Genomic DNA, 144,179 nt, shown 5'->3' with positions numbered 1-144,179 from the left:
TGACTGAGTGTCATTTGGAACTAACATGGCCAATAATAAAAACTCCAACTTCAAGTATTCCTACATGCAATATCATGAACTGCAATTTCAAAAAGCAATAAAACCCAGTTGTCAATATGTATAAGGCGATTAGTGATGATACTCTAAATCTAGGACCAAATTCCAAGGACAATATGAAGGCTTGTTCTAAGACATGTTCTTATAGGCTAATTGTTTCCAAAATAAAAGGAAGTACCAATAAAACATAAACGCCCAATATGTCTGATAAATATGACTTTCATCACCAAAGTTCAGATTTCTGGTACGAGATGATTTGATAAGACATTATCTAGGTTTCTCAAACTCATACACCTTTCATTAGATAGCTCACATGTGTGTCTAAACAATTTTAGAACTTACAGCAATAAGTCTCAAATGTTTAGATCTTTTGTCATTGCTCACAATTCGAACTATGAAGAGGGATGCCATAATCATAATCGAATTTGAGAATGCAAATAACACAATTGCTATCTCCTTAAGATCTACTTAGTGAAAGCGTTTCCTCACAATCATTTTAATGAATTGGAGAGAAACCTTATGACATTTAGATTTTATGGTATATGTGTTCCTATCCATGTGAATTTGTCACAACCATAATCACAAGACAAGGTTAGTGACAAATCCAAACTCATATGGACTAAACTTGTTCAATCTTAATTTCTTGCCACTTGGCAGCACAAGGGCCTTCCATTGATTCCACTTGGGTTTTAGTATACTACAACATCCTATGGTGCACATACAACCCTAAATGCTTTGGATCTATGTTTTATCTAATTATACATGCAATATTGTTTCCAAAGCATTAAGCCTACAACTAGCATACAATTGACATATAAATCATAAAAGTAAGTTAGAAGATTACCTCTTTGTTGTAGCTTGTAGACATTGGCCTTTTAAGAGCTTAGTGCCTCAAGTGTTGCACCTCAAACAAGTCACAAACATCATGAACAATTGGAGAATATTGTGAGAGAAGTTATGAAGCACAAAAATCGGCTCAATGAACTCTTAGAACTCTTAGTAGTCGATTTTGGATGCCAAGGGGCTTCTTATATAGTGTGGCAAGATTAGGGTTACATCCATGTAAACCCTAATGCCCATGACCTATCATATTACTTAGGATCCACGGGTTAAACCTATATGGACTTTCCATGGACTACCATATTAGTTTAGCCTATCCTAAATAACAATTGGCCCACACTATAAGAATCATTGATTTACCAAATCAATCCCCATATATTTAATTAGTCTCTTTTGATCACTAAATTAATTCCAAATTAATTATTGATCAATACTAATTAAATAATATGATTCCTCAATTAATATATTATACTTATAACATATTAATAAATCATAAATAACTTCTTACTCAAATATCCATCCTATCAAATTGTCCTGGTGAAGGCAACCCAAAATGGACTATGCTACTCTCGGGTCAAGTACATACCAATTATAGTTATGGGCTTGGACACCTAATCCAACACACACTACCAATTTCCTATAAACGTGAGTCTGGAACCTTTTAGGTGTCCAGAGCTCTTGTAAATCGAAATTAAGAGTCAACTGGGCAAGAGGATAAGATACTCGAGATCTTATATAGAGTTTGAACATCTTATTCTAAACCACATCAGTCATCTAATAAATTATGAAAATGGTTTCATAAGTTGTCTCCACCTAGAACAGTGTTGCAAAGAGTGTAGTTGGAAAGAGAAACAAATCATTGGTTGATTTATTACTCGATGAGTCATAATATTCTTACCAACAATTAATGGATTATACCATCAAAAAGTGTTACAAGTGTCCTTAGTCTTAAACCAACTAATAGGTTTATGAGACACTAAAAAAATGTGGAGTAAGGCTTCATCCCTCTCTAGCACATTTGGAAGTCTACAATTATGAGGTTTATGAACATCATAAAGCTCTCAACAATCTAGGACTTAGAATACGAGATGTGTATCCCGTTGGACATCCCAACAAGAATTTTTGGGTAATTATTTTACAAACCCTTTGAGAAAAAATCTTTGTTGCTGGAAATACATTCCTTATTGCGAGGAAGCTAATATCAAAAAAATTTAGTGGAAGTCATAACGATATTGATAAGGTTCAAGAGTCAACCAAAGAAGAACCTAAGGTTGGTCCTAGCTTTCAATTCGAGTTTGAAAGAGGCTATTATGGAAAATAACATACCTCCAACTCTTCCTAATAAGACTTGGTAGAGGACGTCATAGACCTAGTTATTTTGAATTTATACTACTGAGGAATACGAGTCACTGGTTGATAACAAGCAGAGTATGCCAACTATCGGAAGTCATGGAAGGCCCTAAAAAGCTACAAAAAAGAAGAATTATATGGAGAACGAGAATTCGTCCATGTAAGTTTGAATCTTGGTTAATCAAGCACTTGGCATTAATTAATGAGCTTAAGTGGATCTTCAAGAAACTAACAAATATGGATGTGAACAAACACATATTAAACCGAGAGTAGTTATGAAGAATGTGTAAGCTGATGAAGTTTATTTATAAACTGAGACAAGGACTTGTATTATGGACTCTTCATTTTAATGACAATATTTAAGAAGTTTTGAATTTCGAGAAACAAAGGTGGACCATAAGTATGTCAAATATAGTGGTAGTAATTAAAATCCTTGTTTCAATAAGAAAATTTAAGGAGTTTTGAATTTCGAGAAACAAATATGAGTCATATATGTGAGTTCTAGTGGGAGTGTAGTTGTGACCCTTGTAATGGATTTGGATAACACACAATGTTCTAACTTAACAGGTGTAACAACTTATCTTATCATTGGAATTGATTCATGGGAGAAACAATACATGAAGATATATCTGAGTAATTCATTGGGTTAAGAGATAAGCGTGGAATCTCGAGGAAACTTAAGACTTAAAACTTCTAGAAAGTTCATGCTTATAAAGTGCGGTGTGAAATTGAGCAATGTTTATGTCCTAGTTCTATGATTAAGCTAGAACAGATGAGTCGTATCTCATGAACTTTTGCTTATGGGATTTATCATAAATTCTACCAGATTTGATGACTTTTATACCTTGAGCATGACAGATCCTATCAGATCAACTTGGCAAGAATCAATTAATCAAAATCAAGCACATTCCATTATGTCCTAGAAAGACAAATGAAATAGTCTTAGTGCGGAAGTCATAAAAGTAAAGGTTACATTGATGACAAGTTCCACACTAATAATACACCATAGTAGATGTAACATCTAGATCATTATGGTATGAATTATATAAGCATATTACGGATTCTTGATTAGCCATGACGTGGTGGAGGCATCACCACGATGTAGAGGCTTTTTTGGGGCGCACATCGTTAATAAGTGTCGTGACGTGCCAATATTTTTGACCACGGCGTGGAATCTATTTTGTGCAAAACCCTAACTCTAGGTTTTATGCCCATATTTAAGGGATGTGATGAATAGGGTTTTTACACTCTGAGCTTCCATCACCTCCCTCTCACTCTCCTTGTAGCCCTCGCCTCCATTGTTGAAGATCTTGAGCTTTTGTTGGTATTTTGTTGTTTTGAAGAAGAAGGAACCACACTTGGAGAGTGGATCTAGCTTGCAAGCCTCATCATCATCTCCAACCTTATATTATGGACCTTTGAAGTGATCAGGCTTCAACCTTTATTTCCTTATGTCCCTAGATCTAGGTTTTTGTCACATTTTCTTCATGATGATATAGTTATAGTAGAAGGATACCATAAACTTACAACTTTATGGATCCTTGAGGTCCTTGGAGTATTATATAGTCCATATCATAAGTGTGTTGATGTTTTGGAGCACCTTCCATGATATATTGGTGTTTTCTTCACTTTTGATTTAGTTTGAGTGGTAGCCATGTGTTGGTCATGCGTTGCCGAAAAGCATAAACCTTTGGGAATTAGTGGTCATTAGGAAGCTTTCTTGAAAGGATGAAGGGTTGGATTAATGATTTGGGGACTGAACCCATTAAGTTGTGAAAGTTCATCTCCTACGGTGTGACAACCTGTTTGCTATGACGTGAGGACTGAAGTATCCGCGACTATCTGGTGCTTTTTTTGCTACGGCATGGCGGTGGCTTTCCTTGTGTAACACCCTGTTCCGAATTATTTCTTAATACGAGGCCGTGACCTGAAAACTGGTTATCATACGACTTAGGGCCTTTGAGAAAGATAGATTTAGACCAATTTGCATATGGATACGATAGGATAGATGATCTGGGAATTCGGTTTGTGATTTGGAGCCCAAGGGTATAAACGTAAAGTGGTAGTTGGTTTTTTTATGAATTTTGGAATTTTGTTCGGAATGTTTTAAGGAAATTATGAGTTGATAAAAGTGTAGAGCTTCTCCTTAACTCTTCGTGGATATAAGGATCATTGGAAACGGACTTATAACAAAGAAGTTGTGGCATTCGGAAGTTTGGGTGATTTTAGGGTTTATCCAGGTATGCGGGGCGTACACAAGTGTACGTATGGCGAACTAGTGAGAAGGCCAGTACGCGGAGCGTACATTGGCGTATGTTGGGCGTACTAAGGTAAATGATTGAGGAGCCTTAAGGGAGTACGATGGGCGTACCAGAAGTATGTTAGCATACTCCAGTCAGTCCCAAACCCTAATCTAGGGTCTTGGACCCTATTTAAGCACCTTAACTCAGCACCAAACCGTATTATCTTCAGCCTCCATCCCCTTAAACCCTAGAAATGAAACCCTAGCCTCCATTGGTATGGTATTTGAGTTCTTGGTGGCATTTCACGCATTTTGGTGCTCATGGAAGAAGAAGGAGCTTCTTGGAGAAGTGTGGGATTGCTTGGAGCTTGTGGATCCAAGCTTAGGGCATCATGATCTATCTTCTTAAGGTATAAAGCTTCAAAATTGATGAAAATATTCTTAGATCTTTTCATGGCATAGTTTCATAAGATTTTGTCCCAAAGTTTAGATCTTTGTGAGTATAGAGTACTCCAAAGCATTTTAGCTGTCCTTTCTGAGGTCTTGAAGTGTAATGAGTCATAAAAATACTTGCTTGATTGTTTCCCCAGCACCATGTAGGCGTTAAGTGGTTTTGAGTGTTGTGAAAGAAAGGATATTGGAGATTTATCCCTCTTTAACCATGCAAAGGCTTAAAGGTTTCGACTTTATGGTTTAAGACATCATTTTGGGTTAAGAGAAATGGATCGATGCTTTTGACTTAACCCAATAAGAGATTAATGTGAATTTTTGGCCGCTGATGAGTACGTTAGGTGTACTCAGAAGTATGCTTAGCGTAAATGGTATTCCATGCTTAAAGGACTTGTACAATGCGCACAGAGGGGTGAGTACACAGGGCGTACACTTCTGGTACCCAGGGCGTACTCCCCAAGAGGTGAAATTTTGGGCCTTATGGTTTGGGCTTTTTTGGACCATTGGACTTCTAACCTTGGGCCTTGGATTGAGTATGGACTTTCTTCGACTTTGATTCATGCTGGTTTTTTGGCCCAATTAGTAAATTGGGCCATATTGGGCCTTGGTTATGGGCCAAGTAAGAAAAAGGGGTAAAATGGTGTTTTACCCTGGTCATTAGGCAAGCAATTCATATTCTTGAGTATGGGTTGAGATTCAATTATTAATTGGATGATATTTGATGTTGCTAGCGCACGGGGATTTCTGGATCAGCGGTCTAAGCATTTGTCTAAGTTATTCAGTCGCTTCAGGTGAGTTTTCCTCACTGTACTTGCGGGTCAAAGGCACCAAGGCCGGCCCATTGGTTTGATAGTCTGATATTCACTGATATGTCGAGTATGGAATAGAACTGCATGATTATATGCTAGTTTCCGATATGCTAGACTGGTAGATCTGTAGGACTACCTATGATTCTCTCTGCATGATTATATGCATATGGTTGTTATCTGTTGACATATTGTACTGGGTTAAGGTTGTACTGCTTCGTGCTGTAGCCAACAAACCCTGGAGCATTCCAGATATGAGCTGAGGACCGTGTGGTGTGCCAGACTCATACCGAGGACTCTGGTGCATTCCAGATACGAGCTGAGGACCCGATGGTATGCCAGACTCCTACTGAATACTTGAGGGTATTAGATCATTCTAGATATGAACTGAGGGATAGTTAGGGCATGCCAGACTCATACTGAGGGCTCAGTAGCATTCCAGATACGAGTTACGAACCGGTTGTTAGGACAGATTTGTATTGAGGGTTGAACATTTGTATGTCAGTCTGATGACTGATTGGACTAGGGAGCAAGCCAGACATAAGATGTGGTCCCCGAGGGCAAGCCAGACTTATCTTGTGGGCTCGGGAGCAAGCAATATATAAGTTGTGGGCTCAACAAGCAAGCTAGACTAATACTGTGGGCTCAGGGGTAATCCAGTATTTTAGTTGTGGACCCAATACATGTTGTTATTTGTACATGTTATTTGTTTGTGTGTTGGTACTTTCGGGGAACTCACTAAGCTTCGTGCTTACAGTTTTAGTTTATTGTTTCAGGTGCTTCGGAGCACCGTGGCAAGGCGAAGGCTTGACCGTACACATCCTTGGTTTTACAGCTGATTGGATCGTGGGAGACTTTGATTTCAAATCATGTTTTAGAAACAATGGTTTTGTAAACACTTTTATTAGTAAATGGGTTGTTTTGAAAAGTTTAAATTTGTTGAAATTTTTTGGATGTTACAAGATGGTATCAGAGCCTTGGTTTGAGTGAATTGGAGGAACACTCGTGTGAATCCAATATCAAACTAAGGAAAATGCTTTTAAAAATGATTTTCAAAGTAAGGGTTTTAAAAAAAATTCAAATTTCCTTTCAAAATAACCAAAAGAGGATGTGATGTGTACGATTAGTCAGAGCCAGTATGTAGGCCCCAAATTACCACACGGTTACTTGATATTGTGATATATTAGAACAACATGCTAGTGATAGACTTGGGATCTTCATGAATTGCATGATAGAGTTGCCTGATTATATGATGCATGATAGCCTAGGGTCTTCCTTATATGAAATTGAAATCATTACTGTAGTTGCTAGTGTTGGATTAGGTGTCTAAGACCATAACTATACTTGGTATATACTTGAATTGATAGTAGCACAATCCTTTTGGGTTGCCCTCAGGACTAGCAACTGAGAATGATGATTTTGGAGAAAGAGGTTGATTTATTAATTTGATTAGTTAATTGAAATAAGTAATTTATTAATATATTATGAGAATAATATATTAATTATAAATAGTAATATTTAATTAATATTTAATCACAAATTAATTAGAATTAATTTTAGGATTAAAAGAATTAATTAAAAGTGTAGGGACTGAATTGTAATAGTTCAATAGTTGAGCAAGAGGCAATCTAGAACCCTCCATAGGTTATGGATGGTTTTCTAGTGCCTTAGGGTTTCTAGAATAGTCTCTAATGGATAATTAGGAAAGTGGATAATTACCCGGTTTAAGATAATCTTGGATTTGTGCTTATCTAGTGTTTCCTTACTGCACTATAAATAGGGCTGCTACCCTATGATTTTTGGCTACTTGTTCTTGAAGAGTAACAGCCGAAAATTGCAACTTACCTCCTCCTTCTAAATCATTCTTCTATTGCTAGTGTTTGGTGTGAGCGATTAGAGGCGTGACAATTGTGATGCTTGTTCTCAAAGTCTTAACAACACTAAGGATTTGGATTATTATTGCTATATGAAAATCAAAGGTATGTTTTGTAACCCTATTTATGTAATTTTGATTATATAATAGTGTTCTAGGGTTTCTACATTGTTGTTCACATTGTATGTTCAATTAGAGAAAACGTAGATCAATTTTAGGGTTGCATGCACACATAGGATTGTTTGTTAAATGCTCAAAACCCATCAGTGGTATCAAAGCGTAGGTTTAATTTTCTATTCAATTTATATTAATGTGAACTTGAACAAGGAGGAGAAAATAAAATCGTCATTCTTTTCATCAAACATGTCGTGTTGTTCTTCCAACACGGCGTGTTGACCTGCGAAATCGACCCAACACGGCACGGTGATTGCTCACCATGGCGTGTTGAGCTGTCAGATCCTAAAAATTCGATTGTTTCAATTATATCATGGATTGATTAGGACAATTACCTTAATATTGTTTTAATTGGATAAAACTGAATATTTTTAAAATGTAATTTGATATCCTTATCTTGAATTCATGAGTTTTATTTTTTAATTTAATTAATTGAATATTAATTTTGAAATTTTAAAATGTAACCTAGTATTTTGGAAAAGTTTTAAAAATACACCCTTATATTATATGTAACATTAAAAGTCTAATATTACTATATATATATATATATATATATATATATATATATATATATATATATATATATATATATATATATATATATATATATATATATAAGACAAGTCAGTCAAACCGCTAGTAAGCCTCATTCATGAAACCGGTCTATAAGGGGGGTATAAGGAAATTGCCTATAAAATGGTGATTGAATGGATGTCCATTCTCATCCACCGCTTCCTTGATTTGTGGAGGGTCGTTGGCCGAACGGGTTTAATAGGACACTTAATCCTCATTAATAAGTATAATGATCTATAAAGTAACTAAATACAATTTTTTTTTATAAAATTTTCAATCTTAGTTACTTTAGGAAAAATGTGAAATTGTATGCTAATCCATGAAATTACACATTGTACTTTATTGGTCGTTAGTGGAGATTGTGTGGTTAACCGGCACACTAATATGGACTAATAAAGAGTGACAATGGGTATATCGTAAATTATCATTGATTAATGTAGTGTGTGTGGTTAACCGACACATTAAAATGAGATGATAAATGACATCGAGAGTACCAAGCAAATTTGCATGGTTATTCAAATCTTGTCTGTGATCCTCGGTATCCCAGTCACAAGTGGAAGAGCATAATGGAGATTAAATATGCCATTGAAAATTTCAATGATTCTCAAAAGATCTAGGAATTTCATTCAAACCCTAATTCGTTCAAATTTTGTTTTTGATGGTGAAATTGGTAAATCGTCATTTACCTACCATTAATTTGCAATTGGATTACGACATCACTTTTCTAAGTTGTAAATTGTATAGTTGGATCCTAGCCTTGATATTTCATTTGGATGTTATATTGAGGATTGTTCTTTTCTAACTAAAAGTTTCTTTTCTACTCTTTCAGATGACTACTCATACCGATGCTTATGGTTCCTCCTCCAATAACAACAACATCTTCTCTCTATTGAACATTTGAGTAAAGGTTCAATTGGATGGCACAAACTACAATGAATGGATGTGTAATATCAAAATAACGCTTCGTTTTGAGGATAAAGAGTATGTCCTCGAAAAACCACTTGATGAGATCGATGAAACGAAGGTCATTCCTGAAGAGATAGCTACCTACGAGAAACACTACAAGGATGCAACAAAAGTTGCTTGCATCATGGTGGCTACAATAACCCCACAATTGCAGAGACATTATGAGGATTCTTAGCCGTATGAGATTAATAAGGACCTTATGGAAAAGTCGTCACAACTCCAAATTTTAGACTTAGCATGGTCTAAACCATAACCAAGTACAAGTTTAAACCACATTGCAATCTTGATTGCATGGTGTCCATCTATAACATTAGAGTTTGCATATAGAGCTAACAAAGAAGTAGGGATTGAAACCTAAGTTAAGTTAGGAAGGTATAACACAACTTTGGACAAAATATCAAGGTTTAAAACATAAAATAACAAACCTTAAGTGTGTTTACGCCAAAGGAATCTTCCCAAATGTAGTTTACGGATTTGGAGAGGTGTTCACGGCCATAAAGCCACTCCAAATGAGTGTTCACGGTCCAAGAACATCTAGAAGCCTTGGTTCACGGTTTGGAAAATAAGATCAAGGAGGTGTTCACGGTTTTGGGGATAAGATCCAAGATGTTCACAGATTGAATTAATGATTTAAATGGTTTTCACGGCCAAGAGGTGACCGTGAATACAAACCAAAGCACATATATTCGGCATAAACACACTCTTTAGAACATATTTCATCCGTAAACACCCTTAAATATCTTCAATTCTTATCCAATTTAACTTCCCAATGTGATAACATTCGTAAACCTTACAACCGCCTCATGAATTCCTTTGCACTTAAGATACTTCCATATTTAAAGTGCAAATGAATTCATTTGCACATTCAACAAACGTAAACACCTCCATACTCTCTCAAATTGCAAACCTTATTCCTTTGATATTCTCTCAAGTATCAAGCATATATCCAGTTAAACTTCAAACTTCAACACCCCTTCAAGATCACATTCATATTTGCAACCAAATACTTCCAATAAATTAGTAAGTTACTATGAATTAGCTTAGTCCTTTAAAGAGATTTAACATATATATATATATATATATATATATATATATATATATATATATATATATATATATATATATACAACTAATCCATACATAATATTATGTATATAATATTATTAGGATCACGACAACTTTCCTGTATTATATCCCGAAGGCCACCGCTTTCTTCTCGATATTTAGTCAAAACCGCACACAATGTGAGTTCATACCCCTGCATTTTTACTATTTGTCACCGTTTTAGGGGGTGAATACAAGTCTAACACAAGAATTTTGTGTTTACAATCAAATAATTTCTAAATATATTTCTAAAACGATTTAAATTACTGAAACTCTTTTAAATATTGTCAAACTCTTTTAAACTTATATTTTGCTAAAATCATATTCATATATATATATATATATATATATATATATATATATATATATATATATATATATAAGATTTAAAGGACTTAGGAATAATAATTTGGTTTATTTCCCTTTTCCTTGTTTGGATGTGGGTTTAGAGTAGAATTATTTGTCTGAATGTCGTTTTAATTTTAATTATATTATGTTATATATATATATATATATATATATATATATATATATATATATATATATATATATATATATATATATATATAGTGTGTGTGTGTATATATATATATATATATATATATATATATATATATATATGTGACACCAGTCAAATTTAGGTCAAAAATAAATTGATAAATAATCGTGATTGGGATGAACCAAGTGGTATAGATTGTAACAAGGTTTCCAAAAATATAATGAACACTGAAATCCGAGTTATAACGAAGAAGTTATGACCAATCGAAGATCCGCGACAAAACCGGCAAAACACTGTTTAGTGTAAAATGTAAATTTTCGATAAAAGGCTTTTTAGCCTTAACAATCTAAATGAAAGTTGTAGAATATGTTAAACCGAGAACTTTCATAAAAAGAACGTAAAAAATTTGACTTCGCATGAGGTAGTTATGATTTTTCTAAGTTTCGGTTTAGTAGTAGACATATAAAATTCGAAATACAAATCGATCGATATTTAGCCGACACAACTTAAATTAGAATCGAATGTCTCATCAAAAGTAGTACAACGGTAAAAAGACAGACGAAAACGGACGTCGGATGAAGAAGTTATGAATTTTTAACGGATTTCCTGTCCCGGTCGGTTAAAAATAATAATATTAAAAATAAAGTCAAAATTAGCCGACGAAGTCTAAACAAAAGTCGTAGAGTATAATTTTACCTACGCGTGCATATAAAGAACGTCAAAAACGGAGTTCGTATCCGAAAGTTATGAATTTTAGAATTTTTTGGCTCAAAAACCGAGAATTAGTGGATAACCGGGAAAAATCGCATGGCATCAATCCGGACACGTCACCTTGCATGCGAGGCTTCCCCGTGTCCATTGCTGATTGGTCCGAATCCGAGGTCCAGTGGGCATCCGATGCACCTCGCGTCCTAGGCACCGTCTAAGACGGATCGTAAGACGCCTCTGCATACGCGTCCAGTGGGCATCCGATACACCATTTTTGGTCCTTTTTCACCCCTTTCACTTCCATAAACTCCCAAACAACCCCCAAGGCCCCGGTATCGTATCAAAAACCCAAAGCAAGCCCCGAAGCCCTAGAATTCTCGAGAAGCTAACCTCTTTCCAGTCGAAGTGCTGCCCGCATAAAGCCCGGTTTTTAATCAAAAACTCGCGGTTTCTTCGAGAAAGATCATCTATAGAAACGAAACGCTGCCCAAATCACGACTTATCAAGTGAGTTTATACCCCTATAATCTATCTTTTTAATGGTTTTTAAAAGCTTTTTTTTTGGGGGGGGGGGGGGAATGCAAGTTTAACACAATATAAATTGTGTTAAATTGTATGTGATAATAATCACACAAAGGGTTTCCTTATGTTTTTAAGGATTACCAAATACTTCCAACATGACTTAAAGTCGTGTTAAATCTTTAAAGTCGTGTAAACTCCGTTAAATTCTTTGAAAAAGGTTTTATAAACTATTTCAAATTATAATTGCCAAAATCATGTTTATATATGTATAAATATATAAATAAGATTTGAAGGGCTTAGGACTAATGAATTATCTTATTTCCTTTTCCTTGTTTAGATGTGGAATTAAGGTGGTGTTATTTGTCCGAAGGTCGTTTCCTTCTTAAGTATATATATATATATATATATATATATATATATATATATATATATATATATATATATATATATATATAACTTATACATATATGAATATAAAAGGTTGATTCATTCGGTATCATTACCTTTGTATCATGCTGAGCAAAGGTATTCATCCATGAGAAATCATGCTAATCAGATACAACATATAAATTATAATAGGTATAATTTATGATTCAAAACTAAATATACAAGTATGATTCACATTCCAAGGAAAGTACCAACAATTCATTTACCTATACCAGGATATGTATAATACTTTTAGTATATGGATAATATATTAAAGAAGTAATAATACATCATACCGAGTTTGCATTAACAAGGGTACAATACAAAGTACCAGGGTTAGCAATCACGGGGTAATAATACATCATACCGAGTTTGCATTAACAAGGGTACAATACAAAGTACCAGGGTTAGCAATCACGGGGTAATAATACATCATACCGAGTTGGCATTAACATGGGTACAATACAACGTACCAGGGTTAGCAATCACGGGGTAATAATACATCATACCGGGTTTGCATTAACAAGGGTACAATACAACGTACCAGGGTTAGCAATCACGGGGTAATAATACATCGTAAATCTCGTTGAAACAATAAATTTGTGAGACTCTTCATGGTGTACTTATCTGAGTACGACCTTAAGTCCTGACTTATTAACCAGAATCTTCTGTAGGGAGCGCGTGAATTTGTGTATAGATCTATATGGGACTGACAATCTCGCACCTTAACTGTTCGCTACAGTTTGGCCGGCAGGCCTAGGGTGTCAAATGTCATATCGTTTCCGACGCCTGAAGAACGTCGCATCAGGCACATCAGTCATATTAGTATGGTTAATAGAACTCACATGGATAAAACAACGAGTAAATTACTTAGTAATATACTTCTCTTAAAACAGTAAGAAAAGATAATTACATCCTGACCAAATATACCTTCTGTTAGTTTTTACTTATAGTAAAAACTACGTATCCTGAAATCAAGTATGGCAAATATATTTGTACTTCTGGTTTTGGAACATTTAAAACCACAAAGCAGTATTATGGATAATATAATATTTTCCAGGATTAATACTAATGTTTTATTGTAGAACGGATATAATTAAAAACACTTTTACAAATGAAACGGTTTATGGGATTAAACTACCTTTACAAATAAAACGGTTTATGGGATTAAACTGCTTTTACAAATGAAACAGTTTATGGGATTAAACTACTTTTACAAATGAAACGGTTTATGGAATTAAACTACTTTTACAATTGGAACTTAGTCATTCACTCTCTGTAAACTAGTATAACATAAAGGACTTTAGTGGTTAATTCTATAATTCCTTAGTTTTTACATCAGAGTTATACATAAGTAATATCCGATTGACAGTGAAATGTGTGACTTCCGCCTTACTTCCTGTTCCTTGTTTGGTTGTGGGCTTAGGGCAGATACACCCATTTAACTATCCATTCGATATTAGGTTATATATAATTAGTATAAACTAAGTAATTGCAGAGGGAACTATTGAGGTTATCAGTTTATCACCTCAGGAAATATAGGATTTTCTGGAGGAACCAGTGAACTTTTCCAAGAACTTAGAGTATACTTTATAGAACTAAAATACTTATGAACTCACCAGCTTAAATGCTGATCTACTCTTTGAAAATAACTTGTATTCACAGGAATCTAGTAGACATGTACACTCCTGAAGTTTTTGAGAAGACTACCTAGTACCGTACCGCAAGTCTTGTCTTCTACTGTACCTACTTTGGTGTTTGAATATGTAATGTTTAAACACTTATGTAAAACTTATATTTATTAATGCCATGGTTGTTTGTACTTTGATTAATATATTGCATGTGTTGTGATACTTACATGAAGTCCTCCGCCCCCGAACGTTTCCGCCGTTCTGGTTTGGGGGTGTGACAGATTGGTATCAGAGCAGTGTTTATAGTGAACTCAGTATATCAGTCATAAAAGATATACAACTATAAACCCATTGGGATAAAAACACTCTGACCAAGAGTTATACTTTAAAAATATAACAATATTTTATAAAAGTATAAGTACATGCAGAATATATATACTAGAATGAGTATCATAAGAAGAACAAAACAAAAGTATTTGGATGTTGGACATTACAGTTAAACCTAGACAGTGACGTAATCATATCTGGGATCAATATAGCCTGATCAACTATATTCATTTGAGATATGACCAACATGTGTTTGAGAGTGATTGTAGTGTTGCAACAAGTCTAAAACTTACCTAGGTACCAGAAGAATTCTAGAACCAAACATAAAGGTTAAAATACTATAGGAGTATTTTAGGATGCTATAACAAGAAAAATGAAAACTTATCAACTTCTTATATCTAGAAGTCTAAGAATCAAACTTATAATTAAATTACCAAGGAAGTATTTTAAATACCATAAACTTTTGGGAAATTTTAAAAGATCTTTTTTGGTAAGTCTATAATTATTAAGTGGATACATTAAAGTTATATATACTTGAGATTTTATTGACTTAGAATATGTGATTTTCACTCTACATCCTTTTCCTTGTTTGGATGTGGTTTTAGAGTAGGATTACTTATTCAAATGCCTATTTGATCTGGATTATATATAATCGGTACACACCATGTGATTATAGAAGGACCAGAAAGGATCACCTTCGTAAAAATTGAAATTTTCTCATAGATTCTTTAGACATCTCGTATAAACCCCTTAGATGGATGTAGTCACTCCAGCAATCAATAGAAGATTCAAGGAGGATCCAACAGAATTTCATTAGGAGAATTCCGAGAAAGAAACAGATGATAAGTAAATAAACTATAGAAATCATTTAGTGCCCTTACCCTATTAAGGACACCAATGAGAGATTCGCATGAACTTCCGAGATTCAAAATCTTCATTACGAAGTAATGGGGATCAGTGTCAGAATCGGAAGTAAGACAGCTCAAGAATTCAATATACCTACGGAGGAGAAGGACACCCTATAGATACCAGGAGAGAACAAATCATTACCACCCAGAATAGAACATAGAACAAAGGAAAACCATGTGTGATTCATGTGAAGTGTTTGAGCACCTTTTCATCTAAGTAATAACTAGTAAATCGATTCAACCTAGTGAGTTAGTGATTACATTACTCACATTAGGTTTTGAGCTTATCCTCTTTTCCTGTCACGGCTAATAACAAAAAAAAGCAGATCACGAAATCTCAATTGATAGTGATTACTTCTCAAATTCATAAGTCTATTTTATGTAGACTTTATTATGAATTGTTTTCAAATCATTTCGAAAGTTGGAAAACGATATCTACCAATCGAAGGTAACTTATTTCGGATAATACTCTGTTCATAACCATTCTAGAAACTTATTTCTGCTCCTTACCAGGACTGCATCATAGGGATGCAGGTCGAATCATTGAGAACAATATAACAAAATGAAAGATTTATACGTAGATACAACTGGTTAGAATACATCTAGAGCCAACGATAGTCGCTCACGAGCTCATTTTCTTATCATGAAATAGAATCATGCCTCCGAAGGAACGTAACCAACCCACCAGCAAAACACCAATCCTTCAAATAGATGCGGCTACATTTCAAGCTGCAGTCACAGCAGCTGTAGCAGCTGTCATGGCATACCTTAATGCTAACAATGCAAATGTTAGTGGTAATGCTATCGGTAACCCCGATCGTGGTGATGGCCAAGTACAGCAATGAGTACCTATTTGTAAGGACACTTCGAACCTTAATCCTAATATCCTGAAACGAAAGTTCGAAAACAAAAAAAGGGAGTTGTTCAACTCAAGAACCTAACAGAGGGCAACGAACTGGGGCAGTCAATACCCCCATCAGCCCTGTTATTCCAGCACCGACCACGCCGTACTTAGGAAACCTCCCCCACTTCAGCAAGTGCAACTACCATCATCATGGAGGTTGCCGAGAGCTGCATTGCAATAGATGCAACATGAAGGGGCATACCACCCGCATCTGTAGAACTCCGGTTGAGTTCATCACTTTAACTACCAATGTTGGAACCATTCCCATATGTCACCTTTGTGGTGAAATAGGACATTACAAGAGGGACTGTCCAACAGAGAAGAACGGCGGGGGAGCAAGAGGGGTTTGACCCCAATGCATGGGAAGGCATCAAAGAACCCTGCTATATTTTGGTACGCCTCCAAACCCCAATAATTATCTATAATTATGATTACTCTCCCGTTCAAATTAAATCACAACATTCATATAAAATTTAAAACCTTAACAGGTAAGCTATGATGACTTAGTGTATACGTAAGTGTCATTTATAATTAAGATTTGTAGACATAGAGTGAGTACTCCCGCCTCATTTCCTGTTCCTTGTTTGGTTGTGGATTTAGGGCAGGGTTGCTCAGTCAAAGGTCTTACCAATCTTAATTATACATGACTTGTATACACCAAGCGATTATAGAGAGACCGAGTAAGGATCATTTCATGGAAGTTCGTAATTTCAAATTATCAGAACCCTCGTATTGGTAGTACCCACCAATTTCGAATCAAAAAGGGGATTCGTAACCAGAAGCGCTGAAAACTTAGGTACATAGGATAGTTCATTATCCTAGTAATCATTTCCCCTAAAACGACTTAATATCTATTTCGTTGAGAAAATTCTGACATCCTCATTCGACATGGTTTGGCCTGGTCCTTACCATGTGAAAATTCTTATGTTGTGTAAGAGAACTTTTACCTTAATCAGCTGTAAGATGAAATTCTTCCAATCCATAACGCAAACTCTTAGGTTGTCTCTCATTTCAAAACTTCGGAAGTACCCATGCAAAGGGTACCACGCCCTTTTAGCCGACTCAGTAGACAGGAAATTTCAAACGAAAAGCACCGAAGTAGTCTTAGAAGTCAGTAACCACCGAAGTACCCCAATAGATCTCATAGGAAAATCATTGTACCGCAGGTCAAGTTCAAGAATAGAGACTAAGAACTCATTAGGTTAATCTGTCGCTGATAAGCGTATACACGGGAGTGGTATATAATTTAGACTTAACAAGATTTAGGATGTGTAATTCCGCCCTATCTCTTGTTCCTTGTTTGGTTGTGGACCTGGGGCAGAGTCACCCATCCGAACGTTTTGTGAAATATAAATTATATACAACTCGTATACACCAGGTGATGATAGATGAGCCAAGTATGAGTCTTATAAAAGCAAAAGTCGCAGTCTTACTACAACAACCGGAGATACCTGAGTGGAAATGGTAGCGGAGTACCATGGGCTTTATAATCAATTTACCAAGGCAACAGGTGGACTTGATGCCATTTTTGGTGATCGTCGACAGATTAGCCAAGTCCGCGCACTTCCTACAATTTTGAAGAAACAGGCAAGTAGAGAAGATAACTAGAACGTGTGTTGGAGAGATTAGTCATAGGGCACTGTGTTCTAATATTTGTTATCTCCGTTGAGATAATAGAATCATCTCCCAACTCAGGCAGTCACTTCAGAAATCCCTTGGAACTAGAGTAGTCTTGAGCATATGCGATCGACTATGGTAAAGTATGGAATACCCATTTACCAATTAGTTGAGTCCTTTACCATGCTAGCATTTAAAGTTGCTCCATTCGAAACCTTTTGTGGTCGCAAGTGCATATCCTATCTGCACTGGACTAAATTAGGTATTACCCAACTAGCCAGAGGTCAAATTTCCACATAGCACCTTCGTTGGTCCAAAATTCATCCGAGAAACTACCGAAAAGAAAATACGAATCAGGAAGCAACATAAAGCTTCCAGAGTTAATCAGAGAAGCTACGGCTTCGATAAAAGACAACCCTTGGAATTCCAGGTTGATGACCTTGTTATATGAAGGTCTCACCCCGGAAGGGCAAGATACTCTTGAGAAAGCGTGGAATACTAAATCCAAGGTACATAGGACCATTCGAGATTCTTACCAGAATCGGTCTTGTAGCTTATAAACTTAAACTACCACAAAAACTTAATAACATTCATCCCACCTTTCACATATCTAATCTAAAGAGGTGTCTATCCGATGAAACACTTGTTATTTCACTCGATGAAATCAAGTTAAATAAAAGTCTACACTTTGTAAAAGAACCAATAGAAACCATGGATAGGGAAATCAAAAGAACCAAGCAAAGTCTTACCCCGTTAGTGAAGGTTCGCTGGATTACAAACCGGGGACCTGAATTCACTTGGGAAAGGGAAGATTAGATGAAACGAAAATATCCACATATTTCCCCTAGTCCATGAGTATCACTTCTAGACTTAATTTCGGGACGAAATTCCCTCTAACGGGGGGATAATGTGACACCAGTTAAATTTAGGTCAAAAATAAATTGATAAATAATCCTAATTGGGATGAACCAAGTGGTAGAGATTGTAACAAGGTTTCCAAAAATATAATGAACACTGAAATCTGAGTTATAACGAAGAAGTTATGACCAATCGAAGATCCGCGGCAAAACCGGCAAAACACTGTTCAGTGTAAAATGTAAATTTTCGATAAAAGGCTTTTAGCCTTAACAATCTAAATGAAAGTTGTAGAATATGTTAAACCGAGAACTTTCATAAAAAGAACGTAAAAATCTGACTCAGTATGAGGAAGTTATGATTTTTCTAAGTTTCGGTTTAGTAGTAGACAGCTAAAAATTCAAAATATAAATCGATCGATATTTAGCCAACACAACTTAAACGAGAATCGAATGTCTCGTCAAAAGTAGTACAACGGTAAAAAGACAGACGAAAACGGACGTCGGATGAAGAAGTTATGAATTTTTAACGGATTTCCTGTCCCGGTTGGTTAAAAATAATAATATTAAAAATAAATTCAAAATTAGCTGACGAAGTCTAAACGAAAGTCATAGAGTATAATTTTACCTACGCGTGCATATAAAGAACGTAAAAAACGGAGTTCGTATGCGAAAGTTATGAATTTTAGAAGTTTTTGGCTCAAAAACCGATAATTAGTGGAAAACCGGGAAAAATCGCATAGCCTCAATCCGGACACGTCACCTCGCATGCGAGGCTTCCCCGTGTCCACTCGTGTCCATCTCTGATTGGTCCAAATCCGAGGTCCAGTGGGCATCCGACGCGCCTCGCGTCCTAGGCACCGTCTAAGACGAATCGTAAGACGCATCCGCACGCGCGTCTAGCCTCCGTGTCCCCTTCGCATGTCCGACGCGTGGCTGCTGACTCCTCCTCGCCCTCGCCACCTGTCCGAACCGAAGCCACCTGTCCGATGACTCATTCCCTCGGTCGAACCCTCTCACCTATATAAAGGGTGCGAGACTCTCCGGTTCTTAACCCCTTTTACACCATTTTTGGTCCTTTTTCACCCCTTTCACTTCCATAAACTCCCAAACAACCCCCAAGGCCCCGATATCATATCAAAAACCTGAAGCAAGCCCCGAAGCCCCGGAATTCTCGAGAAGCTAACCTCTTTCCAGTCGAAGTGTTGCCTGCATAAATCCCGGTTTTTAATCAAAAACTCGCGGTTTCTTCGAGAAAGATCATCTATAGAAATGAAACGCTGCCCAAATCATCACTTATCAAGTGATTTCATACCCCTATAATCTATCTTTTTAATGGTTTTTAAATGCTTTTTAGGGGGGGGGGGGGAATACAAGTTTAACACAATATAAATTGTGTTAATAATTGTATGTGATAATAATCACACAAAGGGTTTCCTTATGTTTTTAAGGATTACCAAATACTTCCAAAATGACTTAAAGCCATGTTAAATCTTTAAAGTCATGTAAACTCCGTTAAATTCTTTGAAAAAGGTTTTATAAACTATTTCAAATTATAATTGCCAAAATCATGTTTATATATGTATAAATATATAAATAAGATTTGAAGGGCTTAGGACTAATGAATTATCTTATTTCCTTTTCCTTGTTTGGATGTGGAGTTAAGGTGGTGTTATTTGTCCGAAGGTCGTTTCCTTCGTAATTATATATATATATATATATATATATATATATATATATATATATATATATATATATATATATATATTATACATATATGAATATAAAAGGTTAGTTCATTCGGTATCATTACCTTTGTATCATGTTGAGCAAAGGTGTTCATCCATGAGAAATCATGCTAATCAGATAGAACATATAAATTATAATAGGTATAATTTATGATTCAAAACTAAATATACAAGTATGATTCACATTCCAAGGAAAGTACCAACAATTCATTTACCTATACCAGGATATGTATAATACTTTTAGTATATGGATAATATATTAAAGAAGTAATAATACATCATACCGGGTTTGCATTAACAAGGGTACAATACAAAGTACCAGGGTTAGCAATCACGGGGTAATAATACATCATACCGAGTTTGCATTAACAAGGGTACAATACAAAGTACCAGGGTTAGCAATCACGGGGTAATAATACATCATACCGAGTTTGCATTAACAGGGGTACAATACAAAGTACCAGGGTTAGCAATCAGAGGGTAATAATACATCATACCGAGTTTGCATTAACAAGGGTACAATACAACGTACCAGGGTTAGCAATCACGGGGTAATAATACATCATACCGGGTTTGCATTAACAAGGGTACAATACAACGTACCAGGGTTAACAATCACGGGGTAATAATACATCGTAAATCTTGTTGAAACAATAAATTTGTGAGACTCTTCATGGTGTACTTATCTGAGTACGACCTTACGTCCTGACTTATTAACTAGAATCTCCTGTAGAGAGGGCGTGAATTTGTGTATAGATCTATATGGGACTGACAATCCCGCACCTTCACTGTTCGCTACAGTTTGGCCGGCAGGCCTAGGGTATCAAATGTCATATCGTTTCCGACGCCTGAAGAACGTCGCATCAGGCACATCAGTCATATTAGTATGGTTAATAGAACTCACATGGATAAAACAACGAGTAAATTACTTAGTAATATACTTCTCTTAAAACAGTAAGAAAAGATAATAATTACATCCTGACCAAATATACCTTCTGTTAGTTTTTACTTACAGTAAAAACTACGTATCCTGAAATCAAGTATGACAAATATACTTGTACTTCTGGTTTTGGAACATTTAAAACGACAAAGCAGTATTATGGATAATATAATATTTTCCAGGATTAATACTAATGTTTTACTGTAGAACGGATATAATTAAGAATAATTTTACAAATGAAACGGTTTATGGGATTAATCTACTTTTAAAAATGGAACGGTTTATGGGATTAAACTACTTTTACAAATGAAACGGTTTATGGGATTAAACTACTTTTACAAATGAAACGGTTTATGGGGTTAAACTAATTTTACAAATGAAACGGTTTATGGAATTAAACTACTTTTACAATTGGAACTTATTCATTCACTCTCTGTAAACTAGTATAACATAAAGGACCTTTAGTGGTTAATTCTATAATTCCTTAGTTTTTATATCAGAGTTATACATAAGTAATATCCGATTGACAGTGAAATGTGTGACTTCTGCCTTACTTCCTGTTCCTTGTTTAGTTGTGGGCTTAGGGCAGATACACCCATTTAACTGTCCATTCGATATTAGGTTATATATAATTAGTATAACCTAAGTAATTGCAGAGGGAACTATTGAGGTTATCAGTTTATCACCTCAGGAAATATAGGATTTCTGGAGGAACCAGCAAACTTTTCCAAGAACTTAGAGTATACTTTATAGAACTAAAATACTTATGAACTCACAAGCTTAAATGCTGATCTACTCTTTCAAAATAACTTGTATTCTCAGGAATCCAGTAGACAGGTACACTCCTGAAGTTTTTGAGAAGACTACCTAGTACCGTACCGCAACTCTTGTCTTCTACTATACCTACTTTGGTGTTTGAATATGTAATGTTTAAACACTTATGTAAAACTTATACTTATTAATGCAATGGCTGTTTGTACTTTGATTACTATATTGCATGTATTGTGATACTTACATGAAGTCCTCCGCCCCCGAACGTTTCCGCCGTTCTGGTTTGGGGGTGTGACAATATATGAATAAAAACGTTAATTCAATCAGATTCATATTCCATTTGTAACATGTCGAGCAAAGGGGATACTTTCATGAATATTACATATCAAGAAGAAAACACATATAAATTATAATAGGTATAATTTATGGACCTCAAAAACTTTTATCAGTTTATCATTTGTTTAAAAAATGACTTTTAATCATTTGTTATATACGTAATCGTCAATATGCTTTTTGTGAGTCAATGTTTAGTTGCTTATTCATTTAGGCAATACAGTTAAACTCCTGATATTATAACCAGAATCTCCGGATAGAGAGCGAGACAAATGTGTATAGATCTATACGGGATTGACAATCCCGCACTCAGACTGTTAGCTACAGCCGGGCAGGCATGGCTATGAGTGACAAATGTCGTTAATAGTTCTGACGCCTTCAAAGCGTCGTAGCAGGTCAGCTAGTCATAGTATGGTTATAATAACTCACCAAAAAGATATGAACAAATACGATTAGTGTATAATTAATTAAACCAAACAGTACGAATACAAAGTATTGGTTTTACATTAATACGATTAGTGTATAATTAATTAAATGAAAGAGTACAATTACAAAACTTGGAAAAACATAAACAATAGAGAAAACATTATTTTATAGTTTTATTGAATTTAAAGTTATGTTAAACTAATTTATAGTTTTATTAAGCTAAAACAAAATTATACTATTTTATAGTATAACAATACTCACATAGAACGATTAAAACTACAAATCAGTTTTATAGAAAATATAGGATTTTCTATGATAAACATCGTTATTTTAAAGGTAAACCGTTTTTTATTTAACTTTCTGAACACAATAACAATTATTACTGAAAACAATGCTTTATAATAAAGTAAGTGGAACTAGGAACATATTTACAAAAGGTTCAACACTTATTTATAAACTAGTATAACATAAAGGACCTTTAATGGTTAATTCTATAATTCCTTATTTTATACATCAGAGTTATGTATAAATAATATCCGATAGGCAGTGGAATGTGTGACTTCCACCACATTTCATGTTCCTTGTTTAGTTGTGGACTTAGGGCAGATTCACACATTCAACTGTCCGTTTGATATTAGGTTATATATAACTAGTATAAACTAAGTGATAATAGAAGGGACTATTGTGGTTACCATTTTACCAAGAAAATATAGGATTTTTTGAAGGAAACACATTCATTATATCTAAAAGAATCATTAATGTTAATTCTGTGATTACTTGGTGAATAAACTAGAGTTATATGTAATGAAGATCCGACAGACAGTGCAATGTGTGACTTCCGCCTCATTTCCTGTTCCTTGTTTGGTTATGGGTTTAGGGAAGATCCACACATTCGACTATCTATTCGATCTGTATTATATATAATTTGTATTCACTAAATGATCATAGAAGGAACGAGTGTGGTCATATTACTCATTAAGAAAATATAGGATTTTTTGGAGGAACAGGCGAAGTTTTACAAAGAACAAATTGTATACTTTTATAACAAAAATACTTATGAACTCACCAACTTTAATGTTGACACTTTTTCAAACCACTTGCATTCTCAAGAACGTTAGTAGACATGTACCCTCTCAGGCGTTGCGAAGAGGGAGTTTTACATCTTAACTTTTGCTACAGTTTTAAATGTAAATCATGAAATGTTTTGAACATAATGTAAACTTTATATTATTAATACGATGGTTGTTGTTACTTTGATTACTATGATGCATGTGTTGTGATACTTAACATGACGTCCTCCGCCCCCGAATGTTTCCGCCGTTCTTGTTTGGGGGTGTGACAGATTGGTATCAGAGCATTGTTTATAGTGAACTAAGTATATTAACCTATAAAAGATATACAACTATAAATACAATGGGACTAAAACACTCTGACCAAGAATTATACTTTAAAATATAACAATATTTTATAAAAGTATATATAAATACTAGAATAAGTATCACAAGAAGAACAAAACAAAGGTATTTGGATGTTGGACACTACAGTCAAACCTAGACAGTTATGTAATCATATCTGGGATAAATATAGGCTGATCAACTATATTTATTTGAGATACGACTAATATGTGTTTGGGAGTGATAGTGGTGTTGCAGCAAGTGGAAAACTTACCAACCCTATATATAAAGGAATACTATAACCAAACATAAAGTTTAAAATACTATAGAAGTATTTTATGACACTACACAATAACAACAAGTCTAGAAATTTATCAACTTCATCAAACATATAATTAAAATACTATAGGAGTATTTTAAGTACAATAACTAACTCATGTAAAAACTAAAAGATCATTACTAGTAAGTCTATAATTACTGAGTGTATACGTTAAGGTTATATATAATTGAGATTTTATAGACTTAGAATTTGTGATCTTCACTCTACTTCCTGTTCCTTGTTTGGTTGTGGACTTAGAGTAGGATCATATATTCGAAGGTCTATTTGATCTTGGTTATATATAATCTGTATACACTACGTGATTATAGAAAGACCCGGTAAGGATCATCCTTGTAAAAAAAATATTTTTAATAAAAATGTTTTATGAATCTCGTACTTTCTTTAGACACTCCCATTCTCGAACGAATAACATAGGTAGATGTAACCACTCCATTACAACAGTCAACAGAGGAGTTGAGGCAGAACCAAAAGAGGGTTCACGAGGAGGATTCCGAGAAAAGGTCGGACGAAGAGAAAGGCACTAGAGAGATCATTAACAAACCTTATACTATCAGGAACAAACTAGAGACTACCGTATGCGTCACACTAAAAACTAAGAAACTAATATAACTTAGTGAGTTAGTGACTACACTACTCACATTATGTGTTAAGTTACCGTACCTTTCGTCACAACTAGTAACAGTAAAATCAAGAGAGATACTTCCTTCCAAAACCCATGAAACCCTATCAACTTAAGATTTCAATATCTATATCCTACTTTGTTAAACTTAACATCTGAACAAAACCTATTACTACTCTCTACCATGAATACATCATAGGAATGTAGGTCGAAACATTGAGAACCGCACAACAAAACGAGAAATCTATATGTATATATAAATAGGTAAAGTATAACTAGAAACAACCATAATTACTTATCGACTCATTTCACATTATGTAACAGAACTATGTCTTCACATGGAAATAACCAGCCAACCGACGAAACTCCATTTCTGCAGATAGACCCTGCTACTTTTCAAGCTACGGTTACGGCCGCCGTGACAGCCGTCATGGCATATTTCAATGCAAATAACGCTAGTGAAAATGTAAATGGTGTAAACAATTCAAACCGTAATAACAACCTAGGAAACCAATGAGTATCCACCTACAAGAATATCCCAACCCACAAACCTGAAAACATGAAACGAAAGTTCCGGAACGAAAAAGGGGACAGTTCGACTCAAGGGCCTATCAAAAGGCAACAAGCTGTAGCAGTCCCTACCCCCACTGACGCTACTATCTCGACACCGACAACACCATACTTAGGAAACCTCCCATACTGCAACAAGTGCAACTACCATCATTATGGAATCTGCCGAGATTGCAATGGAATAGGTGCAACAAGAAGGGACACACCGCCCTCTTTTGTAGGACTCCGAGCCAACATATCACTTCAACCTTCAATGCGGGAGTAATTCTAGTATGTTATTTATGTGGTGAAATGGGACATTTCAAAAGAGATTGTCTAACAGAGAAGAATGACGGAGGAGCGGGAGGAGTTTAACGATAGGACATAAAGGAGCGACGAGGAACCTTCTAGGATTTTGGTACGTTTTCTAAAAAACAAAAATTAAACATCGAATTTTCACGGAAAATATTTAACAATTAAAAATTTAAAATCATAAGTTAACACATCGTTCATATAAAAACTAAGAACCCTTGCAGGTAAGTTATGATGGCTTAGTGTATACACTAGGGTCTTTTCTAATTAAGATTTGTAGGCTTAGAGTGAGTGATTCCGCCTTATTTCCTATTCCTTGTTTGGTTGTGGATTTAGGGCAGAGTCACTCAGTCGACTGTCTTTCCAATCTTAATTATACATGACTTGTATACACCAAGCGATTATAGAAGGACCTGGTAGGGATTATTTTATGAAAGTTCATCATTTATAAATATCAAAACACTCGTACTGCTAGTACTAGCTAAATACGGTACAAATATTCATGGTAGTAGTCAAAAGGATAAAACAGAAAACATTAAAGACATAAACATAGAATATACTATCGCTCTAAACAATCATTTCTTCCAAATAGACTTAATATCTGTTACGATAAGAAGTTTCGATATCGTCTTTAGAAATAAACTGGCTTGGTCCTCGCCATACCAATTTCCAATGCTACGTAAAGACCCTTCGCCTTAAACGATCGTCTAACGACAAACCCAACACAAACTTTTGTATAGTCTCTCGCTTCAAAACTCAGAAGTACCCTTGCGAGGGGTATCACGCCATCCTATCCTACTTCGCAGACAAGAAACTTAAAGTGAAACACACCGAGAATGTTCCAGAAGTGTGTAATCTCCCGAGGTATCCCCAATAAATATCACTCGTACAACACGTCAAGTTCGAGAATAGAGACTAAGAACCCATGCGGATAACCTATCACTGCTAAGTGTATACGCAAGGGTGGTATACAATTAAGATTCAACAGATTTAGGATGTATGATTCCGCCCTACCTCCTGTTCCTTGTCTGGTTGTGGACTTAGGGCATAGTCACCCATCCGAACGTCTTTTTAATCTTAATTATATACGACTTGTATACACAAGGTGATGGTAGATGAATGAAGTATGAGTTCTACCATGAACTTCAGGACAAAAGCTGCCCAGAACTACGAGTGGACATTCTCCCAGTTGGATAAACGTAGTTAAGTAAGCCAAACCCGCACACTCTCCACCAATCAGAATAAAATATCAGATATAACCAAAATACCTACCTCTTTCCTAGTTTCCTAGTAGCCACTCAGAATTCGAATTTCGGGACGAAATTCCTTCTAACAGGTGATAATGTCACAACTCCAAATTTTAGACTTAGTATGGTCTAAACCCTAACCAAGTACTAGTTTAAACCACATTGCAATCTTGATTGCATGGTGTCCATCTATAACATTAGGGCTTGCATATAGAGCTAACAAAGAAGTAGGGATTGAAACCTAAGGTAAGTTAGGAAGGTATAACACAACTTTGGACAAAAGATCGAGGTTTAAAACATAAAATAACACACCTTAAGTGTGTTTACGGCCAGAGGAATCTTCCCAAATGTAGTTTACGGATTTGGAGAGGTGTTCACGGCCATAAAGCCACTCCAAATGAGTGTTCACGGTCCAAGAACATCTAGAAGCCTTAGTTCACGGTTTGGAAAATAAGATCAAGGAGGTGTTCACGGTTTTGGGGATAAGATCCAAGATGTTCACGGATTGAATTAATGATTTAAATGGTGTTCACGACAAAGGGGTGACCGTGAACAAAAACCAAAGCACATATATTAGGCATAAACACACTCTCTAGAACATATTTCATCCGTAAACACCCTTAAATATCTTCAATTCTTATCCAATTTAACTTCTCAATGTGATAACATCCGTAAACCTTACAACCGCCTCATGAATTCCTTCATACTTAAGTTACTTCCATATTTAAAGTGCAAATGAATTCATTTGCACATTCAACAAACATAAACACCTCCATACTTTCTCAAATTGCAACCTTATTCCTTTCATATGCTCTCAAGTATCAAGCATATATCCATTTAAACTTCAAACTTCAACACCCCTTTAAGAACACATTCGTATCTGCAACCAAATACTTCCAATAAATTAGTAAGTTACTATGAATTAGCTTAGTTTTTAAAGAGATTTAACATATATATACAACTAATCCATACATAATATTACGTATATAATATTATTAGGATCACGACAACTTTCCCGTATTATATCCCGAAGGCCACCGCTTTCGTCTCGATATTTAGTCAAAACCGCACACAAGGTAAGTTCATACCCCTTCATTTTTACTATTTTTCACCGTTTTAGGGGGGATTACAAGTCTAACACAAGAATATTGTGTTTACAATCAAATAATTTCTAAATATATTTCTAAAACGATTTAAATTACTGAAACTCTTTTATATATTGTCAAACTCTTTTAAACTTATATTTTGCTAAAATCATATTCATATATATATATATATATATATATATATATATATATATATATATATATATATATATATATCTTTTAAACTCTTTTATATATATATATATATATATATATATATATATATATATATAAGATTTAAATGGCTTAGGACTAATAATTCGCTTTATTTCCCTTTTCCTTGTTTGGATATGGGTTTAGAGTAGAATTATTTGTCTCAATGTCGTTTCAATTTGAATTATATATATATATATATATATATATATATATATATATATATATATATATATATATATGAATATAAAAGTTAATTCAATCAGATTCATATTCCCTTTGTAACATGTCGAGCAAAGGGGATACTTTCATGAATATTACATATCAAGCAGAAAACATATAAATTATAATAGGTATAATTTATGGAACTCAAAAACTATTATCAGTTTATCATTTCTTAAAAAAATGACTTTTAATCATTTGTTATATACGTAATTGTCAATATGCTTTTTGTGAGTCAATGTTTAGTTGCTTATTCATTTAGGCAATACAGTTGAAGTCACGATATTATAACCAGAATCTCCGGATAGAGAGCGATACAAGTGTGTATAGATCTATACGGGATTGATAATCCCGCACTTAGACTGTTAGCTACAGCCGGGCAGACATGCCTATGAGTGACCAATGTCGTTAATGGTTCTGACGCCTTCAAAGTGTCATAGCAGGCCAGCTAGTCATAATATGCTTATAATAACTCACCAAAAAGATATGAACAAATATGATTAGTGTATAAATAATTAAACCAATGAGTACGAATACAAAGTACTGATTTTACAGTAATACGATTAGTGTATAATTAATTAAATCAAAGAGTACAATTACAAAACTTGGAAAAACATAAACAATACATAAAACATTCTTTTATAGTTTTATTGAATTTAAATCTATGTTAAACTACTTTATAGTTTTATAAAGCTAAAACTAAATTATACTATTTTATAGTATGCCAATACTCACATAGAACGATTAAAACTACAAATCAGTTTTATAGAAAATATAGGATTTTCTTTGATAAACATCGTTATTTTAAAGGTAAACAGTTTTCGATTTAACTTTCTGAAAACAATAACAATTATTACTGAAAACAATGCTTTATAATAAAGTAATTGGAACTAGGAACATATTTACAAAAGGTTCAACACTTATTTATAAACTAGTATAACATAAAGAACCTTTAATGAGTAATTCTATAATTCCTTAGTTTATACATCGGGGTTATATATAAATAATATACGATAGGCAGTGGAATGTGTGACTTCCGCCTCATTTCCTGTTCCTTGTTTGGTTGTGGACTTAAGGGAGATTCACACATTCAACTGTCCGTTCGATATTAGGTTATATATAACTAGTATAAACTAAGTGATTATAGAAGGGACTAATGTGGTTACCATTTTACCAAGAAAATATAGATTTTTCTGAAGGAAACACATTCATTATATATAAAAGAATCATTAATGTTAATTCTGTGATTATTTGGTGAATAAACTAGAGTTATATGTAATGAAGATCCGGTAGACAGTGGAATGTGTGACTTCCGCCTCATTTCCTGTTCCTTGTTTGGTTGTGGGCTTAGGGCAGATCCACACATTCGACTGTCTATTCACTCTGTATTATATATAATATGTATTCACTAAATGATCATAGAAGGAACGAGTACAGTTATATTACTCATTAAGAAAATATAGGATTTTCTGGAGGAACTGTCACAATTAGCATTTTTGCTAGGAAATTCATCTCTCATGTTCAACAAATAGTCTGAAAACCCTAAGAATCCCGGTTTAAGTTCATATTGGACTAGGATCTCCTTATTGGGCCTAATGGACCAATAAGCTTCCAATTCGACTATTTTGGGCTTAGGACCCTTAAATGGGATCTAATTGAACCCACTTCCATAAAACTTAGCATTTTGGGGCATTTTGGGTCCAAAATAAATTGGTTTACCCCTAATGGGCCTTATTGGGTCAAAAAAACTCCGATTAACCCTAATGGACCATAAAACCCATTCTTTATACGGTTTGGGCCTTATAATTTCGAACCAAGGCTAAAAATGGGCCAAGGTAATCCACCTCCTTTCTCTTTAGCCCATTCTCGTCCAAGATAAAAAAAAGGGTTTTAATGGTTAATTACCCAAGCCATGACACATCACTATTATTTGGAGGATAACCAAGTCTAATACACCACATGCATCTAGGTATTTCTCTTGTTCCTATGCAAAAACCACTCTCCGCTCCTCTTCATAATACTCTCGGCCACAAGGGACATCACCACCTTCATTTCTCTTCAAAATTATTTCAAGAATCCTCTCAAGAACACCTCTTTTTCATCCATATTTTCGAGTCTTTGTGTGGGTCATCAAGGGGTATTCCACCTAGATCATCATCTTGGTAAGTTTTTCATTAGGATTCATGGCTTAACTTCTTGATTTTCTTTAAAGATCTCTTCTCAAACCATAATATACCATGGAATATACCTCCTTCTTTCATAGATTTCGAAAACCACTCAAGGAAAGTTTGATCAAGGCCGAAAACTTCTTCATCTTTTCTTCAAAACCGAACCAACAAACCCAAGGTGGGTTAATACCCCCTTGTTTTCGGTTTTCCATGATTTTTGTGGGAGAATGCAAGTAAAATGTGTAGATCTATGTGTTATATGCATGCCTTGTGTGATTTCTTAGTTTATTTTGTAAAAATATGTTAGATCTTAGAAAATCACGACATCTTGAGTAATATTGAGTCAAGATCCATGAACTAAAACACCTTATACATCATATTATCAAGTTAAAAGTGTTATGTGTTCAAGATATAAAAATCTAAGGCAAAAACTTTGTTAAAGGTCAAAAATTGTCAAGAGAACAAAAGATAAGGGTAAAAAGCGACATTTATGTTTTTATAAGGATCAAACAGGTTCTACTTGTATAAAAATGGATTTTTATAATAAACATGCTTTTCAAAGGGGCAAAAATGTAAATTTTAGCTTAATGGGCCAAACTTTTGGGCCTCCCGGTTTTGGGCCCAAATTTGCGAAAAAGGGAAAGTTTTGAGACTAAAAATGTTATTTGAGCAAAATTTGAGTCATAAATGTAGATAAACCAAATTTAGGGGTGAAAATAACATTTATTTCCAAATTGGACCAAAAATGTAACTTTTAATAAAATTGGGCCGAAAGTGTAAATTTTTACAAACAAGGGGCTGAAAATGCACTTTTCTACGAAACTGGGCCAAAAATGTCAAAATATAAATTTTTGGACTAAACCTGTGAATTTCTACACATTTGGGACTAAATTACAAATTTTTATAAATTATGGACTAATGTGTTATTTTTACAAAACTTTGGGCCTTAATTGAAAATTTGAGACTTATTGACCAAAAATGTCGTTTTTACAAAAAGAAGACTTTTTATAATCAATTTGGTAAACCTCGAGTTAAAATAAACAACGAAACAATAACGAATGGACAAAATACATCGATAACAATTTTATTGGGCCTAATATTCACATTACATGGCCAATGGGCCTTAAGGGCCCATTCAAATGTATATTGAGCCCAATATCTTCCATGACATGCTTATTGGGCCTTGCGACCCATTTACATGTTAATTTGGGCCTGAGCTATGGGTCACATGTTTGTTGGGCCTTGGTGGTCCATTTACATGCCTATTGGGCCCAAATTACCCTTTTACATGTTATTGGGCCTTTGTGGTCCAGTTACATGCTAATTGGGCTTGGACTGAAATTCACATGCTTAGTAGATCGTAACTATACCTTTACATAATTATTGAACTTCGTATACTTATATATGTACCTTTGGATTTGATAACATATAACATACACGTAAACATTAAACATGGTATGAAATGTTGAGAATCTAGTGAGACTTGTCGGTTGGCACCTTTGAGTGTACAACCGTAGCCTGTAGTTATAACCAGAGTTTGCTGGAGGGAGAGCGGGAGTTTGTGTATACGGGGTGACCCCCACGCCTTAGTTGTTCGCTACAGGTAGACTAGGCCAGTCTAGGGCGACAAACCTTATCTACATCAAAACCGGCGCCTGAAAACGTCAAGACAGGCGAATTAGTCATTATCAAGCATGGTTGTAATTGTTCACTTAGAGACTAACTTCATCAAAGATTTCGGTATATTTATACAAATCTAGACGATACTAAAAACATACATACATCGATACACGGTCTTGGAAATTTATGAGTACAATACTTTTATAAGCAGAAAATATCGGATTCTCTGGGAAAATACATTTATACATTACCTTCTACTTACAACAACAAATACAGGATATTTATCTGGATTGCATTTTTGTTCATTTATACATTCTAAACGCAGCGAACACACATGCATTAATACGTGATTTGACACATTATTTTCAAACTACTTTACAGAAAATATCGGATTTTCTGGTGTTTTACGAACCATACAAAACTTTTCAATCAAACATGCTTATGAACTCACCAACATTATATGTGTTGACATTTTTTTTTAAAATAACTTGTATTCTCAGGGACTCGTTAAGCAGAAGAATCACAAGAATATGGGATTTTGTTTGTGTACTGTTAAACATCTTACATTGAATGTCTTGGTCATGTAACTTAAAAGATTGTACTTGATGTAAACAATGGCAGTTGTATTATATTATGCATGGTGATGATGATGTTTTGTTTCATTTATATTCACTGTAATGATATTTCAAGATGAAGTCACGCACAAGCCCCTGAAAGTTTCCGTCGTCTGGTTCAGGGTGTGATAGATTGGTATCAGAGCATTGTTTATAGTGAACTGGCATATCTAAGCATACAAGATATGCAACTATAAATACAATTGGGACTAAACTACTCTGAACATAATAATTAAAATACATACTTATGTGTGCATTTTAGAGTAATAACACAACAAGAACAGTAAAAGTCTTCGGAGGATTTGAACATCGCGATTAAACTCGGGCAGTTATGTAGTCGTATTGGGGGTGAATGTAACCTGATCAACTACATTGATTCAAAATACGACCAACATGTGTTCGGGAGTAATCGTGATGGACAATGAATCAAAAAACTTACCATTTAATTATCCAAAGAGCTTATAGAACCAAACCTAAAAAAAATTAAAATACTATAGGAGTATTTTTTGTGCTATTTGTTTCCAGTATTTATACCCCTTCGTTCAATACACTATGGACAGGCATCATTATCCAGGAGACCCCTATCTCCCTAGTCAGGGGAATGCAGGGTGGCTTGACCCAGAAGAGGACTCAAAGGAAGAACTAGAGGAGGAGCATGAAGTAGAACTTACAGATAAACCTGCCGAGCCAGTAGTGAACCTCGAAGAGGAAGAGCTCGAGGGCAATGACGATGATGACTCGGATGCAGAGTCCAAGGTCATCAATCTTCCATACATGGCCAGAGTACCGGTTTATCGTAAGGGCCCTGATGGCCCCACGCCCCCATGGGCACAGAATGTTAGGAGATGGAGTCGTCAGCAGGGGATACGACCGCCCTACGGTATAAACCGAGGTATTTTCGATCTTAGTCATAGAGGACCAACTGACCGGTCCCTCCCAGGCATGGCCCGACCCACTCGAGACATTGGCAACCGAGCTCAGAACACCCCCAATCAAATGGACCAAATGCGGACTACTGTGGAAAGAGCTGAGAGACAAACACGGGGAGTGATCGGGGACTCCCAAGCAAGACAGTTAGTTGGGAGGTACGACTACGAGATACCGAGCGACAAGTAGCTCGTCTCCGGGGAAACATCCACTTCATCAGCACCACCACCAGACACTTTCCGCCATGATTAGGATCAATTTTTCCCCCACTACTATCCGTTATGACTCTCTTTCGTGTACTAAGATGGTACTCACTAATGAAACAACTATTTGTTCTTCTTATTTCGTGTTATTTCATAAATTCACTGGTATGCACAACCGAACCCCCGAAACCACTAGATACTCAAGGATCTCGAAACCAAAACAACCTATATACTCTAAGGATAGACCTAATATTCATGCAAAAACTGCGATTACCTAATACCGTAAAGACATCATAGGGATGTAGATGGAAACAATGAGAATCATACGACAATATGCGAAATTTATAAAGTACAACCAGGAATGAATATCGTTACTTACGATCTGGCTTATCATCATGTAGCAGGAAAATGACATCCCACAGAAATAACAATCACACCCGCGAGACACCGCTCCTGCAGATGGACTCTACGACATTCCAAGCTGCTGTAACAGCGGCAGTAACCGCTGCTATGGCACAACTCAACGCAAACAACACCAATAGAGGTGGAAATAGCATCGACAACTCCAGCCGAAGGAACGAGCACGGAAACCAACAAGTGACAGCTTATCAAAGCGCTCCAAACCCCAAGCTTAAGAGCAGGAAGCGAAAGTCAGGAAGTAAGAGAAAGGGACAGCCAACTCACGGGTTCTCGAAGAAGCAACATGTTGTTGCTGTCCATGCGACCATGACACCTACTACATCAACACCAGCGAGACCATATGCTGGAAGCCTTCCAAAATGCAACCAGTGCAATTTCCATCATAAGGGAGCCTGTCGGGAGCCGTATTGTAATAGATGCAACCGAAAGAGTCACACCGCCAAATACTGTAGAATTTATCCACAACAGAATCAGCAGCCAAACAACAACAACAATCGCAACAACAATAACAACAACATCAATGTTGGGACCAATCACACCTGCTATGGATGTGGAGGAAACGGCCATTTCCGACAAAATTGCCCCAAGGCTAACAATCAAGGGACAGGAGGATCAGGAAGAGTCCTAACCCTAGGTCAAGGCGAAGCAATTCAAGTCCCGACGGTTGTTACTGGTACGTTCCCACTTAACAACTCTTTCTCTTGCATCTTACTCGATAGTGGAGCTGAGCGAAGTTTGTTGGATTAATGTCTAAGTCCATAACTATAATTGGTAAGACTTGACCCGACCCGGCATGGTCCATTTGGGTTGCATGGCATCATGCATTTGGATAGACTATAATGAGAGAAATAATACTTAAGGTTGGTTAATATATTATAAGTTCTAATATATTAATAAGATTATTTAATTAGTATTGATCAAGAATTAATCTAGTATTAATTAAGTGATCAAAAGAAGACTAATTAAATATATGGGTTGATTGTGTAAATCATCCATACTTATATAGTGGGCTAATGCTCCATGGATTGTCAAGTTGGGCTAAAACCCATAAGATGCTCCATGGTGTATTTGTACCCATGGATCATGGAAATAAAAGGCCATGACAATTATGGTTTACATGGTGTAAGCCTAACTATATAATGATCTTATTCTTGGAGAAAATCGGCGACTATGTGTGATAGAAAGGGCTAGCCGATTTTCATGAAGTGTGTATTTCTCTCAAGTTATTCCAAGTGTATTTGGTGTTGTGTGAACCATTTGAGGTGTCACACTTGGGGCACTAGACACTCAAGCTTCATGAAGTCGTTCTACATCAAAGAGGTATGTAATTCTAACTTGATATATTCATATAAATCAATGTTATTATGCTAGTTAGGATGAATACCTTGGAAAGTTCATATTTGCATGTATAATAGAGAAAACATAGATCCAAGGTATTTAGGGTTGCATGTACACTTAGGAGTGTTAGAATGCTCAAAACCCATCAGTGGTATCAGAGCCTAGGCTTGTTTTCTTGTTATACTTGCTTAAACTGCTTAAAAATCGAATTTTGGTGTTGTCTGCACAGCAGACTCGCCGAGTCCACTGATGGACTCGCCGAGTCCAAGGCAAAAAGCATCCAACTCGCCGAGTTGGTTCGTGCACTCGACGAGTTGGACCCCCTGACAACATATATTCGACTGTTTTGGTTGGAATTGGACTAGGAACATTACCATAAGTTGTTTTTGAACTTATAAACTTGTTTTTTGATGTGATAATGTTCATGCTAATCTAATTTCAAAGATAATTGTCAATAGATCCATGTTTTGTATTAGTTTAAGTGTTATGCTAATTACATGAAAAAGTTTGATTCCAATCATCTTGTTCATATGAGTTGCTTAGATTAATAGAAAAGTTAATTGATTATGTGTTTTCAATCCATTTTAATCTAAGAGTTGATTCTAAAATGTGTTTTTGTAACTTGTCCTCAAGTTATATGAAAAGTCACATTTAAGTTTCATAAAACTCATAAAAGTTGGCAATGGTTCCAAAAAATGAAGAGTCTTGTCCACAAGTTATGGAGGTTCAAGAGTCACTTCATTAAGTAATAAAATGTGTAACCTTAATTAGTTCCATAAGTTACAAAAATAAAGAAAAGTTACATTCTTTTATTAGTTTAAAGTCTTCCATAACTTGTCCTCAAGTTATGGAACTTGAAGAGTTTTTTAATTAAAACTACTTTAAACACATAAGTTATGGAATTAATTAGTTTTGAATATTTTCAAAACTTGCCCTCAAGTTTTGGAATATGTAAAGTTTCACTCAAGAATACTTTAATTCCAAGTTAAGCCCTTAGAATTTTAAAAGTTAAAATTCAACCCTTATACTTTATAATATTATAAGTTAATAATATATATATATATATATATATATATATATATATATATATATATATATATATATATATATATATATATATATATATATGTATAAGTGCAAGTCAGTCTTACCGTTAGTAGGCCTCATTCACGAAGCCGGTCTATAAGGGGGGTATAAGGTTACTGCCTATAAAATGGCAGTTTAATGGGTGTCCACTCTCACCCACCGCTTCCTTGACTGGTGGAGGGTCGTTAGCCGAACGGGTAGTACAAAGACTATAAATTCTCCCTTCATTAAAAGTATTAATGATAAATACTAAGTAACTAAACCTTTTATAAATACCCAATCTTAGTTACTTAGGAAAATGTGAATAAGGTGCTAATCCATGAAAGTACACTTTGCACTTTGTTTAAGTCGGTTAGTGGAGCGTGTGTGGTTAACCGGCTCACTAACTCGTATTTAACAAGGTAGGCAAAGGGTAACTTAATGTTTATCATAGTATCGATGGAGCGTGTGTGGTTAACCGGCACATCGATTGAGGGGTAAACACTTAAGGGTACCAAGTAATTTGCATGGTTACTTCACACCTTGTTTTGTGATCCTCGGCATCCCAGTCACAAAACCTGAAGGGCACACTCGAGATTGAAACATGCCTTTGAAAAGTTCAAAAGAATCTAGCAATTTCAAAAGCAATTAAAACCTAATAATACATTTCGTTTATCTTGGTGGAAATTGGTGAATCGTCATTCACCTACCTTCAAATATTCTATAGCTTGGATTACGGCATCCCTCTTCCAAGTTATAAAATATTGTGTTGGGTCCTAGCCTTAATATTTCATATTGGGTGTTATATTAAGGACTTTAAATCAACTATCTTGAATATCTCCCAAAAGATGTCTAGTTCAGACATCTATGATCATCCCAAATCTCTTGGAACTTCACTTCCTCCACCTCCTCCAATTATTCTCCCTAACCCACAAGTTCTTGAAAAGTTTAAGGTCACTCAAGCCCTATTGGCAAGCAAAGGTCTATGTGTGATCACATCTTGGAGATGTAGTCACATATTGACAAGCCGGGAGAGTTGGGTGTCAAAATCTTGAGAAAGTTGGTGGCTCAACTACTTTCTAAGTCACATAGTGAGTTCCTTTGGGACTCCTATGAAACAGACTATGACATGAACCTTAATGATCATATCTATTAGCTTGGTGCTGCTGAATCAGCAATGATTTGGAACGATAGTAAAGCAAATTTGATTAGAAGATCAACTTCCCAAAAACTTAATGGACAGTGACAATGGTGACACTGGAAATCCAGAAAAAGCATTCTCTTCCCAATGGTAAGGGATTGCCCATAGTTAACCCGGTTGACCAAATGGTAAAGAGAAATGCTAAGTCTGAGATAGTACCATTACCAAAGGGTCCATATGTTTATATTGCCAAAGGAAGGGGCATTAGTTGCGAAGCTGCCAATTTTACCTAAGGATGTTAAAGTCAATAAGTTTGACCCTACTTCAGGTAAAATCCACTATCTAACTCTGCTAAGTTTCTATACTGAGATTCTTGATACATGATGTGACTGGGTCACATGTTGATGTTTGTAAGAATCAAAGAAAAGTGAAGAAACTTAAAGAAAGAATATGTTGAATCTGATCGCGTAGATAGATTTCTATCACATAGTTTGAAGATCGGATTCTTGAGCTACTTCTTAGGAGTTATGATATATTGCTTAGGAATAGATAACAACAAAGTTTTCATGCTCTTTTGCATTGTAAGGATAGTTTTTCCGCAAAGTTTTTAAAATAAAAGGAAAAATGTTGATTTTATTTATTTTAAAATATCCTTACAATGGCATTTGGGGGAAAAATTGTTGCTTATATGATTCCATTAATAGCAAGAGTGGAAATATGAAATTGATTCTTTCATTTGTGGTAATGTCTAAATTTACCAAATAAGGAAAGATCCTCATCACCCAAGTTTCAATTAACTGAAACTTGGAATCACGCAAGTTGTATAGCATGATGAATGAGAATTTTTCATCTTTGGAAAATTAAGACTAGTTCCTTGTTCACATGTATATGTGAGTCAAGTGAAGGACTAAGGGATCGAGTACACATTCTTGTGCACTGGTCATGTCCACCACAAAGCTCGTTAAGACTATTCGTCATGATTTACTAAAGTTTAGTAAATATGGTTATACTTACAAGTTTAAGTATAATTCTGAAACATTGGAAAAGTCTCAATGTATGGCAGAACGAATGGGAAGAATCAAATTAGGCAGACAGATAAAAGTTTCTCAAATCTGAAAAGATGGGAGAGTACTTTAGTATCATGTTTTGTGATCATCTTAATGATTAAAGAACCACATCACAATTAGTCTTCTAAGGACATCTTAGTGCATTCTTATGACTAAGAAGAGGAGTCATGAATTGTTGAAATGGTTAAATCAAGAAGATGAGTCATACCTCGTTCCAAAACAATTCTTAGAGTCATACTCCAAGATTGTAAGTTGAGTGACATATCTTAAAGAAAGGTTTAAAACACTTGTCAAATGTAAGAGTAAAAGTGTCCTACTCTTGTACATTTGAAATTGATAAGTTGTGATGTTTTTGGTTAAACAAAGACCAACTTAGGCCAAGTGTGTGAAGTGTTTGTCTTGATAAAGAAGCTGCACTATCTCTTGAATATTTGGCAAGATAATCTTGTTGGATTAATGTCTAAGTCCATAACTATATTTGGTATGTACTTGACCCGACCCGGCATGGTCCATTTGGGCTGCACTTCACCGACACAATTTATATGGATAGTCTTTTGAGAATAGTATATTTATGATTTATATTAATATATTATAAGTTCTAATATATTAATATGGAATCATATTATTTAATTAGTATTGATCAAGAATTAATTTAGAATTAATTAAGTGATCAAAAAGAACTAATTAAATATGGACTCTTATATATATGGAATGGGCCAAGTTTATTTAGGTTGGGCTAAGCTTTCATGGATGGTCCATGGAGCTTTTAACCCATGGATCATATGTAAATGAAAGTTCATGGGTATTAGGGTTTACATGGATGTAACCCTAATCCTCCATAATATATATAAAGGGGTCCTTGGTTCACAAAATTGGCACAAGTGTGTGAAAATAAGAGTGGGCCGATTTTAGTGTGCATACATATTCTCTCAAGTTCTTCCAAGGTGTTTTGGTGATTTGTGATTCCATTTGAGGCTTCCACACTATTGGGGCTAAGCTCTTAAAGCTTGAAGACATCAAGCTACATCAAAAGGTATGTCATCTAACTAGAACTTTGTAGTATAGGTGCTTCATAATATGCTAGTTAGGATGAAACCTTGGAATAGTTAATATTTGCATGTATAATAGAGAAAACATAGATCCAAGGTTTATAGGGTTGCATGTACACCATAGGAGTGTTAGAATGCTCAAAACCCAACAGTGGTATCAGAGTCATGGGTTGTTTTCTGTTATATTGATGCAAATGTTTTATTTTCAAGTTGAAAAAAAAGGAAAAAAAACATGACGTTTGTCAAATTTTAAGATAATTACTTGTTTTGTGAAAAACGAATTATTTGTAAAATTTGAATCATTTGTTATATGAGTTGAATTAGGTCAAATTTAGTAAAAGATAAAATGATATGATTATTTTATTAGTTTTAAAAGTTTGATCTAAATGTTTTAAGGAGTTACATATTTTGTCATAAAATTTTGGAGCTCAAAAGTTTTTTTAAAGTTGTGATCTTAAGGGATTTTTGAAACTTCCATAAGTTATGGATACGAAAGTTTTTTTTTAAAAAAAAATTTGATTCAAAGTTTTTATGGAGTTACAAAATTTGGTGTTAATGTTTTAAAGAATTCCATAACTTGTTCTTAAGTTACGGAACATGGAAAGTTTCATCATAAAACACCATTAATTCCATAAGTTATGGAATCCAAAGGTTTTCAAGAATTACAAAACTTTCCCTCAAGTTTTGGAATTTGAGAAAAGTTTTTTATGAAAAAAAGAATTGAATTCTAAAATTCTTGGGTTCATAACTTAAACAATTAATTAAATGGTTTTAATTTTGAGTTTAATAATTGGAATTATGATGTTTTGTTGAATAGTTCAAATTAACTCTTATGGACTTTATTAATAGTTAATTAAAGCGTTTAATTAAATGAGTATTATTAATCCATAAATATATGGTTTGAGTTTAATTAAATTAAAAGTCTAGTTTAATTAATAGATTAAACCACCAAGTATTTTAAATGTCTAAAATACACCCTTATACTATTATAATATTAAAAGTTTAATATATTATATGTATAAGAGCAAGTCGTCTTACCATTAGTAGGCCTCATTCACGAAGTCGGTCTATAAGGGGTGTCCACTCTCACTCACCGGTTCCTTGACCGGTGGAGGGTCGTTAGCCGAACAGGTAGGACAAGGACTATAATTCTCCCTTCATTATAAGTATAATGATAAATTCTAAGTAACTAAACACTTATAAATTCCCAATCTTAGTTACTTAGGAAAATGTGAATAAGGTGCTAATCCATGAAATTACACTTTGCACTTTGTTTAAGCTGTTAGTGGAGCGTGTGTGGTTAACCGGTACACTAACTTGGACTTAACAAGGTAGGCAAAGGGTAACTTAATGGTTATCATAATATCGTTGGAGCGTGTGTGGTTAACCGGCACATCGATTGAGGGGTAAATATTAAGGGTACCAAGTATATTTGCATGGTCACTTCACACCTTGTTTTGTGATCCTCGGTATCCCAGTCACAAAACCTGAAGGGCACACTCGAGATTGAAACATGCCCTTGAAAAGTTCAATGAATCTCAAAAGAATCTAGGAGTTTCAAAACCAATTAAAACCTAATAATACATTTCATTTATCTTGGTGGAAATTGGTGAATCGTCATTCACCTACCTTCAAATATTTTATAGCTTGCATTACGGCATCCCTCTTCCAAGTTATAAAATAGTTTGTTGGGTCCTAGCCTTAATATATCATATTGGGTGTTATATTAAGGAATTAAATCAACTTTACGTGAATTTCTCCCATTGTTGATGTCTGGTTTAGACAACAATGATCTTCCCAAACCAAGCTTTCCTAATGAATATGACTTCCCGAGTTTGGCTCATGGAAGTCATACTTCTCTTCCCCCACCTCCTCCAATTATTCTCCCTAACCCACAAGTTCAAGGTCACTCAAGCCCTAATGGCAAGCAAGGTCTATGTGTGATCACATCTTAGAGATGAAGTCACATATTGACAAGCCGGGAGAGTTGGGTGTCAAAGTCTTGAGAAAGTTGGATGTTCAATCACTTTCTAAGTCACATAGTGAGTTCCTTTGGGACTACTATGAAACAGACTATGACATGAACCTTAATGATCATATCTATTTGCTTGGTGTTGCTGAATCAGCAATGATTTGGAACGATAGTAAAGCAAATTTGATTAGAAGATCAACTTCCCAAAAACTTTATGGACAGTGACAATGGTGACACTGGAAATCCAGAAAAAGCATTCTCTTCCCAATGGAAAAGGATTGGCCATAGTCAACCCGGTTGACCAAATGGTAAAGAGAAAGGCTAAGTCTGAGATAGTCCCATTACCAAAGGGTCCATATGTTTATTTTGCCAAAGGAAGGGGCGTTGATTGCAAAGCTGCCAAATTTACCTAAGGATGTTAAAGTCAATAAGTTTGACTCTACATCAGGTAGAGCCCATTATCTAACTCTGTTAAATTCTATTCTGAGATCCTCATTACATGATGTGACTGGGTCACATGTTGATGTTTTAAGAATCAAAGAATAGAGAGAAATCTTAAAGGAAGTATATGTTGATTCTGATCGCGAAGGTGGATTGCGATCGCACCAGAATTTTGAGCAGTTGCTTAAGAAGTTATGATATATTGCTAAGGAATAGATAACAACAATTTTCCATGTGGATTGTAAGGATAAGTTTTTCCACAAAGTTTTAAAATAAAAGAAAATTGTTTAATTTTATTTATTTGAAGTATCCTTACAGTGGCATTTGTGGAAAATTGTTGCTTATCTGATTCCACTGACAGCAATATTGGAAAATGGACTTGATTCTTTCATTTGTGGTAGTATCTAAATTTACCAAATCAGGAAAGTTCCTCATCACCCAAGTTTCAATTGGACCAAAACTTGGAATCATGCAAGTTGAATAGTATGATGAATGAGAACTTTCAAGCATTGGAAAATCAAGACTAATTACTTGTTCACATGGATGTGTGAGTCAAGTGAAGGACTAAAGAGATCGAGTACACATTCTTGTGCACTGGTCATGTCCACCACAAAGCTCGTTAAGACTATTTGATTTACTAAAGTTTAGGAAATATGGTTATACTTACAAGTTTAAGTATAATTCTGAGACATTGGAAAAGTCTCAATGTATGGCAGAACGAATGGGAAGAATCAAATTAGGCAGAAAGATAAAAGTTTCTCAAATCTGAAAAGATGGGAGAGTACTTTAGTATCATGTTTGTGATCATCTTAATGATTTAGAAATCATATCACAATTAGTCCTCTAAAGGTCATCTTAGTGCATTCTTATGACTAAGAAGAGGAGTCATGAATTGTTGAAATGGTTAGATCAGGAAGATGAGTTATACTTCATTCCAAAACAATTCTTAGAGTCATACTCCAAGATTGTTACTTGAGTGACATATCTTAAAGAAATGTTTAAAACACTTGTCAAATGTAAGAGTAAAAGTGTCCTACTCTTGTACATTTGAAATTGGTAAGTTGTGATGTTTTGGATAAAACAAAGACCAACTAAGGCCAATTGTGTGAAGTGTTTGTCTTGATAAAGAATCTGCACTATCTCTTGAATATTTGGCAAGATAGTCTTATATGTCAAGAGGATAGTGGGAGTCTTAAAGATCCTAAAAAGAATTTCAAGAACTAATCAAGAATAAAACCTGAGGTTCTACACTAGCACACAACTTGAGGTTTATAACCTATCGTGTTGACATATTCTGTGCCCATTCCAGTTAAAGTTGGCTTTGCATAGGAGTTCTGAAAGTTCTCAATTGGTTGCATAACAACTTGGAAGCAATGGCAGGCCCTGTACTGCCAGGTGGCAAGAGGTTAAGATTGCATAAGTTCAGTCCATATGAGTTTGGATTTGTCATTATCCTTGTCTTGTGACTATGGTTTTGACGATTCACATGGATAAGAACACATACACCATAGAATCTAAGGGTCATAAGGTTTCTCTCCGATTCATGAAAATGATGGTGAGGAAACACTTCCACCAAGTAGATTTAAAGCAGATGGCAAAAGGTCTAAACAATTGAGACTATGATTACGGCATCCCTTTTCATAGTTCTGAAATTGTTTAGACACACATGCATGCTATGTAAGGAAAGGTGTATGATTTTGATAAAGTCTTATCAAAGCAATCTAGTATCAGAAATCTGTACCATTTGCTTTGGGTACAGGATCGATTGCATGTGCAATAATATTCGTCATTTCTAAATTTTTCCAAATGCCCAGAGGCATTAAGAAGGGAAAAGGTCTAGAATTGGATATGACTAAAATGATTAAGCAATTGTCGAGGACAATCTGAGGTTTACCAAAGATTGGTTGCTCAGGGACAGTTGGAAGTATAGTGCTAATTTTGGAAGGACCATATTGACATATTCTGAAAAGAGGCATCTCTTGTTCAGAAGTGATAGTCAAAATGAGAATATGGAGTTGTCTCCATAGGTGGAAGTTATCTGTGTAAGATTAGAAAACTTAATGCAAGAAGCATGTCCAAAGCAATGTACTTTGAATATGAGACTTAGTTTCCATGGAGTTGATCTCCATTGGAATACCTTATAATGACTGTTGACAAGTCTTTGTGACTTTGTACATATTCATTACAGGAGGGTCAGTGCATATAAGTTTAAAATCTAAACAGATTTCGATAAATGATAGGAATTTGAAATTCTCACATTTTTCGATAAGGGTTTGGGAGTGTGAAAAGAGAATCATTGAAAGTATGTTCAATCGATCTAGTTCACAAAGTAAGGATCATAGACAAACATAGAGTGCATACTAGGTGTATGGCAAAGCTATTGTTTAAGAAAAACATAGTGTACATGCTTGGAGCATGGGACAACTAGTGTTTTTAATTCAAGTATAAAGTTGATAAAACCGAAACAATGAATAATGAGTATAAAAAGTGTTTTATTTATATTCATAGGTTTTGATACTGTATTAGATTCATTTATTCTTGTGTTTCTCTTTGCATGTTTTGACTTCCAGAATAACTAAGTCGCTCTTCCTGAGTGATTAAGTTATTCAAACCATCCACAGTCGGTCATATGTTGGAAGTAGATATGAATCAAGACTGTCATGAACTGGCTTGTAGAGGTCCAAGTTGGTGGACAAAGTGGTGCTACAACACTCATGAGTGCTCATAAGTTCTGAGTATTGGATTCAACCCACGCTCATTTGAATCGCTTCATGGATTTTTATCACGAGTAATCATGAGACGATAATATCTTATATTCTTCAAACCTAGAGATATGAGTTGTTACTATGAGTTGGTTATACATTGATTGCACGAAAACGCATTGGTAACTCGATGTTATAAAACGTGTCTTTGTGTATGATTCAACAAGTAGTAGAACAAGCCATATGAGTCGAAGTTTATCCATTCCTTTTACCTTCGGGATAAAAGCGATATCTGTGGGCCCCTCGATGATTTAGCGATGACACATGTGAGTGCTTGGCCAAGCTAGGACTGATTTGATTTGTTCAATCAGTCAGTCATCATAAATCGAAAATCGGGAAACAACAAATGGACAGAGAGAATGATTGATAATCCATGTCTCAGTCCATATGATATCTAGAATGGAGGAATATATGATCACTTATCTAATGGACAAATCATTGACAAAGGTCAGAGATCATCGGCAAGGTCAGAGTTCGACGAAAGCTTTTGAGAGCTACGATTGCCAGTCGGTTCTTGAAGTCATACGGAATAATAGTTTTAGACTTATCCAAGTGGGAGACTGTTGGATTAATTTCTAAGTCCATAACTATAATTGGTAAGACTTGACCCGACCCGGCATGGTCCATTTGGGTTGCATGGCATCATGCATTTGGATAGACTATAATGAAAGAAATAACACTTAAGGTTGGTTAATATATTATAAGTTCTAATATATTAATAAGATTATTTAATTAGTATTGATCAAGAATTAATCTAGTATTAATTAAGTGATCAAAAGAAGACTAATTAAATATATGGGTTGATTGTGTAAATCATCCATACTTATATATTGGGCTAATGCTCCATGGATTGTCAAGTTGGGCTAAAACCCATAAGATGCTCCATGGTGTATTTGTACCCATGGATCATGGAAATGAAAGGCCATGACAATTAGGGTTTACATGGTGTAACCCTAACTATATAATGATCTTATTCTTGGAGAAAATCGGCGACTATGTGTGATAGAAAGGGCTAGCCGATTTTCATGAAGTGTGTATTTCTCTCAAGTTATTCCAAGTGTATTTGGTGTTGTGTGAACCATTTGAGGTGTCACACTTGGGGCACTAGGCACTCAAGCTTCATGAAGTCATTCTACATCAAAGAGGTATGTAATTCTAACTTGATATATTCATATGAATCAATGTTATTATGCTAGTTAGGATGAATACCTTGGAAAGTTCATATTTGCATGTATAATAGAGAAAACATAGATCCAAGGTATTTAGGGTTGCATGTACACTTAGGAGTGTTAGAATGCTCAAAACCCATCAAAGTTTTCGTTAGTAACAAATTCAAGCACTTACTAAAACAACAACCCCAGAAGCAAATCAAAGCGTTCACGGTGGAGATGGCTAATGGGAAAAAAATCGAATCAACCAAAGATATTTATGTAGGGTGTACCTTAACACTAAACAATCATTAATTTCAAATAGATTTGGTGCCAGTAAATATTAGGAGTTTTGAATGTGTTAATCGGCATGGTTGGGATAAGCCCCCACCATGCTGATACTATGTGTCGCGAGAAGGCCGTTTGCCTTCACCTCCCTAATCACGAAATTCTAATAATCTATGGTGATAAACCTGGCGCCAATTTTCGTCTCATTTCGTGCATCAAGGCACAGAAGTGCTTGCACAAGAAGAACCATGTATTCCTCGCTCACGTGGTGATGAGGCCAAGGAAGAAGTAAACGTTAAAGACATCCCAGTGGCATGCGAATTTCCGGATGTATTTCCTAAAGACCTTCCGGGAATACCCCCAAAAAGACAGGTTGGATTTCGAATAAACCTCATACCGGGAGCCACATCAATTGCCAATTCACCGTACAGGTTAGCTCCCGCCAAAATTCAGGAGTTATCCAGTCTGGGTAACTTCGGTCTTGTTCGTCAAGAATACGGATGCTTCAGAATGTGCAGCGATTTTAGAGAATTGAATAAGCTCACTATCAAAAACCGATACCCACTTCCTCGGATTGACGACCTATTTGACCAGCTTCAAGGAGCTAGTTGCTTCTCCAAAATAGATCTAAGACCCGATTATCATCAGCTCCGAGTCCGAGAAGAGGACATTCCAAAAATTGCTTTACGAATTCGTCACGACCATTTCAAATTCGTCGTGATACCCTTCGGTCTAACGAATGCTCCCAGGGTATTCATGAACCCTACGAACCGAGTTTTCCCAACCATTCCTAGTCAGCCTTTTCATTATTTCCGTCAATAACATACTCGTCCCCTCACGAAGCAAGAACAAAACACTGTCAACATCTACGACCGGCCTTGAAAGCATCAAAGCTGGAGAATATCCCGGAGGAAGCACTACATGGATGGATAAAACTCTCGAAGTCAAAAGATGAAGATGATTGTTATAAGAGTTGAGTTGGGCGTTATCTGGGTGATCGTCGATAGGTTAACCCAATCTGCCCATTTCCTGCTAATACAGAAATCAAACAAGACGGAAAGATTAGCTTGGATCTATATCAAAGAGATCGTGAGACTTCATGAAATATTAGTATCTATTATCTCGGATCGGCATAACGGAATTACTTCAAGACTTTGACAGTCACTTTAGAAGGCTATGGGAACATAGCTAGACATGAGCGTTGCTTACCACCCTCAATCCAATAGTCAAAGCGAATGGACCATTCAACCACTCGAAGTCATGCTCCGAGTCTGGGTGTTTGAATTCAGTAAGTCATGGGATACCCGGTTGCCCTTGATTGAATTCTCATACAACAACAGCTATCGCACGAGCATCAAGGTTTCTCCTTTCGAGGCTCTTTATGGTCGAAAATGCAGATCACTCGCCAGTACTCTCACGGGACCAGAAACCATTCGCGAAACGACAGAGAAGATAATCCAAATCAGAATTCAACTTCGAGCATCACGAGATAGACAGTAGAGTTATACTGACAAATGATGAAAACCTCTGGAAATCCAAGTCGGAGGCCGGGTACTATTGAAAGTCTTTCCCTGGAAAGGAATGATTCGCGTTAGGAAACGGGGAAAACTGAACGCACGATACATTGGACCGTTCGAGATTCTTGCCCGGATTGGTTCAATGGCTTATAGGCTGCAGCTACCTGCCGAACTCAGCAACGTTCACCCCGTGTTCCGCGTCTCGAATCTGAAAAGGTGCCTATCAGATGATACTCCTATCATTCCCTTTGGAAGATATCGAGATAAACAAGAATCTTCGGTTCATCGAAGAACCGGTCGAAGTTATGGACAGGGAAGTGAAGCGTACTAAACAAAGTCGCATTCCGATTGTGAACATTCGATGAAACACTAAGCGTGGACCGGAATTCGCATGGGAACGCAAGGACCAGATGAAGCAAAAGTGTCATCACCTATTCTCTCATTCATGAACCTATTTTTCGAAATAATTTCGGGACGAAATTTCCTCTAACGGGGGGATGATGTCACAACTAGCATTTTTGCTAGGAAATTCATCTCTCATGTTCAACAAATAATCTGAAAACCCTAAGAATCCCGGTTTAAGTTCATATTGGACTAGGATCTCCTTATTGGGCCTAATGGACCAATAAGCTTCCAATTCGACTATTTTGGGCTTAGGACCCTTAAATGGGCTCTAATTGGACCTACTTCCATAAAACTTAGCATTTTGGGTCCAAAATAAATTGGTTTACCCCTAATGGGCCTTATTGGGTCAAAACAACTCCGATTAACCCTAATGGACCATAAAACCCATTCTTTATACGGTTTGGGCCTCATAATTTCGAACCAAGGCTAGAAATGGGACAAGCTAATCCACCTCCTTTCTCTTTAGCCTATTCTCGGCCAAGATAAAAAAAAGGGTTTTAATGGTTAATTACCCAAGCCATGACACATCACTATTATTTGGAGGATAACCAAGTCTAATACACCACATGCATCTAGGTATTTCTCATGTTCCTATGCAAAAACCACTCTCCCCTCCTCTTCATAATACTCTCGGCCACAAGGGACATCACCACCTTCATTTCTCTTCAAAATTATTTCAAGAATCCTCTCAAGAACACCTCTTTTTCATCCATATTTTCGAGTCTTTGTGTGGGTCATCAAGGGGTATTCCACCTAGATCATCATCTTGGTAAGTTTTTCATTAGGATTCATGGCTTAACTTCTTGATTTTCTTTAAAGATCTCTTCTCAAACCATAATATACCATGGAATATACCTCCTTCTTTCATAGATTTCGAAAACCACTCAAGGAAAGTTTGATCAAGGCCGAAAACTTCTTCATCTTTTCTTCAAAACCGAACCAACAAACCCAAGGTGGGTTAATACCCCCTTGTTTTCGGTTTTCCATGATTTTTGTGGGAGAATGCAAGTAAAATGTGTAGATCTATGTGTTATATGCATGCCTTGTGTGATTTCTTAGTTTATTTTGTAAAAATATGTTAGATCTTAGAAAATCATGACATCTTGAGTAATATTGAGTCAAGATCCATGAACTAAAACACCTTATACATCATATTATCAAGTTAAAAGTGTTATGTGTTCAAGATATAAAAATCTAAGGCAAAAACTTTGTTAAAGGTCAAAAATTGTCAAGAGAACAAAAGATAAGGGTAAAAAGCAACATTTATGTTTTTATAAGGATCAAACAGGTTCTACTTGTATAAAAATGGATTTTTATGATAAACATGCTTTTCAAAGGGGCAAAAATGTAAATTTTAGCTTAATGGGCCAAACTTTTGGGCCTCCCGGTTTTGGGCCCAAATTTGCGAAAAAAGGGAAAGTTTTGGGACTAAAAATGTTATTTGAGCAAAATTTGAGTCATAAATGTAGATAACCCAAATTTAGGGGTGAAAATAACATTTATTTCCAAATTGGACCAAAAATGTAACTTTCAATAAAATTGGGCCGAAAGTGTAAATTTTTACAAACAAGGGGCTGAAAATGCACTTTTCTGCAAAACTGGGCCAAAAATGTCAAAATATAAATTTTTGGACTAAACCCGTGAATTTCCACACATTTGGGACGAAATTACAAATTTTTATAAATTATGGACTAAAGTGTTATTTTTACAAAACTTTGGGCCTTAATTGAAAATTTGAGACTTATTGACCAAAAATGTCGTTTTTACAAAAAGAAGACTTTTTATAATGAATTTGGTAAACCTCGAGTTAAAATAAACAACGAAACAATAACGAATAGACGAAATACATCAATAACAATTTTATTGGACCTAATATTCACATTATATGGCCAATGGGCCTTAAGGGCCCATTCAAATGTATATTGAGCACAATATCTTCCATGACATGTTTATTGGGCCTTGCGACCCATTTACATGTTAATTTGGGCCTGAGCTATGGGTCACATGTTTGTTGGGCCTTGGTGGTCCATTTACATGCCTATTGGGCCCAAATTACCCTTTTACATGTTATTGGGCCTTTTGGTCCATTTACATGCTAATTGGGCTTCGACTGAAATTCACATGCTTAGTAGATTGTAACTATTCCTTTACATAATTATTGAACTTCGTATACTTATATATGTACCTTTGGATTTGATAACATACAACATACACGTAAACATTAAACATGGTATGAAAGGTTGAGAATCTAGTGAGACTTGTCGGTTGGCACCTTTGAGTGTACAATCGTAGCCTGTAGTTATAACCAGAGTTTCCTGGAGGGAGAGCGGGAGTTTGTGTATAGATCTATACGGGGTGACCCCCCACGCCTTAGCTGTTCGCTACAGCTAGACTAGCCTAGTCTAGGGCGACAAACCTTACCTACATCAAAAACGGCGCCTGAAAACGTCAAGACATGAGAATTAGTCATTATCAAGCATGGTTGTAACGGCTCACTTAGAGACTAACTTCATCAAAGATTTCGGTATATTTATACAAATCTAGACGATACTAAAAACATACATACATCGATACACGGTCTTGGAAATTTATGATTACAATACTTTTATAAGCAGAAAATATCGGATTTTCTGGGAAAATACATTTATACATTACCTTCTACTTACAACAGCAAATACAGGGTTTTTATCCGGATTAAATTTTGTTTATTTATACATTATAAATGCAGCAAACACACATGCATTAATACGTGATTTGACACATTATTTTCAAACCACTTTATAGAAAATATCGGATTTTCTGGTGTTTTACGAACCATACAAAACTTTTCAATCAAACATGCTTATGAACTCACCAACATAATATTTGTTGACGTTTTTTTTAAAATAACTTGTATTCTTAGGGACTCGTTAAGCAGAAGAATCACAAGAATATGGGATTTTGTTTGTGTACAGTTAAACATCTTACATTGAATGTCTTGGTCATGTAACTTAAAAGATTGTACTTAATGTAAACAATGGCAGTTGTATTATATTATGCATGGTGATGATGATGTTTTGTTTCATTTATATTCACTGTAATGATATTTCAAGATGAAGTCACGTACAATCCCCCGGACGTTTCCGCCGTCTAGTTCGGGGGTGTGACAGGAACAGACGAACTTTTCCAAAGAACAAGTTGTATACTTTTATAACAAAAATACGTATGAACTCACCAACTTTAATGTTGACACTTTTTCAAACCACTTGTATTTTCAGAAACGTTAGTAGACATGTACCCTCTCAGGCGTTGCGAAGACGGAGTTTTATATCTTAACTTTTGCTATAGTTTTAAATGTAAATCATGAAATGTTTTGAACATAATGTAAACTTTATATTTATTAATACGATGGTTGTTGTTACTTTGATTACTATGATGCATGTGTTGTGATACTTAACATGACGTACTCTGCCCACGAATGTTTCTGCCGTTCTGGTTTGGGGGTGTGACAAAAGTACCATAAGCGAGCTCATCAAGAGAAGAACGAGGTGGTGAAGTCCCTCATGGCGTGCAAAATGAAGGATGGTGAGTTTGTAAGCAACCACATTTTGAGAATGCAACGATACGTGGATAGGCTCATCAAGCTGAATGTGAATCTTGATGAAGAGTTGGCAATCGACATAGTGTTGAACTCTTTGCCAAGTTGTTATGATCAGTTCATATTAACCTATCATTTGAACAACAATGAAACTACTTTGTCACAATTGCACAACCTCCTGTGAACAGCTGAAGCAGGAATGAAGGGAAAAGGTGTTTCCTCCACTCCTGATGTTGCTCCTATTCTGACCATTGGTCAAGGTCAAGGGAAAAAGAGGAAAGTTCTTCCCAAGCTGAACTGGAAGGCCACTTGCTTTTACTGCAATGACAATGGGAATTGGAAACAAAGCTGCCCGAAATACTTGCAGGATATCAAGGATGGCAAGGTGAAGCCAACCTTGGTAGGTATTTACACTATTTTATCTAATAACTCATCATATTCTCATTTTTGGGTTCTTGATACAGGATGTGGGTTTCACATTTGTTGTGATTTACAGGGGCTAAGAAGAATTGAGGATGTGGAGCATGGAAGGATGAACTTGATCATGGGCAATAAGCGATCTTCACCTGTTACCTATATTGGATTTTATAGCTTAGTGCTTAATAGTGGGTTAGGGTTAGATTTATTGAATTGATGCTATTCGTCAGATATGACACTAAACATCATTTCATTTCATGCTTTATTTAAACAAGGTTTTAGATACTCTTTTGATGATAAGAATGGTTCTATTTCTGCTTACAAAAATGGTGTGTTTTATTTTGAAGCTTTACCTTGTGATGGTGTGTACGAAACTGTGATGATTATAGACAATTTAGCAAATAGTGTTTTTCATATTGATTCGTATAATGGTATAGACAAAGCATGCTTGTGGCATTGTCGTCTTGGACATGTTAACAAGAAACGCATAGCCCAACTCCAAAAGGATGGAGTGTTGGAAACATTTGACTTATGGTCAGATGATACATGCGAGTCTTGTTTACTAGTAAAGATGACAAAATCCCCTTTCACTGGTTCTTGTGAAAGAGGTGAAGGATTATTGGATCTTATACACACAGATGTGTGTGGGCCCTTCATATCCACCACAAAGATGCAAATCGATTCTATGTGTCTTTTACCGATGATTACAGCAGATATAGCTATATCTACTTAATCAAGCATAAGTCAGAAACTTTTGAAAAGTTCAAATAGTTTTAACAAGAAGTCGAGAATCAATTGGGTAGGAAGATAAAGATGCTTAGATCCAATAGAGGCGGTGAGTATCTTCGTATCGAGTTCCACGACTACCTCAAGGAATGTGGAATAGTTTCACAATTGACTTCTCCTAGAACATCACAACTTGATGGTATGGATGAGAGGCGTAATCGGACCTTGTTAGACATGGTTCGTTCCATAATGAGTCGAGCTTCACTTCCAATCTCTTTCTGTGGGTATGCCTTATAGACTGCTTCCTACATTCTTAATCTTGTCCCAACAAAGAAGGTTGCCAAAACACCTCACGAGATGTGGACAGGTAAAGTTCCTCTGTTAGCACATATCAAGGTTTGAGGTTGTGAAGCTTTCGTTAGATGGGAGACTCACGAAAAGCATGAACCTCGAAGTGAGAGATGTATTTTCATCAGCTACCCACAGAAGTCCTTTGGATATTTACTCTACAGACCTAGTGAGAATGTGGTATTCGTAGCACGAAGGGGAGTCTTTCACGAGAGAGAGCTCATACGCAAAGAGGACAGTGGGAGTACCATTGATCTTGAAGAAATTCAAGAGTCAAACGATGAAGGAAATTCTGAAAATACTAGCGCTCAACCTGAGGAAGAAATTACAGTTGGACTGATTGACGAGTCGTTACCTCTTAAGCGTTCTAGTAGAGTTAGCGTTCTGCCTATGTTGTATGGTTTCCATATAACGACAGAAGGCGATACATTTATCAATGATATTATACTGATAGATTTGGATGAACCTGCTAACTACAAGGAAGCAATGGCGGGCCCTCAGGTTGCCAAGTGGAAAGAGGCAATGGACAGCGAGATCAAGTCCATGTATGACAACCAAGTTTGGAATTTGGTTTTCAATGTACCAGGTCGTAAGACAATTGGGTGCAAATAGGTCTTCAAGAAGAAGACCGACATCGATGAAAAGGTACACACTTTCAAGGCTCGGTTGGTTGCAAAGGGCTTTACTCAAACCCCATGGTTAACTATGATGAGACCTTCTCACCAATAGCTAAGATTAAATCTGTTAGGGTGATGCTAGCAATAGTTGCATTTCATAACTATGAAATCTGGCAGATGGATGTCAAAACCGCTTTCCTTAATGGGAAGTTGGCTGAAGATGTTTACATGAGTCAGCCAGAGGGTCTTATAGATGAAAAGTACCCCAATAGAGTGTGTAAGATTGAGAAATCAATCTATGGATTAAAACAAGCTTCTCGCGGATGGAATATTTGCTTTAATGAGAAAGTTAAAGAGTTTGGCTTCTCTTGAAGTGAAGATGAATCTTCTGTATATGTCAAAGCTAGTGGGAGTATAGTGACCTTGCTGGTATTGTATGTTGATGACATACTTCTTATAAGAAACGACATTCCAACTTTGCAACAAGTTAAGTCTTTGCTTGGAAAGTGTTTTGCTATGAAGGGTCTGGGAGAGGCTGCTTATATTCTAGGGATAAGGATTTTGAGAGACATGAGTAAAATACTAACTGGACTTAGTCAAAGTACATACATGGATAAGGTACTAAAACGTTTTAGTATGGAGAATTCCAAGAAGGAAGAATTGCCAATATAGAGTAATACCAAAGTGAGTAAGACTCAGAGTCCGAGTACCGATGCAGAGATAGCAGAAATGAATAGAGTTCCATATGATTCCGCCATTGGATCTATCATGTATGCTATGACATGTACTCGCCATGATGTGGCTTTTTCTTTGAGCATGGTTAGTCGTTATCAAGGGAATCTGGGTAAAGCTCATTGGATAGTGGTCAAGAATATTCTTAAGTATCTGAGAATAACTAAGGACTGGGTCCTTGTGCTTGGTGGCAGTGACAACTTAAGAGTAACCGGGTATAGTGATTTCAGCTTTTAAACAGGAAGAGACAACTTTCGTTCTCAATCTGGCTGGGTATTTACCCTTAATGGAGGAGCGGTACCCTGGAAAAGTTCCAAACAAGAGACAGTGGCTAATTCTACCTATGAATCAGAGTACATTGTAGCAAGCGAAGCATCGAAGGAGGCTATATGGTTGAAGAACTTCATCGGAGACCTTGGAGTTGTTCCAGCCATCAAGGAGCCAATGAACATTTTCTGTGATAATGAATGGGTGGTTTCCTTAACAAAGGAACCAAGAGATCATGGCAGATCAAGGAATATCGACAGAAAATACCATTTCATTAGACATAGAGTAGAAGAAGGTCACCTCGTCGTGAAGAGGGTATCGTCTGAAGAGAATCTAGCAGATCCCCTCACAAAGGATCTAAGTTTGATTAAGCATGTTCAGCATTCTAGGAGCATTGGTCTGAAGGATGATATTAGTTTTAGTAGTTCGATAGTTGATTAGAAACTTGTAACAAAATAAATGTAATTGACATTTGATGATTAAATAATGGAGAATTATTTATGAGTATTGTTTACTATCTTTTGTCAATTGTTTATTATTATGTTTCAATTTTGCATGTTTTACTTCCAGAATAGTTGGATTATTCAAACATCTACAGTCAACCATACTTTTGGAAGTAAGTAGTGAAGGAAGACTATCATGAATTGGATTGTAGATTGTCTAAAGGGTTTAGAAATAGCAATGGTTTGTTGCAACATTCATGAGTACTTCAAAATAGAGATTTAAGTATTGGATTAACCCACACTTAGAGAGTTACTTGATGAAATTTATCACGAGTAATTTTGAGACGATAATATCTTATAATATGTAAACGGAGATATATGAGTTGTTGTTTACGAGTTGGTTGTGCATTGATAGTACATAAACGGATCAGTAACTTGATGTTACAAAACATATTGGTGTGCATGATTTGATGAGTAAATAGTGCAAGCATATAATTCAAAGTTTATATGTTCCTTTTGACCTAACGGGAAAAGCGATATCTTAGGCCACTCGATGATTTGGTGTTGACTTATAGTGTCAGGCCCAGCCATGACTAAATTGATGTGTTCGGTTAGTAGTTCTTTGTCATTACAAATCCGAAATTGGGAAAGAAAGTATTGGATGATGAGATTGATTCTTTTCCATGTCATTTGTCCACATGATATCTTGCAGAATGGAGGATTATATGATCATTTATCTTAGGACACGTAACTGACTAGGTCAGAGTTCGAAAGCGGCTTTGAGAGCTACAATTTGCTAATCGATTTAGAAGGATATACTGACAACTATAGTTATTAGACTTATCCATGTGGGAGACTGTTGGATTAGGTGTCTAAGCCCATAACCATATTTGCTATATACTTGAATTGATAGTAGCACAATCCTTTTGGGTTGCCCTCAAGACTAGCAATTGGGAAGGATGATTTTGGAGAAAGAGGTTGATTTATTAATTTGATTAATAAATTGGAATAAGTAATTTTTTAATATATTATGAGAATAATATATTAAATAGAAATAGTAATTTTAATTAATATTTAATCAGAAATTAATTAGAATTAATTTTGGGATTAAAAGAATTAATTAAAAGTGCAGGGACTGAATTGTAATTGTTCAATAGTTGATCAAGAGGCAATCTAGAACCCTCCATAGGCTATGGAAGGTTTTATAGTGCCTTAGGGTTTCTATAATAGTGTCTAATGGATAATCAGGAAAGTTGATAATTACCCTGTTTAAGATAATCTTGGATTTGGGCTTATCTAGGGTTTCATGAGTGCACTATAAATAAGGCTGATACCCTATGATTTTCGGCCACTTGTTCTTGAAGAGTACCAGCTGAAAATTGCAACTTACCTCCTCCTTCTCAATTATTCTTCTATTGCTAGTGTTGGGTGTGAGACATTAAAGGCATGACAATTGTGATGCTTGTTCTCAAAGTCTCAACAGCACTAAGGATTTGGATTGCTATTTCTATATGACAATTAAAGGTATTTTTTGTAACCCTAATTATGTAATTTTGAGTATATAATAGTGTTATAGGGTTTTTATATTGTTGTTCACATTGTATGTTCAATTAGAGAAAACGTAGATCAATTTTAGGGTTGCTTACACACATAGAATTGTCTGTTATGCTGAAAATCCATCACTTAGTGTATGCATCGTAGTTGTACATAACTAAGATTCTATAGCCTGAGAATGTTTGGTTTATCCTATTTTCTTGTTCTTGTTTGATGAAGGGCTTAGGGTAGGATCAAGTATTCGAATGTCTATAGGATCCAATGTTATGTATGACTAGCATACACGAGTGTTGCAGGGTTGGTGGAAGTTTCATGAGTGGGTGCAGTATATGGTAGGCCAGCGTGAGGATTATTAGCCAGTCTTAAGTGAGTGAGGTCAGGGTGATCGGGTATCCGAAATGCTAGGAGATAGAGATCGAGAATTCTGTATGTGGACCTGTCTGATTTTGTTGTGTTTTAGTGCCAGTCGACTCCACTGCTCGAATGTTCCCTGCTTTGTGCTTTGTGGGGCTCACATTGATGGGAACTAAATATCAAATGAATACATTAAGTTACATGCTATGGAGGTTAAATAATCCTAGAGTGAAGGATTTGGCCCTTTTGCTTAGCTCTTGTTTTAGTCTAACCGTTGAAGGGTTGGGTCCTTTAGTCGAAAGATTATTTAAGTTTTCTTGCATGTAATTGTATTCATGAAGTGGTTGGATGGAATTGATTGGAGCCCCTCTGCAGCTAATGACAGGGGAGGTGGGGAATCCTAGGAGAGCCTAGGGAGTATTTTAGTGCGGCTGTTTCGCCGTTGAGCAGGTGTCGGGAGTATTTTATGAATAGGTCTTAGAGGACCCGAGATGATCCTTGATGAAAGTATGGATATGTGTGGAAGGTAGTATTGGGCCTGTACTACTAGAAGCACATGATCCATACTCAAATCAGGGAGAGTTTTCGGGATTCTAAGGGCTGGTCGGGAGAGGTAGCATGGTTTGATACCATGACTCATGGCAGTGGTTCTATATATGTCGATCTTTTGGTTATGGTTGCTCAGGCACGAGGATGGGTCTGGTAATTTTTTCGGGCACAGTGGCGATTTCGGTTTGGGTTGAATGGTACAGACTAGATAAGTATGTTGGTTTGGAGGTCTCTAGGGTTTTTCTCGAGGCCGTGCATTGATTTGTGGGACTCAAGAAGGAAACTATTGTTATGATCGGCTTGGGGTTTGCAGCTGGAAGTTGAGTGATGGATTGATGGATTGGATTGTCACTATCTACGGCAAGGATTATGCCCTTTCAGTTTTCCAAGTTCGAAGATGGAGTGAGCAGGCTTGTGACTGTCAGAGTTAGGATGTAAACCTTGCATGGGGTTTGTTGATCGCATTTTATGGCATCAGTATGTCAGCATGCGAGTACGCAGGAGGATTGATGTGGTATAAATGTTTTGTGATGCGATCAAGGGTCCATGTTCTTTGGATATAAACAGGTCAGATACTGAATTGTCGGTTGGGATTGCAGGAAAGGAGGGTATGTCTTGGATAATAAGTGGGTGTTTTGCTTATGTAGTCGTAGGAATTCCTAAATGCTAAGTGGTTATGACTGGAAAATTTTAGAGGAATTCTCTTAGGATTTGATTGGTCCTTATCTGGAAGATCATCATGCGTGTGTTATACACTCTAAGAGTCAGAGGTGGTCGTAGCTGGATAAGCCGGTTTGAGATATGGTTTGTCCGCAACACCAGTGGGTGGTAGTTCGAACCCTAAGTTGGCGAGAACTAGGTTTTTTGCCTGGAGGATTATTGACCTGTTGAGTTTTTGGTGTTGGAAGAATGGTTCATAGGGCTTTGCGATGCAGGTATGTGGGATTTGGTTTAAGACTTAGTTAAGTTAGGGATATTATGCATGCGGTGTATTAGGTCGTTGGGTTAGTCGGCAATGTAGTATCAATCGTTGATCTTTTCGTTCATCATTCAGCGGAGGTTCTCCGAAAGTTCGAGCTGTGATAGTTGAAGTTCAATGGATGTGTCAACCTATCATCAAGTCCAGTATGTTCTATGTTACTTTGGTCTATGGGTATGTTTACCCTCAATGGTAGAATGGAATTTTGGTTTATAGAAGGCTAAGGTTTAAGTATCATTCAGGATCACCTTGGAAGTATTCTTGAGCTAGTTATGTATTGGTGGAATATGTTCAGTCTCAATCAAGTATGAGATGTTGTTTCGACCGATCACGATGATATCTTTTATTAATGATTGAGGTTTGGCGTTTTAAAAGAACTCTGGTATTTCCTTCCTGTTTGGATGAGGTTATGGGTCCATAAGGATGTGCATTGTGGTAATTCATTATATGTAATGCCGAGAGGGTGTAGGTGGGTTGGACCAAGAGCACGACCGTTTATCCTATTATGTGTGCTGCCATGTTTTCATAGGCTTTGCATTGGTAGCATCTTGTTTTGTGAAAGGATATTGTGTGTGGTATAATTATGGCATTGTTGTGCTCGGGTAGCGTTGAAAGGGACGATGAATATGTCCCTGCAAGGCAACAGAATGAGGTGGGTATCTTTAGGCCCTCGGAGTGTTGGGCGAATGATGTAATGTCGACAAGATCAGTGTGATGTCGGGAGCATTCCAGACATGGGTTGAGGCTCGGGTAGGGCATTCCAGACTCATGTTGTGGGCTCGGAGACAATCCAGACCTATGCTGAGGACCTTGTAGGGGTATTCAAGTCATAGGTCGTGGGCCCAGTGATCATGATCGTTCATTTCTTCTACTTGTGGTACTTTCGTGTTGGCGCGTTGATGGAAGTCAGGAGACTCACAAATCAGCTGGTTTGGATAAAGGGAGCAGTTAAGGGTTGTTGGGAGTATCATTCGTGAATCGGAAAGTCTCTGCGAAATGTTTGCATTATAAATCCCGTTTGTTTGCAAGCTGTTATTAGGGTTCGATTATCAAGATTAGGTATCGGTTATCAAGTCTCGAATCATAAAGTTCTTGGTGAATGTCTCGAGTGATTTGCCAGGTGGGGGTACACTTGAGTTGATAAGGATTGGAGGCAAATGTGAAAAATTCTTGGATTTTTCATCTTTGCTCGTAGGAGCAGTGGTTGGAAATGGCGTGTCAGGGAGTCAAGGTTTTATTAAAGGCCTTTGGTTCATGTTATGGATTTGGAATTGATGGAAAATTTGCGATTGGCACGTTTGAGCTCATTTCCGCGTGTTTGGTAGTGATCATACACAAATGCAAGGGTGGATTCAATGAATGATTTAATTTCAGTTATGGAATATGGGTTTTGAAGTTTAGATCTGAAGGGTTCCTTGTCTCAAGAGGCAGATTGTTTGAGTTGGGTCCTATGATTGTAGTTGAGAGTCCCCATCCATGTGGTTCTCGCTAGAAGTTTGGTTTTATAGCTATGAAGTTGTAGATCATGTTGGTGCTGTGTGTGCTTCCTTGTAGCAGTTAATAGATGAGGATCACATTGGGATTCGTCATGGTATTGATGTATCAGATGTTTTCATCAGCAAGTTATGGTGTATGTTATGGTATTTTGGGTTGAGGCATTCTAGTCATGCTAAAGGCTATGTATTCAGGTCTACCTGCATGGAGATCATGCAAGTTATGGGTTTCAGATTCATAGCAGTAATGTGTTGGTTCGTCAGTTAAAGGATCAGTGTATTGTTCGCGGTTAGGAGGAGTAGGCCAGAGTGTTTGGTTTCCAGGTGGGTGGTAAGGAGTGATTTCGAGGACGAAATCCAATTTAAGTGGGGGAGAGTTGTTACACCCTGTTCTAAATTATTTCTTAATGCGGGGTCGTAACCCGAAGACCGGTTATCATAAGTCTTAGGGCCTCTGAGAAAGAGATATTTAGACCAATTTGTGTGTGGATAAGGTTGGATAGATGATCTGGGAATTAGGTTTGTGATTTGGACCCCAAGGGTAGAACCGTAAAGTGGCAGTCGGGTTTTTATGAATTTTGGATTTTTTTTTTGGGAAATTTTTAAGGCAAGGATGAGTTGATAGAATTGTAGAGCTTCTCGTTACCCCTTCGTGGATATAAGGATCGTCGGAAATGAACTTATAACGAAGAAGTTATGGCCTTCGGAAGTTTGGGTGATTTTAGGGTTTATCCAGGTATGCGGGGCCTACACAAGTGTACGCATGGCGTACTAGTGAGAAGGCCAGTACGCCGGGCGAACATTGGCGTACAATGGGCGTACTAAGCGAAATGATCGTGGAGCCTTAAGGGAGTATGTTGGGCGTACCAGAAGTACACTAGGCATACTCCAGTCAATCTGAAACCCTAATTTAGGGTCTTGGACCCTATTTAAGCACCTTAACTCACCACCAAACCCTATTATGTTCAGCCTCCATCCCCATAAACCCTAGCCTCCATTTTTGTGGTTTTTGAGTTCTTGGTGGTATTTCATGCTTTTTGGTGCTCATGGCAGACGAAGTAGCTTCTTGGAAAAGTGTGGGATTGCTTGGAGCTTGTGGATCCAGGCTTAGTGCATCATGATCTATCTTCTCAAGGTATAAAGCTTCAAACTTGACGATTCTATTCTTAGATCTTGTCGTGGCCTAGTTTCATAAGCTTTTGTCCCAAAGTTTGGATCATTGTGAGTATGGAGTACTCCAAAGCATTTTAGCTGTCCTTTCTGAGGTCTTGAAGTGTAATGAGTCATAAAAATACTTGCTTGATTGTTTCCCTAGCACCATGTAGGAGTTAAGTGGTTTTGAGTGTTGTGAAAGAAACGATATTGGAGATTTATCCCACTTTAGCCATGCAAAGGCTTAAAGGTTTCGACTTTATGGTTTAAGACATCATTTTGGTGTAAGAGAAATGGTTGGATGCCTTTCACTTAACCTAATAAGAGATTAATGTGATTTTTTGGCCACTGATGAGTACGTTAGGTGTACTCAGAAGTATGCTTAGCGTAAATGGGATTCCATGCTTAAAGGTGTAACACCCGTAAAATTCAAGCCAAATTTAAACTTTTTAACACATTTTAAAACCATTAAGTTATTACAGGTTGTTTTCAAAATAGTTTAGACATCAGAGTATTCCCAAAATCAATCATGAAAATATGAGGAGGTGCACGATCACGCCTTCGCCTTCCCGCAATCATCCGAAGTGCCTGAAACAAAATCAACAACTGTAAGCCTGAAGCTTAGTGAGTTTCCCCAAAATACCAACGCCATACAAACATAACCATATCATATAACCAATATAGAACAGCATGCATAATGAGTCATCAGCCTGACTGGACCGCCTCACAGGCCTTCAGTCTATCCGGACTGCTCTTCGAGCCGTCGGCATGTCTGGACCGCCACGCAGGGCCTACAGCCTATCCGGACCGCCTGCCGAGTATGTTGGCCTACAGCACAAAGCAGGACCGCCTCAACCCAACCCTCAATCAAACAAACATGTGCACATAAATATCGTACGCTATCATTTCATATAACAGTCAAACCGATCTAACAGATCACCAATCATAGCAACATCCCAATAACCGGGATACAGACCTAACCGGTCACTAACATAGCATCATCCTATAACCAGGAAAATCATGTGCACATAGACATCATATAACACTAGCATGTATATGTATAACAGTCAAACCGATCTAACAGATCACAAAGCATAGCAACAATCCTATAACCAGGATATCGACCCAACCGGGTCACTAAAGCATAGCATATCACCATCCTAACTACCAGGATATAAATCAGTAAGCATAACATGCAATAATCCGAATACAATCCATAAACGAACGGCCTTGGTGCCTTAGACCCTGTTGATATAGTGAGGAGAACTCACTTGGCACTGTTGAAGTCCCGCAGGTACGCTCCAGCTGCTGATTGACAGATTCCCGAACTGTCAACATCAAACAATACCCAATTAATAATTGGGTTCCAAGCTCAAAGTCCAACTCACACTCCAAAAGCCCAAAGATCAAGTAATGGGCCAAGGCCCAACACATGGCCCAATCTTCCAAATTGGGCCCAAGTCCTCACATGGCCCTTATCCTAAAGCCCATCTAATTACTTTGGTCCATTAACTTGTTCTTGGATGGTCCATCAATAGTTTAACCACCAAAACCCTATAAGAAGGCCCAACTCAAGGCCCAAGTGAAATTAGGGTTTCACATAAAATGACAACTAGGGTTAAGTGTTTCTCACTTAACCCATTAAGGACTTAATCCATTAAGTCCCTCACTTTACTAAATAAGTCATATGGTGTGATTGGGCTTAATACACAATTCCTTTCCAATCGCCCAAATGTGGGTCCCGATAAGTCCAAGCCCATAATCCCAAAATTAGGGTTTTCACATGAAATGATGATTAGGGTTAAGTGTTTCTTACTTAACCCATTAAGGACTTAATCCAATAATGACTTAATCCAATAATGACTTAATCCAATAAGGACTTAATCCGTTAAGTCCATTATTGCCTTAGATTAATTTTCCAATGATTATTATTTAATATCTCAAGTTATTAAATAATTCCCGCGTGTCCCGGTTAATTCCCCAAAATAGGGTTTTAAGCCATTAGGGTTTTCCAAATCCTAATTAGGATTTTCCAACTCAATACTAGCCCATTAGTCCATTGGTTGGGCTTTTAGGTCACATTGGGCCTTATTGGCCCAATAGGGTCCCATTTGGCCCACTAGGGTTTCAATTGTCTCACAATGTCCAAACACCCCTCAAACGAGGTCCAAACACAAACAAATCACACCGCCACCCGGCACGGCGGCCGGTGGCGGCAAGAGGCGGCAACCACCACTCTACGGGGGTGGTTTGGGCTTTTCTTCCATTATTCAAATTTGTTACAATTTACAATAGTATCTAAATAACACACACACACACACAAAATAATGCATACACAACAACATACATACCCTCCATGGTGGTCCGTGAGGCGGAAGCCACCATGGCCGGCGGCCATGGTGGTTTTCCTTGACTTTTCTCCGGCAACAGCAACCCGAAACACCCAAGCTTGCGAGACACGCTGAAAATACGCACACACACTCATAACAGCGGCTAGGAGCAGCGTCGTCGGCGACAGCCACCATGGTCGGCTGCCATGGTGGTTCTTCACGGCTCTCAATCGACAGAACCACACACACACACACACGCACTCTCACCGCAACCCACGAACCATAGCCACAACACGAGATGAATACCGAGAACATACCCACCATGCGACCCACGGCTGGACACATACACGACGACCACCCTTGGAGATGGCAGATGCTGATCGGAACTCGGAATAAGAGTCCTATGAGCGGCGACGGGCGGAGCTGGAACGTTGCATCGGAGAAATGACGACGCCGATTGCGATTTCCAAACCACAGCAGCGGCGACGGAGGCTTCAGTCGCTCATAACACCCAAGTCGGTGCCCACAGTTCCAAAACGACCTTCGACGGTTCTCTCTATCGGCCGATTACGTCGTCCGGCAGCAAGGTCCGCCGGTGGCCTTGGGCGGTCGGAGCAGCGATATGAGGAAGGGAGGTGGCAGCTAGTCGATGGGGAAGAAGAAGGCGGCTGCAACATAAAGTGGGAGTTAGGGTTAGGGTTACCGGGTGGTAATGTTTAAATACCCCTCCTCTTAGCCATTTTTCCATAATGACAAAATCACCCCTCCATCTTCTTTTCCTTCAACTTTAATCCAAATGTTACCATTTCTACCCTAGCTCTAGAAACTCTTTACAAATCAAATCCGTAATTTACCCAACAGCTCCTCCTTCTACAAACCTTTCCAATATAGGTCCAAAATTTACCTTTCAGCCCCCAGCTTCCAAAAATATTTTCAATCTAAGCCCATCATTTACCAAACAACCCTTGACTTATGAAAGTCTCTACAAATTAATTCCCAAAATTATACTTTAATCTTTTGGGATTCAATTCTTGCCATTTGGCTTCCTGAAGCCAACACCCCACTAATTATTATTCCATTTTGGGCTCAAATAATATATAATAATAATAATAATAATAATTTCCCGGGATTCCTAATTTATTATCTAAATACTCTACTTAAAACGGGATGTTACAACTCTCCCCCACTTAAATTTGATTTCGCCCTCGAAATCGTTTCTTATCATTCCTTACACACCAAACAACTTGAGCTACTCGGCTACAATCCTGAACATAACCCTAGCCTTTCCAAGGCAACCGTAACCAACTCTTGCAGGGTTCTAAAACCTGAAAATAAACGAATTCCTTGCCACATGATCACATTACTTGATCTGAAACCTGAAGTCTCGAGATGGTCTGGCTTCCTGACAGACCTCTCATACCGAATCATTATTGTTGAGCCCAGTCCACTTGTCTCTTCTCTAACTATTCAACTTCTGATATCAGGGGTTCCAACATCTAGGTACCTCTCATACACCTGAAGGCCCAATTCGTCAATACCGCCCTAAACGTAGAAACTGTCTGAACACTGATCTGCCTGAAATAGTAAGCTGCCACACGGCTACTTTCCAGAATCTACCGAGACCTCTCTGGTCTCAATTCATTTACCAATCATATGACATACCGGGTTCCGGCCCGGTCGCGGTGTTAAAGGTCTCCCACATAGTTTTTTCATGCGACTTCTGAACAAAATCCTTTTTTGGAACTAGTTGCCACTAGTTATCATGCCACTGCGACTCTAACAACCTCCTGATCCAACCGATCGGATCCATGCATTGAATCCTGTCGTTACCAAATCCACGACTAAAAGCGGTTGCTACATGACCAATGGTAGCCTTACATTACACACAACCTTAAGCAATTCATTATTCCCTTGGTCTCATAACTGTAGTGGCGTTCCTACAGTCTTATCACTAGCTTAATCAGGTCTAATCCGGTTCCCAGAACCTGAATGACAGAACATTCTAATCCCAAGCCTTCCTAAAACTGACGGATACCCATTCAGATCTACTCCCAGTTCCCAACTGGAGTATTACCCGATCCAAACAGATTAATCCTATGAGACACTTCGAACTGATGAGATCACCAAGATTCTCTGTACTCTATCCGATTTCTAGAAATGACTTCCAATCAAACCAAAAATACACCGGAGTCTTCAGCCTACTCCAGTAACACGTTCAATACTTGGGAACAGACCTACTGTTTGATATAGCATAGCAGCAAACTCAATACCGCACATAATTCTACAAACACATACAGAGTCTTCAGCATGACTGGACCGCCTCACCAGGCCTTCAGTCATCTGGACCACTCTAAGCTGTTGAGCATCTCCTTGGATCACCCCCTGGTGATCCTTCCCATGCAGACTGTTCTCACCCACTTAGGGTTCCGAACTCCTGATCCATTTCGTGGACTCTAACCCCGGCCTACCCCTAGGCCTCATGACGATCGTCCATCCTCTCGGAAATCCATGGTCTGTTCCCTGACCTGCGTGTCTACCGCATATGCTAATAACCCGCACACTTGTGCTGAATGTACTGCCGAGTCCTGGCAGCTATCAAAACCCTCAACCTATCAATCCAAAACCTTTAGAGTCGAGCACACCCTCGGCCGAATACTCAAACTGAACACAATTCATGACTAGAACTCCAACCTGGTTTCCCGACTTCTGCTATCAATCACCAGGAAAACGTGATACACATGCTCAAGAGTTTTACCAAACTCCCAATTCACACAACCCACAAACCAAACAGCCACTTAGGATGTCTTTCTTCATGACAATGATGCGAAACTTATCCTATTTCCAAAACCAATCCTGCCTCTTTATCACAGGACAATTCTCCCCCACTTAGATTCGACTAAGTTTTCACAATACATGAAAATTGGAGAATTTCCAATCTTTCTCACTACCAACGATCTATCCAAATACAACCAACCCTTACCAATTAGTGCTCCATTACCAGCCAATCCTCAGTGATCACACACTTCTAATAACTAGCTGAACACTTTCTGAATCCCAGGGACACCAACAGTCCCCAATGCTCGAATGATCCCACTCCCAAGTCTTAAAGTCCAAAGATGGATACTCCAACTAATGTCTCAACAACGAGCTACTTCCCTTGGTGCTTTCCTCCGCCAATCAATAACGCTTACTAAAACCACTGAATCCTGACAATGTTGAATAACCATCATGTGGGACCCTGTCCGCAGACCTCCCATATAATACCCTTCTTCCCAAGGTGCTCCAACAAATCTCCCGCTCTCGGCTCTAGAAATCATATCATTCAGGGCCTCGCACCCTGACTCACTCACCAGCTCAATCATCCACAGCTGAACTGCAGTAGCTGAAACAACCTTTGCCCTGAACCAGGCTACTATTGGATTAATGTCTAAGTCCATAACTATAATTGGTAAGACTTGACCCGACCCGGCATGGTCCATTTGGGTTGCATGGCATCATGCGTTTGGATAGACTATAATGAGAGAAATAACACTTAAGGTTGGTTAATATATTATAAGTTCTAATATAGTAATAAGGTTATTTAATTAGTATTGATCAAGAATTAATTTGGAATTAATTAAGTGATCAAAAGGAGACTAATTAAATATATGGGTTGATTGTGTAAATCATTCATTCTTATATATGTGGGCTTGTGATCCAAGATTCCTTATGTTGGACTAAGTCCATGGGGTGACCCATGGATACTCCATGGAGGTTAAAATCCATGGAGCATAAGGAATGGGTAAGGTTATGAGTTACATGGTGTAACCCTAATAGCCACCATATAAAAGAATCCCATGGCTCAAGAAATCGTGCACTAATGTGTGAGTGTGAGGGATAGACGATTTCAAGGAGTGTTCAAGTTTCTCTCAAGTTATTCCAAGTGTATTTGGTGTTGTGTGAACCATTTTGAGGTGTCACACTTGGGGCACTAGGCACTCAAGCTTCATGAAGACATTCTACATCAAAGAGGTATGTATTATATCTTGTTATATTTATTATTTTGTATGCTAGATTAGGATAATACCTTGGATGTTCATAATTGTATGTATAATAGAGAAAACATAGATCCAAGGTATTTAGGGTTGCATGTACACTTAGGAGTGTTAGAATGCTCATAACCCAACAGCTACAACCACTCCCAAGACATAATCTACAATCCCGAAAGTGCAATAGATCACACAATCAGTCCTTATCGTCCGATACAAGAGATCCAAGGCGAAATGGACCTCCAAAATACTTATGTCACCTCGACCCACCTGCGCTTACCCGCGCTAAACCACTGTTGCCAATCCCGGCGACCAACTAACCCCGAGTTAGAATACAACCTGATCCTGGGGTCACAAGCCTACTTAATCCTTCGAGCTCGTATACTGAAAGGGCACAATCCTTGCCCTAGAAAACGACATTCCAATCCTATCAATAAACCATTTTTAATTCCAGTTGCATAACTGCAGCTGAACATAATCATTACTCCTTTCTGGAGTCCCCGTGACTCACATTTCGGCCTCGAGCAAAACCCCCGAGCCTCAAATCTAGAATCTAAGGTGTTATCTTCTCCCGCTCTCCCACGGAAATATAACGAGTACAAATCGTCTTCCTGATCCCAGATAACTGTAGCCCTCTGCTCATCAGGATATGTCCCAGAAACAAGTCCCGGTACTGAAAAGCTCGACCAGCTCCTTGTTGGATTAATGTCTAAGTCCATAACTATATTTGGTATATACTTGACCCGACCCGGCATGGTCCATTTGGGTTGCACTTCACCGGCACAATTTATATGGATAGTCTTTTGAGAATAGCATATTTATGATTTATATTAATATATTATAAGTTCTAATATATTAATATGGAATCATATTATTTAATTAGTATTGATCAAGAATTAATTTAGAATTAATTAAGTGATCAAAAAGAACTAATTAAATATGGACTCTTATATATATGGAATGGGCCAAGTTCATTTAGGTTGGGCTAAGCTATCATGGATGGTCCATGGACCTTTTAACCCATGGATCCTATGTAAATGAAAGGTCATGGGTATTAGGGTTTACATGGATGTAACCCTAATCCTCCATAATATATAAAGGGGTCCTTGGCTCACAAAATTGGCACAAGGGTGTGAAAATAAGAGTGGGCCGATTTTAGTGTGCATACATATTCTCTCAAGTTTTTCCAAGGTGTTTTGGTGATTTGTGATTCCATTTGAGGCTTCCACACTATTGGGTCTAAGCTCTTAAAGCTTGAAGACATCAAGCTACATCAAAAGGTATGTCATCTAACTAGAACTTTGTAGTATAGGTGCTTCATAATATGCTAGTTAGGATGAAACCTTGGAATAGTTAATATTTGCATGTATAATAGAGAAAACATAGATCCAAGGTTTATAGGGTTGCATGTACACCATAGGAGTGTTAGAATGCTCAAAACCCAACAGTGGTATCAGAGCCATGGGTTGTTTTCTGTTACATTGATGCAAATGTTTTATTTTCAAGTTGGAAAAAAAAGGAAAAAAAAAACATGACGTTTGTCAAATTTTAAGATAATTACTTGTTTTGTGAAAAACGAATTATTTGTAAAATTTGAATCATTTGTTATATGAGTTGAATTAGGTCAAATTTAGTAAAAGATAAAATGATATGATTATTTTATTAGTTTTAAAAGTTTGATCTAAATGTTTTAAGGAGTTACATATTTTGTCATAAAATTTTGGAGCTCAAAAGTTTTTTTAAAAGTTGTGATGTTAAGGGTTTTTGAAACTTCCATAAGTTATGGATATGAAAGTTTTTTAAAAAAAAAAATTTGATTCAAAGTTTTTATGGAGTTACAAAATTTGGTGTTAATGTTTTAAAGAATTCCATAACTTGTTCTTAAGTTATGGAACATGGAAAGTTTCATCATAAAACACCATTAATTCCATAAGTTATGGAATCCAAAGGTTTTCAAGAATTACAAAACTTGCCCTCAAGTTTTGGAATTTGAGAAAAGTTTTTTATGAAAAAAAGAATTGAATTCTAAAACTTTTGGGTTCATAACTTAAACAATTAATTAAATGGTTTTAATTTTGAGTTTAATAATTGGAATTATGATGTTTTGTTGAATAGTTCAAATTAACTCTTATGGACTTTATTAATAGTTAATTAAAGCGTTTAATTAAAAGAGTACTATTAATCCATAAATATATGGTTTGAGTTTAATTAAATTAAAAGTCTAGTTTAATTAATAGATTCAACCACCAAGTATTTTAAATGTCTAAAATACACCCTTATACTATTATAATATTAAAAGTTTAATATATTATATATATAAGAGCAAGTCGTCTTACCATTAGTAGGCCTCATTCACGAAGTCGGTCTATAAGGGGGGTATAAGGTTACTGCCTATAAAATGGCAGTTTAATGGGTGTCCACTCTCACTCACCGCTTCCTTGACCGGTGGAGGGTCGTTAGCCGAACAGGTAGGACAAGGACTATAATTCTCCCTTCATTATAAGTATAATGATAAATTCTAAGTAACTAAACACTTATAAATTCCCAATCTTAGTTACTTAGGAAAATGTGAATAAGGTGCTAATCCATGAAATTACACTTTGCACTTTGTTTAAGTTGTTAGTGGAGCGTGTGTGGTTAACCGGCACATCTATTGAGGGGTAAATATTAAGGGTACCAAGTATATTTTCATGGTTACTTCACACCTTGTTTTGTGATCCTCGGCATCCCAGTCACAAAACCTGAAGGGCACACTCGAGATTGAAACATGCCATTGAAAAGTTCAATGAATCTCAAAAGAATCTAGGAGTTTCAAAACCAATTAAAACCTAATAATACATTTCGTTTATCTTGGTGGAAATTGGTGAATCGTCATTCACCTACCTTCAAATATTTTATAGCTTGGATTACGGCATCCCTCTTCCAAGTTATAAAATAGTTTGTTGGGTCCTAGCCTTAATATATCATATTGGGTGTTATATTAAGGACTTAAATCAACTTTACGTGAATTTCTCCCATTGTTGATGTCTGGTTTAGACAACAATGATCTTCCCAAACCAAGCTTTCCTAATGAATATGACTTCCCGAGTTTGGCTCATGGAAGTCATACTTCTCTTCCTCCAACTCCTCCAATTATTCTCCCTAACCCACAAGTTCAAGGTCACTCAAGCCCTAATGGCAAGCAAGGTCTATGTGTGATCACATCTTAGAGATGAAGTCACATATTGACAAGTCGGGAGAGTTGGGTGTCAAAGTCTTGAGAAAGTTGGATGTTCAATCACTTTCTAAGTCACATAGTGAGTTCCTTTGGGACTACTATGAAACGGACTATGACATGAACCTTAATGATCATATCTATTTGCTTGGTGCTGCTGAATCAGCAATGATTTGGAACGATAGTAAAGCAAATTTGATTAGAAGATCAACTTCCCAAAAACTTTATGGACAGTGACAATGGTGACACTGGAAATCCAGAAAAAGAATTCTCTTCCCAATGGAAAAGGATTGGCCATAGTCAACCCGGTTGACCAAATGGTAAAGAGAAAGGCTAAGTTTGAGATAGTCCCATTACCAAAGGGTCCATATGTTTATTTTGCCAAAGGAAGGGGCGTTGATTGCAAAGCTGCCAAATTTACCTAAGGATGTTAAAGTCAATAAGTTTGACTCTACATCAGGTAGAGCCCATTATCTGACTCTGTTAAGTTCTATTCTGAGATCCTCATTACATGATGTGACTGGGTCACATGTTGATTTTTTAAGAATCAAAGAATAGAGAGAAATCTTAAAGGAAGTATATGCTGATTCTGATCGCGAAGGTGGATTTCGATCGCATCAGAATTTTGAGCAGTTGCTTAAGAAGTTATGATATATTGCTAAGGAATAGATAACAACAATTTTCATGTGGATTGTAAGGATAAGTTGTTCCGCAAAGTTTTAAAATAAAAGAAAATTGTTTAATTTTGTTTATTTGAAGTATCATTACAATGGCATTTGTAGAAAATTGTTGCTTATATGATTCCACTGACAGCAATATTGGAAAATGGATTTGATTCTTTCATTTGTGGTAGTGTCTAAATTTACCAAATCAGGAAAGTTCCTCATCATCCAAGTTTCAATTGGACCGAAACTTGGAATCATGCAAGTTGAATAGTATGATGAATGAGAACTTTCAAGCATTGGAAAATCAAGACTAATTACTTGTTCACATGGATGTGTGAGTCAAGTGAAGGACTAAAGGGATCGAGTACACATTCTTGTGCACTGGTCATGTCCACCACAAAGCTCGTTAAGACTATTTGATTTACTAAAGTTTAGTAAATATAGTTATACTTACAAGTTTAAGTATATAATTCTGAAACATTGGAAAAGTCTCAATGTATGGCAGAACGAATGGGAAGAATCATATTAGGCAAAAAGATAAAAGTTTCTCAAATCTGAAAAGATGGGAGAGTACTTTAGTATCATGTTTGTGATCATCTTAATGATTTAGAAATCATATCACAATTAGTCCTCTAAAGGTCATCTTAGTTTATTCTTATGACTAAGAAGAGGAGTCATGAATTGTTGAAATGGTTAGATCAGGAAGATGAGTCATACTTCGTTCCAAAACAATTCTTAGAGTCATACTCCAAGATTGGAACTTGAGTGACATATCTTAAAGAAAGGTTTAAAACACTTGTCAAATGTAAGAGTAAAAGTGTCCTACTCTTGTACTTTTGAAATTGGTAAGTTATGATGTTTTGGATAAAACAAAGACCAACTAAGGCCAATTGTGTGAAGTGTTTGTCTTGATAAAGAATCTGCACTATCTCTTGAATATTTGGCAAGATAGTCTTATATGTCAAGAGGACAGTGGGAGTCTTAAAGATCCTAAAAAGAATTTCAAGAACTAATCATGAATAAAACTTGAGGTTCTTCACTAGCACACGACTTGAGGTTTATAACCTATCATGTTGACATATTCTGTGCCCATTCCATTTAAAGTTGGCTTTGCATAGGAGTTCTGAAAGTTCTCAATTGGTTGCATAACAACTTGGAAGCAATGGCAGGCCCTGTACTGCCAGGTGGCAAGAAGTTAAGATTGCATAAGTTCAGTCCATATGAGTTTGGATTTGTCATTATCCTTGTCTTGTGACTATGGTTTTGACGATTCACATGGATAAGAACACATACACCATAAAATCTAAGGGTCATAAGGTTTCTCTCCGATTCATGAAAATGATAGTGAGGAAACACTTCCACCAAGTAGATTTGAAGCAGATGGCAAAAGGTCTAAACAATTGAGACTATGATTACGACATCCCTTTTCGTAGTTCTGAAATTGTTTAGACACACATGCATGTTATCTAAGGAAAGGTGTATGATTTTGATAAAGTTTTATCAAAGCATCTCGTATCAGAAATCTGAACTTTGGTAAGGAAGTCAATAAAGTATTGATTTCTAGAAGTCCAGCTGATTTCTGAGTACATGTCAAAGCTAGTGGGAGCATAAGTGTTATGCTAATAATCATCATGTTAGTGGGAGCATGATAATTATTGTTAGTGTTGCAAGTTAGCAATGTTAATTATAGAAAACAAAAGTTTCAATTCGTGAGGCTGCAGGGATTGAAAAAGTTGTTTTGCTATAATTAAGGGAGAGGATATACTTCATTTCAGTTCTAAAGGCTTAGATTGAGACCTTAATCATCTTTAGTCAAGAATATATATATGAATTTCATGTTGGATTGGTTCAACTTAAGGAAATTCTATATATTGCGTTCTCAAAATTCGATTATGATTACTGCATCCCTCTTCATAGTCAAATTTTGAAAACATGGCAAATAAAAATATTGTAGCAAAAGACTAGTCTAGAATCATGTCTTTATGTGAGACATCATGAATCGTGTACCATTTGCTTTGGGTACAGGATCGATTGCATGTGCTATAAAATTTGTCATTTCTAAATTTTTCCAAATGCCCAGAGGCATTAAGAAGGGAAAAGGTCTAGAATTGGATATGACTAAAATGATTAAGCAATTGTCGAGGACAATCTGAGGTTTACCAAAGATTGGTTGCTCAGGGACAGTTGGAAGTATAGTGCTAATTTTGGAAGGACCATATTGACATATTCTGAAAAGAGGCATCTCTTATTCAGAAGTGATAGTCAAAATGAGAATATGGAGTTGTCTCCATAGGTGGAAGTTATCTGTGTAAGATTAGAAAACTTAATGCAAGAAGCATGTCCAAAGCAATGTACTTTGAATATGAGACTTAGTTTCCATGGAGTTGATCTCCATTGGAATACCTTATAATGACTGTTGACAAGTCTTTGTGACTTTGTACATATTCATTACAGGAGGGTCAGTGCATATAAGTTTAAAATCTAAATAGATTTCGATAAATGATAGGAATTTGAAATTCTCACATTTTTCGATAAGGATTTGGGAGTGTGAAATTAGAATCATTGAAATTATGTTCAATTGGTTTATTTCACAAGGTAAGGATCATAGACAAACATAGAGTGCATACTTGGTGTATGGCAAAGCTATTGTTTAAGAAAAACATAGTGTACATGCTTGGAGAATGGGACAACTAGTGTTTTTAATTCAAATATAAAGTTGATAAAACCGAAACAATGAATAATGAGTAATCAGTATGGTGATAAATAAAAGTGTTTATTTATATTCATAGGGTTTGATACCATATTTGATTCATTTATTCTTGTGTTTCACTTTGCATGTTTTGACTTCCAGAATAACTAAGTCGCTCTTCCTGAATGATTAAGTTATTCAAACCATCCACAGTCGGTCATATGTTGGAAGTAGATATGAATCAAGACTGTCATGGGTTGGTTTGTAGAGGTCCAAGTTGGTGGACAAAGTGGTACTACAACACTCATGAGTGCTCATAAGTTCTGAGTATTGGATTCAACCCGCGCTCATTTGAATCACTTCATGGATTTTATCACGAGCGATCATGAGACGATAATATCTTATATTCTTCAAACCTAGAGATATGAGTTGTTACTATGAGTTGGTTATACATTGATTGCACGAAAACGCAGTTGGTAACTCGATGTTATAAAACGTGCCTTTGTGTATGATTCAACAAGTAGTAGAACAAGCCATATGAGTCGAAGTTTATCCATTCCTTTTACCTTCGGGATAAAAGCGATATCTGTGGGCCCCTCGATGATTTAGCGATGACACATGTGAGTGCTTGGCCAAGCCAGGACTGATTTGATTTGTTCAATCAGTCAGTCATCATAAATCGAAAATCGGGAAACAACAAATGGACAGAGAGAATGATTATAATCCATGTCTCAGTCCATATGATATCTAGAATGGAGGAATATATGATCCCTTATCTAATGGACAAGTCATTGACAAGGTCAGAGTTCGACAGCGGCTTTAAGAGCTACGATTTCCAGTTAGGTTTTGAAGTCATACTCAATAATAGTTTTAGACTTATCCAAGTGGGAGACTGTTGGATTAATGTCTAAGTCCATAACTATATTTGGTATGTACTTGACCCGACCCGGCATGATCCGTTTGGGTTGCACTTCACCGACACAATTTATATGGATAGTCTTTTGAGAATAGTATATTTATGATTTATATTAATATATTATAAGTTCTAATATATTAATATGGAATCATATTATTTAATTAGTATTGATCAAGAATTAATTTAGAATTAATTAAGTGATCAAAGAGAACTAATTAAATATGGACTCTTATATATATGGAATGGGCCAAGTTCATTTAGGTTGGGCTAACCTTTCATGGATGGTCCATGGAGCTTTTAACCCATGGATCCTATGTAAATGAAAGGTCATGGGTATTAGGGTTTACATGGATGTAACCCTAATCCTCCATAATATATAAAGGGGTCCTTGGCTCACAAAATTGGCACAAGGGTGTGAAAATAAGAGTGGGCCGATTTTAGTGTGCATACATATTCTCTCAAGTTCTTCCAAGGTGTTTTGGTGATTTGTGATTCCATTTGAGGCTTCCACACTATTGGGTCTAAGCTCTTAAAGCTTGAAGACATCAAGCTACATCAAAAGGTATGTCATCTAACTAGAACTTTGTAGTATAGGTGCTTCATAATATGCTAGTTAGGATGAAACCTTGGAATAGTTAATATTTGCATGTATAATAGAGAAAACATAGATCCAAGGTTTATAGGGTTGCATGTACACCACAGGAGTGTTAGAATGCTCAAAACCCAACACTCCTCCCCCTGTCGTCGTTACAGCTGTTGAAGCTGTTGCGGCAGCCGTCTTGACAATGGCTACATAGCACTCATCAAGGTATTCAACCATGACGGTCTTGATAGACCCAACGTCTCCGGAATCTGACCCCGGACAAATCTCGATCACCTCCTCCCGGATGACCTCACCGACACGATCCACTGACAATGTTGGCCTATCCTGGCTGCCAGCTCCCGATCCTAACTCGAATCCGTTCTCAAGACGTCTCGCAACCACCATTCTGGTAACACACCAGAAAGGTCTCTAATAACCCATATAATGACAAAGAGCCAATTCCCAACCAAACCCTAGGGGTGTTGACTTCCTTGCTACGCGTATGGGTCCTGTGCTTTCAGTAGTACGGGCCCATACTACCTTCCACACCTACCCATATTTGTCTCAAGTATCATCACAACGCCATAACAATATACATAAACATAGTGAGCGCTCAATCCTCACTCCTAGAGGAATGCTAAATATCTCATAACTGGCCTCCCGGCCTCACACAACCCACCCATCCATGAAATTTCCATCAACCCTGCAGCACTAGTGTATGCTAGCCATACATAATGCTGGACCCCATAGACTTTTGAATATTCGATCCTACCCTAAGCCCTAATCAATAAGAATAGAACATAAGGCCAAATCAAACATTCTCAGGCTATAAGATCTTAATTATATACAGTCGTAATGCATACACAAGTAACTACAGTAATGATGTCAATCTCATATAAGGAAACCCTAGGCTAGCAGGCATCATGCAATCAGGCAATTCTATCATGCAATTCCTGAAGATCCCTAGCCTAGTACTAGCATGCTGTTCTAACATATCACATAATCAAATAACTGTATGGTATTTTGGGGTCTACTTACTGGCTCTGGCTGATCGTACACCCTGCATCCTCCTATACTTATTTTGAAAACCATTTAAAAATTCATTTTAAAATCCTTTCCTTGATTTGAGATTGGATTCACACGAGTGTTCCTCCAATTCACTCAAACCAAGGCTCTGATACCAACTTGTAACACCCATAAAATTCAAGCCAAATTTAAACTTTTTAACACATTTTAAAACCATTAAGTTATTACAGGTTGTTTTCAAAATAGTTTAGACATCAGAGTATTCCCAGAATCAATCATGAAAATATGAGGAGGTGCACGATCACGCCTTCACCTTCCCGCAATCATCCGAAGTGCCTGAAACAAAATCAACAACTGTAAGCCCGAAGCTTAGTGAGTTTCCCCAAAATACCAACGCCATACAAACATAACCATATCATATAACCAATATAGAACAGCATGCATAATGAGTCATCAGCCTGACTGGACCGCCTCACAGGCCTTCAGTCTATCTGGACTGCTCTTCGAGCCTTCGGTACGTCTGGACCGCCACGCAGGGCCTACAGCCTATCCGGACCGCTCGCTAGGTATGTTGGCCTACAACATAAAGCAGGACCGCCTCAACCCAACCCTCAATCAAACAAACATGTGCACATAAATATCATACGCTAGTTCATTTCATATAATAGTCAAACCGATCTAACAGATCACAAAGCATAGCAACAATCCTATAACCAGGATATCGACCCAACCGGGTCACTAAAGCATAGCATATCACCATCCTAACTACCAGGATATAAATCAGTAAGCATAACATGCAATAATCCGAATACAATCCATAAAGGGTCGGCCTTGGTGCCTTAGACCCTGTTGATATAGTGAGGAGAACTCACTTGGCACTTCTAAAGTCCCGTAGGTACGCTCCAGCTGCTGATTGACAGATTCCCGAACTGTCAACATCAAACAATACCCAATTAATAATTGGGTTCCAAGCTCAAAGTCCAACTCACACTCCAAAAGCCCAAAGGTCAAGTAATGGGCCAAGGCCCAACACATGGCCCAATCTTCCAAATTGGGCCCAAGTCCTCACATTGGCCTTATCCTAAAGCCCATCTAATTACTTTGGTCCATTAACTTGTTCTTGGATGGTCCATCAATAGTCTAACCACCAAAACCCTATAAGAAGGCCCAACTCAAGGCCCAAGTGAAATTAGGGTTTCACATAAAATGACAACTAGGGTTAAGTGTTTCTCACTTAACCCATTAAGGACTTAATCCATTAAGTCCCTCACTTTACTAAATAAGTCATATGGTGTGATTGGGCTTAATACACAATTCCTTTCCAATCGCCCAAATGTGGGTCCCGATAAGTCCAAGCCCATAATCCCGAAATTAGGGTTTTCACATGAAATGATGATTAGGGTTAAGTGTTTCTTACTTAACCCATTAAGGACTTAATCCAATAATGACTTAATCCAATAATGACTTAATCCAATAAGGACTTAATCCGTTAAGTCCATTATTGCCTTAGATTAATTTTCCAATGATTATTATTTAATATCTTAAGTTATTAAATAATTCCCGCGTGTCCCGGTTAATTCCCCAAAATAGGGTTTTAAGCCATTAGGGTTTTCCAAACCCTAATTAGGATTTTCCAACTCAATACTAGCCCATTAGTCCATTGGTTGGGCTTTTAGGTCACATTGGGCCTTATTGGCCCAATAGGGTCCCATTAGGCCCACTAGGGTTTCAATTGTCTCACAATGTCCAAACACCCCTCAAACGAGGTCCAAACACAAACAAATCACACCGCCACCCGGCACGGCGGCCGGTGGCGGCAAGAGGCGGCAACCACCACTCTACGGGGGTGGTTTGGGCTTTTCTTCCATTATTCAAATTTGTTACAATTTACAATAGTATCTAAATAACACACACACACAAAATAATGCACACACAACAACATACACACCCTCAATGGTGGTCCTTGAGGCGGCAGCCACCATGGCCGGCGGCCATGGTGGTTTTCCTTGACTTTTCTCCGGCAATAGCAACCCGAAACACCCAAGCTTGCGAGACACGCTGAAAATACGCACACACACTCATAACAGCGGCTAGCAGCAGCGTCGTCGGCGGCAGCCACCATGGTCGGCTGCCATGGTGGTTCTTCACGGCTCTCAATCGACAGAACCACACACACACACACACGCACTCTCACCGCAACCCACGAACCATAGCCACAACACGAGATGAATATCGAGAACATACCCACCATGCGACCCACGGCTGGACACATACACGACGACCACCCTTGGAGATGGCAGATGCTGATCGGAACTCGGAATAAAAGTCCTATGAGCAGCGACGGACGGAGCTGGAACGTTGCATCGGAGAAATGACGACGCTGATTGCGATTTGCGAACCACAGCAGCGGCGACGGAGGCTTCAGTCGCTCATAACACCCAAGTCGGTGCCCACAGTTCCAAAACGACCTTCGACGGTTCTCTCTATCGGCCTATTACGTCGTCCGGCAGCAAGGTCCGCCGGTGGCCTTGGGCGGTCGGAGCAGCGATATGAGGAAGGGAGGTGGCAGCTAGTCGATGGGGAAGAAGAAGGCGGCTGCAACATAAAGTGGGAGTTAGGGTTAGGGTTACCGGGTGGTAACGTTTAAATACCCCTCCTCTTAGCCATTTTTCCATAATGACAAAATCACCCCTCCATCTTCTTTTCCTTCAACTTTAATCCAAATGTTACCATTTCTACCCTAGCTCTAGAAACTCTTTACAAATCAAATCCGTAATTTACCCAACAGCTCCTCCTTCTACAAACCTTTCCAATATAGGTCCAAAATTTACCTTTCAGCCCCCAGCTTCCAAAAATATTTTCAATCTAAGCCCATCATTTACCAAACAACCCTTGACTTATGAAAGTCTCTACAAATTAATTCCCAAAATTATACTTTAATCTTTTGGGATTCAATTCTTTCCATTTGGCTTCCTGAAGCCAACACCCCACTAATTATTATTCCATTTTGGGCTCAAATAATATATAATAATAATAATAATAATAATTTCCCGGGATTCCTAATTTATTATCTAAATACTCTACTTAAAATGGGATGTTACAAAAGGACTTGTACATTGTGCACAGAAGGGTGAGTACGCGGGGCGTACACTTCTGGTACGCAGGGCGTACTCCCCAGGAGGTGAAATTTTGGCCTTTGTGGTTTGGGCTTTTTTGGACCATTGGACTTCTAACCTTGAGCCTTGGATTGAGTATGAACTTTCTTCGACTTTGATTCATGCTGGTTTTTTAGCCCAATTAGGAAATTGGGCCATATCGGGCCTTGGTTTTGAGCCAAGTAAGAAAAAGGGGTAAAATGGTCTTTTACCTTGGTCATTAGGCAAGCAATTCAGATTCTTAAGTATGGGTCGAGATTCAATTATTAATTGGATGATATTTGATGCTTCTAGCACGTGGGGATTTCCGGATCAGCGGTCGAAGCATTTGTTTAAGTTATTCAGCCGCTTCAGGTGAGTTTTCCTCACTGTACTTGCGGGTCGAAGGCACCAAGGCCGGCCCATTGGTTTGATATCCTAATATTCACTGATATGTCGAGTATGGAATAGAACTGCATGATTATATGCTAGTTGCCGATATGCTAGACTCGTAGATCCGTAGGAATACCTATGATTCTGTCTACATGATTACTTGTATATGGTTGTTAACTCTCGACATATTGTGTTAGGTTGAGGTTGTACTGCTTCGTTTTTTAGCCAACAAACCCTAGAGCATTCCAGATATGAGCTGAGGACCAAGTGGTATGCCAGACTCATACTGAGGGCTCAGGTGCATTCCAGATACGAGCTGAGGACCTGATGGTATGCCAGACTCCTACTGAGGACTTGAGGGTATTGATACATTCCAGATATGAGCTGAGGGCCGCGTAGGGCATGTCAGACTCATACTGAGGGCTCAGTAGTATTCCAAATACGAGTTGAGGACCGGTTGGTAGGCCATACTCGTACTAAGGGATGAACATTTGTGTGTCAGTCCAATGACTGATTGGACTAGGGAGCAAGCCAAACATAAGTTGTGGGCCCCGAGGGCAAGCCAGACTTATGTTGTGGGTCGGGAGCAAGCCAAATATGAGTTGTGGGCCCGATAGGCAAACCATACTCATATTGTGGGCTCAAGGTTAATCCAGTCTTTTAGTTGTGTACCCAATACATGTTATTTGTACATGTTATTTGTATGTGTGTTGGTACTTTGGGGGAACTCACTAAGCTTCGTGCTTACAGTTTCAGTTTATTGTTTCTGGGTACTTTAGAGGACCGTGGCAAGGCGAAGGCGTGACCGTACACATCCTTAGTTTTACAACTGATTGGATCTTGGAAGACTCTAATTTCAAATCATGTTTTAGAAACAATGGTTTTGTAAACAATTTTATTAGCAAATGGGTTGTTTTCTAAAGTTTAAATTTGTTGAAATTTTATGGATGTTACACCTTGCAATTAAGAGGTTGGGTTGGGTCGAAACTCGTCAGCCATGACATGTCCATGGGTTGGCCACAATGTGGGGGCTAGTCGAAGTTAAAATTTGAACATTGACTTTTTAACTTGGTTGACTTTGGTCAAATTGTTAATTGTTTTCTCATTTTTATGCATAGATCTATGTTAAGAATTGGATTTTGGTTCCTTTCATTGAAGATTCATGCATGACTCATAGATAAGGTTGGAGGGGCCAAGCACTAACATGCCCCCTACTACCTCTGCCACTGTGTAGGACACTATGTGTTAATGTATGCTTTCTTGTTTTCTTGTATGTTCACATGCTTCGTTAGGTTGGACTCGTAGGGATGGGCCTACTCAATTGAAATGTACCCCTAGGGTTGGGCCCATTATTTAGGGTTGGGACGATTATCTAGGGTTAGGCCCTGGGTTGACATATACCTCGTAGGACTGGGCTCATTATTTTGTGATGTATGTGATATATTGGAGAACTCACTAAGCTTTGTGCTTACGATTTTCAGTTTGAATGTTGCAAGTAGTTATGTTAGCAAATAGAAGGGCATGGTGTGATTGCATGACATCCATGGAAATTTTTTGAGACTTCTGTAATTTTGAATTACTATCTTGTTACTCTGATTTGATTCATGGTCGTTGTTTTGAACAAATGGTTATTATTCGATCTCTTAGAGTAGAATTGGAACAAATGATTTTAATATTCAACGACTCTTTGAAATTTGGGACATTTCAGTTCCCGTTAGGGGCAATGGGAAAAGTTACATTCTTATGTGTTTATGTGACTACTTGTCAATAAATGTGTTCGCTTAGTTTTTCGTTTACCCGTTGATATAACATTTTTTAGGAATTTTTAGGTTTTTCAGGGTAAAATTTCTATTTTCTTTATTTTGGTTCACTATTTAATTCACATAAAAGATGGTTGATATATTTCCACAAAGGACTTCAAGTTGAAATGAATTTTTTCATAAAATATAATTTTATAAAAAATATTGTTATTTATAAATCTTTTAGATATTTATGTAAGTTATCCAAAGTCTACTCTAATAAATGAAGATTTTTTTTGCTACTTGTCACACTCTCATTCAATTTGCCAAATGTCATTTTGTGATTATTTTGAATTAATTTTTTTTCCACATGTCATTTTATGAGTTTTTCTGTTTTATTAAATTCTACATAATATTTTAATGTAATATTTGCAATAAATGGATATCAATTTCATTAATGAACTTACATTTTAATTTCAAAATTTCTAAAATTAAAGCTTATTAGTTTCTTTTGTTTATTTATTTAAATTATTTGTTTAAATTTAAAAGATAAAAAACATTTCCATTATAATAATTATTATTTTCTTATTTCTTATTGATGATGTATTGAACCGAGTAATGAACGTAGAATTAGATAATGAGAATTATGAACACCGGGTGTAAATAAGATCTGGTTTCAGGTCAATTATGTTTCACAGTTACAAAGAGAGAATTGATAAGACAGACTCCCCAAAACTCTTATCTAACTCTAAGTAACGATTCCTATTTATAGGAAAACAGTAAAGCATACAAAAAATACTAAGGCAAGCATTCGGCTTCGATTAAAAGGTGCCTTAGTAAATACATAATGAAACTAACGAAAGCATCTATTACACAGATTTCGACATATTACAACATATTTTCGACCTTACAATCTCCCCCTTTGTAATAATGTGGAACTTTTCAATTTGTGAGAATCTGTGCAACAAAATGCATCATTCTACGAATCTCTGTGTACCAGCTCATAACCTTCTTTAGCTCTATTTTATCACCATCATTGTTCTTTTTGTAGTTATTCAAACGAACAATGAAGTTCGTATATTGAGTTGTAGTATATCTTTCCACTTCATTTGCTTGAAACAGAAATCTTTTAGCTTTCCCATTCTTATCTTTTCCTGCAAAGACCAATCCCAAAGGCTTTAAACATATCTCCCCATCATCATATTTCTTCAGTTCAGCTTGAGACTTCGTCACTTCCATAGCCACTTTTACTTCCTTCCCAAGTACAATTGACAATTCAACATCAGCCAACGCTAGACAATCATAGTAACCGTTTATGAAAAATTTGATATGACCAAGACCTAGTCTCAAAATTTCCTTATCAGTTCCTTGAAGTTGCGAAGCATCCATGTCTTTCAAAATTAGAGCAACTTGAATAAGATCATTCAAGTTCATGAGAGGAAATCTGCAATTGAGAAATCACACGCAACCTTGTTTGCTCTAACAACATGATAACGGAAGTTCTATAACATGTTCTCAAACATTACATCTTTTTTAATACTCAACACCCTTGTGATCTTGATGAGTGACCAAACTTCATCTTGTTCCTTTCCAACAACAACATGAAACCTAAGTTTCATATGAAGAGAGTCATCTTCGTTCTTGAACTTCTCTATCACCTTATACTGAGCTGTTAAGAACATCATTACGTTAACAGGAAAATTAAGTTGATTCATATCAGAATTTTCGATAGAATAACTCTTTCGTGGTTTCTTCTCGAATGCATACATTGGATTGTATGACACTATGGCTTCGATGTTTTCGTAACTATGCAACTTCTTAGGATCTCCCTTATCCATGTGTGGTGGATCATTCTCACGAAGCCTCATTATGCTTTGAATATGTCTCTATTTCTCCATTTCAGCTTCTACCTCAGCCTTCTTCTCTTCTTTTGATTTTTCAACCACAATTACTTTCCCTTTATCTTTTTCAGCCTCAGAAATCTTTGGCTTTGAAGAACTTGAACTCCCTCCTTCAGTTGTTGAACCAAACAAAATTCCTTTCATTATAGGTCTTGTTGTGGTTTTGATGGCTTGTGTTGTATTGACTTTCGAAACTATTGGATTGATAATTTGAGTTGACACTACCGTTGTTGAAACTTGAGTAGGTATCACTTTTTCGACAATTGTGGACTTATTTTTGCCTTTTTTTCAAAACCTTCGAAGTTTTTCCTTCTTGAGCTTTCTTCTCTTTTTCTCCCCCTTGCACCCCTGTGACAGCAGGTGGGGCACCAGTAGGTAACATATTGGCAAACTTCGAAATTGGAGCAACACCCTTCTGAATAGCTTGATCCAAACTGTGTAACTTCTAAGTTAAAAACTCAGGAGTTAAAAACGAAGTTGGAGCAGGTTTTGATACAAATTCTTTCATTTCACCAAGTAAAGCTCCCATCTTGTCGAAATTTTGACCATCTTCATTAGCCTTTGCTTCAAACTTAGGAGTTAATGATTGATACCATTCGGCAATTTTTGTGACAGCAGCCGCAATGGTGTCAACATTCGACTTGATTATCGAATAGTTGGAATTCAGCTCATTTATCTCTTTTGAGATTTCAACCTTCAGCTCCTCAAGTTTGCGATTGACATCTTCTCGTACGGTCTTGACATCTTTAACAAAAAGAACATGACGTTCTTTTGCTACCATAGGAAGATCTTTGATTTCAGAGTTAAACGAATCAGCCTGAGCCTTGACCCTCAACTTGTTATTTTTATCCACAATATCCAATTGTCTCTGAATTCGAAGCTCCATTGCATTCAACATAACATCAACTTCTATTCCCGAAACCGAATTCTTTGCTCCAGAATCAGCTTGTGATTGTAGAATAGAGTTAAGTTTCTTGTTCAGAATTTTAAATTGCTTACCAGACATCAACATGTGATCTGGTATATCCTCTTCTTCCGAATCAAAGTGGAGATCATCAAACGTTCCTCCGAAACCTCATCCATCAGTTTCATCATTTGAATTGGGTTTTGGTGTATTGGTGGATTGAGATTGAAAAAGAGTAGTAATTGGCTGTTGTAGAATTTGTTCGAATGTAGGTGAGGTGGTGGCTGTTTGAACTTGAGTGACAAAAGGTGGAAGTGAAACATCGACAGTTGAAATAGGTGCGAAAAGAGATGGATTAGGAATACCTTGAGTAATCAGTGATTGTAACCCTTCAACACTCTTATTAACAAGTGCATCAGTATCAGATACGTTTGCAACAATGTTAGAAATTTGAACCTCCTCAGTAACTGATTTGGTAAGAACAATTTCGAGTGGATTTGTTGTTGTTGTGGATGAAATTAAGGTAGTGGTTTGTGGTAAGGATAATTTTGGAGAATTCGATCCCAATGGTGTTTCTAGGACAATCTCACTATCAGAGGATTCGTCACAAACAGCCAACTTTCTTTTCTTTCTCTTTTCGGCAATATGTTTTGCCACATCCTCAGCTCGTCTTTTCTTCGAGGATGGGGATACCGGCCTGCTATTGCACGAATAATTACCCCTCTACTATTTATATGTGTCTTTCGAACAGTTGGTGAGAGATCATCAGACGAGGTTCGAAATTTATGAGACATTTTCCTTAGGCGCTTAAAAACCCCTGATTTTGAAGGAATTAATTCCTTCGAAGACTCAGTAACCACCTTCTTCTTAGGCTTCTCAATTTTCTTCGAAACTTTCCCCTTTTCAACAATAACCTTCTTAGGAGACTTAGACTTGACTTTCTTGGGACTTTCTGGAGCAACAACCTCATCAGTAACCTTTTTGGACTTCTTTGACTTCTTGTATGAGCCTTGATTACTGCTTTCTAACAATACACCAGTTTGAATGGAAGGATTTACATTCTTCAAATAAGCCACCAACACAAAATTTGATGGATCAATCTTCTTAAGCATACCATCGGGAATTCTAGCAACATTTGGGAAAACCTCTGAATCATCTTCCACTGACTTCGGAAAGTGATACTTCATAAATTCTGCTTTAACTTCATCAACAGGAACTGGAATACCCTCCTTCTCATAAGCATACTGAAGTCTCAAACTCCAGTATCGAGCACACGAAATCCCCTGTACCACATTTGTAATCTCCACACTCTTCAGAAACTCTTTCCACATTTGAGTTGAAAAATCAATAGCAAGATCATAGTAAATCCCAGCAACCATGACATATACTTCCATTCTTCCTTTGTCTAATCCAACACTTCGACCAGTCAAACAGCGAAGAAAAATACCAAAAAGAAAGTTCCAAATGCTTGGAAGGCTTGACTTCTTGAAGTCACTGATCTTGGTGAGTGGGGTTTGATGACCCATCTCGTTGAACATGTGAATGACTTGAGCATTTGTTAGATTATAGTATGGTGGAGAATTGGGGATTTCAAGAATTTGACAAAACAATGTCTTGGAAAGACGAACCTTCTTATCATTCACCAAGTTGAATGTAATCACATCTAGAGCTTTGCTATAGGTAGTAGTTGCACCAGCCATTGACAACCAGGACATCAGAACATCAAAGGCGTTGAACATAGCAGTGGCAGGACTTGAATGTTGAGGAGCAACAATCAATATCTTGAGTTCTTCTGGATACAACGAAACATCAGCCTCAACTTGATAGTTGGTGCTTTGAATCTTCATGATTGGTTGTTGAGATGATGCGTCGTCAGTGGTGTTGGATTGAAAAGCAGCCATTGATTAGGGTTTTGAGAAATTCTTGAAGAACAGAGAAATTTAAGGGCTTTGTGATCGTCTGAGAATCTGAACGCGTAATTATAAAAGGAGATAATAACTTCCTTTTATATGTAACCCCAATGGAATTTCTAACGGTTTCTTTAAGATTAAGCCATGTCTGTCCTTGAAACTTGCAACACTAGCCGTTATGAGTACCATGTCCGATAAAGTACCTTGAAAATCGGACAAAGTTTCCAAAAAGTCACATCAAACTGTTCATGGGTACCAAGTGGATAAGATCGAAAACCTTCGGCATGGAGGTTAGGCTCTTTCGTTTTTGGGTTTAGAAACGAAGTCATATGCTAGACTTGTTGAAATCATCAGCCTGAGTTGGTAATACTCAGAACCTCAAGCATTTTGTGAGTGTAGTGTGCCAATAGACTGAGATAAGAAGCAAGATAATGAAAATTTGGTATCTGTGATGTCAAAAAATAAAATTTCGACACAAAGCAGTTAAACCTTGGGCAAAGGTTGCTTCGTTAATTATCAAGAGAGATAATTAACAGCTTGTGTATTTTCCTGTGAATTACAATCGAATACTTGTAGAGAAGTATTGAAGGTCTTCTTTTATATGGCTTCGTGGGTGGCTTAAAAAATTTTCGTTACATATCAACCTAAACATAAGGTGAGTAATTGTAACAGAAATTACCTGTATGACCGGTGTAGTCAGGGACAAGTATGCTTTGGAAAAATATATTAAGTGACATAGAATTCAAATGAAACTCACCCGAAAATCATATTCAAGAAAAAAAAATGTTTGTTGGATCCTGTTGGGTAACAAACATCGTGGGATTCGAACATTTGATCAAGATCACTCAAAAGAATTGAATATGATTTGGAGTTTCGAAAGTTGGTACAGACTCGATTGTTTCATTAGATCTGGAACATAGTTCCCCGTTAATTCCTTAAATGAGTTCGATATTGTGGGTTTCACTTTCATCACGGTCTCATGATGTTAGATCATTAACACAGAATTTTTGATATGTCTAAGTCTTGATTGGTTTGATCAAAGACCTCTTGGACATATGTCATTGTGTGTGAACTGTGTTAGAATGTTGAGATGAAAAAGATTGGTTCACGAACCCACTTGTACCTCTGCTATTTTTGGACCAAGCAGAAAACTCTTAACTCATTTGAGAAGAGTTAGGTAGCTCAGTAAACTAATGTGAATACAAGCCTGATTGGGAAGAAATTTTCGTGATGAAAAATTTCATTAAGGCTTTCGAAATCAAACATTGAGTCAATGGACGCTTAGGTCAACATGCTGCAACATGCTTCTAGGGACATCCTAACTAGTACAAAGTGTCGAAAGAATACTTGACCCTAGAATTCCAAGCATGAACCTTGTAAAACATCCTCGGAATCTGTACAATTGAAGAAAAGACAAAGTACAAAATAACAAAAATCTTTTTGGATTTTATATTTTTGAAAAAAAAATATTTTTGTGATTTTTGATTTTTCGAAAACGAACACAAATTAACGAAAATCTTTTTGGCTTTTCATATTTTTCGAAATTAAAAACAATAAACGAAAATTTAAGTATGTACCAAATTAACGAAAATTTTCTTTCCCAAAATTCGAAAACGAAGCGTATCGAAGCGTGAATATTAACAATAACCTCTAAATGGTTAATACGAGATGTTTCTGAATCGTTCATCATTGCCTCTCATTCGACATATTTGCTTATCACCACTTTGTCATTCTTTCGAAATTAATCCTGAAACAGAACTTGCTTCAATCATTCCCAAACCTTGCAAAATTCTCACAAATGATTTTTCATCTAAAGGTTTTGTGAAAATATCAGCCAATTGATCAGTTGTTTTCACAAAGAGACCTTCAATGTTTCCATCTTCCACATGATCTTTTATAAAATGATATCGAAGAGCAATATGTTTGGTTTTCGAATGTTGCACAGGGTTGTGACAGATACTTATGGCACTTTGTGAATCACAATACAACAAAATTTTCTTCATGTTGATTGCAAAATCACGCAGTTGACTTTGAATCCATATGATTTGTGAAGTGCAAGCTGCAGCAGCAACATATTCAGCTTCTGCTGTTGAAATCGAAACACATGTTTGCTTTTTCGACTGCCAGCTTACTAACTTCCCATCCAGAAGTTGACAGCCGCCACTTGTGCTTTTTCTATCAAGATTACAACCTCCTAAATCAGCATCTGTAAAAGCTTGTATGAAGAATCCAGTTTTCGAAGGATACCACAATCCTAACGAAATTGAGCCTTTGAGATATCGAAAAATATTCTTCACTGCAGTGAGATGTGGTTCTCGAGGATTTGACTGATACCTAGCATAATTACAAACAGAAAACATAATGTCAGGTCGACTTGCGGTGAGGTAAAGTAACGAACCTATCATGCTTCTGTATAGAGTTAAATTAACTGCAGATTTATCTAACGAAGGTGTGAGCCTTGTTCCAGTCGCCATTAATACTCGTAATTTCGTGCTATTCGTCAATCCAAAATTTTCAAGCAGATTCTTGGTATATTTTTCTTGATTGATAAATATTCCTTCTCTGTTTTGATGAATATTTAAACCAAGAAAATTGTTGATTTTTCCCATCATACTCATCTCAAATTTGCTTTTCATCAAATTTTCGAATTCATTAGACAAAGCAGGGTCAGTAGAGCCAAACATAATATCATCAACATAAATTTGAACAAGCATTAGATTATCCCTAACTTTCTTTCGAAAGAGAGTGGGATCAACTGATCCTTGTTTAAATTTCGATTGTTTTAAGAAAGAAGTTAAAGTTCCATACCATGCTCTTGGTGCTTGTTTTAACCCATAAACAGCCTTATCTAATATATAGCAATGATTAGGATATTCTTCATTTACAAAACCTGGAGGTTGTTCCACATACACCGTCTCTTCGAGTTCTTCATTCAAAAATGCACACTTCACATCCATTTGATAAACATCAAAATCTTTATGAGCTGCATAGGCCAAAAATATTCGAACTGCCTCGAGTCTTGCGACAGGGGCGAAGGTTTCTTCATAGTCTATTCCTTCTTGTTCCGAATAACCTTTAACTGTAAGCCTAGCTTTATTTCGAACAATATTACCATCTTTGTCTGTTTTATTTTTGAAAATCCATTTTAACCCAACATTGCAACCTTAACTGTTTTATGTTCAATTTTCGAAATGAAAACGTTAAACATGCAAAATTCCTGATGAACATTAAGTACCTCATTCTTTGCACGAAGTTGAGCTCTCGTTAATACACCATCATGTGGATTTCCAAGAACTTGTTCCTTTGGATGATTTCTTGTCCATTTATCTAATGGTGGATATGCTGGATCAAAATCCAATGGTGCATCTTCGAACATTTCTTCATTTTCAGATCCTACAACAGAAACATTGTCATTTGAATCATGAAAATTTTCATTATGATCACTATTCGACATAATTGAATCATTTTGCTCCCCCTCAATATAATGTTCCCTTTCATTAGGATGCTCCCCCTCAACATCATTATCCAATCTCCTATATTCCCCCTCGAAAGAATGCTCCCTTTCATTAGGATGCTCCCCCTCAACCTGAGTTGTCGAATTCAAGTGCTCCCCCTCCACTTGATCATTTAGCATGCTTTCGCCATTTCTTGGAGAATTCGATGTTGAATTCAAGTCTGAAGCATTTTGGGTCATTCTCGAATTGTCAAAATGCTTTGAAACTTCAGGTATGCGATTATAGTAGCATTGACTTCAGCATCAGCTGCCATATCTGGAGTGCCAAAGATTAAATCATAATCAAAATCTGTCGAATTTGAAATTTCAGACTCAACATTTGATTCATTAAGAATTAGTTTGTGATCAAAACATTTTTCGACTTGTTTAACATAATAATCATCAAAGGTTAGATTAAATGTTTCTTCCACTTTGTGTGTCCGTTTATTCAAAACTCGATATGCAACCGAATTATGAGAATATCCCAAGAAAATTCCTTCGTCATCTTTGGACTAGAATTTCGAAAGATTATCCTTGAGATTCATGATAAAACACCTGCAACCAAAAACATGAAAGAATTTGACATTAGGTTTTCGGTTATTAAGAATTTCATCAGGAGTAATGTTAAAACGACGATGAATAAATGATTTGTTTTGAGTAAAACATGCAGTGGAAACAACTTCAGCCCAAAGATATTGAGGAAGATTCGCATATGTAAGCATTGTTCGTGCTGCCTCACAGAAAGAACGATTTCTTCTTTCAACTACACCATTCTGCTGAGGTGTATATGGTGAAGAGAAATTCTGCGAAATCTCTTGATCAACTAAACACGAATCAAGAAAGTTATTCTTAAATTCAGAACCATTGTCGCTTTTGATTTTTCGAACTTTGTTTTTTAAGATGATCTCTATTTTCTTGATAAAGTCGATAATTACTTGAGCAACCTCAGATTTTAACCTGAGAAAATAAACCCAAGTAAACCGTGAAAAATCATCAACAATAACTAAAATGTATCGTTTCTTGTTGAGTGTCTCAACAGTCGATGGTCCACATAAGTCAGTGTGAAGCAATTCCAAACGGTTCAACAATCTTTGAATCAATAACCACAGGATGGCCTTTGCGATGTTGTTTTCCTTGTTCGCAAGCTGGACATCAAGTATCATTATCAAATTTTAACACAGGCAAACCTCGGACAAGATCATCAACTACCAATTTGTTGATATTTCGAAAATTCAAGTGAGAGAGTCTTCGATGCCAAAGCCAGCTAACATCAGCTGACGCTTTCGAGAGTAAACACACTGAGGGTTTTCCAACGATTGGTTTGATATCAAGAGTAAACATGTCCCCATGTCGTTTGGATTTGAGCAAAACTTCTTTAGTGTTCACATTAGAAATGATGCTTCCTGCTTCATTAAACACCACTTGATTGCCAGTGCCCACAACAAGTTGTGAAACACTTATCAAGTTATGTTGAAGACCTTCGACATATGCGACTCTCTTAACAATAAACTTCTCATTCGTGACTTTGCCATATCCTTTCACCTGACATTTGTGGTTGTTTCCAAATTTAACTACTCCTGCATTCTCCAAACTTCGATAATCACGCAAATTCTCCTTCTTTCCAGTTATGTGACGAGAGCAACCACTTTCAATGTACCATTTATCATCATATTGCTCGTCACACAAAACCTGCAATTAATGAAAGAATTTAGGTACCCAAGGCTGTTTGGGTCCATGGTTATTAGTTTTGAAAACTTTGTGAAATGAAGAACCTAAAACCCAATCACAAGTGAAAGAATCAATTAAGTCGACATCATTAGGTAAAGGAGCAGAAATATAAGTTTTTGAAGGTTTAGGATTGTCACTGACATTCACCTTTTTGTTCTCAGTTTGTTTCTCAACATGTCTATCTTTCGAAACTGATTTCCATGTTTTCGCAGGAATATTTGATTCTTTAGAAGATGAACTTCCATTTGAAGAATCATTCAAATATTTCTCATAAGCTTCTCGAATTTGTTGTTGGGAAAACTTGCGAGATTGAAACATCTTTCCTTGTCCTTCAAGCCAATGGTCGATATTCTTCACATTTGATGAACCCTTTGTGTATGAAACTTTTGAATTCTGCTTCCTAGAAGGATTTGGAAAATTTGGGTTTTGTGGAGTGAAATCAACAGTAGATTTAGGACGAAAATTTTCAAATTGTCGATTTTTAACACTGTTTTCGACATTTGTGTTACATGAAAATCGATTTTGAAAATTCTTTGATTGAGTTGGTGGAGGATGTTGTTGTAAATTTTGATTTTGAGAAAATCTTGGTTGTGAATGAGGAGAAAATCTATTTGTGAAATTTTGATTTTGAAATTTATGTGATGAATGATTGAAATTTTTCGAAAATGATGTAGTGATTTGAGTTTTATCTTTCGAAAATTTAGTTTGTGAACTTGATTCAGACAATGATTGATTCATTTGAGCTGGATTTTTCTGATTGTCTGAATTTAACGAAGACTTTGTCTTAACAGATTTGAACTCTGTCTTTTCAGATGGTTTCTTTGTCAATCAATTTTGTTTCTTTCGAGATGCAAAGGTGTGCTAGAAAATTTTCTTTCGTGCTTGTCTTTTTGAAATTTCATTATCTTTCGAAAATTTGTCAATTTGATCTTTAAATTCTTTTGAATTGATTTTGACAACTTGTTCAGTTTGCTCCTCAATTTGTTTTGGAATTTCGTTTGAAACTTTTTGTTTTTCAATCCATTTTCTTTGAGGTTTTTGTCTTTGAAAAACATACGAATTCTTTGCTAGATTATTTTCGACAGTGCTTTGGTTTGAAAAGAATCCTTCGTCTGATGTGTTCTTGTTATCTTCTTCAACCATTTTGTTGAACTCCGGTTTAATGTTTTCGACATTTCCTTTTGTCACAAACACTTGATTTGGAAAAACAACATCATCTGAGCATTTGAAGTTCGAATACACCACTTGATTAGTTTCGAGATAATGAGCACCCTTTTCAGTCATCACTTTGTCGAATTTTTCAGTGTCACCATACACCTGATCAACAACAATTCGTGGAATTGCTGTTTCTTTCGAATCTTTACTTGTCGATGGTGATTTTTTCGAAACTTCATCATCATTTTCATCATCACTGCTATCAGTTTGACTATCTCTGACACTCACATGATCGAAATAAAAAACTTTCGAAGTTGAGGGTTTGTCAGTGATATTCTTAACCAACGAATCATTACACTTTTCTTTTCCTTTAGACTTAGAGGCAACATTAACGATAGACAACTGAGAACAATCAACATCCTCAAAATCACTAATTTCGCTAATATTATCATAATTATCTTCAATATCAGTAAAATTAGATTGAGAATCAGATGTCGAATTCTCAGTTCTTTTCAAAATTTTAATTTGTTCAGTTTTGGTCAAGGTATCATTTACAATATCAACTAATTTATTTGCATCAAGATATTCGTCAATTTTCACAATTCCATAAGCATATCTATCATTAGGAATTTTATCAAATTCTGCAATTGTTTTCTCACAATCATAAGAAATGTTATCAACCTTCTCTCTCTCGTAAGATACAAAATGTAATAACTTCCTATGTTGTTCCTTGCTTATATCAGATGAATGATGCAAAGCAGTTAATTTCGCATAAAGTCTTTTCGCAGAATTACAATATATGTTCCTTTGTGCTAACAACAGTTTTACTTCACTACTCAGTGAATCCCTATCACACATTATATTTGTAATATGTAACTCTAGACTTTCTACTTTCATTTTCTTGAAATCTAACTGCTTCTGAACCTCTAGTAACTGAGAAGTTGACTTCTTAGCTTCGTTACTAGCGGAGTTAACCAAAGTATCAAAATAAGCAACATTATCATCAAAAGCAATTAGTTCATAATCATATGCACTTAAAGGAATATTAAAAGATTGAAGACTAGAACGTAGCTTTGTTGTCATGGGTGATTTATCTCCTCCTTTGGTCATAAAACAACGACCAGTCACCGCTTCGTTACTTTCTTCCTCATACTTTGCATACATGGCACCATGCGTAGGATTACGCATTTCCTCATCATCCGAACCGGACGACCAAATCTGGTAAGTTCCTTCATCATCATCCTCACCCTTCGCTACCAGAGAAATTCCTTTCGTTTTTGCCCGAACTTCTTCTAAACGCTCCACATAGTATGCTTCGTCCTTGACTTTATTCTTCTTTTCATCTTTCTTACGAAGCATACAATCACTCGCCATATGATTAGCTCCGTGACAGTAGTGGCAATCAGTTCCTGAATCTCCTTTAAGTTTCTTCTCAGCTTTGGATTCATCAGTCTTTGCTTCATTTTTCTCAAACTTTTTATTTTCCTCACCAGCTGACTTTTTAACGAAACTTCCTTTGGCATCACCTTGTTTCATCTTTGGATTAAACGGTTTCTTGAAAAACTTCTTTGCTCGATTGTTCGAGTAAAATGCAACAGCTTCATCGTCCGAATTCACCACAAAACCTTCACTATCAGAATCTTCCTTTTCAACTGACTCTTTCTCATTAACTTTCGACATCAAAGCTAATGGTCCTCCAAGACTCATTTTCGATTCCTCAGCAATTTCATTTACTTCTCCTTCATGAGTTTTTAGTAGATTGTACAAGTCATTAAGTGTCGAAGTATCGAAACTCTGCTGAGTTTTCACCATTAACGTCACATTCCTCCATTCTTTGTGTAAGCCCATGATGAATGTCAAATTTGAACTCCATGGTTGTTCGAGTAATTCCATGGCGATTACATTTATAGATTAATTCGTTCAAACGATCATAGTAATCTTCTATCGATTCACCATCCTTCTGTTTGAAATCTTTCAATTCAATCAAACAACGTTTTACAGAATTGATCTTAGTCTTTTCACTTCCTTGAAACTTTTCTTTGAGATTGTTCCAGATGTCTTTTGCAGTTGTACAGCTTCTGACATAGTTGTACACAACATGAGGCAAAGCATCAGGCAATTCTCTTATACATCTTTTCTCAAGCTTCTTCAGTTTATCAGATCGATCATTAACACTTCAAATTTTAGATGAAGATCCAATTGCTTGAACATTTGGTGAAGGAGTACCATTTCTAGTAATAAATGACCAGAGCTCCTCATCCAGCCCGTTTAAGTAGTCTTGCATGCGATCAGCCCACTGATCATAGTATTCAGGGATGAGCATAGGAATCTTAGTTGAAGATCCTAGCAGATGAGAATAAGATGTCATTGAGTTCAAGTTGAAATTAGCCATGAACATACGGATGAATTTTTCAGAAAAACTTTAGAGTTTTTGGAAACAAATAGCTGAAACGATCAGATATTTCAAACAAAACACTCGATTCAACAAATCAGTTGCAGAATCGAATCACAACTGTAGATCAATAATGATTTTCAAAACAAAAGGCGCGGAAATTTTTGAATCCAGAAATTGATTCAAAAACCTTTTGATTCAGAATGAAAATCAGATCGCAGAGATATGATTCCTGCTCTGATACCAATTGATGATGTATTGAACCGAGTAATGAACGTAGAATCAGAGTAATGAGAATTATGAACACCAAGTGTAAATAAGATCTGGTTTCAGCTCAATTATGTTTCACAGTTACAAAGAGAGAATTGACAAGACAGACTCCCCAAAACTCTTATCTAACTCTAAGTAACGATTCCTATTTATAGGAAAACAGTAAAGCATACAAAAAATACTAAGGCTAGCATTCAGCTTCGACTAAAAGGTGCATTAGTAAATACATAATGAAACTAACGAAAGCATCTATTACACAGATTTCGACATATTACAACATATTTTCGACCTTACACTTAAAAATTCAAAATTCTTAAATATTTAAACCTTTATATTTAACCTTTTTTTTATAAATTAACTCATGTAATACATGGGTCTGACAACTAGCTTTATAATATGACATTCTATTTAATTATTCTATAGATATATTAGGGTACATGTAATATCACCTTAGAAAATTAATTAATATAATGATAGATATGTACGATATGCACTTGTGAGAATTCTTCACTCTCACTCTTGCAATGCTCGTAACCATGTTGATATGCTTTCAAGACAGTTCAAGATACTTAAAACAAAATATTCATTAATTAAATAAGAAGGTATTAATTTTGCATAACACAATGAAACCTTTAGTAAAAAAAAACTCGGGTCTTTCGATTATTCGTTTGGTCATCATTCGTCTGGTCATCATCAAAACAAACAAAATTCATAATTAAATACGAAGAAAATATTTTTTGTATAATACAATGAAACCGCTTGTAAAATACTCAGTTCTTTCGATCATTCTTTTGGTCATCATTCATTTGGTTATCATCAAAACAAATATAATTCTTAATTAGTACTGCAACTCACATACATTTACAAAACTTCGCATTCAGTCTAAAAAGGAAACAATGGTTGCTTATATATCACTTTTCTAAATCATGTTTCCTTTATCTTAATAAAACATTATCGAAATAACATTTAATAAAAAAACCAAGCAATTGACATTATAAACTTGTTAATAAAAACAATATTGTTTCACTTAAGAGGTCTGTTAATACTTTATAATAGAATTATTTATTTCAAATGATGGAAAACGCAAGTTAGCCCGAGGTTTATGCCTAGTAGGACCGAATACATAGTACATATATGTGTTTTAAATCAAGAGAGAGACCATTCTCTCTTAAGCAACAATTTAAGCTCAGGAATGTGATTTTGAGGCAACGCTATGCTCATTGTTAACCCATCGGTTTGATCTTTTCGAGTTGGAAAAACCAACACAACACCTTCATCTCCAACATTATCAATAGCACAACTTACATAAACTGGTGTATTTCCTCTTATATCTAAATCATAGAGTGGGGTATCCTGTAAATCCACAAAAGTCAAATTTGCTCCATATATCAAAAAGTCCGGGAATCCACCATCAGATTCCATTGCTTCTTCGATATCCCTCCTCTCATCCACACCTTGATTCATAAGAAGCAACCCAAGTTCCATCAGACTGGATTCTTCCACAGAAGCATTTGTTTTTACCACCTTAATTGATTGAGCTTTGTTTGTGATAATCCCTTCGAATGGAATTTTTGATTCACGTTTGCATATTGTCACCATGTTCACTTCGGACCCGTGTTTAACCTTGGCTATACATTGCCAAACCACAGTGCAAATTGACTCGAAGGGTGGAATCTGTTGATGGTTTTTATCTCCGCATATCTTTGACTGCAAACGGGTTAACTCAGGCCAAGAAAGATAGAAAGAGTAAGTTTCAATTTTTGTGTCATTTGGAGTGGCCCACGTATCTCCAAGTGGGCCGACCCGTTTTATGGCAAGCAGATCCTGTAATGGGATTTTCGGGTTATGACCCTCATTGTTTGTATGAGCCATAGAAAGTGGTTTGGCGGGAAATTGTTGCCTAGTGGCTTGGCCCCATAGGTTAAGAAAGCCAGCGGCAGAAAAAGCATCTCCAAGTACATGAGCCCAACTTATTCCAACTGATGTCCCTCCACATGCAAACTTGGTTAACTGCATCATAATAACCATGCATGGTTAATTAAATTCATATTTATGTAACCACGTTTGGTGTTTTTCTTAACGTATAACAAAATGGGTTACTAAACGAAATATGCAACGGCATTCATTCTAGAGACAATATTTACAACATTGCAACCAACAAATCAGTTATCTCGGCCAAAAGTTTTAAGTAACAATGCTCACCGTTTTCACCAGTTTAAACAAAAATATTTCAGTTTTTATTTTTATGTTATTTGCATGAAATATAGAACTACGCCTAAACTGATTAGATAGCTAGGTTTAATAGAAATATGTATCGTTTGGTATAACATAAAATATCGTTAATTAAGTATTTCATATAAAAACTTAAAAGCTATTTTGTTATACATGAACCCGGAAAAAAGGTTTTTCACATAAATGCATATTTAACCTTAACATATAAGAGCGACGCTTTTTTGACTTTATAAGTTATATGTGTGAGTATCATTTGGATATTTTGTGTAATTGGAACTTACATGTGAGTTAAGGGGCTTCGTAATTTGTATATTAATACATGTTTGGGTATGTGCGGAGTGCCTAGTGGAAAAATCGAATTCTTGAGGGTGATTATGGTAAATCTGATTAAGATCGTCAGTTTTGGAAACCATTGATTTCCTCATTGATTCCGGATTTCCTTGATTTATTTCCAAAGATACCGATGACGGTCGACCCTAATACGAAACCTACATATCGTTTTCTATATAAACAACTATTCTTTTCAGAAGAAGGGATGACCTTTTAGCTCTCGTTTTTCTTCATAAAAACTCAGAATCTTCTAGCAATTTGACTTACGTTTTTATGCACAGATGCGTAATAGTCCTCTTGTGATTATCTTAGGTTGAGTTTCTTGTAACCCGGACATATGAGAGAAATATCAGTTCGGAAAGTGTTTACACAATGTAAAGGGTATCCAGATCTCCACTATAAACCTTACCTAATTTCTAACACATCAAACATTATTGGATTTTCAAAAGCTCCTATCTCTGTTATAAACATTAGGAAGATATAGGTGTCAACATCTAATAAACATGAAAAATATGTTTGAGGCGTAAAGATAACTACTTAAGATACGCGTCGTACTAATTTTGATTTGACTAACTATATTACCACACTTGTCACTAATTATATGGAATAACCCCATTACACGAAAACGACAACATGAAAGACTCAAAGAGATTATGAATATGATATTTTTAGACTAATCATACTCGATAGTGGAGATAGTAGCAATAAATGCATAGATAAAAGTTTCGCAAGCAAATGTAAGAGTAAGCATTTATTAGACGGTTTAAGTAGTTGAGTATTATGAGAACGACTGGCAGATCATAACTTGGACCCGTGTTTGGTTACAATTATATCATTTCTTTAACATACATTATATTATTATATTACTAGTTTGACTAAGACAGAAAAATATAAACTCAACCAGTTACTAGTATTCGATTTGATTCTCGGTTCTTATATTACAACTTATTTATTTTTTGATTTTATTTTCCGGTTCGAGTTGGTTTTGGTTCTAAACACCTTTTTAAATAGCACATTTTGTATTAGAACCGAACCGAAAAGGTACTGAACCGGAACTGAAACCGGTTGGAACCGGTTAGTTGTATTTGGTTCTTAATTTACGACTTATTCAATTTTCAATTTTTCAATTCTGGTGGGTTCGATCTGGTTTACATGCCTATGATGGAGTGATGTAGCAGTGAGTGGGTCTCGTGAATACCACACCCAGTGGGTGAGAAGGTGTGTGGTGAACCGTGAACCCTTGAGAGTAAAAGGTGATCATTTTTTATCGATGAAAGAAATGAACATATAATGAAGGTGATATTACGTGGCGTTGAATTGACGAAAAAAATTAAAAGAAATAATAGCTTACACCTTCAATATAAACAATATATTTAATAGGTATGTAAGTTATTATATTTTGATCTTATCAATAACAAGACCACTAATGGAGATTATAAAACATATGTTCTTTAAAAACTGTTTAAGATAGTGTATTCAAAAGTTTTTATTTTTTCACAGGGTTTTCAAATATTGAATTATATTTCATAATTTTTCTAAAGGTTTTATTATGTTTTATATTTGCCGTCATTTTTTTAAAGATATAATTTTAAATATATTCAAGATAATATTATACTCTCTCAAATCTTTTAGTTATATATGAGATACAATGCCACAAGCACACTACACATTAGGGGTGTTCAAGGTTCGGTTCGAAACTGTGAAACCGGTCAAACCGGACATCGGTTTGGTTTCACGGTTTGGATTTCTCTTTACGTTTTGACTTGTAGCTTCAAACTTTCGAAACCATAGTGAACGGTTTGGTTTGCGGTTATATATAATCTCAAATGTTTGATAGGGAAATAGTGTGCTTATTTGAATGGAAAAAGGAAATATGAATTGCAATTGTACTTTTATACCATCCCACGTCGACGAATGTAAGGAACATTGATGGTTTTGTTTTTATAAAATAAAAGTCATACGGTGTTGCTTCTTGTAGTTTTGTGGGACTTGCTTTTGCTTGGGTACCTACTAAAACTTGTTTATGTTGCTAGAGCTCTAGCCGAACCTAGAATTTTCTTTTTAAAGAAAATCCTGTTTTTTATCCGGTTCAACTTGTTTTTTATTGTTGTTTTTTTGTAATAGTCTAATGTGCTTGACTTAAATGATGCTAAAAAGCCCAAATTGTGAGACCAAACTGGAGCCAAACCGTTAGTATCGGTTCGGTTTGGTTCAGTTTTAAGTTTCAATCGTTCGGCTTCGGGTTTCGATTGGCAAAAAAATCGTTACTAACAGTTTTGCTTCGGTCTGACCTAAAAACTGAAAAAACCAGACCATGAACACCCCTACTACACAACTTGAATAGTAAATAATAAAAACTCAAGAGGCAAACCTGCATTAAAACTAGTGGAGAAAAAGGCAAGTCGGGACCAAGGACTTGGTTAGTGACAAGAAGCTTGTGTCGTGAGTCATCTTTTGACTCGAGCCACTCATCAAGGCTCATTTTGCATCGAGCCTCGATCAACCGAACCCCACAGTCATTGCACTTGATATAAGGTCTACCTGAGTCAGCCCTCCTTAAACGACCACAAGGGACAAAGGCATGGCATGTCCAATTGAACAAGGTTTCCTTAATGTTGATGATGGTTAACCCTTCGAATGCTGGGCTTCTGAAATAGTAAACGGTTTTGAGGTAGTGAAGCTTCATGGCCAAGTCCATGCCAGTTAGCTCTTGAACCACACCATGACCAGATACGCGCCCTGGTCCAACCGTAGAGATCTTGATGTCATAAATCAAGCTTTCATCTTTTGACAACACCATTTTTGTGTAGGTTGAAAAAAGAGTATGGATGAGAGATCTTGTATGTTGGGTTTGGTATGATGTGTGTGTGTGTATATATATAGACAAAACTGCCCACTTATCTGCCTTTTTACTCTAGTATTTTTAGGTGTTCATGGTTAATAATTCAAAGATATATAGATATGATTGATGGTGTACAGTTGTACCTTAAAAACTTATGGTACAAAAATTTGATTTACGTTAAAAACATACATACATACATGTTTCATATTACTAACCTGGTAATTAGTCAATGATTTTAAGTTTTAAAAATGCTACATTTAGAGGGGAAATGTTATAAAAAGGACGTCAGGCGGTGTCAACCGCTAAAATGTTAAAAGGATAATATAAAATAAGTTAAATTTTGGAAAAAGATTATGCTTAAAAAACGTTAAATAGGAAAACCTGAAAGAAAAAAAAATATGCGAAGACAATTATCATAAGTAGAAAACATGCAATTCTTAAGATAAAATGAAATAGAAAGCGTATTATGCTTTTGGACATACGACAGTATTATTTGCGATAATAATTACTACTTGAATTTGGTAATTATGAATTTGTATTGCAAGATTTTATTTTATCTGTTATGAGTTTAAAAAATTATGATTAATTGTTTATTTAAAAAGATAGATCGTTTATCTGATTAAATGCTACAAGACGAAACGAATATTGTATTAGTTGACCAATCTGTCATTTCAAAAATTGAGTTTTTTTCATAAAAGCGAACTATTATTAATAGAGACGGATTTTGAAATATTATGGGGCATATATGTTTTAGATCAGGTCAAAATAATCGGTTAGGTATAGCTGTCTTTTCTATTTTAATTTATTGTTTTGTTTTTTTAAGAGCAACTTCAGCAACCAAAAATTATAAATGAGTTATAGCCAAAAGAACATTTTACATCCAACTTTCCCGGTTTATTTTAAACTTTTTCCTTTTATTACACGTCCAAAAACAAAGGAAAAAAATGATAATATCATTAAAAATATCCGTTTTTTAAGGTCAAGTGGTTCCACCAAGTCTCAACCTGACTCCAAATAGCAACAATACATGGGCAATTAGGCTCGACTAGAATGGACTCACCACCCCTCTTACCAAGCAATTTGTTAAATATCAAACACCATTTCTTATGACTGGTTAAAGAGGTGTTAAAAATGGGTCGCCAAACAAGTAACGAGAGGAGAAATGAGAGAGAAAATATATTGGTGGATTATGATTGGTTTATAGCTATTGTTTTCTTTTTTTTTCTTTTTTTCCTTCAAAATAAACCATATTAATTTAAAACACCACCACTCCTTATGAAATGCTAAGAAAAAACATGCTAGTGAGTTGGCACCAAAAAAATGATGTGGCACCACAAAAAATGATGTGGCGGTATGCTAAGGGTGTTGCCACTCCCTTCAGCCTTAACAAACATATGTTCTACTACTATCCCACAAAGAACAAGGAAGAGTATCCATATCAATACAGTTATCGGGAAGGTCCGCCCGTATAGAAATTACTACTATCTCACAAAGGACAAAGAAGATGATCCATATCAATACAGTTGTCGGGAAGGTTCACTCGTATAGAAATTCCTTTTAAAAGAAATTCACCAAAGTAGAATGTCCAGCAATGTCCAGCTTAGCTTTATAGGAACATAGTTACTCCACTTAGTTTGAACATGGTAATAACTATTTGGTTAAAAAATAGCTTCAAAAACTAAAATATAGAAATGGAAGCATTTTAAATTTTGAATAATATATACAAGTTTATACACACTAAAGATATCTTGCAAACAAATAAAAGATTAAAACAATCATAGAGGAAAAAAGATAACTACTTGCGATTAGCATAAAGAAACCAATATTACCAAAATGGGTAAGGGACTTTGGTTTTAATCCACATTTAAGCAACCATATTATTTTTGTACACATTTGACTAATAAACTTGTTTGATGTGCTCATAATAGGGTAATCAACCATATAACTTTTTGAACAAGTCAAAATAGGTAAATGGTCAAACATATATGAAAAAAAAGCATGATTACCTAAATTTGGACAAAAACCAAAGTTCGTTACCATTTTGGGTCATTAACAATACTTTCAACCTCCATAATAACTATTGGGTTTTTATTTGAAAATAGTTTCAAAAATTCCAAGATAACAATTAAAAAAGTTTTACTCCCTCCGTCCCAAATTGATAGTCCACTTTTGACTTTTGAAGTCTTTTTTCTTCAACTTTGACCTTAAATATTTTTATTTGTGTTATATATTACTTGATAAAACTTATAACAATGAAAAAACATTTAAAATACAATCCATTCATATATTTTGCATCAAATACTATCTATCAAACACAAAAATATTTAAGGTCAAAGTTTAAGAAAAAAGACTTCAAAAGTCAAAAGTGGACTATCAATTTAGGACGGAGGCAGTAATTTTGAATAACATAAACAAGTTTATACCCACCAAGTATCCTCTTGCAAACAAATGAAAGAAAAAAAATCATAAAGGAAAAAAGATAGCAACCTTTCTTCACTCTGAGTCCTCAAACGAAGGCTTGGATGTTGACGAAGAATGTAGAGTACAAAGAAGAACTCCTCCAAATTGTGACACCAATAATAACCAACTAGATAAGATGCTAGTGTTTTACTCTTAAGCTTTAAGTTAAAACTATGTAATTATTTAATGAGGGTTTTAGGAAAGTATTCCACTAACACTTTAGCAAGGGAGAATAAGAGAAAACAAGAAGATATCCACAACAATAGGTGAACCAAATAAGTGTCAAGTGAAAGCATTAAAACCTTTTCTTATTACACATTAGGCCTTAACCCTTTCAGTCATGTCATGCCTCTTAATTATATTTTAATGTCATGCTTGTATAGCATGTGCCCCATACTAAAATAAGCAAAAGGTCGTTCTTCTTTTTATCTAGCAAGTCATGGTTATATATATATATATATATATATATATATATATATATATATATATATATATATATAAGAATAGTATTTTTTTTTATAAATTCCTTCTTATTCTTTATGTCTTATAAAGCCTTATCCATTTCTCTAAAAGACAAAAGTTTTTCTATTCCCAAAAGATATGCATGCCTTAATAAATCATTCCTTATGATATACTATGATACTTGATATTGACATTTATTATTTTAATAAGATAAATAATTTTCAATTATTTATAAGAGTTATGAATAGTTATTAAGAATGAAATTCTTATAAATAATCTATCTATTTGTATCAAGTTGTTGTTAGTGTGACCCTTTAGGATTATAAGTTATTAGTAATATGATTCTGATATAACTCCTGATCATAAAGATCTTTTAATCTCCCACTTAGACCAGACTCGTCATAGATTGATAAAGAAAGATATGAAAGTCTAGCGACATTTCATTTCCCCTAATAACACATGCAAAAGTTCCATTCCGTCAACTACAAACTCCCTAAGAGATCACAAATTCAACTTATGTATAAATTAAGTTATCAGTTATCCCTTTTTCACAGACATCATGTTGAGCAGACTGCAATCAATATCATTTCGTGTTCAACTTTTGATAAGATGCCTTAGATGTCTAACTCTCCACACATAAGAGGAACAAATCACATCTTGACTACATACGCCTCTCCTATAGTTTATACTATACCTAATATTAGTCATTATAATTGTTTGGTTAAAGAAAAATATTTGACCATATCAAAGTATATAATTCCCTAAACTCAAGTCCCAAATATGTATCTCAAGTATTAAGGATACAAATATATTTCATTTATCAAGTATCAATTATGATAATGATCCATGAAGTGATCTAGAACGAGTTAGGTCCAATACTTGTTCTCTAATAAGCACCTATGACCCTGGTTATGAAAATTTGTTAACCAATCCAATTCATATTAGTCTTACTTCATTAATGTTCTCAAAACAACGAACAACTATGAATATCTAAAATAATTAAATCACTCAAGGATTAAACATGTGAATATATAAGACAACAATTATTTAATGAAAAGATCATATTCTATATATATCATAATCATTACGATAGTTGATGGTTATAACATCCCAATATTAAAAACTAAATCAAGATCAAATCCTATCACTAAAATAGAAATGTCATATCCCTCTAGCATGACCCTCATGTTTAACTTATGGAAGAGACTTTGTGAATGGTTCAACCAAGTTTTGATCTATGCGTTCTTTGCGAAGACAAATATCCTCACTTCTAACTTCATCACAAATGTAGTTGAACCAGGAGGTGATTGTGCTTGGTCCTCTAATGTGACTTGGGTTCCTTTCCTAACGTAATGACACCCTTATTATCACAGTAGATCCCCTGGGGATCCTGAATGGAAGGAACAACCCCAAGATTCTCAATGAATTTCTTCATCTAAGTAGCTTCCTTTGCAGCTTCCGAAGCAACAATATATTCTGATTATGTAGTGGAGTATGCTACAACCCTCTTCTTAAAACTCTTCTATGAAACCGTACCTCCATTGATAATGAATACATACCCTAATTGTTACTTACAATCATCCTAATTTGTTTGGAAGCATCTATGTAACACTTTACACCAAACTTCCATAAACAAGGAATATATCATCTTTAGTTTTTATTAAGTACTTTAGAATGTTCTTTACAGCCATCCAATGACTTTTTCCTTGATTTTGTTTGTATCTGCACGTCATGCCCAAAGCACAAGATACATCAGGTCTAGTTCATAACATTACATACATGATGGATCCAATATTTGAAGCATATGGAACGCCATTCCTCTTCTCTAGCTCATCTTTTTTACTAGGACTTTGAGATGAACTCAAAATCATAACATTTCTCATTTTCACGAACCCTTTCTTAGAGTATTCTATCTTGCACTTCTTCAAGAATTGTCAACATATGCACTTTGACTTAAGCCTATTAATCGCGTTGATCTATCTCTATATTTCTTAATCCAAAGAATATAAGTAGCCTCTCCTAAATCTTTCAATGAGAAGCACTTTTGGAGCCAAGACTTATGTCATCTACAAACTAAACTAGGAATGTCATTGTACTCCCACTAGTATTCTTGTAAAAACAAGTGCCATCTTCGTTCTTGATAAAACCATGCTTTGTGATTTCATCATCAAAAAGAATATTCCATGATTAAGATGCTTGATTAAGTCCATAAATGGATCTCTTAAGTTTACATACTTTATTATGATGTTTTTGACTAACAAAACCTTCATGTTCAACCATATAGACATATTCTAACAAGTTTCCATTAACAAAAGTGGTTTTTGACATCCATTTGCCATGTCTCATAGTCATAATATGTGGTTATAGAAAATAATTGATGCGAATTTGGATGGTGATCCTCCAATTTCTATGTCCAATCCGAAGTCAGTTGCGTTTGATGGTAAGTTGCAATGGGAAGTGAAGCGATCAGTCCCGAAATCGGAACAAGGAATGGATGGCGAGGCATTGTTGATACGAATTGGGAAGGCGTTTCAAATTGCAAGTATGTAGGAGTTGGATTGTGATTGGTTCCAATTTCCTTTAGTTGCGAAAGCTAGAATATAACTGCAATACGATGCGATTGCAAAAGGGTTACAATTGGTTGCGAACAAATAGGCAGATTTTGAGTCGTTGTTACGGAATGCGAACGACTGTGATCGAGTGCAATTGGGTGCGAACGATCGCAACCTATCATATTTATTTGGTGGTCGTTGTGATCCAGGTAATAGCGGTGAGGTTCGGTTCGTACTTGCATGTGACTCGATGCGAAGGGAGAGTCTGGATACGAGGGGGGCGAATGGATGTGACGGTTGTCTCGGTTCCAATGAGATATTTGGATACAATAAGTTTGTTAGATGCGAATGAGTGGTTGTCCCGAGGAACTTGAAAGCGAGGCTGGTGGAATGTGAAGGGTCTGTGGTTGTGGCGAATGGCTTTAGGACTCGGTTCTACTTTACACGTGGCATTATCCTAGACGCCTTGGAAGTGTAGTCACCTTTTCCACTTCCCTAAACATTATCTTCCCAAGACTACTTTTATTACTTTTATTATTCTTTTATTTAGTGTTTTAATAAGCCATTAATTGGCGTAGTAATTAGGTGACTTGTAGGTTATATATATCCATGTCTATCATTTGTAAAATAGTGTGACGTCGAAAATATAAAGTTGAACTGTTGTTTATTAGATTTGTTGCGTACAATTCGAAATTGGCCTTTTTTGGGATGCTTTTCCATATTCTTTTCTTGAATTCAAGTTAATAGGTCTTAACTTGTTTTCATCGAACTCAAATCAATAGGTCTTGGTTTTTTTTCACCGAAGTTTCAAGCATAGGTCTAGTTTCATCTTCATACTATCTTTTTATTGTTCTTGTCATTTAACCTTTGTTCTTGTCTTTCATTCTTTGTTCTTGTTTATTTGTGTTATTCCGCTGCAAATTTGATTCCAAGCTCCAATTTTCAAGTCAATTTTGGCGATGGAAATCCGATTTGTATTGTGGACTCTTGGAGTGGTAAAAATATGCATCAAATGGTCTCAGTGCTACAAGTTCCCGCGTGACCAGAAGTGTCTATCAGAGACCAAAGTTCTTGCAGAGTATTGTTGATTGATTCCAGTTGCTATTGCAGTTTTAAAAAAATAAGAAGAAGAAAAGAAAATTTTTATGTCGAGTTTGTCAAAGATGAATTTTCTGGTTTAGAATGTCTCCAATGAGTGAGGAATCAGAATTCATGGATGTTTACTTCTCGATTTTGTTGAACAATCGTCAACTCTTTCTGGGCATGTTAGGTGAAGACCAAAATAGTCATTTCAGTGACACCAATTCTGTTGATGAAGATTTTGTTCCCATCTATGACACCGATAGAGAAGAGGAATTCGTTAGAGGAATTGATGAAGAAACTAAAGAGGAAGAGGAAATGGAAGAAGAGGAAGAAGAAGATTCTAGTCCCATCTATGACACTGATGGGGAAGGGGAATTTGTTAAAAAAATAAATTTAGTAACCGGGGAAGAAATTGTTGATGAAGACCTTCAAGAATTGAGGAAAATTCCTTTCAAAGGGGCAGGGTTTGATGCGAATTTGGATGGTGATCCTCCAATGTCTATGTCCAATCTGAAGTCAGTTGGGTCCAATGGTAAGTTGCAATGGGAAGTGAAGGAATCAGTCCCGAAATCTGAAAAAAGGAATGGATGGTGAGGCATTACTGATACGAATTGGAAGGCGTTTCAAATTGCAAGTCTGAAAAAGTTGGATTGTGATTTGTTACAATTGCCTTTAGTTGCGAAAATAGGAATATGATTGCAATACGATGCGCTATTAGAATTGGTTGTGAACGAATGGGCAGAGTTGGAGTCGTTGTGACGAAATGTGATCGAGTGTGATTGGGTGCGAACGATCGTAACCTGTCATATTTATTTGATGGTCGTTGCGATCGAGGTTTTAGCGGTGAGGTTTGGCTTGCACGTGATTGCGACTCGATGCGAGGGAGAGTCCAGATGCAAGCGGCAAATGGATGTGAAGGCTGTCTCGGTTCCAATGGGATATTTGGATAAGATGGTTTTCTTAGATGCGAATGAGTGGTTCTCCCGAGGAACTAGGATGCGAGGCTGCTGGAATGAGAATGTGTATGTTGGTGGAGAATGGATTTGGGACTCGATGCTACTTTACATGTGACATTATCCTAGACGACTTGGAAGTTGTAGCCGCCTTTTCCACTTCCTAAAAGTTATCTTCCCAAGACTACTTTTATTATACTTTTATTTAGTGTTTTAATAAGCCATTAATTGGCATATTAATTAGGTGACTATTAGTTTCTTTTATCCGTTATTTTTGTAGGCTATATATAGCCATGTCTATCATTTGTAAAGAAGTGTGATGTTGAAAATATAAATTTGAATTGTTGTTCATTAGAGTTATTGCGTACAATTCGAAATTGGTCTTTGTTGGGACGTGTTTCCTGATTCTGATCTTGAACTCAAGTTAATAGGTCTTAACTTGTTTTCACCAAACTCAAATCAATAGGTATTGGTTTGTTTTCACCAAAGTTTCAAGCTATAGGTCTGGTTTGATCTTCATACTATCCTTTTATTGTTATTCTTATTTATGCTTTGTTCTTGTCTTTCGTTCTTTGTTCATGTTTATTGTGTCATTCGACTGCAAATTCGATTCCAAGCTCCAGTTTTTAAGTCAATTTTGGTGTTGTAAATTCGAGTCGCATTGTGGACTCTAGGAGCGGTCCAAATACGCATCAAATGGTATCACTTCTAAAAGTTCATGCATGACCAGTAGTTTGTATCAGAGACCCAAGTTCTTGCAAAGTATTGTTGATTGATTCTAGTTGTTGTTGAAGTTTAAAAAAAAAACATTTATGTCGAGTTTGTCATAGTTGAATTCCTGGTTCAGAATGTCTCCAATGAGCGAGTAATCAGAATTCATGGGTGTTTACTTCTCGATTTTGTTGAACAACCATCAACTCTTTCGGGACATGTTAGGTGAAGACCAGAATAGTCATTTCGGTGACACTGATTCTGTTGATGAAAATAATGTTCTCATCTATGACACCGATAGAGAAGAGGAATATTTTGGAGGAATTGAAGTAGAAATTAAGGAGGAAGAGGAAATGGAAGAAGAGGAAGAAAAAGATTCCAATATCATCTATGACGCTGATGGGGAAGGGGAATTTCTTAAAAAAAACATAAATTTAGTAACTGGGGAAGAAATCATTGATGAAGACCTTACGGAATTTAGGACAATTCCTTTCGATAGGGGAGGGTTTGATGTGAATTTGGATGGTGATCCTCCAATGTCTATGTCCAATCTGAAGTCAGTTTGGTCCGATGGTAAGTTGTAATGGAAAGTGAAGGAATCAGTCTCGAAATCGGAACAAGGGAATGGATGGCGAGGCATTACTGATACGAATTGGGAAGGTGTTTCAAATTCCAAGCCTGGAGGAGTTGGATTGCAATTCGTTCCAATTTCCTTTAGTTGCGAAAGCCGGAATATGACTGCAATGTGATGCGCTTACCAAGGGTTACAATTGGTTGCAAAGGAATGGGCAGAGTTGGAGTCGTTATGACAGAATGTGAATGACTGAGATCGAGTGTAATTGGGTGCGAACGATCGCCACCTGTCGTATTTATTTGATGGTCGTTGCGATCTGGGTTATAGCGGTGAGGTTCTGTTCGCACTTGCTTGTGACTCGATGCGAGGGAGATTCTGGATGCGAAAGGGTGAATGGATGTGAATGTTGTCTCAGTTCCAACGGGATATTTGGATACGATGGGTTTCTTGGATGCGAATGAGTGGCTGTCCCAAGGAACTTGGATGCGAGGCTGCTGGAATGCGAAGGGTATCTGTTGGTGGTGAATGGCTTTGGGACTAGGTGCTACTTTACACGTGACATTATCCTGGACGCCTTGGAAGTTGTAGCTGTCTTTTCCACTTCCCTAAACGTTATCTTCCCAAGACTACTTTTATTACTTTTATTATTCTTTTATTTAGTGTTTTAATAAGCCATTAATTGGCATAGTAATTAGGTGACTTTTAGTTTCTTTTATCCGTTATTTTTATAGGCAATATATAGCCATGTCTATCATTTGCAAAAAAGTGTGATGTCGAAAATATAAAGTTGAACTGTTCTTTATTATAGTTGTTGCGTACAATTCGAAATTGGTCTTTGTTGGGACGCGTTTCCTGATTCTGATCTTGAACTCAATTAATAGATCTTAACTTGTTTTCACCGAAATCAACTCAATAGGTCTTGGTTTGTTTTCACCGAAGTTTCAAGATATATGTTTAGTTTGATCTTCATACTATCCTTTTATTTTTATTTTCATTTATCCTTTGTTCTTGTCTTTCGTTCTTTGTTCTTGTTTATTGTGTTATTCCGCTGCAAATTCCATTCCAAGCTCCATTTTTCAAGTCAATTTTGTTGTTGGAAATCCGAGTCGTGTTGTGGACTCTTGGAGCGGTCCAAACATGCATCAATAATATCCTAATTGATTTAATCATAACAATTGGAGAAAAGGCCTCATCATAGTTACTACCATAAGTTTGAGTGAAACCTTTTTCAAAAAGTCTTCCTTTATATGTGTGTAGATTACCATTCATTTTTAGTCTTCTTCTTGAAGACCCACTTTCTTCCTACAATTTTACTATAGGGAGGAAGATCAGCCAAGTCCCATACTTGATTTTCATACATGGATTTCATCTTATCATTCATGGCTTAACCTATTCTTCATATTCAAAAGTGACACAACAGTGTGGTAGTTGATGGGTTCATCGGAATCCATCAAGAAACATTCTTCAATGAGAATCCATATCTCTTAGGTTCATGACAAATTTTATCAAATCTGTGAACGCCTGTGTTTGATCTTTATTAGTCAATTTTGATTTGTATGAGAGAGGGAGAGAGTATTGCTTACCTCGAGGTGTATGTTTGTGAGATATATATAGTTGGAAACCCCTTTACCTTGGTGAGGAAGGTATGATTTAAGGTACTTCTTTTCTTTGGATGGAGTAACTTGATTGTGAATTGTTCATTAGGAAGGATCACAAAGTTGTACCTCTTGTCTTGGGAATGAGCAATCTGATTGGCCGAGGCTGGACCACTTGTTCTGTGGATAAACCTAGTTGGTCGAGGTCGAACCACTTCGCCGAGGCTGAACCTGATTGGCTGAAGCCGGACCACTTGTGCTGAGGATGACCTGGTTAGCCGAGGCCGAACCTGACTGGCTTAAGTTGAACCACTTATGTTGAGGATGAACCTAGTTTGTCGAGGCCAAACCTGATTAGCTGAACCATGTTTGATGAACCATGTTCGCCCGTGTCAGGAAAAAGGTCCGATCATAGATATATGTCATCACCAAGCAAGAGTAAACCACTTCAAGATGCTAGTCGTCACTTGTAAATTATACTTCAATTCTTAAGCATTAAAGAGCTTATACCAAATAAGCCTTAAAAGGAGAAGCATATTAATCACTTAATTCTTCACTACACCATGTAAGATGGAAGAAGGAAGAAAGAAGAGAGCACCTAAGCTCTCGTTTTTTTGGGAGAGAAAAGAAGAGAGGAAAACATGCAAAAAACTAGCTATTTTTTCTTCCATACTCTTATTCATATTCTAACATGCATGAGATATGGATCATACCATCATTTGATGAAAGAGCCATATTTTCATACAAAGCATGGGTGAAGGAAACATTAAACACTCAAGCACCCATTCCCCTTATATCATTCACGGATTTGGAGAAGGGCGGGTTTTCAATGCATCTCTACACTAGATTTAGGCAACGAAAGCATACAAAAACAATCCTAGTATACATGCACTCTAGATATAGGTTTTACTATTATAGCAACATACTTTCAAAAGTATGTAAATAAACTTATCAAAAGGGACAAGAATACCAACCTTTAGGACAAAATCGTATTTGCCCATGACCACTTGTAGATCTTGAACTCAGTTGTTGCCCTTGGAAGAAATAACATGCAAAGTAGGAATGCCTCTAATGCCTCACCCTCAAAAGACTAAAACCCTAAAGTATTTAAAAGAGAGGAGAGAGGGCCATTAGAATAAAATTCTCAATATTAGGAAGGTTAGGAGTGAAAATCTCAAGGCTCTAAGGGTGTATTTATAGTTGAGATAACTTGCAGGCAAAGGTGTTTTGAATCAATTAAATAATTAGATTTAATCTAGATTTAAATCATTTCCTTATTTTTACATGGATTGATTCTGGAAGCCTCCAAGACTCCACAAACCATACACACTCATTAGGGTTTCTAGAATGCTCATCTTGTTCAACTTTAGAAAAGTTAACATCCAGTCCCTGCACCTTTAAACAATTCCTGATTAATTCTAATTAATTCCAAATTAATTAAAACTTATTTGAAACTAATTTTAACAAGTATTTAATTAATTTATCAAGCTATGATAAATTGTTAACTATTTATCTCACTCTCTTAAATCCTTTCTAGCTATTTTAGCTTTTGAGGGCAACCTAAAAATGACTTTGTTATTATTCCCAAAGTTATACTAATTTAGTTATGACATTGGACACTTATTTCTAACATGTGGGTCCAAGATCTGTCTTTCACTAATGTATACAACTAACATATACTATGTAACATTTAAATGAAATGCAAAGGGTCCAAATAAATGTACATGATATATATATATATATATATATATATATATATATATATATATATATATATATATATATATATATATATATATATATATAACCCGTGAAAACCACGGTTATAAAATTAATTAAACTTTCATATTAAAAAATCAAAATTATTAATCAATTATTTTAAATAGATTATTGCTTAAGAGATTTTTTTAGTTATATAAAATTATAATCGTTGATTTAAATAAATACGTGAATTTATATCACCTTATCATCTGTATTAATTTTATTTTATTTTTTAATCTAATGTTATTAGTTTAATATAATTAAAGTGAAAAATTTTAAAATTTGAAATTTAAAATGGAGAATCAATTATTAATTTAAGGAAATTGGAGTGGGAAATTTAAAATTTGAAATTTGAAATGGATAATTAATAGGTTGACAAGTAGCATGATAAGTGACATATAATATTAACTAGTTGTGAGACCCATGTATTACATGGGTTAATTTTTTGAAAAAAAAAAGTTAAATATAAATGTCAAAATATTTGAGAACTTTGAATTTATATGAAAAAAAAATAATGAATTATTATGATGGAAATGTTTTTTATCTTTTAAATTTAAACAAATAATTTAAATAAAGAAAAGAAACTAATGAGCTTTAATTTTGGGAATTTTGAAATTAAAACTAAGAAATTAATATCCATTTATGACTACATTTATTGCAATCATTACATTAAAATATTATGTGGATTTTTAATAAAATAGAAAAACTCATAAAATGACATGTGGAAAAAAAATTAATTCAAAATAACCACAAAATGACATTTGACAATTTGAATGAGAGTATGACAAGTGGCAAAAAAAAACATTCATTTGTTAGAGAGGATGAGGAGTTCTAATATTATAACACTTGTCAATAGGAGAACAGACCTATTCATTTATTAGAATAGAAATATATATATATATATATATATATATATATATATATATATATATATATATATATATATATATAAGCTTAGGTTATTTTGTTTGTACTAACTATTTTGTGCCATAATGCACAAATCTGGACCAACGGATGAAATTAATCAATGGACATGATTTGAGGGTGTATGATATTACAATGGGATAATATGTACCATATAATCACACAAAATTTAGCAAAATGGTATTTTTGACAATTAACTACATTTATAAAAGGAAATTTTCGAATTTTTAGGGATAATTAATTCTCCTAATTTTATAAATATTAATTTTTTTAATTAATTCAATTTTAATTCTAACATAATTTGTATACATAACCGATTTTATTCTGTCAGAATATTTTTTTGTTAGAATGATGTTCTTTCAGAATTTTATTCTATTAGAATATTATTGAAGAATAACAAAATTCTTAAATCCGAGATTGAAAAATAACAACATTCTAATATATTTTTATACATCCGAAGTTAAACACATATTCTTACAGACTAAAAGCCTTATACATTTTAATATAATTATACATATTCTAAAAGAATATCAACAAAAATGAGTAAAATTCTTAAAAATAACTACATTCTTAAATTGTGAGTATGATCAAACTTTATTCATTCTTCAAGTTATTCCTATTAAGTCTTTAACGCATTCTTCCAATCATTCCTATCACAAATACAACAAAAACTAATAATGGTTAAAAACATGTTACTTGCAATTAACTATCACTTTATATATTTTTGTAGAATACATAGAATATGATAGAATACATAGACTACATTCTGGCAGAATACATATATTTTATTCTGGCAGAATACATAGAATACATTCAAAAGTATCGTATATACTGCTAATATAATTTTAGATTCCAAATATACAATAACGAGGGGCAATAGAAATTGAAATTCAAAATCACAATTTCAACCAAAATAATACACAGACAAATTAATTACATTTTTAAACAATTATATAAAACATGGGTTGCTAGTAACTCTGACAGAATTCATTTTATAAGAATAATTGCCATCAAATCGAACTATAAATCTCTTGGTAATGCACACTTATCTACTAAAAATTCTTCCAACATATAAATAGTAAAATTCTATTAGAATGCAACAGTAAAATTCTATTAGAATGCATTATCAACATATAAATGCTAAAATTTTATCAAAATAAAACAATAAAATTCTAACAGAATTTATTATCAACATATAGATAATGTGATTTGAATAATAAAAAATCATATTGTTACTTGATTAGAAATAAGAATAAGCAAATAGTTATCTTGTTTTAGATTTACAATCACCATCGTCACAAAATGAGTCCAAATGAGTCCAAATAGTCAACTTGTAAATGTGAAGCAGAAAACCATTAATGTTTGTCAACAATGACATTTTTTTAATATACAGAATGGAAGAGATTTGAGGTCACCGCCTCTAATTGTTATGAATTTAACAATTCAAAAGAAAATTTGGAATCGGTTAATGCGAATTCTACAAAATATAAAAAAATGATACCACTAAGAATTAAAAGCGCCGATTAATTTTGAAAATTAAGGAACAACTTCCATGGCTCAAGAACATATAAATTGCTGCACAAATTGCAAAACCCTAGACAAATGAAAAAGGATTTATTTACCTAAAAGGGATGGGGTTTCCTCCTAGTTACACCGCCATCATTGCCGGCAAAGTGATCCAACTTCGGCATCCTCTATTTTTTAATCTCTCTATTTTTCAATCGCAGGAGGCTTATGGATGAGGTCCGACTAGGGTTAAGGAGAGGAGGGTAACCTAAATAGCAACAGTAACAGCATCACCAACAACACCAGGCTCCGATTGCCATGTGTCGAGACTTACAGAAGGAATCTTGGTTTTGTTAAAGAGTTCAAATAATCGAATGGCATTCAACATTTTCTTGCGATTGAATGAATGTTGCGAATAGGGTTGTATCTGGAGTGAGGAAGAGGAGAAGACTATAGATTTTTGAGGTCGATCGTTTGAAGATAAAGAGGGGAAAAGACTAGGTTTTAGGAAGTTAATGAATTACCATAATTCAATATGAAAAGATTACTATAATACCCTTAAATGATTTATTTAATGGTTTATTATTTCCTCAATTCTCATTGGTGCATACATGCACACAATAGTTGCTAGAAATAGTTGAACCTAGCTCTCTCTCTCTCTCTCTCTCTGTCTCTCTCTCTCTCTCTCTCTATATATATATATATATATATATATATATATATATATATATATATATATATATACCATGTAAATATAACTAGTTATGTTCTCTTTTATTACCATTTCCTAAAAATAATAATTTTCCAATTATTTGTTAAAATATTATTTTAATAAAATAATAATTTTCAAGTTGATACAAGTGTTGGTTATATTTATTAATAATCAAATTACTCTAATAAATAACCAATAAGTAATAACTCGTTATACGATGTGACCCTTATAGGATCACATGTCATTAGAAAATATCATTATATAAAGTCTCTTTGGCATATATATATATATATATATATATATATATATATATATATGTATATATATATATATATATATATATATATATATATATATATATATATATCTTTCATTACCATATCACATGACTTCAACTAGTTACTCCTTCTGAAGACATGTAACAAATTACAAATATTAGTTCCACACCCAATATCAAATACCCAAGTGCTAGATGAAAAAGTAAATATTCACATTTTAATCATGTATATATACCTAAAGTGACTTCATCGACCTTCTTTCCTTTCAAACGATCAAGATAGGAAGGACAATTCATTTTCCAGTGACCAATGACATCACACTCAAACCAAGCATCTTATTTTGCAACTTTCTCTTTCGTCTTCTGGGATTGGGGAATGTAACATCCAAAAATCAAGCATAAAGTTTTTGGTAAAATCAGAGTATGGATAGTAAAAACGGGTTGCATCCATAACACCATCAATCATAATGTATCAAAATCATAAGCTAATATTTGCTTTCAAAACAAAGTCAACAAAAGATAAACATAAAATAAATGCCATGCCCTCGATGAATGTCCAGATCCCATAATTACGCCAAATCCTTGCCTTTTAAACCTGAAGGAACTTCAACTAAATACATGAAGTAGCAACTATAAGCCTAAGGCTTAGTGAGTAATCACAACACTTACTCGTTATACACATCAACATAAAACATTAAGTAATAAATCACATATTACTTATATTCTTCCACATAACATATGCCTAACATATTTTTAACCACTGTGTCTAGAACTTCCCTCTGAGAGGTTATTCTCTAGAACACATACCATCTGATCACACTTTCTTTTGAGAGGTTGTTCGTGATTTACATACTACCTTGGTATAACTAGAACTTCCCTCTGAGAGCTTGTTCTCTAGTTTCCTGATCCTCCCAACCATACTTCCCTCTGAGAGGTTGTTCATGGTCATACATAAAATAATCATATAGTCCATATGATAAGGAAGTTCGTGAGAACTCACCTAAATGAATGATAAGATAATTCACATAGTAAGTTAGGGGTACTAGTACTACCTCAAACCACTACACAATAATTAACCGTAATTTAGCAAATAGGGATAATTCTTAACTTTCCTCTCTAGACAAGTATTTCTCCTTCTAATCCTTATCCTGGGGAAACACACCAATTTGCCCTTAATTAATAGTCTGAAACACACTTCTAATAACATTTGACCAACAGTAAACTAGTCAAAAAGTCAACGGTCAATGGTTAACGATCCATCACACAATGGAAAACCATTGCCCGCATCGTTGTCTAATCTCGAGAAAACAGGCGCGACACATACGACCACGACATCGTGGTCAGCCCTTGGTCGTGTCTCGATGCGTCTTGCAGAATAGCTTCTTCATTATGCTCTTAATCTGTTAAGTCCAAACCTCATATTTTTTAGGAAGCTTTAATACTCCCTTAAGGTCCATAAAAATTGAAACTTTATGACATGCACATCTCATGCATGTTTCACCTGAAACTAGGTCAAAATGGTAAAAACATGATCCAAACGTCATGCATGGCATCAAATGGTGAGTAAAAGCTAGATCTTACACATGATACTCTTATAACTTCAGAGAGTAATAAATTTACAAACTTTATTTGAATTACTCACTTAAAACCAAGGTTCTAAATAACGTAAGGCGTGACTTGGCGGCAATGTCAAGCCTCAAACTTTTCCGAGCCTTGGCGAGTCACGATGTTTGTAAGGCGTGACTTAAGGCGGAAATTTTCTATATAATTAATACTTTTATATGTATTTTCAACTATTATTTATTTTTATACACATATATGAGTTAAGGCGGGGTTTTGGCAAAGCTTGGCGGCAGGTGCAAGCCTTGGAGCCGTGGCGCGCCTTGCCGGAGCCATGGCGAGCTTTTTAGAACCTTGCTTAAAACTCATAAAATGGACCAAGCTTGCTTATAAACTCAAGGTCTAAGAGAAATAAACCACAAACGTCGACCTTGAAGACTTACATGAGTCCAAAAGTTGATAAGGGTTTATTATGCTTTATTAATGGTTCCTTGCACCACAAATGCATTCCTTTTTCCTTCAATATGCACAGAACAAGCAAAATGGGCTCAAAATGGACAAGAGGATGCTATAGTTTGATATTCTACTCTTGGAGGTGATGGAGGCTAAGGGTTGAGGAAACCCCAGCCATCGCATCCCTTAAATAGGGCTCAAGACCCAAAAACTTAGGGTTTTATGCATAAAGCGATACCACACCATGGTCATTAAATGAATGTCGTGCTGTGGTGATGTGACATCACCATGCAGAGATAAACCATCTACCACGTTATAGGTAGGCGAATTTCCCTAAATTCAAATTTAAGTGAAAACGAGAGTGAGTTTGCTTTACAAGCAACCTCCTACTCATCCAAGACTTCTTCCTTTAGGCTATGCTTTCATTTATGAGGGATGATGCCTAAATAATTCCATATAACTATTAAATAGAGTGTAATACTTCCATTTCATAGTTATATTTTCAAAGGTATTGCTCTCTTTTTCTCTCATAAGAACCATATATTCTTTCCCTCTTTTCTTCTTTTTGTCTTTTGAAGCTAATTCAGGATATGGTGCATTTAAGTGCTTCTCATTTAGTGCTTAATTGTGTTAAGCACTTAAAGGCTTAAGAAATACTTTATATAAGATGAAGAACTTGCACTCTTGGTGGCTTATTCTTATTGTTTGATATATTATAGAAAAACTATACTCTTGAGTTTTTGCCATCTTCAAAAACTACCCAAAACCAAGTAAGATTAAAGTCTTCAAAGGTTGTATTCTTTACATCCTATGGTTCTCATAATCTTTCTATTTCATGTAATTGGATCCTCTTGGTGGTTTTCTTTCACTGATCTTAAACTAACTAGTTATTTTAAAGTCTTCCATTTTCTGTTCTTAAAATTGTTTTATAAAAGGATCGTTTTTAGCTTCCTAAAACTCATCAGTGGTATGAAAGCCTCTTTTACATGTTAGAAAGATTTACTTAAGTGTTTGATAACCTTTGATTTTCGAAAATATGTTTGATATTTCTTTTGGAAAAGAAATCACCAAGTATATCTTTTCTATGGCAACTTGATTTTATAATTGTTATTATATATGCAACCAAGTTTTGCATGCTACATGTTCATATTATGTTTTATACATTGTTAGGGTGTAAAGTCACTCTTGGATGTAGTGTTTTAGGCTTACCCTCTTGTATATGTAAATGGGTTGAGTCTTTCCTATAAATAGGAAGTGAGTGACTCCCATTATGTAAGGAACCATTTGGAGTGTTAGACTAGAGAGAGAAATTTGTACAAACCCATTTGTATATCCTTTCTAGATCTAATATGAGCTTACACAGATTTATTTACTCCCTTATGTTCTTGATTTTGTATGATGATTCACTAGATCTTTTCTTATTCCGCACATGCCATCATAATCAACACCACTACAATTGGTATCAGAGCGGGTGTTCTTGATTGGATCAAGAATTGATCCTTGATGGCAATCTTGATTTGGTGATTCATTTTTTGATCATTGATCTTTGTGATTTGGAGAGTTTGGATTCTATAAATCGAATTCATCTTTGATTCTACTCATAATTCGATTTTCTTCACTAGAATTCAAGTGATTTTTGCTTTATCACTCTAGAAAACTCATTCAAAATCACTTTCTCTCTCTAGAAAACCCAAGTTCATATCATTTGATTCAAAAGAAAAGAAGCAATTATGGAGAAATGGATGATACATAGTAAGGATGTTCAAGGTGAATGCACTTTTGAATATCTTCTTTATAGCTTGACTGTTGGATTGAAAAGTGAATGTGATATCGTTGTAAATGGAGAAAAGAATGAAGTTGGAGAATTAATTAGTTGTCCAAATTATCAAACCAAAGATTTGTTTGATCGTTTGGTTACAACATATCAAAAGAGACGAATAAATAGAAGAGATGGAGAAGTCATAAAAGGAATTCCTCGTGTTGAATGCAAATATGGAAGCAATAAACTTGAATATTATGCAGATTGTCGTGAAGCTCGGGAAGGTGTTCTTGATGATGATCTTGATGTTCAAGAAAAAGGAGTTCAAGTTGATTTTCATGATGAAAAAGTTTTTTGCTCGATTGGAGTTCAAACCGATGATATTTTGTGTTCTTGTGATTTGTTTGAAGGAAGGATTCCTTATCGGAAGCCGGTGATCCAAGAAAATCACAAGTATCAAACTCCAAAAGATTTGATTCAAACTCACAAAGTTGATGTTGTGGAAAGTGGGTTTGTTCATGAAGTCAAGTCTTCAAGATGCAAAAAGATGAGAAAGAAAAAGAAGAAGAAGATCAATCTCAAAAACAAGCGGGTTTACTCACGAAAATCGTCAAATGTTGTGAAGTCGAAATCCGTGAAGCAAATTTGGGTTCCAAAGCAACAATCTCCAAATGTTGCATTGAATTTGAAGTCAAAACCCAAATGTGTTGGTGGTTCTTTTGAAGATGTTCTTGGATCGTTGAAGAACACGAAGAACGAGTTGTACATCTCGCATAATGGGTGGTACAATGTTCAAATTGGAGATTTTCTCATTCCAACAAAAGAACCAAGATCTTCAAAATTTGATTCGTTCGTTGCAAATGGAACTCGATTCGTCAAAAATGTATCGCAAATTCTCAAATGGATTCCAAAACGTCCATGATTTCGATTCGTGTTTTTCGTTTTTCATTTTTGATCGATTTGACTCATTGGATCTAATCCGTTTCAACCCCATTGTTGATCCAATTATTTTTTGTTAGATCAAACTCAAACCAATATCAAAATCATAATCTCATAAAATTTTTTAATTCATTTTTGTTACTCAGTTTCGAAATATTACAGTTCATGATTTGTTGTAGTCCAATATCTTGAATCTGATTGCTGTTCATCCAGTCCAAATACGAGCCCAAAATACATAATTCTTTTTGTTCAATTTTGTGATATGATCAACTTTGAGCCCACAATTCTTTTGATCCGATAATTCTGAGCCCATAAATCAAGGATTAAGCCTAATGATTCAATTAAATCAGTTCGAGACAATTTTTTTCTCGTTGGTCATCGTTTTTCCTCGTATGCTTAAAAGAGTTGTACACTTCACAGATTCTTGACTCTCGTGTTGATCTATGAGTCCTTGAATCGATTAGAAGTGTAACGTCCCAATTTTCGAGGCCAAAAATTCCATTTTTAAATAAGTTATTACATAAACCATCAGTAGAAAAACATACATAATAATAATATCTCGTGTTAAGCCAAAGTGTCAGTAATCAAAACATATTATCATAAAACCATATCAGAGTGTAATCCCAAAGATATCATGTACGGAGAACATAGTGTGATGCGCTGCGATCGAGCCGGCTCCTTTTCTTGAAAACAAAGTACCTGAAACCAAAACTAAAAACCGTAAGCACGAAGCTTAGTGAGTTCCCCAGATACCACATACCATACAAACAACTGATCCATACATGCCATACATAGCCAAGAGCCATACATAACCAACATATCCATAATCAAGAAAGGTGCTATGTGCCAAACATAGTCTTGCCAAGGTCCTATGTGCCAAACATAGTCATGCGGTTAAGACACGAGACGCACGTGGTCTTCCTGGTCAAGCCTGGGGCCACTTCCTGGGTCTTACAGACAGGTACCAAGGGCCACCCCCTGGTCTTCCATGCAAGCATCACAAAGACAATTATACAGACTACTCTATTAGGCTACTCCGCATATAGTGTGCCAGGAGCCACCCCTGGTCTTTCATACAATAGCATATAGTGCGCCAGGAGCCACCTCCTGGTCTTCCATACATACTGCCTAGGGCTAACCCCCGGGTCTTCCTCGTTGTTGGTGTTGATGATATTGGGTCTGAAATTTCGTAAGTTTGAGTCTATGTTCGTTATTTTGGGATCTGTTGGATTTTTGAGGTCCTTGTATTGAAAACGAAGTATGATGTTCTTGTGCATCAAAGTCGATGACTGGAATGAATAGCTAGGAACGAAGACTTCGATTTCTATGGTCTTGATTGATTAGGAAGTCTGATAGTTTTGGATTGAGAACGAAGGTTTGGGATGATAGCAGACTTCGTTTTGTGGGGATATCAATTTCGGAAGTAAATGTTTGAAGACTTGAGAATTCGTTTTTGAAGTCGATGTTTGGGGTGAATGAAAAGAGAAGGATGACGATGTTTGAAGTCTGGATAATTGAATGTCAGGAAGTCGAATTTTTTTTAAGTCGATGATTTTGGCAGTTGATTTAGAACGAAGGAATTTTTGATGTCGATTAACGAAGGCTATGGATTCACGCTTCGTTATCATGGATCCTACACGATTCGTTAAGAATAGTGAGACGAGAAAAGTGAATTCGTTACCTGATTAACGTAGTGAAGAAGAAAATTTTTCGTTAAATATGGTGCTGTGAAAGTTTCGTTGCCTAGGAAACGAATTAGGGGAAGAAAGCATAAAGGTTTCGAAAATGGTCCTTGGTGTTTCGACAGTTTGACACTTTTGCCTATGGTCAAAATTTCGACATTGGAAAGAAGGCAGAATATTCGAAAAGGGTCCCTGAAGTTTTGAAAGTTTGACTGTTTATACCCACTTTCGAAAATAGCTTCATAAAGCTGAGAAATTGCAGAATTTTCATTTCTGGTCCCTGCAGTTTGTGCGAATTTACGCTTTATGCCCAGTTTCACATATTTGGTTGTTTTTGGTGCAACGGGTCCCTGCAGAATTCAGAAAGTGACCAATTTTACCCGGATTTTGGAAAATCTTGCAACTTTCACCCAAACAGTCAAAAAATTTCACAAATTGGAAATTTTTTGAGGCTTTTTCGTGATTGTTTTTCCGTGCAAGATTTTTGGTGATTCATTTTTGGTACACATCATGGGGGAGTATTGTGAAGTTTATTCCTCGGGCGCTTCTCACCCTTAATGAGTTTTATAATCATTTTTTGATTATAAAAAGGGGGAGAATGATGAGTATTCGAAGCTTCTCGGGTTTGTCGAATATTCATTTGCGGATTCGAAGACCGGTGTTACTTCGAGGGGGAGTTTGGTCTTGATCGCGCTAGCTCGTTGGAGATTGAAGCCGGGACATCCAATCCCAACTTTGAGGGGGAGAATGTTAGGGTGCAAAGTCACTCTTGGATGTAGTGTTTTAGGCTTACCCTCTTGTATGTGTAAATGGGTTGAGTCTTTCCTATAAATAGGAAGTGAGTGACTCCCATTATGTAAGGTACCATTTGGAGTGTTAGACTAGAGAGAGAAATTTCACCCAAACAGTCAAAAAATTTCACAAATTGGAAAATCTAGTGAATCATCATACAAAATCAAGAACACATTTTTACCTGGATTTTGGAAAATCTTGCAACTTTCACCCAAACAGTCAAAATTTTTCACAAATTGGAAAATTTTTTAGGCTTTTTCGTGATTGTTTTTCCGTGCAAGATTTTTGGTGATTCATTTTTGGTACACATCATGGGGGAGTATTGTGAAGTTTATTCCTCGGGCGCTTCTCACCCTTAATGGGTTTTATAATCATTTTTTTATTATAAAAAGGGGGAGAATGATGGGTATTCGAAGCTTCTCGGGTTTGTCGAATATTCATTTGCGGATTTGAAGTTCGGTGTTACTTCGAGGGGGAGTTTGGTCTTGATCGCGCTAGATCGTTGGAGACTGAAGCCGGGACATCCAATCCTAACTTTGAGGGGGAGAATGTTAGGGTGCAAAGTCACTCTTGGATGTAGTGTTTTAGGCTTACCCTCTTGTATGTGTAAATGGGTTGAGTCTTTCCTATAAATAGGAAGTGAGTGACTCCCATTATGTAAGGAACCATTTTGAGTGTTAGACTAGAGAGAGAAATTTGTACAAACCCATTTGTATATCCTTTCTAGATCTAATATGAGCTTACACAGATTTATTTACTCCTTGTGTTCTTGATTTTGTATTATGATTCACTAGATCTTTTTTTTATTCCGCACATGCCATCATAATCAACACCACTACATACATGCCAACTAATATATGATATTTGTTTTCTAACTTAACGCAAAATGCTGATACTATGTTTTATACATGCTAAATGAGATTTAAAACATTATTATCATCACCTCATAAGATATATAAAATGAGTTTGTAAATCAAATGAGTTTTATTATAAAATTAGTATAGTCATAAGATTTTGATTATTAAAAGGAGATTAAAGTTGCGATTTTGAAACTCATCTAAAACTCTAAGTATCAACTATAAATGATGTTTTAATAAAAGACTATAATCGATTCTTAAAGCGTGATACGACTAAACCTTAAATATATGATATTTGTTTATAATTCATCGGGACTAACGATTAATAAAATGAAGTTTTATTTGGAACTTAAAGAACCTTATTCAATAGATATGATTTTTACAAAATGTACATGAATTGTTGGATGCATGCAATATTCATGAGGCTATGTTTTTATAACTATATTGTAAAATATTTATAAAACCTTTTACTTAAAAATGAAAGTAAATGTCGTCATTTTGAAGAACACTCGTGCGCCGTTTGTATGGTCTTGGTGCCATAGGGTCAATTGGTCATTAGGATTTTGTCTTATGATGTTCAAGGTGGTTTTGTACTTTCTAGTGCCAGATGGATCACCTAGTCACTAGTTAGTTGCAATGCTACAAGTTTTTTAAGTAGGAAGACTCGATCAGGAATCGTTTGTGATAAAGGTCATCTAAGCATGAGAGGCCTAGGCATAGATGGGATCAATAATGCCAAGTTAAGAAATAGTTCTTTAAGATCCCATTATCTAGGAATTACATTTTGATGGAATTGGTAATCTCTATCCACCGAGTTGGTTTAAGTGGATGGGATAAAAGTCACCTAACCGTTTACTTGTTTAGTAACTTGGATCATAGACTTTAACAAATTGATGTTTAAGAAACAATAAAAAAATATTAATTTTTAAAGACTTAGTACTGAAAATAGTAAATGAAATTTTGTTAAATTATGTATATGACTGATAATACTTGTAAGCCCCTATACAACCTTTCTTTTTATTGAGTTTCAAGAAATAAGTAACATTTTATGGTTATGATATCTATAACTGGTATAAAGTCTTCAGATTTTTCCTTAAGGAATATATATATATATATATATATATATATATATATATATAGAAAGATCTCATTCCCGAACAACCACTGCTAACCAGTAAGTCTGATCATGATACTTTATGGAAGCATTATTGTGATGTTGTTGATGTGTCCCGTATCATACTGGAATAATGACCCTTGACCTGCAGAAGGTATTGAAGAATTATGAAGCACATCAGATGTTTCATCAAGTAAAGCATATATTCATTCTGAACAGTAGAATCTGTTTCAAACTTGTTCAATCATTGGATAAAAGGAAGGTCTAAGAGATTATGTATTCTATGAGACTTATAGTTGAGTTAGGGGAAATACAACATAAACCCAAGAAATCAAGAAAGGGCCGAAATGATCAATGTTGTTTCTATTGTGGAGAATCTGGACACTGAAAAATGAACTTATTCTCTTATCCCACTAAGCTAAGGAAGTCTAGCATCACCAACACTTCAAGTATCTATATGATAGAACTATTTATTTTCCACCAATTACGTGAGTATTTATTACTACATGTGACACTAATACTTGATATTATGTGCTAAGGGGTAAAAGAAATAAGATACTGATTGCGGATGAATGGTATTTCATGTTGGAGATATGACAATAGCTATTAATAATACTGCTGGAGCTTTTGATTACAAAATAGTTTGTAATTTAAGCAATATATGTTTTGTACATATTATTATAGGAACATGTAACAATTTCAAATTTTGAATTATTTTAGATTTACTTATTGTTTAATGGATGTTTGTATTCATGTTATGAAACAATGTATTCTCTGTTAAGAATATTTTCTCATATTATTATTTATAAAGTAAATCTATATGTTTTCATTAATGAAGGATGGTGTCTAACTAATTTCATGTAACTATAAAAGATAATGTAAGGCTTCCATTTTGGAGTTAGTTTTTGAATGGTCTTGCTCTTTTTCTCTCTCATAAGAAGTGTAGGTTCTCTCCCTCTTTTCTTCTTCTTGTCTTTTGAAGCTAGTTAAAGTATGGTGCATTGAAGTGCTTCTCATTTAGTGCTTAATTTTGTTAAGTACTTAAAGGCTTAAGAATACTTCATACAAGATGAAGAACTGGCATTCTTGGTGGCTCACTCTTATTGGTGGATACATTATAGAGAAACTCTATTCTTGATTTTTTTTCCATTATCATCAACTCTCCAAAACCAAGTGTGATCAAAGTCTTCAAATGTTGTATTCTTAACATCCTATGGTTGTCATAATCTTTTTACTTCATGTAATTGGACCCTCTTTGTGGTTTTTTTAAATTGATCATAAATAAACTAGCTATTTTAAAGCCTTCCATTTTTCGTTCTTAATTTATAAAATGATCATTTTTAGCTTCCCAAAACCCATCAACATCAACCTTTCGAAATAGTGTCAATGTAGCATAATCTAGATGGTCTAGCCACTCCACATCATCAACAATAAACATGACATACCTCCGGAAAACAACTTCTAGTTACAATATCACATATTCATTGTTCTTTTGCTATTGTAAAAAACAAGTATATCAATAAATAAAGAAGAAGAAAATTTTTACAAAATATGAAAAAAAAATCTTAATAGGAACAAAGAAGTTGAAGAGTCCACTTAACGTTAACTGGAAAACACAATCATCTCTGCTTTTTTTAAATGGAAAACACAGTCATCTCTTCTTTAATTATAATTCAAGCTCGCGCTGGCACACTGATCATAGGGCGACAAAATAAAAAAAAATCGTCAAGAAACTATCATCATACTATGCACATCAATATTTGCCACCAAAACTAATAAGTCTAGAATCTGTAGTCGTGCAGGCTTATCTACACTTTTCAAATTAGGGGGATTTAGTAGTATAGCCCACTGGTCAGCCAAGCTCTAATTTCACATAACCCAAATCCGGACTCGATACATTTTTGTACTTATAACAAAGTTTGGTGAATTTATACATTTAGTCACTCAAGTATCTTTTGTGCTCAATTAATCCTTAACGTTAGGAAATACCGACTAATTAAGGGTTTGGGGGAAATTGTATTCGGTTTACTGGTGACATGTTAGAATGGCATGACATATGCGGGTTCATTTTTGGCACTGTAGCACAAAAACGTTTGGTGAATTTACACATTTAGTCACTTAAGTAACCGACTGTTGTTGTATCAAGTCATATAATGATGTAAATGATAGGTAAAATTCTGCTTTAATGGTCTGCTAGACACAAAAAATACTTTAGTGACTAAATGTGTAAATTCGTCAAACTTTATTATGCTATAATGCCAAAAACCCGATAAAGGTGGAGGTTGGAAGAAGTTATGCTAAACAAATTGATCATTATATGATAAAGGTAGTACAAAGGTGTTCTTCGGTATATTTTAACCTTAATTTAGGGCAAATTTTAAGAAAATCATTATGTTACCACAAATTATTGATTTTGACACCGAGTTATTTTTTTCTCAATTATGTCATTATATTTACAGTTTTGTTTCAATATCAACCAAATGACCTGTTATTCATGCTCTCCCGATAACTACTTTTCACTAATTGCATACAGTCACTAAGTTTACCAAAATTTCGATTTTGACACTAAGTTTCAAATTGCAAGAAAGTCACTATATTACTACAAAGTTTCGATTTTTGACACCTAGTTTTTTTTCTCTCAATTATGTCATTGCATTAATTTTTTTGTTTTTTGTAATGTCAACCAATTGACCGATTCATGAGATGTTATTGTGGTTTAAAAGCTCGATTTGTAAAAGAAATAAATAAAGGTCGGTCAAATTGTTCAAACTTAATTACAAGTCAGCGAAAAGGACATGATCACCATTCCAGGAATTGCTATTGTGTTTAGAAGCTCGATTTGTACAATAAGTAATGAAGACCAAAGTCGATTTTGTGGTCGACTTTAAACACAACCTCATATCTTCAATATCTAATTAACTTTCGATTATGTTGGGGATTAACCTCTATAAGGAAAAAAAACTACATCTATATTGGTTCGAAAACAATTATCAATTATAGTATGTTCAAATAGACAAAAAAGAGTAAAGAAAATGGAACACAAGAGGTCCCAAGTTTAAATATCGGCGTGTTCAAAATATTGTTAATGTTTCGTGATTCATCTTCCGTATAAACCACTAAAAGAGTCAACATCCATTGCGTTACAATTTACCTTTTTTTCAAATGTTATTATACTAGACAATATATAATTTTTTTGATATTATTTTGTACGTACGTAGATGTGGTCACTTGTGTGGTAACTTACCTCGTATATTGTGTATTATTGTTTGGTGTTACTGGATGTAGAAGGAAGGACAGGTGGTTGCATTGAATTGTGTCTTAATGTGGCCCATGCCATTTAGGTATGAGCCTTCAATAACAATTGATTAACATGACACCGTTGGTACACATCCACATGCCAGTCTTCAGAAATCATATATCTTTATTTTTTATTTTATTTTATGTATTTTTTTCAAGCAACAAAAATCGATATATGTATTAAGCTAGAGGTTAATCAACAGACAAAAGTACAAAGAGGCAACGTAACGAAAAACACAAACAAGAGCAGAATTGAGGAAAAAACAAAAAGGTGATATACTCCATTGGTCCTAGTACAAAGTCTGCATTTTCGCCATAAATTTTACCTATAAGAGCCAATTTTGGAATTGATTTTGTTTAATTGATCTTATTTTTTGTCTAGAAAAATAAGGAATTGATTGCATAAGCATTGTCTTTTTTTTTCCTAGAAAATTAAATTTTTATGTGTAAAGCATTAATTTTTTTTTTTTTCCATCTCATCCTTTGATTTTTGATTTTGACAATTGTGATGATCTTTTAAGTAAGTGTAAACATTCATCCATGTTCAAAAAATAAGAAATTGATTTTGTTGATACTTTGGACTGTTAAATACGAGTCTCTTCCAAACATTTATCCGGCATCCCATAAACAAATGATCACTCGAATTGGTCCCTTCCTAACATAAAACAGGAGCGGGTTTAAAATCAAATAAATAAGGGTTGGCTAAAAAGACATTTCATTTTTCTATTTGGACACCCTATTTAGATTACGTTAGGATGAATAACTTTTCGATACATCTGAAACCATTGCGGTATAATTCTAATTCCATATTGATGTCTATGTCTTTAATGCCTTGACATGAGGATATATTTTCTTTTTCATTTGTCGACATAATTAAGATAGTTTAAACTATTTATTGACGTTTTGTTTGTACTTAAAACTTTAAAACAATAGTGCACATCTGTACTATTCAAGTTGTGACCGACAAGCATACATTGGGTCTTATTAAGCTACTAAGTGTAACATCCATGTATTATACTATGAGTTAATTAAAAAAATTAAATATAAAGGTCTAAATATTTAAAACTTTGAATTTATGAAAAAAAAATAAGAAAAACAATGAATTATTAAAATTGATTTTTTTAACTTTTAAATTTAAATAAATAAACAAAATAACTTTGAGAATTTTGAAATAAGAAGGTAAGTTCATTAATGAAATTGATATTCATTTATCACTACATTTATTATAATTATTACATTAAAGTATTATATGAAATTTATTAAAATAGAAAAACTCATAAAATGACATGTGAAAAAAAAATTAATTCAAAATAATTACAAAATGACATTTGACAAGTTGATTGAGTGTGACATGTGACAAAAAAAACATTCATTTATTAGAGTAGATATGTATATGTATTATTGAAAATTTTTATATATTAATATTGTTTTCATTTGCTATTGACCGGTTATAACACCAATAAGCTTTTAAGAGTTTTCCAACCTACAAACTTAAAATTATTAGTTTAAATAAAAAGTCATAAATCTAAAAACTTAACTAGTGATTGAAAGCATTTAGAAAGTTTTAGTTTTTATTTTCTATGTTATATTATATATTTCAAAAGTTTATAACAATTTATGCCGTATATTTCAAAAGTTTATAACAATTTATGCCGAACATTTTAGAGACATAAGGACAAGTGAAGTGGCTTCAGTTTGTCTCCACAACAGTCAACGTGGGCTCGACGAACATCGGGCCACCAACTCGGCATGCCGAGTTCGGTGGCCAAACTCGATGGGTTTAAGCCGATAAGAGAGAGTGTGAGGTTTTCCAATTTTGACCGTTTTTCTTTTTAATTTCAAATTTTACCTCCTTTTTAACATTATATAAATACTAATCACTACCATATTTCATATATATCACCTTTTTCAAAATTTCACTCAAAAACTCTTGTTTTTGTAAAAAATGATTTCACCTTCCAACCCAAAAACTCAAAAAATACTAAAAAAACACTCAAAACACAAACTCAATTTCATAGTGATCACCTACTTTCATTCCAAGTCAATGTGAGATACCTATTTATTCATCTCCTAATTTCAAGGTTTTATAATTTTAAATTTTATGTTGATTTTTTTTGGTGTGCTGTAATTTTATTTTCTAGTGTAATGAAATTTTAGATTTTATAAAAATAATTTGTTCAAATTTTAATTGTTAATATTAATTAATTTTACAAAAAAAATTAACATGACAACTCACGACCTGTAAATAGTAAAAATATGATGAAAGATGGCAAATCCTAGGTAGCATTTACCTGAACTGTAGCAAACTTAGTACCACTCCTTCCGGTCTAAAACCTAAAGTAAACAATTTCTAACTAAGATATATAAACTTTAAGTTTTATCTAACAATAACCGTTAATTTTGTCAAACATGAAATGTACGTTATATATATATATATATATATATATATATATATATATATATATATATATATATATATATATATATATATATATATATATAGGTTTAGGTTATTTTGTTTTTACTAACTATTGTATGCCAGAATACACAAATCTGGACCACTGAATGAATAGAATCAACAATCATGATCTGAGTGTCTATGATATTACCATAGGATAGCATGTACCATATAATCATACAAATTTCAGCAAAAGGGTATTTTGGTCAATTAACCTATTTTAAAAAGAAAATTTTCGGATTTTAAGGGATCATTAATTCCCTTATTTTTTAAAAATATGAATTTTTAAATTAATTCTAATTAAAATTTAATATTATTTATAATAATAACCGATTTTATTCTGTCAGAATGACAAAAAGTCAACAATAAACTAGTAAATATATTTGCGGTTTTATTCTTGCAGAATATTGTTTCATTCAAGATACTTTTTATATTAAACATGCTTAAAGAATTATACAACATATTATCAAGAATAACATTTTCTAAAGAATACGGATTACATTTATTCTTAAAGATTAAAACTAAAAATGGTTAAAAAAGAAAAAAAAAACATCAAAATCTAACAAAAGCACTAATCCATTCCAAAAGAATATTATTGTTAAGAAACACTTTATACATTTTAGCATAATACATTTTGCAAGAATACACTCTAGTTCTCCATGTTTTTTTCTTCTTTTCCACATCAATGACAGTCTCTTCAAAACCTAAATCCACAAAAAAAAAACATAATCAACTTTCAATTATTAAAAAATTCGGAGCATTCTAAAAGAATAACAACTATAAATTCTGACAGAATGTAGTAGACATCAAACAATTGTAATTTATTCTAACAACATGCATTACTGGTTATTCTGCTAGAATATACTATCGCTATTCTAATAAATGCATTACTCGTAATTCTGTTAGAATGCATTACCAGTTAAAAAAATATACTTGTTGTTAATAAAACATTCTTAAAGACTTTTTGACAGAATGCATTTATATAAATAAATTATGACAGAATACACACAAGCTTTAACTTATATTCTAATAGAATTTACATCTTTTTTTTATAAAATAAAAATACCAAAATAACATAACTACACATATTAACATCAATTCTAAAAAAAATATTTCATTTTTATTTGTTGCTTAAACTTCAATTCCTTAAGAAGTCTAACAAAATATTATCTACTTTACTTCTAACAGAATATTTCAACACATGTATAAACATGTTACCTTAACATATTCTGACAGAATCTTCCCAATAAATCCAACATATCAAACTTGCCTCTTTTACACAAAAACTTTCTCTTCTTGACATTATATCAAACACTTGGAAGACATGTTTTATTATCAAACACTTGGAAGGCATGATAGGTGATTCCTTGGTAAATCTTGAAACCTGTGAAAAACATGAAAAACAAAAATCTTGTCTCTTAGGACTTTTAAGAAACAGTCAGGACTTTTAAGAAACAGTCAGTAGGCACTAAACAAATAACAAATGTGTTTTTCCAAGTTTGAACAAAAACATATAGATACATTGTTCTGTGTACTTTGCTTTTCAAAAACATAACAATTGCAAAATATTCCTTTTTTTCTTTTTTTCGAAAAAAATCAATTCTTTGTTAAATATTATAAATAAACATTACTTATAATCACTATATTTTTTAATCACTAATTAACATGTTAAAAACAATAAGTGTGATCTTTTTACAACGATATATGATTTTTATACAAATGTCAAATTAATTATTATAATAAACGTACCTGGAGGAGGTGGAGCGCAAAGTTCCAAAGCCATGTCTTTGTGCAAATTAGCTTGAAGAATAATCTTGACTTTCTTGCCGATTTGTCGGCGGTGGAAGAATAAATGAGTGATGGTGGTATTTGAGTGTGGCAGAGTCCCACTCATACACTCTTCATTATAATTGTCGATACAAATCTTAATCGCGTGCTTCATGTCAATCTCGATTAAGGCTGGATTACTTCGACGAAATGGATGCGAAAAGAGGAAGTGGGCAACGGTGATGATGATGGTGTTGATGCCGATGATGAACGTGTTCTACCACACGACTAGGTCAAATATATTTACTTTATTTTCTTAATTGCAGAATTTCAATTAAATGATTTACTTAATTAAAAGTACAAAATGTCCAAAATACCCTTAAATGATTTATTTAATTATTTGTTATTTCTTGAATTCTCATTGGTGCATTTAGACACACAATAATTGCTAGAAACATTTGAACCTCTCTCTCTCTCTCTCTCTATATATATATATATATATATATATATATATATATATATATATATATATATATATATATATATATATATATATATATATATATATATATATATACTAGACGTTTACCCGCGCCAAACGACGGGTATCAATAGTTTATTTTAGAAATTAGTTTCTAAAGACGATAAATTTCTTTGTGCCAAACAATATATTATTTAATGTTTCGTCGCTTTTGTGTATATTTGATAGGTGTTTTTATTTGTTGGATCTATTGTTTCAAAATTAGATCATTTCTAATTCATAACATATAATTTTTTTTCCATTGATGTAAATTTAGAAAAAAAAAGCATAGTAATTTAGGTTTAAGATTTGGTATTTGTTGTTTACGGTTTTGGTTACACTTTATGGTTTATTGTTTAGGTTCTTGTGTTTAGATTATAATATATAAGCAAATAATGGGATACCCGCGCGATGCGGTTGCGACTGTTAGTTTCATTTCTGTGAATAATTAAAGTACGAAGATTAACTCACATAGATGAATAGTTTCCATACGACATAGTTTCAATTCACAAACATATTAAAAAAAATCGATGTTAATGGTTATGATTCCGATTCCTAAAGTTTGAAACCCTAAGGACCGATTCTGTTTCCAGTTCTTATTATTTTTTTTTCTTTTGGAACTGTCACCCAATGGGTACTCATTGAACTGATGTTTGAAAGAAGAATTAAATTAAATATATGACTATTTAATATAAAGATTTCTTTCTAGACCTAGTGTTATTGAAATTTTGACTTCTTACCTTTCCAATTTTTAAGTTTCTATACACAATGTTGCGCTATTGAAGAACTGTGATACAAATTTTATTGTGTTTGTATCTATATTAGAATTATATTAGAATGTATGATCATTTAGTGCCAAATAACCTTTAATAAACTAATTCAAATTATTTCACCATTGCATACACTAGAGTTTAAATATTTTTTCCCATCCATTTACATAAAACTATTTTAGATCTTTAAATATTTGAAAAACATGCCAAGTTGTTCATAGATGATAGGTGATATGTGTATCAAGAATATCATAAATTTTAATTTATACTTTTTTTCTATTTTATATAAACTAGAAAGGTTACCCCCGCTACGCGGGGGCCAGAAGCTTTCAATGTTGTTTCCGAATTGATAAATATGACAGACATAGAAAGTGCAAGTATGAAAAGTCCGGGCTTTGCCCCGGACAAAAAATATAAAAGTTTTGACTGCAATGACCAGAAGTGTGAAAATGGCTAAAGAATTAAAGGGGTAGGAATTAGCAACTTTTTAGAAAAGGGATCAAAGTTGTTAAACCGTTAAAGTTTTGTGGCCAAACTTTAAATATTAAAAGGTTCCAAAAAAGTGTAAAAATATTGATTGCAAGGACCAAAAGTGTCAAAATGGGTAAAGAATAATGACCAAAGTTGCCAAAAAAACATCCAAATTTAGTATTCCTAACTTCCAACAATAATACAGGGACCAATTCTGCAAAAAAAATGAGAAGTTGAATGGAACACAAACAAAAGGACATGAATAAATTAATTAAAGAAGTACAAGGACCAGATATGTAAATCAAGGGACCAAACTTGGACAAAGTATCCCAAGTTTACTATTCCTTTCTTCCACAACTTTAATATATATATATATATATATATATATATATATATATATATATAATAATAATTAGTTTATTTGAATACGATTAATACATAATAGTTTGTTTTTAGAAGTTACTGAATGAGAAAAAAAAAACAAAAACTTAGTAAGATACATTTACAAAAGCAAATATTAAAAACATCCTACTAATAGTAGCATGAAACAGCACCAGAGGCAACAACCATTGAGGACGATTATACCCTCTATATCATTAAAATAACACCAGGGACTAATTTAAACAAATATTAAAAAGAGAAAACAGCATTTTTTCTGAACATACATTCTTCTACAATATATGATGTAAAACTAATTTCAACAAATACTAAAAAATAGGAAAAATCGCAAGCAGTAGATTCCTAAAGATTTAGAGTTTAGAAAAAATGTCATTGCCCATGGCCCCTCCAACAACCCCTATAAAATTCATCTTTTACGTCATGCGCTTGACATTATTATTTTCAATGATTGGAAAAACATAACCAATAAGATGAAATATCACAGAAGAAGTTAACAAGAAAAAAAATATGTTACTAACCTATAGAAGTTCAATAGGCTACATTGGTCTTTGTAGTAACTTCCTCATTATTTTCATTCATATCCATCTGAAATAACCAAAGACTAAATCAAAAGGTCAAGAAAAGTTAAGGTCAGAACATTTTATAGTCAAAAGCCTAAAAGAAGCATAAATGACTTAACACAGAAAACATGGCTAAAACAAATATAAATATAAGTTCTCATCATTTTCTTTTAACATAATGAGTAAACAACTTAATACGATAAGATGTTTCTTTTTGGCTAAATACAGAAAGGACTCAAACCAAAACTAAGGGAAAGGGGGTTTCCCTCAATGCAAATGCACAAACATGCTGCCATTTTTATCCCTCATGAACCATTTCCCAAAATCCAAAAAAATTAAAAAAAATTAAAAAAAAAAACTCCAAATTATGAACAGCAGAACCTTCTGCAGGTGCACGTGCAAGTGTTGTGCTTAGAGTTTCCAAATGCGTGCTTATGGTTTTTTGTGAAGATTTCTAGTGTTATTAAAGTAAAGGGCAAAATGGTCCATTTTGGTTTTTCTTTCACTTTTAATGATTTTAAAAATAAAAAGGGCAAAATAGTCCATTTTAGTTTTTCTTTGCAAATGCGTGCTTATGGTTTTCTGTGAAGATTTCTAGTGTTATAGAAGTAAAGGGCAAAATGGTCCATTTTGGTTTTTCTCACTGTTATAGAAGTCGGGCATATGCTTATTAAGGGAACATACGAAATTCTCCATTTTTTAAATAACTTTGGGTTCAATAGTTTCCATTCAGCCATATCTCATCACAAGTCTTAATGAAATCACGATTTTCTAAAACTTATATCAAGCATGTTAATAGACAGATTAATAAACAATAATGATTTCTTATATGTTGACATATTAGCCAGGCTGAAGCAATTGCATAAATTATTAGGAATCTCTCCATTTAGATTATTGTCAACTTGTCATTTAAAAGTTACAAAATAATAAAATATGTTAAATATAGAATTAAGTAAGAGTTAACTAAATAATATAATATGTTAAATATAGAATTAAGTAAGAGTTATTAGCAGAAGAAGAAAATTGGCTTACCAAAGGGTTAATGTTTATAGCTTTAAAATTACCAAATTACCCCTCCTTAGCTTCCTGAATTCCATGAGAACATTATACTTGTGAGAGAGAACATTAGATGTCTGATATTTCTCAAAAAATTAATTTTAAAATTACCTTCACAAAGTTCACATTTTATGGGATTGTGAAGCTCTTCTACACTGATGGAAATATACCTGTAATAACACCACCAAAAAGCACTATATTCAAAAGGATATATGATAATTTGAGAACTCATAAAAGGAATGAAAGGTAAGCCATATGGGACTAAATTGGTGGAGGGTATCCCATTTTGAGATCAAGTAGAAGAATTTCAGCCCTGTACCTATGAGAAGTAAGCCAATATTGCAACATTCAATCATTCCTACATAAAAAGAAACATAAAGTTGGCAAAGGAATCACACAAGCATTCATACTTTCATTTTTGTTTTGTCCACATCTACACACATACATAATTATCCTCCTCTTCAATTTGATTATGAACCAATCGACACAGAAAGATACCTGACGTTAACACTCACATGTTTTAATTATCAAGCCAAGATGAGCTGCCCTTCTTTCCATGAATGGAAAATCAAAAAAGTCACCATTGTATGTGACATAAATACCAGGTTTCACCTCTGCCATATAAGCAAAGCATGATTTGATAAGTTCTTCCTGCAAAGAGAGATTAAATTCTTGAATCAGAGGATGCATATCAGGTACAGGATAAATAAAATCTGAAGGAATTTTCAGAAATCACACCTCATTCTTCACATTTGTCACTTTAAAGTATCCTTCAAATTCAGCTTTTGGTGTATATTCCAAATCTTCTATATCTTCACCAACACATTGTAAGAAAGCATTAAGAGTGAATATCATACATCAGAAAAGAAAAAATCAGAAAGACAATAGCATGTAGATGTACAGTACACTGAAAGCTTAATAAGTTAAGATGTAATCCAACTATGAATCTTGTATCTTCTGGGACAAATGTAGAGCCAGCTTCAAAGGCTGATTTGGCAGTCTGATATATCTATATATACCCATGCTTGTTATTTTACAACCACTGCCTTCCCTATCTTTCCTTTCTTCTTTTTCCTTCTTCAGCACTTTATCACATAGAATAAATTATTAATATAATCAGAAAAACTCCATGTGTATAATATATATTTAAATCAAGCAGATGCTAATTAGCATAAGAATGAACTATAAACAGAAAGCTAATGAAACTTACATGCAACATTTTATTTAACACGTTGACGCCTTGCCTCCAGCATACCCATCTCCTAATAACAAAATACTATAGTTTATGTTCTTTCTTTAATGATATAATTCTTACATACTTTTTTTAAACAGATAAAAAAGATCCATATAATCAACCCAAATGTTTGGGTCAAAGATTGGAACACTTCGGGAGTTGGAGCTATCTTTAGCTGCCCATTCAGCCAACATATCCATTCAACTACAAACAAAATTGTACAACTCTAGAATATGAAAACACAATTCAAAATAAGATAATTTCAGGTAATCAGACATAACTCATGGTAATTATCCCTTTCAACAATCATACTTCAGAAACTTAAATAGTTTTGACTTACCTGGTGAAGTCATGAACCAACAAAATTAGAAAAGTCATAAAACCCGACCTCATATGGTTGATCCTTACCCCTTGTCCCACAAAATTCAAAACTTTTTGTTAACTTATGTATCTAGGAAATGAATGTCAATATAGAAAAAAAAGACCAAAAGTAGATTTTCTATCAAGTTTTACAAACCTAAAAAACTTTTGACATCATATTGCCTTGATCAATAGAGATGTTCTTTCGACCCTGTAATAAAAAAAACCCAGAAAAATGGCTTAATTGACATCAAGTCATCTATTTACTTCAATGTCAACTATACATATGCAAATTCGAGGAGTTAGAGGGACAAACCCATTGTCAGCGATGATCAGGTCTTTAACAAGCATAGAAAGACAGGAGGCCATGTGTTCAGAACTTGAATTTCTCCATTTTCATCTCGACGATAAAACAAAATCGGAATCAAAACATGAAGGAGAGAGATGAATCAGAAAAGATTGGTCGAGATGATGAGATTGGAAAAACTTACCAGGTAAATGTCGATAACGACTGAGGTGTTGCCGAACCGATTTATTGCGATGTTGTTTGTTAGGTACCTTAGTTTTCTGATAACGGAAGGATTCGTTTATCGAGCGTACTTACGTTCGATCTGATGACAGTAGATGCAATTTTGAAAATGTCTTCGGTAACGATGACGCCTCTTATCCCGGCTTCGTCTTATTCCTGAAAGATGCAGTTGTACGAAAGGTCGGAACTTGATATGTTGGTGTGTACGGTGTGGAGGAGTTTGTATTTGCATTTGTGATGATCGAAGGGACGGTTTGAGAGGAGGATCGACGTGACATGATTTAGGGTTTGTCGATAAAGACGACTAATTTAGGGTTTTTGTGAGTTATGGCGAGTATAGGTGCATTTGCCGTTATATATATATATATATATATATATATATATATATTCTCAATGAGCAGCTGTATTGGATAATAAGTTGTACATGAGGTAATATGTATTGTACCTCTTAATTTTCAAGAAAGAGACAATATACTTAATAATATATATATATATATATATATATATATATATATATATATATATATATAAAGTTGTCTAATAGTCTGATGTGGACCAACCACATATTACGTGGATGAAAGCAACACAAGATATATGAAATATTGGGAAGAAAGCAATTTTCCACATCTAAATCTGGTGGATGTTTCATCTCATTTATTTTTTTCTGAATGTTTTAACGACGGGCTCATTGAATTTAAAGAGAGTCTTAATACTTGTAGCATTTTGTTACATCGGTTTTTAAGTGTTACTTCACTTTTTTTTCTTTCTATTTAGTACTTAATCTTAGCATTTGATAGAAAATGGTAACACTCCTAACATTTTATTTTTTTCTTTTTCTAATTTAATTAAATTACATTATTTTAATATACAAACATTTTTTATGCATTAATATTAAACAATTTTTTTTAAACCACAAACAATAATATAATATACATTATATTTTTTTAAAACACCAACATTTCATATCAAACTAAAAAAGTTACAATAAATTAAATTTAAAATACCTAGAAACACGATTTAATAATTCAAATCACGACAAACATGACTTAATATCGATAGACACAACTTAATACCTAGAAACATGACTTAATACATAAAAAAAACACACTTCATAACAAAAAGACACTTCACAAAAAAACACAATAAAGCAACGGGTGTTCCTCCGAAAACTGGTCTTCTAATTCCTCTTCTGGTGGCATATTTAGATCAAGATTGTCCATCGTCCAAAGATGATCGGTCAAATGGAGGCGAAGATCAGTATGGATTACTACACTGTTGAATATCCTCATTCTTTGTATTCATTCTTGACCACCATATTCTAGTGGTTGTGTCTCTGAGATTACTTCATTCTCGTCGTACACACATTTCACGTTGCCTTCATTTTCTAGTATCATATTCTGGAATATGATACACGTATATATCACCTCTGTCATAGTAGAAATATCACGAAACGTGGATGCTTTAGCAACTATCTGCAAACGCTTTTTAAGTGCTCCAAATGACCGTTCGACATCTTTTCTTGCTTTTTATTGGACTCACTTAAATCTGGACCTTTGAGGGTCATCCGAACATGACAACATTTTAACGAAAACAGAAAGGTCATGATAGATCTCATCCACAAGATAGTACCCAAATTTGTATGTACTTCCTCGGAGTACAAATGACGAATCTGAGGCAGTACCGTCATACAAATTGTTGAATATTGGTGAATTATTAAGAATATTAATGTCATTAAGCGATTCGACACTACCGAAAAAGGCATGCCAGATCCACAAATCCTGTGAGGCAACAACTTTAAGTACAACCGTGTGATAATGATAATGTCCCTTTGTGTATTGTCCATGATATGCGTTAGGACATGCATTCCATCTCTAGTGCATACAATCTAAACTTCCTAACATCCCAGGTAAACCATGCACATTTGCATGATAAGCATACAACTTTTGTATGTCACTAATAGTAGGACGTGACAAATATCATGGACCGTACAAAGACATGACAACTATGCAAAATTCGTGAAGAATTTCTCGGACGGTACGTGCGGACATCCTAAAACTCTCGTCTAGTACATCCGGGGGGGGTAGCATATGATAACATACGAAATACATAAGCACATTTTTTAATTGGATCAAAGCCTAACGTACCTCTTGCATCCGGACATTGCTGCATATACTCAGACACTGAAGTCACACCTTCTACAATACGCATAATCAAATATTTATGCATCCAGAACCATCAACGAAAATAATATCCTTGAAAGAGAGCATGTCCGTCAAAATAATCCTGCATAAGACGTTAGTGAGTTGCTTCACGCTGTCTTTGGATATATTTTCTTTGTTTACGTTGCACATTGCTGGATTCAATGTTGTTAAGATGTTGTTCTAGCTTATTACGTGTGGAGACGACTGACTGTATCACGCTATCAAAAACATCGTCAGACGATGATGACGACAAACACAACATTATTTTATATAAGAAGGACCCAATTTGTGAGAGAAAGAATGATAGGTTGTGTGTAAGAAATATTGAGAATTTAGTGGTAGTTATAGGGGTTGAATTGTTAAAATTTGTGGTATTTTTTTATTTAATGAAAGTGGATTGCAATCCAGTGATATAGGTCTCCACCAATCAAATTGAAACTACACATTCTTTCTCATCTCGCCACAATGTTAACGAGGAAAGGGCAGCGAGCCCCCTAGCGAGCACTAGGGGGCGGTGTTCCAGTGTTTATAGCGAGCCTAACGAGCAATATTAACACGCTCATTCCATTTAGCCTAAGGACACTATATATGGACATTAAACCGAAAAAATGTTTTAGGAACAATATTTCAAGGTAGGATCATTAATATGCTTATGAATATTATTTGAAAAAAAAGAGAGAAAGAGAAAAAGTCTTGCGTCTTTAGAGTCAAATTACAAATCTAATCTTCAAATATTTTTTAGTTCAGGTTTATTTTAAGTTTATTACAATTTAATATTTTTATTTGTAATTAGTTTTTTAATAAATTATTTAAGATAACTCATTGATAAAATAGTTTATAAATTCCCATGTCAAATACGATCTTACTCAATTTTACAAATCAAATATATATGATTAGGTCACGTAGATTAGTTAAGATAACTACAAGTATATATATATTATATTTATAGAAATCAGATTACATAAGATATATCCTAGATTCTAGGATGCTTTTATATATATATATATATATATATATATATATATATATATATATATATATATATATATATATATATATAAAAGCATCCTAGAATCTAGGATATATCTTATGTAATCTGATTTCTATAAATATAATATATCACCCTTTAGGGTTTGTAAGGCAATATAACATGTTTGAATTGGTATTAGAGACAATATCTGTTGGCGTTGTTTTCTTTCTTTCTCCTACATCCGGTGCCAATTCTTTTTTTTTTCTTCATTGGTGCTACGTTTGTTAATTCTGCCAAGCTTGCCACTGCTATTACATGCAAGTTGAGCTGCACCAATTTCCTACTTTGGAAGGCGCATGTCACCTTCATTCTTAGAGTTGTTCAACTGTTTGGATACCTCGATGGAACTGTAGCAGCCCCAATGTCAAAGGTGACAGTAGGAACCAGAGACGCAACAAAAGAAGAGATAAATCTAGAATAACAGTAATCGGTTGTTCAACATCAATCCATTCTTGGCGGATTGTTATCTTCCATGATCGGAGAATAACTATCAAAACTCACCCGTTGCATTGACACATCAAACTAATTATGGACAACACTCCAAA

General features: G+C 35.2%; 1 protein-coding gene and 2 long non-coding RNA genes across 15 annotated transcripts; all 3 read right to left on the bottom strand.

Annotated features, from left to right (window-relative positions):
* Positions 1–97,891: 97,891 nt before the first annotated feature.
* Positions 97,892–102,283, bottom strand: LOC145159548 (protein ECERIFERUM 26-like). Its single transcript, XM_079078557.1, has 2 exons — positions 101,786–102,283; positions 97,892–98,862 (listed from the first exon to the last, which is right to left on the bottom strand). The coding sequence occupies exons 1-2, from the start codon at positions 102,212–102,214 to the stop codon at positions 97,999–98,001; spliced, it is 1,293 nt and encodes a 430-aa protein (XP_078934683.1). The 5' UTR covers positions 102,215–102,283; the 3' UTR covers positions 97,892–97,998.
* A 31,099-nt stretch (positions 102,284–133,382) lies between these two features.
* LOC145156542 (uncharacterized) lies at positions 133,383–134,882 on the bottom strand. Its single transcript, XR_013736776.1, has 3 exons — positions 134,487–134,882; positions 133,956–134,121; positions 133,383–133,441 (listed from the first exon to the last, which is right to left on the bottom strand). It is a non-coding gene; the product is annotated as an uncharacterized LOC145156542 (long non-coding RNA).
* A 1,469-nt stretch (positions 134,883–136,351) lies between these two features.
* LOC145159546 (uncharacterized) lies at positions 136,352–140,749 on the bottom strand. Of its 13 annotated transcripts, none has more exons than XR_013737788.1 (13): positions 140,191–140,749; positions 140,032–140,085; positions 139,855–139,924; positions 139,637–139,718; positions 139,491–139,542; positions 139,187–139,365; positions 139,019–139,092; positions 138,796–138,931; positions 138,600–138,638; positions 138,392–138,450; positions 138,257–138,310; positions 137,183–137,265; positions 136,881–137,061 (listed from the first exon to the last, which is right to left on the bottom strand). It is a non-coding gene; the product is annotated as an uncharacterized LOC145159546 (long non-coding RNA). The 13 variants fall into 13 exon arrangements; XR_013737797.1 differs by having other exon boundaries at positions 139,855–139,917; XR_013737791.1 differs by lacking the exons at positions 136,881–137,061; positions 139,637–139,718 and adding an exon at positions 136,352–136,479.
* Positions 140,750–144,179: the final 3,430 nt, after the last annotated feature.

Source organism: Lactuca virosa, chromosome 2 (assembly GCF_052849685.1).
Source record: "Lactuca virosa cultivar CGN04683 chromosome 2, Lactuca_virosa_CGN04683_v6, whole genome shotgun sequence".
In the NCBI taxonomy this organism is placed as follows: domain Eukaryota; kingdom Viridiplantae; phylum Streptophyta; class Magnoliopsida; order Asterales; family Asteraceae; genus Lactuca; species Lactuca virosa.
Note: the sequence above shows the minus strand (reverse complement) of the source record. Positions and strands in the feature narration are given on the sequence as shown.

Bases quoted from the DNA above. Each gene is read 5' to 3' on its own strand.
- LOC145159548 (XM_079078557.1), bottom strand. From the start codon at position 102,214: ATGGTGTTGTCAAAAGATGAAAGCTTGATTTATGACATCAAGATCTCT. The intron at 98,863-101,785 runs GTTTGCCTCTTG...ATTATGATGCAG, and splicing joins CTCCACTAGTTTTAATGCAG to TTAACCAAGTTTGCATGTGG.